The sequence below is a fragment of the Puntigrus tetrazona genome, chromosome 9 (assembly GCF_018831695.1).
Source record: "Puntigrus tetrazona isolate hp1 chromosome 9, ASM1883169v1, whole genome shotgun sequence".
In the NCBI taxonomy this organism is placed as follows: Eukaryota; Metazoa; Chordata; class Actinopteri; order Cypriniformes; family Cyprinidae; genus Puntigrus; species Puntigrus tetrazona.
In genome coordinates, this window is record NC_056707.1 from 22,532,694 (window position 1) to 22,676,872 (window position 144,179).

Genomic DNA, 144,179 nt, shown 5'->3' on the forward strand with positions numbered 1-144,179 from the left:
TGATTTCAAACATGCCCTCTCCATCCTCATATATATAGACCGACACCAAACTTACACAGAGTTGTTTGAGCCAGTGTTGTTGTGTCTGTTCAAGTTGCATCTAATATATGCAAAGAAAACATGCATGGTCTAGGTCTTTCTTACTGTGTTATTCTGTTTTACAAACTATCATTTACAGCACTTTGAGCTTGCACTGGGTTATTAATGTCACCCTAGATTACAGCTATGTGGAAACGTTCTTCAAACAACACAGAACTCTCCACATGAGCCTTACTGATAATACTTCTAACTCTTTTCAGATGCATGTCATTTCTCAACTGATGGCCTTTTATTTCCTGCACTCTCAGGAATTTTGGGTAAAGGGAGCCCCCTGGTGACTAAAATCTAAATTTGTAACAATAGTAAATACGCCACTGTGGGATTTCCATTTAAATGTAGTTCAAGTGCTATTGTTAAGAAATTATGGGTTTAACACTAATTATATGGTATGGGTAGGTATTTATATGGTAGATTAAACAGACAACAGAAAGAACAGTAAATGCTACATTATAAATGTAACAGTAAATGCTACTAAATTATACATTATTAAGTAATATAGTAGTACATTGAAATGTTTTTTTTTAATTATAAAGAAGTATAAAAATTGTATGTATGACTAAGTGAAAAAAAAAAATAAAATAAAATAAAAAAAAAAAAAAAATATATATATATATATATATATATATATATATATATATATATATATATATATATATATATATATTTTTATATTATATTATAATTTATTAAAGTGTATGTCACAGTGACACTTGTGCATTACTGAGCTGGATATATATTTGTGTGATATCTTATATTTGTGTCATATTTTCTGCGTCCTATTCCAAATAAATCAGTAACTTTAAAGCTTTTATTTTTTATTTTCCTTTTATTTATCGCTGTAAGGCTAAACAACACAGCAGCGCATCACAACAGCACTGTCCATTGTCTAAAAGCACACTTTTTATCATAACAAGAGAGGAGGTTGATGATTGTCAGTAACGTAATTGTCACTTTCCACAACCCAGTTTGTTTGTAGAAATAATGTGCATGTTTATCAGACATGAACATGCAAATTGGTGTAATGAAACTGTCCTGGCCAAACTCAAGGTCATCTAATTATCAGCAACAACAAACAGGAAATACTGAATTTACACTAAATCATCGCTCCTATTCTTCCGTGATGACAGTGCAAGGAACGGTTTCTTCTGCTGCTCCAGCGACGGAACCGATACGTAACAGCAAGCCACGGGTCTCAGATGAACAGAAGATATTTGGAAGCCTTCTTCATTACAAAGGTCCGCTGGTGTGCAGACACATTTGACAAGGCATGGGAGAGTTACCATTGCGGGAACTCAAAGACTTAATTATGCACTTTAAAATATAGATCACTACATCAATTAACACAACCACTGCCGTAACTCAACCTCACTTCTGCCTGCTCAGTTGCGGAGATGATTCTCGTTTTGGCTGGAGGTGCCATATGACCTGCTCTAGATCCTCTCCAGTGAATTTTATCAGTCTAAGCAGCTGATAAAAACATTGCAATAACCCACATGCCATTCACACCACTCCAGTTCATTAATTAACATCTTGTGAAGCAAAAAGGTGCGCTGGTACCGAAACAAATCCATCAAATCATTTTAACGTTAATTGTTTTTGTCCAAAGTTCTATCCAAAACAATGCCTCCTCCAGTGCAAAAGTTCATCTGCCGTTGCCCTGTCGCACCACATCGTCTCTCCTGATTTAGGCAAGACACCTTTCTTACTGGAGCATTATTGTGGATTATAAACTTTAGCCAGAAGCAATGTGCTGAAATTAAAAACATCTTGATGGATTTGTTTCTCAGAACATGCAGCTTTTCGCTTCACAAGATATTAAGATCCACTGTGATCCAAGACAACCACTTGTGGATCGCTGTGATGTTTTTATCAGCTGTTCGGACTCTCGTTATGACTGCTCCCATTCACCGCAGAGGATCTATTGCTGAACAAGTGATGTGATGCCAAATTTCGACAATTTTGACAAAAACAAACTGATCTAGATCTTGGATGGCCAAAGTGTAGTACATTTTCAGCAAATTTTCATATTGGGGCGAACTATTCCTTTAAGAACATGACGTGCAGAATTTAAAGACTTTTTTGTGATCTAACAGTAGATTTGTGTGGAAGTTACTAGGGGTCAAAGGGTGGAAAAACACTGGGAACAACACTTATGCTAATCTAACCACCAACAGCTCTTCAGTGTGATTGTGAAATAAAGAGGCTGAATTCATTCCTCTTAATTGCTCTTCATTTGGCTATAAGACAAAATCTTTAATTGCTTTCCTCGCAGCCATCCAGCACGGTTGGCAACCAAAACAACGGAGAGCAAATTAGCCCCCAATCTGCAGCATCCCAATCGACGACGCAGAGAGGCCTCGTAATGAATTCCACCGGCTTTGTTCTGCCCACTCAACCCCTTTACGTCCAAGAGGCTTGAAATAAAATAGTAAGATTCAAATCATTATAAATGCATTCTCTAAAGAAACAAGACCTTAATACTGTACAGGGGTTGCCATGACAAAGACAGCAGTGAAATACTGGCCGTCATGTCATTCTTGGAAGTGCATTAATACTCATTGCTCGCATTGTGTTTTGCACGTGTAGCCCATGCATAAGGCTACGTATAAAGCCTGTTTAACATGATGTTCTGTAACCCTTTATAAAACAGTCAACCTGTTGAACAAGACCAATACATTTGTCTATATTTTAGAGTTGGATTTTCAATTAAAATTGGATTTGACAAAGAGTCTCTTTAAACACTCCCTCTGTAAAATCAAACATTTAAAATAATCTTTGAACTACTTCTATGGTTTTGATGTGAATTATTTTTAAGGCCAAATTTGATTTGTTATAATTTGCTGACGTTTTAATATATATATATATATATATATATATATATATATATATATATATATATATATATATATATATATATTTTTTTTTTTTTTCATTTAGACCAATTTTTAGACCAATTAGACCAATTTTAACTGACCAACTGTACACTAAGGCAAATTTTAAACCAAACTTATACAGTTTCCCAAAGCAACAGGCTGTTTTGAGGATGCATTACGCCCATAAACGTCCACCAAACCCTAAAAATTGGTTTTTGGACCCAATAGCATAAATACCGAATCTAGCTTTTTCAGAAGAAATCCCTAATGAATCCTGTCCCTCATATCTCACAAAACCAAAATAATCATGTTTATTCAGTGAGTGGTCAGCTTTTACCGTTCTCTAAATTCCACCCAATAAATATCCGAAACAACAGTAGCGCAAGATATTCTTTCGAATCTGATCATTTTGCTCATGTTTTCCACATATTGGTCATGCTTGGATGTGATAACATTGTCAACACTGAATCTAGCTTTTGTGTTTAACCCCCTGATAAATACCTTAATAAAAGTGCTTACCTGATCTTCTTAAAAATCCTATGTTTGTTCTTTAGGTTTCTTAAGCAGCCAAAAATAAGTCTTGAATGCTAAGTTTTAAATGCTGCAATATATTTTTTAATATTGTTTACATCTATAATAACAGAATAATACATGATTAATGTAACCCCTACTAGTGTTTATCTATTACAGCAATGTCCACACTCAAACTTGCAATCTAACTTTTATGCTTGCTTAATGGTTTGAAGACGATACTCTAAAGCATCTGTGTTTAAGAAAAAATTGTCTTAAGTAAAGTTTTAACCTGACCTGACCGACACACACACACACACACACATATATATATATATATATATATATATATATATATATATATATATATATATAAAACACACACACACACACACACACACACACACACATATATATATATATATATATATATATATATATATATATATATATATATATATATATATATATATATTTGATATAGCCTAACTGCACTAACATTAATCCGTAACCAAATATCTGACATCATTTTACCCGCCCTGAAAGTTAATAAACAAAACCATCAGTGAGCGTGCCAAACTTTTCCTCAGCACGAAGTGTTGAAAGCAGCAATGAAACTCTCATCACTTGCCTCCCTCGGTGTTGACAGACGCCCTCTGAACTTCCCGGCTGACCCTCTGAACTGCATTTTTAATGACCCGGGTCTGGCTCTCGGTCAGGTCCCGGTTCGCTCTGCCGTCATCGGACTCTTTAGGCTTCACGGTCACAATGTTTCTCCTGGAGAGCTTGGACGAGAACGTGCCCATGTGGAAAAGCAAATCCCCGAGTTTATCAACAACATGGGAGATGGAGGCGGGGTGACGACGATTGCCCGAGGAGTTCCCCTGTGTTTCCGAGACAAATCATCTTAGTTCACTTATAAACCCTAATGTGGGCAGTCCATTAAAAGGCGCCATCGGCGGACGTGCGCCACCTGGAAAGCGTCCTTTCTATTAAAAACACAGAGGGCGCTGTAACCCTGCCTATTCTGAACAGTGTAGCCATTACATAAAAATACAATATGTTCAGCAGATTTGTTTAGAGCATCATAAAAGTGTTTGTCTCTTTATATTACAAAAAAACATTCCAAACAATGTTAATATCACTACTTTATGAATCAAAATCACCACTTTATGAATCAAAATCACTACTTTATGTATCAAAATCACTACTTTATGTATCAAAATCACTACTTTATGAATCAGAATCACTACTTTATGTATCAAAATCACTACTTTATGAATCAGAATCACTACTTTATGAATAAAAATCACTACTTTATGTATCAAAATCACTACTTTATGAATCAGAATCACTACTTTATGAATCAGAATCACTACTTTATGTATCAAAATCACTACTTTATGAATCAAAATCACTACTTTATGAATCAAAATCACTACTTTATGAATAAAAATCACTACTTTATGTATCAAAATCACTACTTTATGAATCAGAATCACTACTTTATGAATCAGAATCACTACTTTATGTATCAAAATCACTACTTTATGTATCAAAATCACTACTTTATGAATAAAAATCACTACTTTATGAATCAGAATCACTACTTTATGTTGTCACTCAGTATGGTTTGGAACATAAGGTACATTATCTAATGTTGTGTATGTTTGTAGACTGATCAACTTTAATTTGGTTTAGTTAAAAGTCAAACACGTAGTTTCTACAAAAGCATACGCACGTGAAAAAAGTGTTTTTGTATACATGTACATTTTATTCAATACAATCCATTCCACACATCCATACTTTAAAATCAAGGCTCAGTCTACACCACAAAGTTAATCCCAGAAGTTCTAAAAGTGAAATAAACTTTCATGTCAAACATCCTCACAAATATTGATGATAATTTTCTACCTTCAGAAAAACACATCACAACAGTGGAAAAAAGGAAAAAAACTATATATAAACTATATTACTATGCAATATGGACAAAAACATCCAAATATGTAATTAAAATTACAAAATTACAAAAGGAACTGAACTAAGATTTGATGTACCAGGAATACTTCAACTAGTCCCTCTTTTTGGTTGATATTTAAGTTACTATATTGCACAAATATAGCTTTGCATCCCAAATGTCAAGTGAGGACAAAATGAGTTCATGTTGCTATCAAAGTCACTGACTATAAAGAACCCTATGAGTCTTTATTTAAAAAAAAAGAAATAAAAAAAAAAGAAATGGATCAAATAATTTTATTCAATAATAATGCAAAATGTGAGAGTTGACCACAAGATGTCAGTATCAGGAAAGAAGATTTTAAACACCTGCTGAATGTGAAAATTAACCACATCTTAAAAGTGTATGATACATTAAGCTAATTTATTATGAAATGCAGCTATTAATATTAGTGTATGGATGTGAATGACTTCTGAATGTGAATTCCTGAAATTAGACTGAAGCAGCATAAGGGATGAGATCTGTAATTGAACTGAAGGAATTACAAAAAAAAATGGAATATGTTGAGAACTTATTGTCCTTTCTGTAATTTCAAATTCAAAACTCAACATTCTGTGGAGCCAGTTGAATTCAAATTCTAGCTGAAGGGTTTTCTTTTTGTCATTTTAGCACCTGTGAGACATTTCCGAAGTGTTAAACTAAAGCCATTTATGAAACAATGATGGAAGCACTGGTGGCTTTAAAAGAGCAGTTCACCAAAAAAATTTAAATTCTGTCTTTATTTACTGACCTTCATATCATTAAAAACCCATGTTACTGTTTGTCATTTCTATGTTTGGTACCTTTCTCAAACGGTCTCCATAGTCCTCATTCACTTTCCCTGTAAGAAAAAGCAGCTAGGACAGCTAGGAGCAGCTAGGACATTCTCTGTAAATATCTCCATCTGTTTAATGGAAAACCAGCTTTAAAGGAACACTCCACTTTTTTTGGAAATAGGCTGATTCTCCAATCTGCGGGTCTGGCGATAGCGCTTAGCTTAGCATAAATCACCGAATCCAACCGCTTTTCATTTTCCGCCACTCTCAGTAACCAATACAACCACAGAAGAGTTTAAGTTTTAAATAGGAAAAATTATGAAACTATCTGGGAATTTTTGAATGTGATGCGACTGGTCTAATTGTATTTAATGATCTATGCTAAGCTATGCTAAAAGCGCTACGGCTAGACCTGGAGATCAGCTAAGTGGATTCAAAAATAGTAAAACTCATAGCTTATTAACTCCAGGGGAGGTGGAGAATGACCCCATTTATTTAAAAAAAAGGATTGTTCCTTTAAATGATGACAGAATTTTCCTTTTGGGGTGAACTATTTCTTTGACATTACACTGATGCAGCTGTAGAACAATGTTCAATCATGACCCAAGCCGTTTGCTTGTGTAGCATCCTCTGGTCTGAACTTTTTCAGCTGTTCCATGAAACCTGGATTCGGACACGAGGCGGGTCGAGCTGACTTCACCAGCGCAAACGTGTCTCCAAAAGGCAGATTTTCCTTCAGCATCAGATACCCAATGACGACCGAAACAGAACGCGAAACTCCAGAATTGCAGTGGACAAGTACAATTCCCTTCTGGAGAGAGAAACCAATTGTTCAGTCAAACAGCAAGAAAACAAATTGTTTCCAGAAGCTACCGGAATCCCTCAATGGAGGCATTTAATTTCACATCATTACATACTCCATTATAAACCGTGTAATTAATCCTATGCTAATTGCAAGGAATTACAAAATTGCAAGTTACGGGTGAGAGAACCACTTTTTCCGCCGAGTTGAGAAGAACATTATTTCATTACCTGAGCTGTTGTTTCCCTTTGCATCACAGACGACATAATAAATTAGGCGACGGGAGGCCCTACGCTCGTTTTACAAAGGAATGGAAACTTATTTCCAGCAGCCATTGTAATCATAAACCTTAGTGAATTTGAATCATGAGGCAGTGTCAGGTTAAGGGTGACCGGCGACACTATTTAGTAAAGAGGTTGTATGACAAACAATGGCCCGTTAGTGATATGATCTTTCTACAACTCGCTAAATAATGCATTGCGAAAACTCAGCATCCATTATTCAGCACGCCGCACGGTTACCTAGAATAGCGGAGTTAGCCATTGGATGACCGTGCCGTATCACATAGGCCAGGCGCTAAAGCCCAACACTCAGGTAATTACACTGAGCGAATGAAATATTTCTTTTATAAAGCCGCCAGACCTCCATTCGCTGGTATTACATTACGCAAAATGCAGCATTTCTGCAAAAACATTCTTGGAATCTTAAAAGACGTGATCACGAAACAAAAGGCAAACGTTACCTCAGCTTTAGCCTGGTCTATAAACTGTGCGCACTCCTCGATGTGAGATATGATATCAGTGTCAGGTAGATCCAGTATGCTCAGTGTTTTATAGATGAACAGGTCAGGAAAGGCATTTTCCACGCCGTATGCAACATTTAAAATATGTGTGACCTGAAATCAATGGAAACATATTATAAGTCTTAAAGTTGTTTAATGATAAAATACGTAAAGACGTAATCATAAACTCACATTACCTTGTATTTCCTCAAAGTACCAAAGTCATGAGCGGCGTCTTGTGACCCTTTGAAATAAACATAATTAAAAATTAATTCTTATTAGAGCAGAACAACACAGAACAGAACAGAATATGACTTATTGTCAGAATATATTATTTATTGTCCTATTTTGGAAAATAGACTCTAATAGCATAGCCAGCAATCAGATACTCGGATACAGATGCAGTAGTCATTGAAAATGCCATTAAAGTATGGATGTATATAGAATAATATATAATAGCATATTAAATAATGTTTTTTTACTTTTTTATTTAGACTCAATATTATATATTCATTGTGTTTAATCTATAATTACATATTTATTTGTCTATATATATATATATATATATATATATATATATATATATATATATATATATATACACACACACACACACACACACATATTTATAATACATTTATAAAAACTTTTGTCTATATATATATATATATATATATATATATATATATATATATATAACATTTTTAAATATTTTATAAAGATTAAAATGTCTATTCTACGTGAGCCGAGCAACCTATTTTTCATAACATTTTATTTATGTCACGTTATAATTTCGTTTTTCTTTTTAAGTGCCAAATAAGAATACAAACTACTCACCAAGTAATAGATATGGCTTAATATATCCAACTTGAAGATCCCAGTTATGATCCTGAACATATCCACATGGAGTTTCAGGCTGTACCGTTTCCTCAACCACCTGTACAGTGGAACCTTTCCATGTCTCAATAATCCGCCTGCCGCTCAAACTCGTTACTCTGGTGCATTGTTTCCGCAAATTAGATTTGGAGAAGGATTTTATCTCTTGTGCGAGCGACTGCATCACATTTGCGGTGGAGCTGTCCAAGGCAGAAACGTAAAGGCTCCAAATCTGAGGTCGTGCTGCGAGACGGTTTGTTGCTCCCTCGCTAGTAATGCTCGTCTACATTTCTGTGACCTCGATACTACCTGGAAACCGAGAAGATTCATTAGCGCGCCTCAGCATAATTAGGCTACCTGGGGAAGATCAAAACAATGGTGACACCCAAAGGAGAGTAATGCAACTGCATAAGCGAACCTGTCTCATATCATTTTATTCAGGCGGTAATTTGAATAGTTTGACGTTCGGGCATAGTTAGCACATATGTATTTATTTATTGCGATGTATTTGTAAAAATTGTATTAGGGTGATTTTATGAATAACAACAGTGGGCTGTCTTGTTTGCGGCGAGTGATTTGACAGTCAGCTCTTCAGAAAGCATGTTTGAAAACATCTTTATAACTTAACTTTATTATGCTATATATATAATACAAATGTAAGAGATCGAATAGATAAATAAATTGATCGGCGTTTTCAAAACGCTTCTTCGTGAAGCTTCGAAAGCCTCGTGAATCGTTTGTTTCGAATCACTGGTTCGGATCAAAGCGCTTATCACGATCTTCAAAATATCCAAGTCACGTGATTTCACGCCCAGCGTAAAAACATCGGGTCGGTTTTATTATTTAGTTTCGTTTTAATATCTTTAATGGTGTAATTATTATTTATTAATGATTTAATAATACATTTTTGAGTTATAGTTAAGTGTTTCTAACTGGCCGAAATGTCATGCACATTAAACAAGCCTAAATTATTTCATAATAAATGGTACCGGTTTGTAAATTATATCTAGTAGTCTATACTTTCATATAAACATTGTGATTTGTAAATTTATAAAACGTGCCTCATGCACGTATGGGCTGTTGACGTTACATTTAAACCATTTTAAAGCTTTTCAACCTCTGAATCAATTGAATCAATGGCTTCGCAAATTGATTCCGTTTTTTTAAAACCGAAGCATCGCGTTATTTTCATCACTCATGAGAGCGCTTGCTAATTTTTAGCTATTCAACCGTTTGACATACACATTCTTGATTTAAAAATCTAAGAGACTTTTATTTGAGTAAAAAGTTATATCTGCATTTGTGTGTATGAAAATCGCCAAATAAAATGATTAGCTTCAAAATAACTTAAAAGTCACGAACTGCATCTTTCCATCAGCAGCAAGAAAGGGGGCGGAGGTCCTGCGGAGGGCTCCAGTCACGTGACGCAGTGACGTCGTTGCCGGAAGCAGCCTCGTTCTGGCCGTCAGGGCAACACCTAGAAAAAACACATCCCCGACGACGCGCCTCAAGCCCATAATATGGGCGGATTTTAACACTAAAACCCAACTCGATTTGGCACCTTACCCTTTAACACTACACGAGGAATCCGTTGGGTTGTGATTTAGCTCGTTTTAACGGTCGTTTGAGCCATGTCTCGGGGCGCGCTGCAGCCGAGCCAGCAGAAGCTGGCGGAGAAACTGACGATCCTCAACGACCGCGGCATCGGGATGCTCACGCGCATCTACAACATCAAGAAGGTGAGAATAAGCGCTTCATGCATGTGTGTTTCGGAGGACTGCAGTAGGCATACACACACACGAGCACACACACATACACACACACACACACAAGGGGTTGATGAGGCCAGGCCCTGATTGAGTGCGTGCGTGTGTGTGCGCGACAGCCATAAATCAGTGTTTACGCCGTATAATGCATTACCGGCTCGTTTTGAATGAGATTTAGAACTGCGGGGTGTATCTCCAGCCAAAACGAGTCGATCTAATGCATATTAGCGGTGATTATTTTAATGGTGAGGTGAGGATGGCTAATGTCCTAGTTTAGCCAACCCCTACGATCATAAAGCAGGACACCTAGCTATGCATCTATGCACCGGCGCTATCAATTCAGGTCTAAGTGCACAAAGCCATGATAGAGAAGGCCTGTGAACATTGTGTGTCCAGACTAGAACCTCACCGTGACCCATCTTTTAAAGCACTTATAAGGACCCATCTATAAAGGCGGATAATCCGATCCAGACATCTCAGCTCTGAAAGCGCGAGTTTCTACAAAGATCTAATTGTGGGTAGTTGGTAGTGGCCTGACAGTGCTGGATAAATTGAATCTTTTTGTTTGATATGCAAGCAGATGTGTCGAAAACAGCACACTAAGCCCTTTCACTTCTTCAGCTGTCATACCTGAAGTCCAGAGCACGTCTGACAGATGTCAGATCTGTATGTTTCTGAAGGTGGTTTGACAGTTGTGTTCTCCAGTACCGCTATATTGCCAATTCCTTTTGGTATAGATTACGTTTTTAATCTTAAAGGTAATTACTTATTGTTGCTGAGCTGTAATAAGACCACTGATCTGTGATTTAATAGATTGATGATAATAAGAGGCATATTGCAAGTATCCATATTTCGACATAAAATCAAAAGATATTTTGCTAAAATGTTTTGCAACGACATTTTTTTTAAATATTTCATATTTTATTTGAATGCAAGGAGAAATATTATGTATATATGTGTATGTGTAAGAAATGAATACATTAGTAAAAAAAAATTGTTTTTGTTTGAAGTATACTTGAAAGCATTTGTTTTAATGCTTTAATGATTTAGATTTTTTTAATTAAATGTATTAAAATGTAATCAAGATGAAAAAAGAATTATTTATTTTTTATTATGAAATTTTGTCGTAAAATGGGTTGGCAATCAAGTGAAGGACAATTAGTGTCCACATAAACAAATGCAATGATGGCAAATAAAGGTCTTAAAATTAAGTGCTTATTTTAAGTAATATTTACATGAAAAAAATCTGTTAAACTGATTCTGATTATCAGAAAAATGGCAACATTTTAAATTGGTCTCAAAATCTAGCATCTAATTTTCTGCCAGGACATAAATTTCACGGACATGTACTTTAACCTTACATGTTTCAGATTTATATCTGTAAATAAAAAAAAAAAATGAACTACTAATATTTTACCTCGTATTATAAATGCACATGCCCTATTTTTATTTTATTTTTAAACTTGAATTTGTTAGTCAAGTGCTTCAGTGTCACGGAGTAGCAGTCTTTATATAATCTTTACACAAAATCTATTTTATCCTCTGTATGTTATGTTGAAATATGTAATATAATATAATAATAATGTTCATTAGATTCCATCAGCAGTAAGGGGCTTGAAATATCTTGAAACATGCAAACATCACACACAAATTAAAGCCTGTCAGTTCTAGCCTGCATGTTCATATTTTTTTCTTCCCCTTTGCCAATAAAGCCACTTTGTAAGGTTTTTGAGAAAGGCTTGGCATTGAGGCTAGCAGTAATGGAAGCAGTCCAGATCGCAGTAGAAAGTGGGCTAGTGGAGGACCAGCTCGGTTAGCTTTTTTTTTTTTTTTTTTTTTTTTTCCTCCCTCTGGCCGTGAACTCACTCAGATATGTGATGTGAATTCATTAGTGTGTGTGATGCCCGTTTAGACTGCAAGAAGGTCTCTGGAGTGCCGCCTGTCTCTCCATGCCCACTGATGTCACCCGTGTACATCTGACCTCACTCATTCAAACAAGTCATCGGGGGTCAACCCAATATTAGTCATATTCTGTCGTTTTGTACTCCCATGCACCATATCCATTCAGAATAAAGAACTGTGGGGAAACTTGACCGAACCAGTTCAGTGTTATTGCCCATTATTTCATATTGAATTTTTTTCTGTCAAATTTAGTTGAAAAATAGCTTTTCCACAGGACTAGAAATTGGAATACATGCTTTTGGTAGTCCTGTTGCCTAGCAACTGGCAGGCATTGCATGGAGTGCTGTAAGATCTACGTTGCATTGTGGTGGATACAGAGAGGGAGTGAAAATTTTAGATGTTCATTTGATTCTGAATTCATGACACTCACATTTTTGTTCTTGCTATTTTTGCTTTGTAACGCTTAGTATCTAAACCAACAGAATTTGTCGTTTTTGTTGTTGTTTGTACCTTAAATAGGGCTTATCGCCTCTCATCTTGCTTGTGCAATTTAAGCAACTGATAGCCGTTTACACTGACTTTGTTTTAAACGTGACTTGAGCTGAATGCTGTTGGAATTTGTCGGATTTAGCATATAGGTTGGTAGCAAAACTGTGCCACGGGAAATGACAGCAGAATCCTTCCACGGAAACAACCTCAGGAAGTGCGTTCTTATCTCGCAGTGTTTAGCTCGACATGAAATCCTTAGAGACCCCTTTTCCACCAAAAGAACGCTGGTGCCAAAGCCAATCCCCAAACCTGGAACAATACTGAGATGAGTTTGTACAATTATGAAACCCGTTCATCCAGTGGGTTGTAGTTCACCCAAAAATGATCATTCTTCCATCATTTGCTTATTCTCATGTTGTTCAAAACATGTATGGATTTCTTTCATTTGTTGAATGCAAAAGAAGATATTTTGAAGAACGTTGGTAACTGAACAGTTGAGGCCATTCACTTGCATAGTATTAAAAAAATATTTTGTTGGGTTACCAGTGTTCTTCAGTGTATCCTCTTTAGTGTTTAAAAGAAGAAAAGTCATAAAGGTTTGATACCTGACAGAAATCAAATTTTTGGGTGAGCTATCCCTTTAAATCAGCATCTTTCCCCCACTACTACATTTTTTCCAAACGAAAATAACATCTGATGAATATGTGAATTGTGTTTGTTCTCTTTTTCGCTATTTGATGTTTGATTCATCATGGGTTCCCTCGTACATCACGCAGCGTTCCCTTATTATATGTGAGCACACTCTTCAGAAACGGCAATGATTGTTGGCACACTAAAATAAAATATTATATGATTGAATTCAATGAAAGATTGAATGTTAGCTTGCTTGTTGTGTAGTTCAAATCGACTGACTCAAACTCAAATTGACTGAATCAAATCAAAACAAACCTTTTATATTGTTTTGTGTGTGGCAGTTTTGGCACCAACATCATTCCGGAGCCTAGGAAAAATGAATTGTTCTTTCAAATTTGGAGTAACCGTTGAACTGGCACATTTAGCGCACTACTCAATGTAGCGCCTAGTACTCTTACCTGCTATTACTTGAGCTGGAAATGACACGGTTAGAATAGATTTAGTCTGAGATCAGTGACCGTTCACTGTAATTGGCCCTTCGGCCTTATTCTGTGCATGAGATGCTTTGATGCATTGGATAAAGCAGATAATAATGACATTTTTGTTTGTTTGTCTGTTTCGTTTGTTTGCTCGCTCTATTCTTGCAGTGTGTTTCTGTTCGTCATTCTTTAAGTTCAGATCTGATTTCAGTCATTTTGTGAACATGTTGACCTTGGTTCCCTTTTACTTGCATGGATTATGTTTCTTTGACTAATCACCAACTTCCTGGTCTTTTCTTGAACATGGACGTGAATTCTGAACTCAGCCCACAGTGTTCCTGCTCCCGGAGGAGTGAATTCTGCATGGTGTCAATGTTAGCTCTGGGAACGACTGCCTCTCAATGCACTGTGTGACCCAACTGACCCCTTGCGTCCCTCCTTAGGACCCGAACCAACACACTAACCGGAACGACTTACAATTAGTTCCCAAAGCTAATTTGTTTTGAAGTGAACATGCATGGTAGACGTTGGAACCTGTGTTTATGTGTAATTTTCTCTCTTTCTGTTACAATGCTTCCCCCAGCAAGGACAAGTTTGGAAGGTTTGCACAGCTTTTCACCTTCCTAAAATCTCAGTCCCCCCCTTCCCCCCGCTCTCCTACCAGTTTCATGTCCCATGATCTTTCTGTACGCAACTCACCAAAAAAGGCCCTTCCCAAACTGTAGCACCTGCAGGACTCTTCTGTTCAATCTTTCTTTAAACTGATTTATTTCCATTCCTTTAGAGAAGTGAGTTTCGTTTTGATTGTTGTTTTGCGATCTTAAAGGCTTAGGATGTTAAGTGCTGAGAGCTGGGCGATATAGCTTAAACAATTGCTCAATTATATCTCAATATTCTCAGTGGATTTGGACAATGTCAATTTATGGATGTGCATTGAAATGTACAATTTTGTAGTTTTAAGTAAAAAAAAAAAAATATATATAAATATATATATATATAACTATTTTAATTTTCTCTGTTAGCATTCAAAGCTAAGACAAAAATCAATAGTTTTTGTCAATATCAAATCAGTTTATCTATATTTTATACTGCATATTATTATGCCTAAACGTCATTAAGCGTTGTAATGTACGACATGAAATGATAAAAAGATTCAGTTTTAGTTGTTTGCTCCTAAAATGTCAATTATTTACTGTCCTGTACATCTATCTATTCAAGTTAGCACTATATGAGAAAAGTAAATACAGACGGATTTGTTAATATCGCCCAGCCAAATATACGAAACTGCAAATCTTTGCTTATATTTGTTGGGGTAATATTATTAATGCATGAGGCTTATTTATTTTTTTCTTTTCCATTTTTTTCCCTTATTTGTTTGCTTTACTTTTACCATCCTCTTTATTTGCACCAAGTTTGCTTTTAACTGCAAAGCACCAGTTGGATGTCACTACGATAAAGAACAAGGAAGAACAAAACCAGCCGTTTTTGAGGCATAGTGTAGCTTCTCTGTGAGTTTTATTTTTTTTTATTTTTTTTTACTCCGCTGTGATTGGCTGTGGTAAATTAATAGTGGGCAGAGGAGCAAATTTAGCTAATATAAATTTAATGTTAGCGGGTTTCACTCTGTTACCCTGGGCTGACTGCCGGTTTGTATTATTTCCAGGGCCTGCGTGTAACCCCCATCAGTTTGCTAGCCATGCGGTGTCTTTTTTTTGGGAACGACCTAATGGGCTTCGTAAAAAACACGTTGTCTTACAGCACCCAGAGCCTCTGTGTGTTGCCGTGCACACTGGAATGGTCTCGAGGTTCGATGCTGTGTTAGCCGTAGGTGCATGTAAAGCATCATGTAACGTGTCATGTGACCATACACACTGCCCTGCCTCAGCTGCACGTCCACTGGCGCGTTCCAGCTCCTTCACTCTGTAAGACACTCACCTCTTACAGAACAGCCAGCCAATCAGACGCACTGTCCGGCAAACCCACCATCTCTCTGTTGCTCTCTCTCTCTCTCTCTCTCTCTCTTTCTCTCTCTCTCTCTCTCTCTTTCTCTCCAGGACTGTTTCTGATCATACACTGCTGTCCGTGTTCCACTAACTGCTCTCCAACTTCTCACGCAGCACCTTGTCCGTTTGAAGAGCATTTTCAATTCTGTCCTCTCTCTTTTCTTCTTTTTTATTTATTTTTTTTTTCCCTTTTATCTGTCCTTCCATTAGGGTTGGGAATCCAGAATCGTAACATTTTGAAAACAAAACTGAAACAATGTTCTAAAAATATTTTTTTGTATTGCTTATTTATTTGTGACACTGTGCTCATTGAAATAATGCTATAAAAATAAATACTAAATAAAGACCTTTTTTTGTTTTGTTTTTCCTCTTGCATCCTACATACTGTTTGTAGTTTGATTTCCAAACTAATTATTAATTTGATTTGAACGTATTGTATTTGGTTAAATGAGTGAAAAATATGTATGTAAAATAATTTATTTTACATAGTATATTTGTTGTATATAGTACAATATAAAACATTATTAAATTAAAGTCCCTTTGATTCCCATTCCTACTTTCTTTTATTTGTCTTTGTTGTCTCTTTCAATCTCTATTTTGAATCTCAACGTTCTGACTCTATCTCTTTTTTTCATTTCTTCCTGTGCATTTTCTAACTGTGATCAAATCCCTGCACTTTACCTCACTGTTCATCCTCTCTGATTTGTCTCGAACAGTTTGAATCTGTGTTTCATGATCAGTGGAATATCAGTCAGTTGCACATGTTCACAGTGTTCCTGTTCAAGCTGTTGCACGTTTAGCAGTGATGTTTTCCCTGTTCATTGTAGGCCTGTGGAGATCCCAAGGCAAAGCCTTCTTACCTGATTGACAAAAACCTGGAGTCAGCTGTGAAATTCATCGTAAGAAAATTCCCAGCCGTTGAGACGCGCAACAACAACGTAAGTTTCATTTCATGAATCAAGTATGCTTTAGTGAATGTTATGATGTTGATGCCAGTATAATTGTGTTTTACCATGTATTAGAATTCCAATTGATGCTTAATGTATTAAAGGTGCTGCAAGTGGATTTGCTTTTTTAAAATTATTATTGTTTTTATAAAAACCTCTTACAGCACCTTTAATCAGTCAGTATAACTGATGAAAGAAAGTATTACATGTTTTCTCCTGCTTTCAGTGGTGCATCAGTAAATGAGGTTTTGATTACTATGTTTATAATGGATCATCCCAGTTTTTCAGCAGTCGTTGGAAGGATGCATTTCGTCTATTGTTTGTGTTATTAAATCAGATCAATCAAAATTCATAATTTTAAGAGTACTCCTAAAGGCACAAGAATATGCCCCTTTGTATAAATCTGGTGCCGTGACCGGACCGTATATTTATCAGATATTTTGTACCAGCTTTAGTTAGGGCTGTGCAAATAATCAAATGAGATTCTCACTTGCATCTTGTCGGTAAGTTCTGTGATTAGTAGTAAATCTCCATGCACTTTTATTACACAGAGCTGTAGTTCACTGACAAGCTACGCAGTATTGCATTAATTATCTGTGATGAATCACACGCAATATTGTGTAGCTTGTCAGTAACTATCTCAGTCCTTGTCTCAGTCTTGCTTCTATAATAAAAATGCTGAAAGGGGCACCTCAATTGCATTAACTCTTCAATAAACTTGATTTAACCTTGGATTCAAACTTGAGAATCATTCCTTCTTGTCAGTGGTTATTAACAATTATTACTGTTGTTATTGAGTGAAAAACAAAAGAAATATATTTTAAGCAGTGATTGGAACCACAGCGTTATCAATAAACATTATTTTTTCCAGAAAAGAGTAATCAAACAAATTTCCCCAATTACAACACCATTACCGTTACTGGTAATAAAATGTGGCGTCACTATAAATTATTATAGGGTAATATTGATAGGCACATAATTTTATTTTTCAGTTCATCTGAATGGATGCACAGTGTAACGTATTTGATGTAACGTCAACTAGAGAGTCTTGCATACCACGCAGAATTGACGCTCTACATGTAAACGTAGTATTGGTATTGGTATTCTTCAGCTTTTAAGAACCGCCAAGCTACAATCTCATTGGCTGGAGCCGACCTTTTGTCATCCCTCTTTTGATTTCAGCAAATCAATTTGAGCAAACGCAGACGACGTGATTAATATTCATGACCCCAGTTACTAACTGAGAAATAACTAGAACTAATTACTTTTTTAAAGTAACATGCCCAGCACTGGTTTTAAGTTTCTATCTTCATTTAGTTTATTTTCAGATAAGAGCTATATTATTTTAAAAGCATGTTAAACATGTTATTAATATTAGATATATGCATATACGTTATGAGCCCTTATTGAGAACCACTGCTTTAAATGGCTATATCTTTAGCAGATTTGTGTATCTCCTGTGCTGATATTAAGTGGATGTGGTGTTGGGTGACACTTGTTATAGTAGTGAAACAAGTGCTCAATAATCTGTTTTCTGTCTTTCAGCAATTTTAGTCTCCCATCTGATTACCATCACACCCCCTCCCAACACCACAATGACCAAGCCCAGACCGTTCTGTAACACTTTGTTGCCATTGCCACAACCCTGAACATCTCTGAAGCATGTTTACCATGCTGTTCATGGGTTACCACGGTGCTCATTCCTCAATCACCAGAGAGTGATTCAAACATCACTGCTTGTGGTTGTGGAATACTGAGGTTGACTTTGAGGTCATTGTTAAAACACAATGTTTTGTCATGCAACCCTCAATTTTCTTTTCCAAATGTTTGATGTGGTGTCAACTTTATAAGGTCGCGAGAGGGGCTTTCCCAGATCTGTCTGTCTTTCCAGGAACCTTTGGCCACACTTAACTTGACCACAACACCACAAATATGATTTATTCTTAATGTGGAATCATTTTTGTCTGGATCGATCCATATAAGCCAGAGAAAAGATGCAGTCAGCACTCCTTCACTGGTGTTATTCAGTAAGGAAATGACATCAGTTGCTTTAGGAATGTAGGCGTGTCTTTCACACCTCTACTGGTTTAGGTTTGGCATTCATGATACTACAGTCTTTGATCTCTGCGCACACCTCAAATAACTTGTACTGCTATTGGGAAAAGTACATTTTCCCACTGGTTATTTGTTTCGGATACACCTTTTATCACCATCAAAAGATCCTATAGCCAAATTACATTTACTAAAAGCATATGCATAAATTTATTGCCAATAAATGTGTTCGCATATTTACGTAACATTTGATGCTACATAAGAGCAATACTTAAAGACAGATCAGATACATAATTCGGCTGTCAGGTAAATGGAGGTTCACCCTAAATGCTATCCAAGCACAAGCTCATTTTAGAGAAAAATGGATAAAGATGACATTTAGCCAGAGTTTTTATTCATAAGCCACAAAGGAAACGTGATTTTTGGGAAATTCATCAGCATCATGACATCCAAGATCTGCCCTAATTTACTCAATGGATTGTCTCATAACAAATTAACCAAACATTGTTTTCATGTGTGCTATAAAATATGATTTTTATATTCATTCCATGTCTCAAGTGCGCGTTTTGTGTTCATTTTGTTTTGATTTTGGTTCCTTCGTAATAACCAACCACCATGTCCGTTTGAAGTGTTATACTTTTGTTATATTTCAGATGCCGCTTTGCCTTCTACTTTGTGTTAGAGATGTTTAACTGCTTCTCGCAATGATGTGGAGCTGTGTCATGTTTAACTGTGTTTGAGTTGCCTTTTAGTGTTGTTTTATATTTCCTTTTTTTGTGTTTTTGTTTTTTTGCATTTTTTGCATGCTTAACATGGCTATTTTCTGGATTATTCTTTTGGTAAGTTTGGACTCTGTTTGGAGTCCCATTTGCTTTATTTAGTTCCTGCTCTTATTTATATGTAGTTTAACATTTCAGTTGTACTCACATGTATATGTCGGTATTTCAGTAACCTACATTGACAAAAGGAATCTCAGATGGGCCCTTTTGATAACTCTTAAAACATAAGGCCTGTCAATAGCGTTTATTCGGAGTAGCTGTTATATAACATTGGACTACTGATTGGGATGTGCTCTGAGCTTCCTTTTGAGTCTCTTACTGCATGGTTACATGCTTTCCTCAATATATTTATCCACTCTATGCAAAACAAGTTTAAAATGAGTTTAAGCTCATTGTGCACAGCATCACATAGTTTTGCCCCGACACACTTTACTCTGAAAAGAGCAGAGATGGAGATAATGAAACTTTTTAATCTTCTTAAATATTTTACATTTTCAGTCTACACCAAGTGTCCGTTTGATAGCTTTATTTAAGAATCTCCATTAGGGCTGTTGGTCAATAACATTTTTTTTTTTTTTTATAATCTAATCAATTACTCGATGCGATGATTAATTCATCTAATTATATTTGGCTTTGAAAATAACCACAAAAGATCATTTAAAGCTATTTTTGTGTTAAATGGAAAAAGCATTTTAAGACGTTACAGATAGTAGTTTTAGAAATAAATGTTTTATTTGTTTCAGCATAACATTTATTGCACATGCTACAACAATAAAACATAATCTAACTATGAAACATATTGTAAAAGTTTTTTTGGTTCAGTCAACACCTTCAAACTGTTCAAACACCTTATTTTATGTTCCCAAAAAAAATAAGTCACACATATTTAAAACTATGAGGGAGAGTAAATGATGGCAGAATTTTAATTTGTAACTCTCTAATATTATTATTAATAATAATTATTATTATTATTATTATTATTTGATTAATTAAATTAAATAAGACACTTAATTTTCCAGCGGACAGTGGTAAATGTCATTTAGGAATTAAGTAAACTCCACATTTTATGAATGGGTCTTTAAATCTTTAATTCACCCGATGCGTTCAAAACACAGATTTATTTAGGAAAAAAACAGCACTGTTGCTCAGACTCACAACTTCTGTGGCTTTAGGTGATATATGCGTTAGCAAAGTTGAGAGAAAACGGACCATGTTAATGTACAGTTCTACAGGCATGGCCAGTGCGTTGACTGGGTTAAAATATTTTAAGCAAGGTTTTTTTTTAAATAAATAATTAACATGTTAAACTGACAGCCCTAATAATAATATAAATAAATATATATTCACACACACAGCTTAATCTTAACATCTTTTATCTGCCAATTCTCACGACTATAATGCAGTTATAATGTGTTAAAAATGCTATGTTGTTATGATATTGTTTGTTTTACTGGCTTTAATTAATGCATTAAGAAAACAATTGAATTCTTTGTTTATTATTAATTTAGTAATGAGAACATACAAAATGTAAAGGTTTAAATGAAAACTAAAAAGCTAAATTTTCACTTCATAGTCCTAAAAATAGGCTTAATTTTTATTTATGCAAATTATAATTCTGTGTTTTTTTTCATCCTTTTGATTTAGCAGTGAAATGTGACCAGAACGTGTTTCATCTCCCTCTCTGCTGTTTTTATCGTTTCTACCTCATATAGGCTTGCAGTATTTAAATACCAGGCTCATTTTATATTTAACCTTATTATCTAGTGGGATTATATGCTTCACTAGGATAGGATGTGAATATATTTCCATTAAAAGTATGCAGGGTGGGGATGGTGTGGTTTGGTGGAATTTTTGTCTTCTGTCTAAACGTAGTTTCTCTGATATTGGGCTTTATCTGAAGTGCATAATTAACTATATTAGCTCTAACCTGGTTTTCTGGAAATCCTGATAGATACTAAGGATTCTGTCACTAACTTGATTCTAGAGCATATTTGCACTGCTCTTCACTCTGGAGGAGACTAATGAAATGACAAAAGTCTTTACAAATCATGCAGTTTTTCCTTTTTAAGATGTTTGAATTGAGTTGACAACTCTTGACAATAATATATAACAGTATCCAAACATCACTTAAAAATATTGACATAATAGCAGGACATCACAGAATATATGTGCATGTCTAAATTGAAGTCAGAATACTCGTGTTATTTTGAGTACCTTCCCAGGTGCAGAGGTAATGCATTTTTGCTCTAGAGTTGCAAATACCATAAAGACAACCAAAGGGTAAAGGCCTGTGCGTGTCCGGACTTGATGCAGGGTTCATTCACTAGTTTCACTGTCAAAGATAAAATCTTAGAAACGCTGTCTTTGAATGGGCTCAACAATAAGGATGTACAGGAGAGTTGTACTTCACCTGTCAGCATTTGCTCTTCCACAGAAATGTGTGTGTGTGTGTGTGTGTGTGTGTGTGATACACACACACACATACATACATACATATACATACATACACACACACATTGTTTTTTTATTACATTCATTGTAATATCAAGATAATGGCATATGCAGCAGATATTAGCATTATTATTTCTTCTTTTTTTTCAACACTATCAGCAGTCATTATATTTGTTTTAGCAGATTCTCATCATTCTAGGATGACTTGAATTCACAACAGCAGTGTTCATTGCATCACAAAAAATAAAAATGTTGAGACGTACATCAGTAAACATAAGCGTCAATGCTGAACTGTCCTAAAAACACAAGTAACAGTTCCTTGGCATATGTCCTAAAACTCTCTCACATCCTTTATTGTTGACCCTTGATCTGAGACAGAATCCAGCAGGTTGAGATCTGTGTGGAGTTTTAGTTCAAACGATCTAACATGAGCCCTGCTGATAAGTTTCCTGGTCAGATATTACAATTATGCGACTTTCTTTTAATGCGACAGTGTTTAATTTGCATTTTTTTAATATTACAGCAACAGCTTGCACAACTACAAAAAGAAAAGTCAGAAATACTGAAGAATTTAGCTCTATATTACTTCACCTTTGTGGACGTTATGGAATTTAAGGTATGAGTGCAGTTGTCTTCATTCAAGACACATCAACAGAACAAATGTTTGTGTGAAATGTTTATAAAATCATTCTGATGTAAACTGTTGCATTGAATTGGTTTAACGGGTTGCAAACCGTTCATGCTAATTAAATTAGCTGTGAATATGACCCTATGGATATTTTTATACTTTTTAGCATTTTATGTGCTAATATTTTAATATTCATACTATTGTAGTATTCATATTTTGAATTACTATTGAATATACTGTCTATTAACTAAAATAATGCAGTTATACATGTGTGGATTTTTATATATATATATATATATATTATATATATATATATATATATATATATATATATATATATATATATATATATATATTTGTTTGTTTGTTTGTTTTTAAAACAAAAATGCTTTTGTTCCTCCAGGACCACGTTTGTGAACTCCTGAACACTATTGATGCTTGTCAAGTTTTCTTTGACATTGTGAGTTAAATTAATGTCAGTCAATGCTGTCTTTGATTTTTTTTTTTTTCGGTTACATTGCAGAAGTATGACAAAATGTCTTTTTTCCAAAATGCAGACTGTAAATTTTGACCTCACAAGGAACTACCTGGACTTGGTAGTGACATACACTACCCTGATGATGCTGCTTTCTCGAATTGAGGAGCGCAAAGCGATAATCGGCCTTTACAACTATGCCCACGAAATGACACACGGTTCAAGGTAATGCGTATATAAGTAGCATCTTACGCGGTTTCATTGTGCTATGTCTGAGATCACGTAACGAGCGCTCTGTCTTGTTCAGTGATCGAGAATATCCCAGGCTTGGACAGATGATTGTGGACTATGAGAACCCGCTGAAAAAGATGATGGAGGAGTTCGTGCCTCACGGAAAAGTAAAATCTGCTCCGTTTACTCTGTTTGCCAACTCAAATGGGGGATGTTTTAACACGAGCTCTCTGCCATTTTCTGCCTACTTCTCTTTCTGTTTTTGACAGTCGCTGCAAGATGCACTGGTCTCGCTGCAGATGGTGTACCCACGCCGGAATCTGTCTGCAGATCAGTGGAGGAATGCTCAGCTGCTGAGTTTGATTAGTGCTCCCAGTACCATGCTTAACCCAGCTCAGTCCGACACGGTCAGGATTCACTGTATTATTTTTGTATACCTCAAGTTATACTTCGGCATGCTAACCATCATGCCAAGAGACTGATTTGATGCTCTCTTCATGTGTAGCAAGTCTACTTACTCATGCACGCTACATAAATGAGTTCCTCATATGAAGCACACAAGCCTAAATTTAAGGAACACGCCACTTTTTTTGAAAATAGGCTCATTTTCCAACTCCTCTAGAGTTAAACAGTTCGTTTTTGAATCCATACAGCCGATCTCCAGGTCTGGCGGTAGCACTTTTAAGCTGTAGCTTAGCATAGGTCATTGAATCTGATTAGACAGTTAGCATCTTGCTCAAAAATGACCAGAGCGTTTCTATTTATAACCTATTTAAAACTTGACTCTTCTCTACTTACATTGCGTACTATTCCTTTAATGCGCTCTGTTGATTCCAGTAGTGCAAACCAGTTAGCAAGTAAACACATAAAATATACTAATGTCAGCAGTTTTGCCTTTGATTCTGGCCAAAGCTAACTATCAACAAGCTGTTTAAAACAGCATCTTAAAATGCTTAAAAATGAGGGGTGCAAGACAGTGTTGTAATTATTAATTAAAACTATTTGCAAAGTCTTCTCCTCTAGGTGACAACTCACTCTTTTGAGAGTTTAAAATAGGTCACCTATGACGATTTGCTTTTGTCCAATGAGAAAGTGTTTCATGGTACTTGTAATCTAACAAGGCTGAATAAAAAAACTAGGGCCAAATGTAGACTTGTCTTAACTCTTTTTACCTGTTTTCATCTCTGAAAATAAGTTTTTCTAATTGAAATAAAGCTCAGGTTAAATTCTCATCAGATGGTAAATCCTCAAAAACATAATGCAGCCAATGAATGTGAAAACGGATTTTTGAATATTTATTTATTTGATCAAATGTATTCTGATGATCTTGTGTGTTTCAGATGCCCTGTGAATACCTGTCCTTGGACACTATGGAGAAATGGATCGTCTGTAAGTGTTATTAAAGACAGTATAAAATTGAAATCTGATCCCTTTTACTTTAATAAATGTCCCTGTTCATTCTTTCTGATTTCTCTGACTTTCTCTGCTTCTGAAATTCAATAGAACATATTAAATGTATCATTAAAATTTAACAATATTTATGAATATCTCTCATTCCAATTTTTTGAACGCCAAATCTGTATGGGTTTAGTTTTTACACATATGATGTGTCTTTGTATGTAACAGTAGTGTATATGGTATATAAGAGACTCTCTCTGTTCTCTGTCCTAGTCGGGTTCATCTTGTGTCATGCAGCATTGAACAGTGACCCTGCAGCACTCAGTCTGTGGAAGTTGGCCCTTCAGAGCAGTTCCTGTCTCTGTCTATTCAGGGACGAGGTGTTCCACATTCACAAAGCTGCCGAGGATCTCTTTGTAAACATTCGCGGGTCAGTCATTTCTACTGGCAAACGCATTCTCACGTTTTCTATAATTAGTTTGCATGTCGTGTATAATGCAAATGTAATGTCTTTATCAAAATGTGTTCATGCTTTTCATAAAAAGTATATGAAGATTGAATTGTTGGTTTTTTCCGTCTTGTACAGTTACAACAAACGTGTGAATGATATCCGTGAGTGTAAAGAATCTGCTCTGTCACATGCGTAAGTGGTACTTTGGATAAAATAAATATAAAAAAGTGTTTTCTATTTACTTAGAAGGTGCAAGTAGTAACTTACCAAAGATACCAAACCAAAACGGCTGTGTCTTTTGTGTATAATTTCATCCAGGGGCTCCATGCACAGAGAACGCCGCAAGTTCTTGAGATCTGCCCTGAAAGAGCTCGCTACAGTGCTGGCGGACCAGCCAGGCTTACTGGGTCCCAAGGCTCTGTTTGTGTTCATGGCTCTCTCCTTCGCCCGTGATGAGATCATTTGGCTGCTCAGACATGCCGACAACATCCAAAAGAAAAGCACAGATGACTTTATTGACAAGTAAATCCAGTTCTTACATCTTAACACTCAATCTTGTTTTTTTGTTTTGTTATCTATTCTTTAATGGCACTTTTTGTTTGTTTTTTCAAAAACTTTATTTTTGAGTCACTGCAGTTTTTTTTCTACAGTGCATTGCAAATGCTATTGTAGTATTATTTATATACGGTTTATATATTTATTAATATATGTGACTTGACTTTTTCACATTTTCTAAACCAAACTTGGATGTTTTTAATTTAGTATTTAAAATGTATTTTAAAAGTTTATTTAAATTAACAAAAAAAATATTTTTAAAAATAAAAATATATTTATTTTATATTTTTTGCTATTTTTAGCTTATTTTAGATAGTTAATAGGATATTTTAATATTTAATATTTATTCTTTTTTTTTTTTTTTTTTTTTTATAAATAAAAGTTTCTTCTGTTTAAACTTATTTTAGTTAGTTTCCAAAGCAGCATTTTTCATTAGTTTTTTGTAATTTTTTCATATTTTTATATATTTTTAGTTTTATTTAAATCACTTAGGTCATTATTTGTTTTATTTACTTTTTTATATCATTTGTAATGTTACACCCTGACACCTTCTTTGGTCATTGTTCATTTCATTAACATCCTATGTATTGTTCAACACCTTTTGAATTTTGTAATTCATCTGGGTGCAGGTTGATTTGGTTTACAGCTTAGAACCAATCCTACGTTTTATCTGTTTTTTGTGGGGTTTTGCATGATTTTTCAAGTGTTTATGGAAAAAATCTATTGGAAAAATTCATGTAAAACCAAAAAATTCTTGCTTTGTTTTCTCAGGCACATCGCAGAGCTGATCTTTTACATGGAGGAGTTGAGGGCACATGTGCGAAAGTACGGCCCGGTGATGCAGAGGTACTACGTGCAGTACCTGTCCGGCTTTGATGCTGTGGTGCTCAATGAACTAGTACAGGTGAGACTGTCTGCACTGTGCACGACTAAAAGAAAAGACACGGATCAGTTACACTTCCTTATGAGAGCAGTTGTTATTTTTAGTGCTCTCATGAGATGAGGATCAGTCATGTTCGCGCGGTTGTGTGGTTCAGACATGAACATTAGTCACATCATGAATCATTCACGGGATCTCAGGTAGGGCGTCTAGAAGAACATGAGGGACGAAATACACAAACTTCACCACTAGATGGAGAACTAGTATTGTGATTAGCTTTGAGACCCCAAGCAGGAGCTAGTCTTGCTCTTCGTGGTGTTTTAATTTTAAAATACACACGCAAATGGTAAAATCGCCATGTCTTCCTCCCTTGTAGAACCTGTCTGTCTGCCCAGAGGATGAATCCATTATTATGTCGTCCTTCGTGAACACTATGACCTCTCTCAGTGTTAAACAAGGTAGTATCCCTCTCTTATTTAAATATTGTGCATAAAAATATGAACTCCTAATTGATGTATCTGGTATAGAGATTATTATTAATTAGTTTTTTTAATCTGTAGTATATCAAAAATTAAATATACAATAAAGACTGGTGTACTTTTTTGGTGATGTCACTTTTTGTTTGTACTGTGTCACAGCATAGCTAACTTTGTTTGGGTGTGTGTTGCAGTCGAAGATGGGGAAGTGTTTGATTTCAGAGGGATGAGGCTGGACTGGTTTAGACTGCAGGTAAGCTGATCTTAGTCACCTGAGCTGGGTCAATGCATGGTGTTTGCTTCCTCTGATCCTAATCAGACATAATTAACAGCTCTTATCTCTGCTTCCCTCTTACTAATTAGCAGATGCCGGTTAATATAAAGCAACTAATGCCCTCACAGTTTGAGACGCAACACAACAAAAAGTTTCCCGCTGGCAAATGTTTGTCGCAAACGTTTGCTTAGCCTTTGTTTTCTGAATAAAAACAACAATTTTACGCGCTGTATGAAAAATGGCTTAATTTGGAAGTTACTTAGAAATGAACCACAACGCATGCCGTTCTTTTGAAGCTCTGATTATTCAAGAAGAGCCTGCGCCTTTCATCCAGGCTCAAATAAATCAGACTTTGTCTCTGTGGAATACGCATGTGGGTGGGTGGGAATGGAAGCGGAGATGGAGGGACGAGCTTCTTCGTGTGATTTTTTTTTTTTTTTTTTTTTTTGAGGGGCTGGGAGACTGCAGGCTTTGGGATGGTCAAGCTTGCTCTCAGATACGTTTCCTGTGTGTTGGTCTGCCCAGTCCCACAGCAGAAAAAGCCGTATGACCTCTTCCTTAAAGGAATGTTCTTGGTTCAAAAACAAAGCTTTATCAACTGAATTTGAGGCATGATCTCAATTACCATATTTTTTTGTATTCGCAGATACTTCACCACACTTGCAGTTTTTACATGATCATGTAAAACATGGAAATATTTAAGAAATATTTCCAAGCACTGATTACCAGAATATATAATTTCCACAGTGTTAGAAGATTTATAATGTTAAACCTATTTATTATTTAAGCTGTAATCTTGTCTACATTTTTTGGCTGTATTTGTTATGCATTGCTGATGCAATTTCTTTTGGTGGAAGTTGCTTTATCTAATTACTTCCTCTCTGGTAAACTGTTTAGTGTCAAGTTAAAGTTGACTGATTTACAAACATTATGTGGTCATGATATTGAAAAATTTCATATGACTTTAAACGGACATGTTCAGTAAATAACTCTTACTTGCCTTGCGTCATCTTGATATGACTGAACCGGTTTGCACTTCCGTTACAGTTACCACTTTTTTGGACAGATTATTTCCTGTGGTGATGCCGCAGATCCCACAAGAAGAGCTTAATTTGCATTGACCCCATGTGATTGCTTCAAAAGCAGGCCTAAAACCTCTCCACGCACCTTTTCAGATCGAGAAACTGCTATCAGCAGAACGTGATCGTCTCTCACAGCTGAACAACTGTTTTCTGTGTTGAGCCTTGAGTTCCGCTCTCTTTTGCTCTCCTTTCGCAGCCTCTTTCACATGGCCACAAAAACAAATCGACCCTAATAACAGCAGTGTTTATTCACTGCAAGGCCTTGAGCTCAGACTGCTCTTAGTTTGCCAGGACAAAGTAAATTTAAGGATTTAAACAGTCAGCTATAGAGCAACTGAGTGTGTGCCGAGTGTGTTGACAGATCTGGGTGGGTGGATATACATGTTTAGATATCTAAAAATCAAAATAAATAAATATATGGTAAAATTATACAAGTATTTAAAATAAAAAGTAATCGTTGTAACTTTTATATTAATAGATAATTATTATTTTTCTGTTTATTTTGATTTAATTTAATTTATTCCCATTTTTATTGGTGTTTTTTTATTATTATTCTTATGGCTGTAATTAAATGTTTAGTTTTTTTGCAACATTTTTTTCCCCAATTAATAATTAAGAAGCCGGTCAGTAAGGTCAGTAATAAGATGTATAATGTTAAAAAAGTATGGAAATAGAAAATAGTTCCTATTATAAATATGTGAATATTTATTTAAATTATAAATAAATATTTCATTTATTTTGCTGTATTTTTCATTAAATAACTGCATCCTTGAAGAACATAAGAGGCTTTAAATTTAACTTTTTTTTTATCTTACCATCCACAAATTTTTGAATAGTAGTGTAAATATAGAAGTCTTAAACGGGTAGTAGAAAAGGGGGTCAAATAGAGGGTAGCTGGTCATTAAAACGTAAACGAAACCAATTAGAAATTCCATGGGTGTGTTTAAATGTCAAGAATCAGTCACTACTCCTCCAGGTTTGATTGCAGCAAGTTAATTCCAAGAGCTGCCGTGACACTGCTGTCTAAGCAGGGATGCCCTCTTCTCTCCTTAAATTTATCATGCTTTCTTCTTGTGTAATGACCCGGTTGTTGAGATAGCACTTGCCAGTATATAACAACTAACGGTTCACTCAGTTCATGTTTGCTCGTCTGCATTTGGCCTCTGCGTTTCCAAAGGTGTGGTCCTATTTATCGCTATGGCCGATTAAACTACCAGCAGCCGTCTGCAAATGTACATCTAAAAATAAGCCCTGTTTTTCAATGCTTTTTCTACTCCACAGTTGACTTCGGTGCTGTACGATATGTTTATTGCCGTTCCCCGGACTCCATAACCACAAGCTTTGTGAGTTTAGCACCTGCTGAATGTCATGTGGCATCATCCTGGCATGCCGCGTTCTTTGAATTGGCTGATCTTTGGATGATGAAAGCCAGCCCAGGGCGTGTGCAGTCCTTGTTTTGCTCGAGTTTTCTCACACTTCTTATGTTCAAGTCCAAGAGCTGAACGCGCTGGCTGGCACAGCTGTTTCGCTGCAAAAAAGTTTTTTTTTTTTTTTTTTTTTTTTTTTTTTTTTAAACACCAAAGAGAATCTGTTTTGCATACTGTCTTCATTTGATCTTGTATGCTAGAGAGGAAATTGTGTTGGTTGGACATTGTCTGGTTCAGCAGTATCAAGTTTACGAAAATATTTCCCAGAAAGCCTTCTCAGAAGTTAATGATATGGTAAAACATCAAACCACACTTTTCTTCAGACTCTGCCCTGGTCCAGTTTCCAATCTCATTCGATGCTCTTCATTTGCTTGAGGATTTGCTCATGGAAATCAAGCCCACCGAGCTCAGCGTTGTGAGAATAGATCGCGAAAAGTTGTCAGTTATTAAAGAACTTTAAAGATTAATGCTAACGATGATGTCTGTCTTCGTGTTTAGGCTTACACCAGTGTGTCCAAGGCCTCGCTAGGACTGGCAGATCACAGGGAGCTGGGAAAAATGATGAACACCATCATCTTCCACACCAAGATGGTGGACTCTCTTGTGGAGATGCTTGTGGAGACTTCTGACCTTTCCATTTTCTGGTATGACCTAACATCCGAGAAAAGAACTCCAATGTATTGCACTAATGTGGTAAAGTACACACTGAAAAAAAGTAAATTTTAAAAATGTGTACTAATTATGTAGGCTAGTAGTTAATTCAGCAGGTTCATTGGAAGATGTTATTTTAATTAAAACTTGAAAATTAGAACTGACCTATTTAGTTGTCTATTTTTGCATGCAGCCTGCAAAGACGATGCAAAATGGTTTTATTTTTCAGTACCTGGTCTTTTTAACTCGATTTTAATTCAGACTGTAAGCTCATAACTTGGGCAAAATATTATTCCTTTTTGCCGTGACGCTGTCGATTCAGCAATGGCACAAGAAACATTGTCTAACGCCAGCTCCACAATTGGCAGAAGGCATATCTGTTCGCAGAAGGCCATAGCAACTGTCTGTTGTGTCTCTTGTTTTTCGATATTTCTCTTTCATGCTGGATGGAAAGCGGACAGGGGCGTTCGTTCAACTGATTAGATATGACTGTACCAGACGGTGAAGTGAACTGGCAGCCCATTTTCTCTCTCTTTCTCTGTCTCTGATAGCTTTTACAGCCGCGCCTTTGAAAAGATGTTCCAGCAGTGTCTCGAACTGCCGTCCCAGTCTCGATACTCCATCTCTTTCCCTCTGCTCTGCACCCACTTTATGAGCTGCACCCATGAGCTCTGCCCTGAAGAGGTGAGTCACACTGACCTGGAGTCAGTCCAAAAGGCTCTAGGAGGAGTACGCATTGTCAGATTGACTTCAGTAACCTGATCTGAGAACAGAGATTTTATGAATTCTTTTTGTAGATATTAGTGAGAAGGGCAATCTGAAGATGATGAAGCTTCAGTTTAATCAAACTGTTGGGTGAAATTTTTTGTTACAAAAAAACCACACACACTATATATAATTTTAGCATTTTCAATGCTACATATATTATGTAAAAAAAAAAAAAAACACTCATGTACTTATTGTAATATTAATGTACTGGTTCTGAAATATATATAGATTTTTTTTACCTAAATAAAAATGTATGATATGTGATCTTTACATTTAAATTATTTTTATAAAAAAAAAATTTAAGTATATATAATATTAAAACTACCATTATTGCAATTAATTTAAATCATCACAGATTTTTTGTGAATAATTAGTTTATCATCCATTTAAATGAAGATAAATGTATTTTTTTAAACTTGTGTAATTGCTTGAATTCTGTTATTAATCAGTTCACAGTTCATTTATTTAATGTGCAAATCAAATGACCTATTTGCCTTGTCCTGAAATCCTCGGTGTAGGTTCTATGCAGACTTTTTTGGGAAAAAAAAAAAGTTTATGTGTCTGTGAATGTCCCCTAGTGAATATGGTCAATGTTACTTTTGAGAAGAGGAGTTTGGAAAAGATCTTTTCTCTTCTCCGTCGGGTCTCGCCATGGCTTAGCCGCGACCCATGCGAGGGTTCAGGATGGAGTCGTACTGTGAATCCGGAAGGCTCCACGAGTTTACTAGAGCTGGAATGTCCCAACACGCAGCATTGAGCGCTGTGGTCTGTGTATCAGGATGTGTACAGAAAACCAAATGCTGAAAAGCATGATTTATTAAATCTGTAATTGAACCATACGCCGGTGCAGCTACCCAGGCTCCCCGGGGGCATATGGAAGCCCCTCTGCACACATGAGGAGCACAACAGATTTCTGTTCCCCTGCCGGTATACGGTCGGCACATTCACCAAGTGTTTGTTCCTGCCAAACATCGTACTCTCCAATATCCAATTTAATTTGGTAAATAAACCCACATTTTCGCTCCTAATTGGCGGACAAACGGCATCAAAACAAACGAGACAATGAGAGTTCTCATGTCATTGCGGGGCCTGAACATTGAGCTGTCTGAGAGCACTTAGAGGAATAAAAGAGATTTATTGAGCCATAGAAGGCTTGGGTTTCCCTTATTTAAACATGAAACTCCCTCTCTCAGCATGTCTCTGAAATGGTCTTCCTCCTATGTCCACTCCGCACAGCTTTGGACAGCTGCAAGCTTTATTTATGTTGGAAAAGCACTAAAAGTTTCCAAGAATATTTCCATCCTCGCACAGAAAAGTTTTTACAGCGGTTTAGAGAAACAACAAAAGATCACGGCGCTTCAGCAGAGGTTAGCCTCAGCATCACGTCGGATAGATGTGTTATTTCCAACCTGCACCGCCTCAGACTCTTCCCCTCGCATGCCCACTAAGAGCGGAGCAGAATATTTGGCTTTATGACCGGATGATGAGAGCACTCGTCAAATCTCAGTTGAGCCACCAAAGCTTTAAATGACACTTTTTGGTTGTCGTGAGGAAGGACCGGCCTCCTCCGTGATGTTTGGGATTCGTCAAAACTCCACACAGGGGTAAAGGTTGTTTTGCATTAGTAATTTAGAGAGTATGCACTGTTTGCTCTAGGGAGGGAGTTGAGGCGACGAGACCAGCTGGGCCATAACAAAGAGCCTCACTTACACATGGACGGGTCACAAACAGCACCTCACTGTGAGCCAAATTCACCTGAGCAACATAATGTTGGAATAGTTTCAGCCTCTGACAGCATGCCCATGGGTCACTTATGGATTATTTTCTGATAAGAGTCAACGGTTAATGGCATGCATTGCTGACAAATAAAATGTTTCTCCACCTCCACCAATAATTCAAGATTAATAAATGGCTGTTTTGCAATTTAGTATAGTTTAAAATGCAATTCCTGTGATGGCAAAGCTGTTACACTTCAGTCTTAAGAGTTCCAGCAAAGTTTTATACTCTAATTAATTCAATAAACATTCATTTGTTACCCTAAAAAAATCATACCCTCAAAAACTTTTAAAGTGCCCATATATTGCCCCCAGCAACAAGTTGAAATGCATGCAAGGCCAAAAAATACTTTCATAATCTCATAATATGCATTTTGTCCTTATTTACTCAACAACTCCAAATTGATTCATTTAATGATTAATTTTTTTCAAACACCTCCTTTACAGTGACTCTAATCTGCGTTGATTGATCCAAATGGGCAATTTCATTTTCATTTCATCATGCCTATAATGGCTGATGAAGCAGCGTTTTTAAGCTCATACTGCTTTACCGCTATTTTTACTGCTCTAAAAGTGGCACCTAGTGGCAAAGCATGAATTTGCATCTTCATTCAGACCAATGCAAAAAGACCCAAGTGGTTGGGCAGTATTCTAATATTCCATGTTGACGTCAACATGAAACGGCTTGAGCTTGAGTGTTTTAAAAACACGTTTCAATGATGCAGAGTCGACTCTTTCTTTTGAGAGGCAATACATTTATAAACAGTGGACTTTCAGATTTTAAATTTTGCTGATTTTTATTTTTCATTCAGCTGTGTTACTGCATGAAAGCTCAATTTAAAAAATCAACAATAAGGGCGTTTCTTTTGTGTATGTTTGTGAAGTTATAGGCCATTTCAGATTGACCTGCCCCTAAACATTACTTATGCATCTATCGAATGACCCCATCCTGTTTAATTGGGTTGTTCTTTGCAAGTTTAAGGTCTTGTTTACAAATGGTTGTAACAGGTGATACTTAAGGTAAAAGGTAGTAAAAGGTTTCATGTGTCTGTAGCAGAACCAAATAGAACTGCTATTCTGTTTGTGGCACAAAAATGACACACTTGATGCATTAACCACTCACACTGCCCATACTGAATGTACGCCGAATCGTACCTTATACTGAAAATCAAAAGTCTAGCTTAACATTGGGGTTGTGCTAAGGGAAATCTCCACTAATGTCTCTTTGTCTGTCCCTCCCTGCAGAGGCACCACATCGGAGACCGCAGCTTGTCCCTTTGCAACATGTTCCTGGACGAGATGGCCAAGCAAGCCCGCAACCTCATCACAGACATATGCACAGAGCAGTGCACCCTGAGCGACCAGGTCAGTGACGCACACACATACGCTTTCAGCGCTGCCAAAACACATAGGGACTTTTGGGAGTTCTGGAATTTTCCATGTCATATCTGGGATTTTAGCAAACTTAACTGGGTTTACAAAGAGTTTCATCAGGAATGTCCATTGCAATATGATAATCGCAATGAAATTAAACAGTGATTGATTTCCTGGACATGGTTGACAGCACTGATTCGATGACATACTGTCAGCTTTAATGAATAAACTTACTCTCATTCCCTTCTGGTGAGCGTAATCATCATGTTGTAAGCTTTGTCTGGACAGTGAAAGTCACATTTACCGTAATTACGGTCAACATCAAAGCCATTTTAATTTTGTAATCTCACATATATTTTAAAGTAAAACATGATATTGGCTTAGAGTAGGTATTTTTTTTGTCTGTTAGTTTTTGATTGGGTGTTAAAAAGGGGATGTTACAGGTGATTCGAGGAGGCATTTGGATTTGTGTCAAAGAAAAACGAAAGCTGTGATTAATTCATTACCTGTTGCTCTCCTGCACAGCTACTGCCAAAACATTGTGCCAAAACCATCAGTCAGGCCGTGAACAAGAAGTCGAAAAAGCAGACGGGGAAGAAGGGTGAACCGGAGAGAGAGAAGCCTGGTGTTGAGAGCATGAGGAAGAACAGACTCCTGGTCACCAAGTAAGGATGAAATTCGTTTTTCTTCTACATCTAATCAAGCACTTGTTACTCGTATTTAATTCAGTTTTTGGCATATTTTTGGCATACCTTGTACTAGATTCATGGTTTTCCTCAATGAGGGCATCTCTGCGACTCTATTAGATCTTACTTGTAGGGAATCGCTGTGTTAAACAAAACCCTGCAGGAGGCCTTAACCGTATTATCCTCGAATTTGGCAGACATTCAAACAGAATCTCCTTATAATATAAAATGGATTTATCCTAAAGCCTGTCATGGACACACATGAGCAGTAGTAACAGTTGGTAACAGGGTTGCCCCATAGTGAGCAGCACTGTTGTGCTGGTTAAGCTTTCCCTGATTGACTGTGTAATCTGAAGGAAATGAGTTTTTAAGGCTGCTGTTTGTTTTTTTTTTTTTTTTTTTTTTTACAGTCTGGACAAACTGCACACTGCTCTGTCAGAGCTCTGCTTCTCCATCAACTACGTCCCCAACATGATGGTCTGGGAGCACACCTTCACCCCACGCGAGTACCTGACCTCCCACCTGGAGATCCGCTTCACTAAGTAAGTCAAACTACCGTCATGATGCTGATACAGAATGAGGACTGGGTGAAATGGCTAAAATATGTTTTGTTTAAAAAACTTTAACTAATTTAGAAATTTTTAGAAATTCTATGGGGAAAAAAGTATTATATATTGTATAACCGTGTGGTAATGGTGCTTTGGATAATTTAGTTTATTAAGCATTAATTAGTTTACAAATAAAAGCTTGGGACTAGCTCTACTAATTGTTTTATAGTATCCTATATTACATGTAAAAGTGTGTGTGTGTGTGTATATATATGTATATGTATATATATATATATATATATATATATGTATGTGTATATGTATGTGTATATGTATGTGTATATATATATATGTGTGTATATATGTGTGTATGTATGTATGTGTGTGTATATATATATATATATATATATATATATATATTAGTGCTGTTAAATGATTCATCGCATCCAAAATAACATGCATAATTCAGTGTGTTAATACAATCTGTATTGTTAAAAGCATTATTTAAATAAGTTATTGATTTATTAATATGTATGTCTGTTTTTATTTTGTGTATATATAAGGACTGACATAGCATATATTTTGTAAATGTAGTATATATTTATAGTATGTATTTATATTCATATTATGTATAAATATAATATATAATATAATATAATATTTTATATACCAAACACAAACACACACACACACACATACATACATACATAACATTTTTCCTAAATATATTCATGCATGTGTGTGTATTTATAAATCCATAATAAATATACACAGTACACAAACACACATATTATGTAAATAAAAACTTATGTGATTGTTTGATAGGACTGGTATATATGTATGCATAAAATTGTATACAAATACAACTTAATTGTTGTATTAAAACTTTTTCCTGAATCCTGAGCTTATAAACATCCTTAACGGCCTGAACTGAATTTGGCCGCTACCTGTGTGAATGCATCACTGCTTGTTTTATCTATTACGTTACCCACAGTCCTCCCTTCCTGATGAGGTCTATCCACACTCGTTCCGCACTAGCATCAATCATATTGATTTGCCTCATAGGGGAGAGTTACTGTTGCGTTTTATGTCAGGGAAAATTGTCGTCCAGCTCTCCCTTATTAATTAAGCTGAGAACTCAACAGCTTAAAGAGCCTCTTGGGTTTATTGTTCGATTTGTGTAATTTATTGGACTAGCGGTGAGAGTTTGGGTTAGCATGATTTTTGACACGGTTCCAGAATAGCGCTTGTCCAACTAAATAAACATCAGGCTGAGGAATAACAGGTATTTTCCACTGTTGGATTCAAAACTCTGACGCGGATGCATTGGCTGGCCCCTCTCTCCCGGGCTGTGAACCCCTCATGTGGCCGTGCTTCTCAGCAGTGAGAGGCCCTGTTAGCAGATCTCACCACCCAACCATGTGCTGTTATTACCCATTTTCATCTGACGGGGTAAATTGTGGTTATGGATCTGTTTATAGTGGCCACCAAGTCCAAATTGACCCTGTTTACTTTCTTAACATATAGTCCAGGTCTTACTGTGAATGATTCATTGAGGCATGTTATTCCAAAGGAAAAAAAAAAGTTTTTCTTCATAAGCCTATCAAAATGTCATAAATTGCTACAAAACATTTTTACATATAATAATAATAATAATAATGATAATAATAATAATAATCTAATAATTAAGGTTTATTGTTTACAGGGTTATTATTATTAACTATTATATATTACTATAAATATTTTTATATGGATAAAATTCATTTTCTAGTAAATATTCAGTCTTATAGTTTTATATATTATAAATGTAAATATAATTGTGTGTGTGTGTGTGTGTGTGTGTGTGTATATATATATATATATATATATATATATATATATATATATATATATATATATATATATATATATATATATATATGATATTTTTTTATTTTTATTTATTTTTTATGCTTGGTCTTGATTACATCAGAAGAAATGGTTTTCTGATGTGTAGCAGGATGCATTTTGATAAAATTTTACAAAAATAAGAGGTAAAGTCAGAATGAGCACTTCATTTTTGTTATTCAGTCCTTGTTGTCCATATCTGTAACTGTCTCTCAGGTCTATAGTCGGAATGACCATGTACAACCAGGCCACACAGGAGATCGCCAAACCATCAGAGCTGCTCACCAGCGTGCGGGCCTACATGACAGTGCTGCAGTCCATCGAGAATTATGTGCAGATTGACATCACCAGAGTGTTCAACAACGTGCTGCTGCAGCAGACCCAACACCTCGACAGCCACGGAGAGCCAACCATCACCAGCCTCTACACCAACTGGTGAGACTCTACATACCCATCCCAGAATAGCCACAGAGTGAGGATGAATGGCTCTGTTCCAAAACCAAGTGTACCACCTGCATAGGCTGCTGCCTTCTAAGACATCTCAACTTAATTGGAACTTAAATGACTAATTTAGAGCACTCTATATATGAAGCAACAAAAAGCACTGACTAAACTCTAATACAGTTTGGCATTAGTATGTTGCCAGGCTTACAACATGATGCACAGCATAAAAAAGTCAGTTTTAATTCACCTAAACTGTTATATCATTTAAATATTTATATTAACTAGGGCCCTATGAAGTCCATTAAATTTTCTCCCAAATTAAATTTTTTCTCTTTTTTTTTTTTTTAATGGTGTAATTACATATTTTAAATACAATCTAAACAATTTACATTTATCGAACTTTAGCAATTTCAAAATAATGAATAGAATATTAAGACATTAACTGTAATAGAGTCCTATAAATTGTTTTACTATTTTCTGAATTTCTGTTAAACCATAACCATAAATTAAACCATAAATAATGCATAAAACATCAGCAATTTAATTAGTTTTTAAAACATAATAAATTGAATTGAAAAACATTTTGTATAATTCTTTGTTAAAAGTGTTACATAACAGGTTCAGACACTTAAAAATGGATAAAAATTGTCTTTAAAATATAATGGCTAAATGAGAGGTTCATATGGTGTCTTCTAATGATATTTGTTTGATGTTATTCTGTGTGCAGGTATCTGGAGACCCTACTGCGGCAGGTTAGCAACGGTCACATCGCTTACTTTCCTGCCATGAAGGCCTTCGTCAACTTGCCCACAGAGAATGAGCTCACCTTTAATGCGGAGGAGTATTCTGACATATCTGGTGAGGGGGAAAAAAGCACAACAAAAAGACTTTGAATAAAGGATTACCTTGTTTAGAAACGTTGCACAATCTTCAGCTGGACATGATTATGTCCATCCACACTCAAACTGCGATAGCGCGTCTAAAATCTCTCGTCTTTGTCTCTAAGAAATGCGTTCCCTGTCTGAGCTGCTGGGTCCGTACGGGATGAAGTTCCTCAGCGAGAGCCTCATGTGGCACATCTCCTCCCAGGTGGCTGAACTCAAGGTGAGTGATAAAGGTCGCTGAGGTAAAAGGTCACACCATTAGGCTTGTCGAAATTCAGATTCTTTGCAGCCTGAGAGCAATTAAAACGCTGATTCCCACATTGACAGGTGTTTTACTTTATTTGTATTAACATTTATTATTTTTTTCACCAGTTTTAATAATTTTCTTGGTCAATTATTTAATTATTTTTTCTTTATAGGAAAATTAACTTTGACTTACTGGCAGGTCTTCAGAATCTGTGCCCTTTTTATAATTTTTCAAATATTATATTTGTAGAATTTTAGGAAAAACTGTGAAATTATGTCTTTTTTTTAAACCCCAAAAGACAGTAGTGCGTTTGTAAAACAGGATTAAGTTAGGGTGACCATACATGCCAGTTTTTTTTTTCGGACACATCTTTTCAGGATTTCTATATTGTCTTAAATATCTAGGTTTCGACTTTGTGTACGTATGGAGACCTGATCGGTATTTGACGCCCTCGAGGTACTTTGAATCAAATCAATATAGAAATTCTGGCCAGGACGCATCCAGAAATAATTACACACATGGCCATACTAATTAAATCATCCAAATATGGAAAACCAAAACACAAGAGGTTGTGTAAAACGTTTTGATTGATTGGATGTTTCAATTTTGTGGACACGTGAAGAGCTTTCTGTGAATTTCTGCAGCCACAGATTCCATGTGGGCCTGTTTTCCGGGAACAGAGTTTAGGTAGCACTTCCCCTCACTCCGAGTTACTGTCAACAATCATGAATTAACTGGAACTGTGATCAAACCTGAACCGAATGCTAGCTTGATTGCATTGAAGTTAAAGCCTTCCCCATGAGGTATGAATGGTGTATTGTTTGGTCTCCCTGACACCGTGATTAAGGAATGCACTGCTTTTTGCTCTTTCTTGGGCAGTTCATATTTATATAGTTTGGGGGGTTTTTTTCTTTAATTTCATTCATTAATGGCAGCAGGTTTGCAAATGCGTGATATACGTAATTGAAACAGCCCTCTGTATTATAAAAGTTTCTTGAGCAACAACCACCACCAAGTGTGTGAACACAGGCTTGGCACATGTCAGTGACGTTCCAACATGCAAACCTTTCTCCTTCAGCTGAAAGTAATTTGAGGGGAAAAAGTTTCCTATCTGACCCACAATCAGCTCTGGAGTGAAATGGTTTATTTTGCGTTTCCATTCTGCGCCATGTTCACCAAAGGACTTTAACGCGGAACATGTTTTCTCTTAGAGCTCAAATTACGCAAATCATTTGTTAACATGCAAAGTCTAGCGTTTCTCCGTAGTTCTCGTCTCAGGCAATTTCATGCCTTTAATCGGCTACTGTTCAAGATTGTTTTTAGTTTAGGTCTTAAAAAATATTTTCTGAGTTTAAAATTAAGTGCAATTCGACAGCATTTGTTTAAATTTTATGACAAATGCTTGTATTAGAGTTTTTGTTGTTTTTCCTTTGTGCATGTAGCTTATGAGATCTGTATGAAGATGTACAGACTGCTTCAGACCTATTTGCATAATTCATCAGCTTTTTCATTGTATTGTCTTTTATCGCTCTTACAGAAACTTGTGGTGGACAATGTGGAGGTTCTGACCCAGATGAGGACCAGCTTCGACAAGCCGGACCATATGGCAGCACTCTTTAAGCGGCTCACATGTATGTATCAGTTGTGGGACTTTTAATTTTTAATTTTTATTTTTATATATATATATATAAAACACAGAAATCATATATTTGGTTCTGTAAAATTTATTGAAAAGTTATAAAGAAATTATAAAAATTATAAAGAAATTAAATTTTAATATATATTAAAATAGAAACAGCTTTTTAAATTGTAATAATATTTAGTTATTTAGTTTATATATATATATATATATATATATATATATATATATATATATATATATATATATATATATATTTAATAATATTCACGGCAGTGCATATTTACATATGTTTAATAAATAAGTCTGTTTATTTGCTTCATGCACTTTTTCTGATATTAAATATATTAAATGCAGTAGTATATCAAATAAATTCCTTTTTTCCCTCTCTGCTGGTTTTTGATCTAGTTCAGATTAATCTTCCCATGAACAGCATTTAATAACAAAGAAAACCTCATTTAGTTGCTTTGTATGCCTTCTTATCAAAGTGGCTCACATATTGACATCATTTTAACGTCATGCACAAAGCTATATTAATATTGTGAGACAAGGTCAAAAATGACAAAACTCCAAAAATATCAAAACGGCAATTTAGGCGTTTTAAATGCTAACTTTCCAGTCGTGTTCGTCCACCACAGGTGGAGAAGCCCTGTATTAGACAGTAGCTGTTTGGAATGTCATGGTATGAGCTGTAATAACACCCACCACCCCCCTCCTCACTGCAGACAGGCCCACTACACAGAGCTATTTGAGCTATTTGTTATGGCTTGTCCTCGTACAGTCATATTATTGAGCTCAAATGTGAGCAAGAATTTAAAAATTCCGTCTGAAGAATGTTGCCCGAATATACTCCACCTGCAGACCTATTTTTAGTGGTTCCAAAGGAAGAAAATGGCCTATTTTTGGAAGTTATTAATGACTTGTCTTCTATTTCTGTAGCGGTTGACAGCGTGCTGAAACGGATGACCATCATCGGCGTGATTTTGTCGTTCCGCTCCTTGGCTCAGGAAGCTCTCAGAGATGTAAGTTGTTAACCAGACGTCTGGTTTCTTTCATGGCTCGCTCCACACTCGTGTGGACGTTGTTTCAGCTTAACATAAAGATGTTGTACATCTCACAGATGCGTTTTTTGCCCATCCCTATACTGTATTAACTTTTTTTTGCTTCCATGAAATGTGCAAGGTGTTAAGTGAAATGTCCAAGCTGCTTATTTTTATACAGTACACATGGATGATGATGAAAGAAGAATACGACTTGTGCATGATATACCATCTCTTCTGAAGTCATGCAATGTCTTTATGTAACCGATGTGTACTTACACTGTGATTACATACCATGTACCCATCAAGTTACTATTTAAGTACACAGGTGTTAGGGCCACTTAATATAAAGTGTTGAAATTATTGTAAGGAAAAGAGCAGCTCAGACATTCTTCTGATTCTGTGTTCGAAGGAAGAAATAAAATAATACCGCACTGGAACGAAGTGAGTTTAATGACAAAACAGATCACAGATGTGTCCTTTTCTCCAGGTGCTGTCCTGCCACATTCCCTTCCTGGTGAGCTCCGTGGAAGACTTCAAAGACCACATTCCTCGTGAAACTGACATGAAGGTAAGGTGACGTTCAGACTTGCCGCCAGCGATAACGATGGGCCGCCGGACCTGAAATTCTCCCTTTTTTCAGGTCGCCATGAACGTGTACGAGCTGTCTTCTGCGGCAGGCCTGCCCTGTGAGATCGACCCCGCTCTGGTAGTGGCTCTGTCTTCCCAGAAGTCTGGTAGGTAGTCATTCGAGATGCTATTGCGCATTAGGACATTTCTAACCCAGATGTAACTTTTTGGCATCAAAATAGAAACTGGCTCGTTTTTTTTCCCAGTCAGAGAAAAATCAAACGGCGTAACTTGAAGTTCTTTGGTTTTGGCCTCTTAAAGTGCAGTTTAGCTTATGTGCCGATACACATCAGGTGTTTCTGCCCTACATTTGTTAGAACGCGGAGTCCATCAGCGTTTGCTACACAATAGGTAGTTAACAAAGTGTGACGTCGGTGTGCACGTACTTGAAAGAAAAGCTGAACAGGAATTCTTTTTCCAAAGTGCAGTTTGTTGCTCAAATCTAAAGGCCATTTCATTCCAAATGATTTACCAGAAATCCCTGTATTAAGACCTTGGATGCAAGCTAGCTGGCTGTAAAAAAGGTTTGGTTTGTGTTGAAACGTTAAGTGGTATCACATGGTTTATATCGGGTCTAATCTGGTCAAGTACTGCAGCGCTAGGATGCTCGCTCGCACTGTGATTACGGTGTAACCTCACACTATAATACACACTCAGAAACATACATTACATCCACACCCATGTTCACTTCGGTCACAGTATCAGTTTACCATGCCTTATTATTTTCTGTGGTGAATGATTTCACAAGAAAGCTTCAAACCTCACATGGCCAGGCCTATCTTAACCACAACCTCAAGAGTTAAAAATAATAAAAAAATATATGTGCATAAGAGATATGTCTCAAGAGTGTCATTTTAAGTGTGGATAAGTGGATAACTAAAACGATGCTTTTTTTGTGGAGTGACAGTACTCAATTTAAGACTGGCCAATATTTTGCACGATATATTCATGTGCATCTCGTCAGTAAAACGGTTCTTCGATTAGCGGTAAATCGCCATCACCTGTTTTCAAATGGAGCGGCAGTTAACACACACAGCCGTAGAGCACTGACAAGCTACGCAGTATCGTGTTCAGTTTTGCAGATGATTCATTTGCAATACTGAACCTAATATTGCGTACCTTGTCAACTAATACTTTTTCCGCCCCATCAAGAATACTTTAAATCGCTTCTCACAAAAAACCTTTATAATGTTATATATGTTTTTTTAAATAAATGCTGTTTATCTATAAATCCTGAATATTTCCACAACAATTTGACAACTACTTTTAACGTGCTTACTATTGAGCAGCACCATTAAAAGAATAAATAAAAAAATATATTAATAGAAAACTTAATAGACATTTTTAAATAACTGTAATATCACACTTTTTTTGAAGAGCATCTAATTATAAAATATATTTTTGTAGTATTTTTGTTTCAAAAACTTGCACCAATCTTGATGTTTTGTAATTTTTTTTGTAACCAATGCTTGTGCATTTCTGTAGTTTGTGAGGCTAGTTTCAATGTAGCTTCTCTCACACAGCTGTCCAGCGTTGCTTATCAATCCCTCATCTTGCATTAGAGCCCATACGGGGAATCGGCTTCCTGAGAAGAGCCTTGTGCGCTTATACATACCTCATTCCACACAGAAGTTCTCCAGAATTGAGCAAAGCTCTCCGGTGAACAGCTTTCATTTTCTCAGGGCAGCCCAGACCCTCCAGGGCCTCTTGGCCAGCACCGATGTTTTTGTTCTATTCCCCTGATGGTTAAGTCCAAACGTCTTCTGTTTACTATCTAAATAGCGAGTCAACTCAAACTAGACTTAATTGAATCACTCCCAAATGCTGTTACGCTAATAACATAAATAAGAGTTAATTTCTGGACATTAGTGACGTTTTTCTTGGCCCTTCACGCAGGTTTTCGGACACTGTCCAGAGAGAAAATGCAATCGCTGCAATTTCCCTGCCATCTCACAATGGCAGCACATCAGTATTTCTCAGAGTTACCTAAAGAAAAATTCATGAACTCAATTCTCTGTTTATAACAGAAAATATTAGCCCGGAGGAGGAGTACAAGATCGCCTGTCTGTTGATGGTCTTCGTGGCCGTTTCCATGCCGACCCTGGCCAGCAACGTGATGTCACAGTACAGTCCCGCAATAGAAGGTACCAATTTTTACATTTCAGACTGGCGCTGAACCGCTGCGAATGAAATCAGATTACATCTGCGCTGTTTGAACTGCGGTCCGCTGGAACGGCGCGTTTTAATGCGCATGGCATTTATCGCGTGTGTGTGTGTGTGTTAACTCTCTATAAATCTTTTAAGGTCACTGCAACAACATTCACTGTCTGGCTAAAGCGATAAACCAGATTGCCGCTGCTCTGTTCACTATCCACAAGGGCAGCATAGAGGATCGCCTCAAAGAGTTCCTCGCCGTAAGTAACAGTATTAGCTGTAATTCCTCTAAACTCTGGCTTAAAGCTTTTTTCGTGTCCAATGCTTTTACTACACAACATGAGATTTACGTTAACATGTTAACAACGATAAACACTCCGTTCACGCAACTCTCACTCCGGGACTCTGCTGCTTAATAAAAGTCTGCAATTCTCTCCAACAGCTCGCCTCCTCCAGCCTGCTGAAGATTGGACAGGAGACGGATAAAACCACTACACGGAACAGGGAGTCTGTTTACCTGCTCCTGGACATGGTGAGCGAATCCACACCTCCGTTACGAGACAGAAAAACAGAGCTTTTCAATCATATTCTCTGTAGACATATCTGTTTTTATTGATAATGCATCAATTATTCAAGAGAGACTTATATGTTATGGGGTTTTAAATATATGTATATAATGTATGCTGTTTTGGAAGTCTCTGAATATCTCTTAAAGAGAACTGATGGGATTTTATAAATGATAATTAAGTCTTTCCGCATACATGAAATATTTGGGAGGGGTTGCTTGCTGTCAAGGAATATTCAGCAGCAAAAACTGATTTCAAACGTTAATATAACCTTATTAATAATAAGAAATCTGTATATAAGACTGATTTCTAAGTAATTGTGACACTGAAGTAGTGTGATTCAGATTTAAATCACAGGATTAAATTACATTTCAAAGTATTAAACGGAACATAAAATTTAACAAATAAAAATCATTGTTTTAATGAAATTGATTGTGTAAATAATGGGCATGATACTTATGCACACTGTCACCTTAAAAGTTTGAGATCAGTGGAGTCTCTTATGCTCATCAAGGTTGTATTTATGCAATCAAAAATGCATAAAAAAACTATAATTGTAAAATATTATTGCAGTTTCTCATGCTGTCCTACTTTCAAATATAATTTATTTCTATTACGCAGCAATTCATTTTCATCAGCCATTACTGTAGTCTTCAGTGTCACTCGATCCTTTAGAAATCATGCTAATATTCTCGTTGGTTATCAGTGTTGAAACTGCTGTGCTGTGAATTTTCTTTAACCTATAATAATTCTTTAATTCTTTGAATAAAACAATTAAAGACCAGAGTGCATTATTGTAACACAAACACCGTTGTTGTTGTTTTATTTTCATTTATCAAAGAATCCTGAAAAACGTATTACAGGTCCCAAAAAATATTAGCAGCACAACTGTTTCCAACATTAATTATAAATCAGCATATTAGAAGGATTTCTGAAGAATCATGTGACACTGAAGACTCTAGTAATAATCCTGAAAATTCAGCTTTGCTTCACAGGAATAAATTATATTTGAAGTATATTACAATAGAAAACTTTCAGTGAATTGAAACAAAAATTTATGTTTTTCAGTCCTTTTTATGAAATGATTCCAACCTTTATGAGCACAAGAAACTTCTTTTAAAATCATTAAAAAAACGTACTGATCTCCAACTATGACATGTAGTCTAAAGTCAGTAGTTTTATCATAACTTCACATTGCTTTATGGCATAAGAAGTCCATTTTCCCCCCATAAAAAGTATTAACTAAAATTGTCAATTTTTTTTTTTTTTTAACCTTTATTGCTTTGAACCAAATGCAGTAAGGTCAATTTTGTTTTCAGTGTAATGGTTTGGTTCAATGCTTAGAACTGAAGAATGTTTTGAACTCCCTATGGTGAAAATGAATAGGCAAAGTACTCAAAAGAACCAAACTTAGCTGCTTTGGTGCACACTATTTCTCCATATTTCCATCTTTTTTTTTTTGTTTTTTGTCCATAACCATGTGATGACTGGGAAATGTGCTAAGGACTGTTTCTGTTGTTTTTGTTTGAGAGTCACGCAGCTCTTTTGATCTGTAAGGCTTGCTGGGGATTTGTCCCTGGGATTTTTCGCTCTTTGAAGCGCAATCTGCAGGATGCGTTGAATTAGAGCGTCATGGAAATCTTTTTTTTTTTTTTATCGGAACGAGCCCACGAACTTCCCAATCCCATCTGTTCTGATTCTGAATGCCGTTGTTTTTTGTCTAGATCGTTCAAGAATCGCCATTTCTCACCATGGACCTCTTGGAATCCTGCTTCCCGTATGTCCTGCTCCGGAACGCCTACCACGCCGTGTACAAGCAGTCTGTGTCTTCTTCCGCGTAAGAGTTCCCGTGCGTAGAGCACTCGAGGGGCGGATACTTCAGCCCTCATTCCATATTCCTCTGTAGGATTCTCCAATGTTATAGTCTTACCAGTTCAAGACTTTTAATGGGATCAATACTTTTATGACACTGAATAAAGAGGGAAAAAAATGATTTGTTTATTGACCACTTACAATAATCGAGTTTGATCCCAGGGACTAGTGACACTAAGTATCATTTTGACCATTTTTTTTTTTTTGGTTTGTGTTTTAATTTGCAATGGTTAAACATGGAAACAAACACATTAAATAGTTAATTGTGTGTGTTGGGACGTGGGGGGGAGGGCAATGGTGAATTATTAAAAACTCTACATCATGCTAAATGCTTGTTACGATAACAGATGCCTCTATGAAACAGTGATTCTTTTTTTGATGTTGTTCTAGATCTAATCTGTGTGGGTTACTGCGTGCTTTCTCTCTCTCTCTCTCTCTCTCTCTCTCCCTCCCTGTGAATTTGCATTTATTTTCATTACACTTTGTGTTCCTTTGACATACTTGCCAAATTAATGGATATAACAGCATCTCATTTGGATTGAAATGGCAGAATTGTGCATAACTACATGTTATAAAAGCAACCTAGTGTTGTTTGTACAAAGCATAGTATAATTTTTTAACTAACTTTCATGATGCCTTGTGGCATTGACACTCCATTGTACCTGTCTGTGAGCTACAATAAACATTCTTACATATTTATTGAATGTTTATCAGTTGTTTTCCCCCTCCTCTCCTTTAGCTGGTTTTATATGTTTTGGATTTTTTGGAAATGACAATGTATCTTCCATAACATGAATAAACATCAGGTCAAATGCAGTTTGACTGGTCCACTTTAATTATGTTTAGTGATGTAAAGTAGTTTTGATAGTCGTGAAAAATCTGGAAATAACAGTCAATTGTATTTTTGAGTCTATATTTAAAAATCATTATTTATATATATATATATATATATATATATATATATATATATATATATATATATATATATATATATATATATATATATATATATATATATTTATTTATTTGTTTATTAAAGTCATTCTTCGTGGAAAATCCATTTGTCAGGAAACATGGGACCCTGTAACAGGTTGCATGTGTGATTTTTGACACTTTATTATGTAGAAATATGAAAAATGGCTTCTATATACAGCATTTTTATTATTCTGTTTTTAGCCCAAGCTGACAGGAACATTGCTAAACCTCTTTGATCGGAGGCTGTTCATCTAAATCTTCTCACATGAACTGAGCCAAAGGGCACACTGTGCAGATGTTTTTAAAAGACTAGATTTACTTTTATGGACTTGTTTTTACCTTTTTGTTTGCACTGTTTTTAGCTGCACGTTTAAGTTGTGCCTGGCCCTTTTATAGTTAAAACCTAATGTTGCTGCAGAAACAAAAAAAAAAACATATTTGTCCAGTTGTGTAACTGCATAAATGAGTCACGTAAATGATTTGCTATATGGCTTTTCTATGTTTCAAGCTCTCATAGCATATTGATATTTTGTGTGAGACTGCAGCATTTTCCAGTGAATATATATCCTCTTCTGGACTGATAATCACTTCATGAATTTGCTTAATAGAGCTTTTCAATCCCAGAAGAGAATTGGCATTTGACTCATGAATTCCCTCAGAAATTTCTAACGGGTTTTTAGGCTGGCAGTCGATTTATGAGTAAATTAGGGCGTCTAGTTAACATTTTTTGAGGACACTTTCACATCGTGCTGTATAATATAAATAGCCATTCCTCAAATAAGACTAAACGTACGACGACTATTTTCTACATAAAGACTACAAACGGATGTCTAATTCGTCATAAACATAACCTGCCATCCTTATGGTAGTTGTAGTCTTTTGGTAACTTACTAGCGACTGGCTTTTTTGTTTTCCAGAGTTTGCTATACATTTTAAAAACTGAAATGAATGTTAACCGTAAACCTTACTCGTAAATAAGACGCTAAAGACACGAAATTCGCCTCAAGGTTGCTGTCTACCAGTACGTTTCACGGTTAAGTTTTATATATGTTTTACTAATAATTGCGCTCCTAATATTTTCATGTACATGCTATTTTATAGTACACATGCTATCTTACAAATATCTCCATATTTTAAGGCAAACATTATGGATTAGCCTCCATAGCGTGCAAAAATATCAGCTCCAAATATAATAAGCCTACACGCTTCATTGCTTTCGTAATATTACTTCAGGAGGATGTAAAGTGTGACTCTTCTCCTTTTAGGTTTTTTTTAGATCTTATTCTAGTGTCCTAATCAACACAGACCGATGTTGATTAGAGGTCTGCCTTTAAATGAACAACTCCTTATGTCCACAACTCTATGTACTATTTTACTTATTCAAACAGCGTTTTTGTCTCGAAGTCTTTTACGGCGGCAGTAAGTCAACAGTCTCGTGTTTGAGGGCGCAACAGGAGACTGAAGTGATGGAGGAGGAGGTGGGCTGCTTTACGTCCCCAGCCCACCTCCTCTTATTCCTCCTCCTCCAGCTGCTTCCAGTCGCTTTCTGTCAGCAGGAGCCGGAGGAGAGACCAGTCCACCAGCGCGCTCCTGAAGCGAGGAACCCGACGAGCATTTCCAGGAGCGAAACCTTTTCTCCACCTCCGCTGCAGCGAGAATTTATAAATGTGAGCTTTCGTTCTCCGTGTATCTGCTGCGAGTCTTCAGCATGCCGAAGTTAGTTTGAGGAACTTTGTTTTGGGGGGGAGCTTTTACGCGCAAGGGTCTCCAGAAGATCTCTGCATGCCCTTGGTGAAATATAAATAGCGTCGCCTCTCGGTTTTTTCTTTATATCACCAAAAAACATGTTTTCCTACGAGATGTTCATCTGCGTCCTGGCCATCGCCTGTCTCTTGGAGATCCCCCGAGGCACCTCGGCCGCGTCCTGCGAGCCCATCCGCATCCCCATGTGCAGGTCCATGCCGTGGAACATGACCAAGATGCCCAACCACCTCCATCACAGCACGCAGGCCAACGCGGTGCTCGCCATCGAGCAGTTCGAGGGGCTCCTGGGCACCCAGTGCAGCCCGGACCTGCTGTTCTTCCTGTGCGCCATGTACGCGCCCATATGCACCATCGACTTCCAGCACGACCCCATCAAGCCCTGCAAGTCCGTGTGCGAGCGGGCCAAGTGCGGTTGCGAGCCGGTCATGAAGAAGTACAACCATACGTGGCCGGAGAGTCTGGCCTGCGAGGAGCTGCCCGTGTACGACCGAGGAGTCTGCATCTCACCTGAGGCGATAGTCAAGGCGGAGGGGCCAGGTTATTCATGCATTTATCACTGATTTTTGCTATGTAATTATTTAATACTAACATTATATATTCTCGGACTCTTGATAGCCATTTAGGTGTAAGAAAGTGACACGATTTGTGCAAATGTAAACTGTATAGTTTTATTTATATAATATAGATACAGATTTTATTATAGTCTGTGCGAAATGTTGGAACACTTCATAATCTCAATATCAAAGTGGGTAATTTTTATTTATTCACTGTAGTGATGTGAATTATGGAATTAAATATTCATATACTATATTATAATGAAATGTGTGTTATTGACAGTCTTATCATTCTGAAAATGTGCACATTTACCTAAATAATTTGTTTATAATATATACATACACATATATATATATATATATATATATATATATATATATATATATATATATATATATATATATTGATTGTATTGTAGTCTATATGTAGTATAGTAGGAATATGTGTATATGGAAAGTGTGATTATTATCATTATCATTATTATTATTAAATGGCATGAATTCAGGTAGATTGAATACTTTTGACATTGTCACTATCAAAATAGCCAATTTATATTATTATTATATACGTTATATATATATATATATATATATATATATATATATATATATATATATATATATATATATATTATATTATATTATATTTGATGTCTTTTTGGGGCACTGTCTTTTCAGTATCGAAAGTGGCTACTTTCACATGAATTCATATGAACCTTCTATATTCATGCACGTTAGTTATAACTTATATTATGTGTATAGTATTATTTATTCTATTATTAACGCCTGCAATCATTAACATCAATAAAATTCTGTAAAATTCTTTCTTCCCCAAAGATAACCCGTACTATCAAGACCCTTCAAAATGTAACCCTGGTGAGAGAATGTTTTATTACTTTGGAAATTATTATAAATTGCTCATTTTAAAGTGTTTGAACATTAATCTGAGTTCTGGTACTTATACAGAAGGAAACCCAGACTTTCCAATGGATTCACATAATACCAACTGCAAAGGAGCTAATGGTATGTTATTTAACCATCAGTAGTTTTGTTATGTTTTTTAGTTTTGTTTGTGCGCATAAGTTATCTACAAATATTATAAAATTGCATATCAAAGTGCTTTACAGTTGCTGTTTAGATGATGCAAAAATAAAACAACATTTCTTTGAACGTAACGTTGCAGGTTTACAGCTGTGCCTAAAATTTCTAAAGATAAATAAACGCCTTTACTTTTTCAGATCGGTGCAAGTGCAAGTCTGTGAGGCTTGTTCAAAAGACATATTCAAAGAACAATTACAATTACGGTAAGGCCTTTACCGGTTTCCAACCTGCTCTTTTTCTTTGCTTTGCACCTCTGTACACGTTCTCCGTTTTCATCGTTTCTCTTTGCAGTCATCCGGGCGAGAGTGAAAGAGATCAAGACCAGAAATCATGACCTGAGTGCCATCGTGGAGGTCAAAGACGTCCTGAAGTCTTCTCTGGTCAACATCCCTCGAGACACCGTCACTCTTTATTATAACTCCGGGTGTCTGTGTCCTCCGCTGGCAGCCAACGAGGAATATATCATCATGGGTTACGAAAATGAGGAAAGGTCCAGGTAAGGCCTGATTTATGTGATGGGGGATGTTTGCGGATGGTTTTCCTGTTCTCATAAATCGTTTCTCCCACAGGCTGCTGCTCATTGATGGATCCATTGCGCAGAAGTGGAAAGACAAAATGGGCCGGAAAGTAAAGGTATGAGAAATGGGTGCTTCGGTCTTAAAATATCTAAATGTTACTTAAAATGTCGAACACCTCACGTCATTGCATGAGAGGTAAAATATGAACTCAAGCAGCAGCTGCAAAGAAATGACGTTTAATCATACGCCCGTGAGCCAGCTTTGATTAGTGACTTTTAAGCAAGCGATCTTAAGGTGATTTTTCATGAAAGTACGAATCGGTTCTCCTGAGGTTCTCACAGGTTTCCGGTGTAGAACCAAACAACTGTTTTTCTTAAAAATAAAACATTTTATCCTCTCAAACCTAGTTTTTGTATAATAGATAACTGAATATGTAATTAATATACTCTTAAAGTCTCCAAATACTTGTATGCATATATAGACATATGTGTTTGTGGACATCCATTTAATTATGTATTTATTTTAATAAATGTGCTTAACTTTATACATATCTAGTAAGGTATATCTAGTAACTTTTAAAGTATGAACGGTTTTACACAAATTAATTTTTGCGTTTTTATGTCACCAAATACTTACGTCTAAATAGAAAGAATTTGCCTATTTTTATGATTGCCTATATATGCGTGTATATTTTTAATAGCCCAGATAGATATGTAGGCATGATAGCAATAATGTACGTTATTCTTCTGCAAACTATTTTGTACGGGTTTGACCTGCTGACATTAAATGTAAGACTGTAGAGTCTTTGAATGAGCATATGGAAAGAGGCCCCTGATGCAGAGGGCAATGGGAAGTGACTAATGTTTTTCTGCGTGTGCCAGCGCTGGGACCTGCTTTTGCGTGAGCAGAGCCGAGTGAACTCGGGCAGGAGCAACACGAGACGGAGCCGCCACTAACCGTCTGTCCTTAAGAAAAACCACACGGACAATCCCGAGGAGGAGAGGAAGGTTCAAAAAAAAAAACTGAAAAATTGCACTATTGTACTTTTTGTTTTTCATTTTTGGCTGAGACTTTGTGTTTTTATTGTTGTTATATTCTCATAAACAAAATGTTGCCTTTGCACAAACAAAATGTTGGTTTGACATTGCTCTGTATGCTTGTTGGGAAAGGGTGGAATGAACGGGAGGAGGGAGGAGTGTTGAGGGCCCAAAGATGCCAGTGCGCTTCGACGTGACGCAGCACTCCATTGAGCTCGCTGTGTGCAAAAGCAACAGACGCGCTCTCATCGCAAACTGCAGCTGCGCCGAATTTCCCCCTCAGGAGGTTTAACCGTTCTTCCGAAGAACAATGAAGAACGGCGCGGGGGAGAGAGAGAGAGAGAGAGAGAGTGAGAGAGAGAGAGAGAGAAAGTGAGAGAGAGAATCTTTTGGCAGGAGCACAGAGACGTCGAGATGATCCAAGGCTGGGAGCGTGTAACATTATCGTGGACGACGAAAACAAGCTGTTGGGCTTTCTGAATGATGTTCATTTTAAAAAAAAAAAAGAAAAAAAGCTTTTTACATGATAATTTCTGTAGTTCTGTTCTCTCGTAGATATGCTTGATCTTAAGTGTCAGCTGCATTTGCAAGCGTCATGCGATTAAAATGGCCATCAATGTACAAACTGTACATGACGCTTCAGAATCCACCGCGCGTCCATTATCGGCCTGTAACCCGGTTTGCATCTAGCTGAAGACGTGACCATTAATGTATGCATTGTTGATGACACCAGTTTCACAAACAGACATTTTGTCTTCCAAGACGAACAAGAATATTTCTTCACTGTACTTTCGGTTCAAGTAAAGATCTTTAATCTTAACTCGGTGTGACGTATTTATTCTTATTGACGCGTGATGAACTTTACTCACCCCGAGGCCCGTCCGAAATGTGGACGAGTTTGTTTCTTAATCAGAGCAGATTTGGAGAAATCCAAAGCGTTGCGTCACTTGCTCACCAATGGATCCTCTGCAGTGAATGGGTGCCGCCGGAACGAGAGCCCAAACAGATGATAAAAACATCACAATTATCTACATGACTCCAGTCCGTCAATTAAAGTCATGTGAAATGAAAAGCTGTGCGTTTGTAATAAAACTAATTCGTTGTTGAGACATTTTTAATTTAAAACCATTTCTTCTGGCTGAAATGTGAGTCTTCTATCCTTCTACCCTGTGATGTTTTCATCATCTCTTTGGACTCTCATTGTGACGGCACCCATTCACTGCAGAGGATCTATTGATGAGCAGGAAAGTATTGCTAAATGTCTCCAAATATATTGCAATAAAGACAAAAACTCATCTATATCTTAGATGTCCTGAGAGTGAGTCATTTTTAGTCCATTTAAATTTTTAATCCTTTAAATCTTGTCTTAATATTTATCAAAATATTTTTTTTTCTAAAAACAAGAAATAACCTTGTTTCCCCTTTAAATTAAGTTTGTGTTTAATGCATAAATTCACATAATTTTGATATTTCGAGTCATGACGAGGAGAAAATTCAGTAACACTTTACAATAAGTTGTCATATTGTTTGAGTTGATATATTAAATAACATCAACAAACAATAAAAAAAGCATTTATTACATTATGTTTTTATCTTTATTAATGTTATTTAATGAAAATACTGTATTGTTTATTCATGTTAGTTCACAGTGCATTAACTAATGTTAACAAACACAACTTTTGTTTTTAATAACGCATTAGTACATGGAAAAATTTACATTAAGATTAATAAATGCTGTAAAAGTATCGTTTGTTCTTTGTTCATGTTTACTAATGTTGTTAACCGATGAACCTTATTGCAAAGACAAAAATACTAAATAAGAATATTGTGTTTTGCAGTGAATTCAGAGGTTTCTTGACCTGAAAACTCCCCTCATGTTCCTTTGGCTGTTGGTCTCTGGATAGAGAGCAAACCTGGAGCCAGTCCAAACGAGCATGCTTTTGCAGTGTTTTGTGAAGCATTCCTGCTGTCAGGGAAAGAGAGAGAGTCTGTTTGTGCTTCTCAATGCTGTGGCTCAGTACTGGGCCCGGCATTACAGTAATCTACAGTAATAGAGTCATACAGAGTCACTCTTTGTAAACAACCTGCTCCAGAGAGCTGTTGCAATGACAGCTGTGGACCAGCCTTACAGGTACAGACTGCAGTAGTTTCATGCACTCAAATTCCACGGTAAGAGAGAGTTTTCAAATAACATCAAACATATTTGACACATTTGTGTTCCTACGCTTAATGTGCGTGATTAATCAGTGTATGTTATTGAGCATATTAACTAAAACCATATAAAATATTTTTGTTATATATATTTTGTTATATATTTCGATATATATATGTACTAAAATAAACTATAAAAAAATAAAAAAACAATATTAAAATAAAATATAAAAAAAATATATATAAAAAAATATATTATATATAATATTTATAACAATATATATATATATATATTTATTTATTTTTTGAATGATTTAATTTTGGATGATTTAATTTTTAACTTTTATTATAATTTAATTTTTTTTTTTTTTTTTGAAATGCACTTTAAAAATAAAGATTCTTCACAGTGACGTTCACAGAAGAATCTTTTGTTTCTCAAAGTACCATTCAGACAAAGATCCATCAATTTCTTTCATAATCTAAAGAACCTTATTTTGCCACAAAGACCCTTTTGTGAATCAGATTCTTTATGGAAACATTTAGACAAAAAAGGTTCTTCTTTGGTATTGTGAGAGACCTAACATTTTATTTTTAAGAGTGCGATTCGGGTCCAATTGACATCCATAGTATGGGGAAAAAAAGTACTTTGGAAGTCAGTGGGACTCTAAACAGTTTGGTTATCTTCAGAAAATATCTTTTTATTATCAGCATGTTTATTGTATGCTTTTACCTTGCATAGCTTTATTTGTGTTTCTGGATAAAATCCACCTGTCAAAGCAGAACTTGATTTGGAAATTGAAATTTTGTTTTAAAAGTAATTGTTTTTCCGTCCTGTGGATATGAACAGACCGCTTTTAGGCCGTCCATCCAGCGAGTGCTGACCCACGTTATGTCATGCTGTCAGCTCCGGCGGATGTTGTCAGACAAAAAAAAATTACTCCGAGACAAATTTATGTAGTCCTACGTGAAGGATCGGCGTAATCCCGTGCAGGGGGTTTATGGGAGAATTAACATGACATGGATTATTTATTGCGACATAATTGATCTTACGTTACGAGCCCATAACCGAGGCTAATGAAACGCCCTCACAATCAGTCCGTCCTGCAGCCCTCATATTTTAACTTGTTGAAATTATGCGACATGTGGGAGCCATCAAACAACATAGCGGCAATGTAAATCTCCCGTTTCCGTTTCTCTAGAGCTGCCGGAGGAGGAGTGGAGGGTCTGGGGCACGTCTCTGCTCATTCAGCATCTGGCCCTGCATCAAACCGATGGCCGGCCTCCCCGAAACATATCACTGACTTCACAAAACAGACCTGTAATGACTACCAGAGGAGCACTTCAGTGAGGCCTAACTACAGTTCCTCCGTATAAAATCAGCTTACGCACCATCGCCGGATTGGTTTGACATCCATTATGCATGAGAAGGGAAAGAATGGCAGACGATGCACTGATGTGTTCATTTTATGATGCTGAGCAGAAATGTTCCCTCTAAGTTGATGTTTGATGTCACTTCCGTGCAGACCAAAAGACAACCAGCGACGCAAGGGGACAAGAAGATGTGAAAGGAGGCAAAAATGCAGAAACTTTCATTTTTAATGGATGGATGGAGTTGCATTTTCAGTCATTTTCAGTGTGCACCTGAAGCTGTGAGGAGTCTTAAGGCGCTTAAGGCCCGTAATGTACTCTGCTCAAGTTCATTTCATGTTCTCAATGCGTCAGTAGGCATCCAATATTCACTTCTTGTGTGTAACCCGTCTTATGTATACTAATGGTTTTAATATATTCTTACTCAAGGGGGCGATAGAGATGCCTTCAAACGTTTGAGTCATTAAAACAATAACAAAATAAAGAAAAGGTTACCATTTGCGTTCATAGTTGGCTGAATTCCCACAAAATATTATTATTAACATTTTAAAATAAGATTAAACACACACACACACACACACACAAACTATACAGTCAATAGTATGTTTTGTACAGGTGTAGAATTGTATATAGAGAATTTAATAGTAATTAATGTAAATGTAAATAGTAATTAATTCTAAAAATAAATAAATAAATAAATAATTTAAAAAAAATAAATATATATATATATATATATATATATATATATATATATATATATATATATATATATATAGTGTACATAAAAAACTTCTGTGTTATATGTAACTAATCACTATATATATATCACTATATATACACACACATATATATATATATATATATAGGCCTATAGGTGTGTGTATGTCTCTTACATATATCTATCTATGTACAGTATAATATAGATAAATAGATAGATAGATAGATAGATAGATTTGACAGTAAAGTATAGATATATGTAACAAACTTGCTACAAAACTCCCCAAAAGTCTTTAGTTGGCAAAGCACACACTGCTTGGGTCTGGTGCTCAGAAGAGTACCAATAAAATATGATTTGCTCAGCAAGAACAAAAATTAGAGAACATTGCTGAGCAGAACAACTCTTAAAATTGATCTAGCCCTGTTTGATGTGGGCAGTGCTATCCAGAACCGCTGACAATGAGCACCCTTCCGGACCCTGGACAGGACCTCCCTGCACTCCTGAACGCTGAGAGAGTATCAAAGACTTACTGACCTCCATAATTCACAGCATAAGGAACTGCTGACAAGAGGAACTGTCCTTTTGGGTCTCTTTTTCCCTTTTTAGACATTTCCTGTCACACCGTAGGGTCTGCGTTCATGAATATGAACGGTGATCAGAAACACATGTTGAAATGTGTGTGAAAAATCTGGGAAATGTTTCAAATTTGAGGTGTGCAGACCGGGCCAAGTCGCAATTACATGCTGATAATATTTCAAGGTCACAGTCATTCATATTAATGATCTTTTTTTCCCCCATTTAATCTGTTTTTGTCAATGTGGGAATTAATTACTGCCATACTGACTCAATAAATAATTTTATTCCACATTAAACCAAATTATATGATTGACAAATATACCTTTTAGTTCATTTTGTCATTCTCTAAAGCTGAATTATTATTATTATCATTCGCTATGATATATCTCATTTATTTAGGCCTATAATCATATTTGTCAGTAGTATTATTTATACATTTATGTGTAAAAAAAATTAACGAGGAAAAAAGTAGGCCTACAGAGCGCACCTTTAAACTGCTCCTTGATACGGCATTTTCTTTGGGTTTGTGTTTCTTCGGTACGTGTTAACGGGAAAAAAAGAAAAAGATATTCCAATGCTAATTAAGTTTTGCACGCAAAGGGAATGAAATGGGCACAGCAAAGCCAAGAGTCACTTAGCAAAACCCTTTCTCAAACAAGGCAACATTTATGCCTATACATAATTTGGACTTTTACAGGGAAGGAACCTCTTGTTTTATATTTAACACATTTTGGGAGTCCCTCTGTTTGATACATTTTAATGCTAGCACAAAACATGCTCCCTAATTATCACCTGCCATTAGTTTTAAAAATAACAACATTTCAACTTTGACATGACCACTAGAATGTGATCTAACATTGACTGAAAAATATATATTGTTTAATCATTTAAAAAAAATTAAATCAAGGTACACTTCTTTTAAGGTTTCTTGCTTGTGGTCAACTTTACGTAATAAAACCGTCGTAATTCTGAAGGTCTTTAATTCACCTCAGATCGTTAAACAACAAATAAACTTGTGAGCTTTGTACGTTTGTAATATCTTTAAGTAGCTAAGGTGCTTTTATTGTTCTCCGTGGACATAAAGTTCACAATTTACGCGTATAAGTAACTTTTGAACGGAGAACTTTAACCTCCTTTGAAAGCTGGGATGTAGCTAGGATGCTAAGAAGCATTTTTGTTTTGCATCACGACTAGCCAATATCACTTTGGCCATATGCATTATATTGTATTATATTAGTTCATACGACTAAGTAGCAAATCATAGTTCGTTGTTTGATATGTCTCACTCAGACATCTTATTTTAATAAGAAGTAAAGTACATTAACGCCAATAAGGCTAGTTAGCGCGGCTCAGTCAGCCCCTGCTGGAAGACGCTTGAACTACACCGTTATAGGTATAAAAAGCCATTATTTGACAGATATTTAGAAGTAGACATGTAATCTCATGAATTAATTTTGTACGCAACGCATTAAACGTTCATATGTAGTATTTATAATCTTTGTATAACTGCCAAAATGTTGTTATATCATATAGATTTAATGGCACGTGCATATTGCACGCTTCCAAATGCTGTTGAGATGAACGGGAATTAAAGAGCTACTTGGTTAAAGAAACAGTTCACCGAAAAATTAAACATGTTGTCAAGCCATTTTGCAGAATATTTAAATGTTATGCTCAAAGCTGAAAGGACTACACTCTTTTTGGTAGCAAAAATCAATGATAAAATTATCCAAAAGCTCTGTAACAGGTTACTTTATAGTTGGACCTATTAGTTCATTATTAGCATGCATATTAGTATAATATTAGCCATTTATTAGGACAAATTAAGCACATATTGATGCTTTGTTTTACATCCATAATCATTGCCAATAACTACTACCTTATAAAGTACTGATTCAACAATTGAGTGAAAAGTCAAAGTTAATAGTTAACAAGCGTTACCAAAATCTTTAACAAACAAACCCAAAGGTTGTGGGTCTGTATGTGTCGAACTCTGTCAAATCTTTGTACATCTGTGAAACTTTCCGCGGAGTTCTGAATCCATGTGGCTGTACAGATAACTGACTCTAAGCGCTTTCATATGTGTCTGGTGCTCTGCGCTTGAGATCGGCCTCAGTCTGATCACCCCTATTGCAGGAGCATGAATAGGCCTATTGCACAACACCACGCCGGTTTTGTTGAAATCAAGCCCATCTTCCCCAATTAAGCATCAAAAGAATTCTGAATCAGCAACATTTACTGTATGTTACCATTTATATCCCGCACCCACAGAGGGCCGTGCACATATGCACGAGTCTCCTCCACAGGTGCAAAGTGGTGGATGATGAAGGGTCGTCTGGGCTGTAGAGATCCCGCTCAAATGCATTACAGATGTGTGACTTAGTCCGCCCCACTGTTAGAACATCTGTACAGCTTGCATTTACGGCTTCTTTTCTTTGCCCTCTGCCACAGAAAAACAACTCTGCCCTTTAATGAGGCCAGAGACAAGTGGAGGCTTCCTGAACTTCGTGTGGACACTTTCAGGAGGACGTCGAAACCTGAACAGCTGCTTTCTGGTGTGCTGGTTAGTCTTGAATTGCACAGCATAACATTTTGGGGCCCTTTACTCGCTCTCGTGTTCTTTTAAACTGCTATGATTTTGTTTATGCTTCTGAACACGAAGGGAAGTAATTTGAAGAGTTATGTTGAATTGTGCTGAAGAATTGGTCTTTTTCATACAAATGCAGTGGACTTTAAAGCTATGACATGGACACGAAAGCAAAATTTCTTTTGTGTGTATATATATATATATATATATATATATATATATATATATATATATATATATATATATATATATATATATATATATATTTATTAGTGGTTGTTCATATAATTAATATAACTGAACTAATATATATATATATATATATATATATATATATATATATATATATATATATATATATATATATATATATATACCATTTTATGTAAAAACTTTATTATTCTTTAATATATACATATTTATATTATATATTATATTATTCTTACATATATACATCTATGTGAGTGTATTTATGTGTAGCTTCATAATAAATATACACAGTAACCTACACACAAATATTATGTACATAAAAAAAACTTTTGACTTATACCGGTTAGTTCCATTCCTTTATTCTGATTGGTCAGCACCTGTGTTTTATTCACGATACATCACTGCTATGACCGCTTCAGCATAAACAATCAAAAATACCGTGTATTATGTATTTCGGCTGAATTAAATCTCTGTAATTTATTTAATGAAGTGGGAGTGACCCCTGCTGGCGTTACGTTTCATCTTTTGAGACCACGCCCTTCCCCGTCTGTCGTTTCTCACGCGGAGGTATGTTGCGTGTGCGGCGCGTGTTTGTGTGGCCTTCCGCGGTTTTTCCACGCGACGAGGGAGTAGTTTTCTGTTCCAGGTATGATTATATATGTCCATTTCTCCACCAGTTTACACTGTAATGATGCTTGCAGTCTGTTTTGAAACTATAAGACTCCGTTAGATGAGAGGCGTCTTCATAACATTCTCTTGTTTGTTGCTGTCGGGGACTATTTTTTTAGCGGAAGGACTGCATTTAACGAATTTCAGTGCATATATATTTTTAAAAAAATATTTTCGCTTGTGTTAGAGGTAAACAATGTATATATACTTCTTATATTTTTATAAAAAAAAATCTCAGCAAATTTATATTAATATTCAATGATAGCCAGCTGGCAGATGTCATGTGAGGAAACATCTATAGTCATTTTTGGGTGAACAGGTCCTTTAAACCATTGCAGTCTGCAGCAGTGGACCAGGTGAGGACTTTAACTTCCATTTCGAAGGGATTGGTCATGTTTCCTGGAGCAGTGCTTCTCTTCACACTAGATCCTCTCTGAGCACCACATTCTCCAACTACTATGCCTCGTCTTGCATTTTTCCTATTAACTTTGTATACTAATTGATTAACTACCAGTAAACAAACCTTTTCCTCTCAAGGGAAAAGTCAACACCAGTTTGCTCAAATACCAGCCTTGAGGTTTGAAGGACTGTGTATGCTTGCAGACGAATCTATTATCGTAAGATCTCTGCATTGATAAACAGCTGGAAGCTTTCAGATTTGCTTTTAGATGTTCTGCAGAGTCAGGACACACAGGACAGAGGCACTTTAGAAAAAAACAACAACAATTATCGCTTTTACATTGTATGGACAAATAAGGGCTTTACCATCTTTTTTACTTAATCATTAACATCAGTGACTTTTACACATCAAACAGGAGATTTACAAAATTGGGAGTTCTTGTTAAATATATATATATATATATATATATATATATATATATATATATATATATATATATATATATATATATATATATATATATATATATATTTTACATTTTATACACATTTTATTTAGGTATAATTTTAGCGACAGTGATATTTTTTTAAAAATGTAGTCATATTCATGTTGTTGTCATACATTAAAAAAATATACCCTTTTCACAGAAAAAGGTGTAAATAATAGTTATTTACGGTTTTATAATATAGAAATATTCATAATTAAATGTTTTCCTTGAAACTTTTTTTTTAAACAATTAATAATAATATACATTTTTCAGACTGAGGGAACTAGCCATTTTTACTTTTAAAGGACTATGCAATAAGCCTAATTTTTCCACTGACATTTTTATAACATAAAAAAGTAATTAACATAATTTCAAACTGTATTATTTCTTTATATATTTTTAATAAATCACCTAGATATTTTTTATTTCAAACCCCTCTAAAAATCTACAAATAAATTTAGTTCAGACATTAATAATGTTTACAGATAAAGATTATTTGTATGATTTTTGAATAACATAATAATAATAATAATAATAATAATAAATAACTGCTTTAAGGAATAAAATGTCTAAATAACTTTTAAGGCTTAAGGCTGACTATTATTTATTTATTTTAAATTATAAACATGTTTTATTAAAATCTCTGTGAAGTTACATCATCTTTCTTTTTCCTTTTAACCCCATGAACATTTTTAAAACTAATTATAATTCAGACTTTGAAAACATATTTACAATAAAAACATCTGCATATGAATTTCTGAATAAAATAGATGAAAAAATCTACAAGACTTCTCTCAGTCCGTGTGTGCATCTGAATTTATAGTCGTCAGGGAGCTTTATAGTCGTTTTACTTGAGTCGTGCACCTGATGAAGAAAAATCATTACAGCGGTCACATGGGCTTCATAAACCCTTTCTCCCGACTCCCTAATGTGTGTGAACGTCAACCGTAGCAAAAAAAAAAAAAAAAAAAACTACGTGAACCAAGTCAATAAAAAAAAAAGGAAAAAGAAAAAAAATTGTATCATTTTGGTGTGATATTTAATAAAAAAAGTATAAAACTTTAATCAGGGTATAAATTTCAAAACACATTTTTATGATTGTCCAAAATGACGTTGGTTTTTAAAAGCATATAGTGTGTGTTTTCCGTGAACTCTAGTGTTCCTCTCGTTAAAAACCACATTGTGGTTACAAGGTGCTACAACGTGCTGACGCCAGAACTGAGAAAAGCGCTGCCAGCCGAGAGAGCCTGTCCAGCGGCCCCAGGTGGGATTTTTCCACCTCTGAATGAAAGAAAATAAACGCAGGGTCGCCCAGTTCCCCAGGAATCACCCGGGCAACCGCAGCTCCGGGAACGCTGCCTCACCTGGGCAGGACGTTCACACGCTTCACACGCTTCCCATGATTCCTTTCCAACGCTCTCTAATGGTCAAAATGACCCTGGACAATTACTACTGAACCTTGCTTTAATTTGGGGTGTGCTGCTTGTTTATGGGCTTCTCCCCACCCCGCGAGTTACCTATGATTTCATAAGCGCTGGATGGGACCCGGCGGTTACGCTGGGGGTCACGCTGCTGAGGGATTTTCTTCCAGCGCCCGAATGAGAGAGAGGCCAAGGCAGCACCCATGCCAGGACACACACTGCGCACTATGAAGGGAGCTCCCGACGGGCTGACACGGGGAAGAAAAGGGTTTGATGTGCTGCCACGGACCCTGGACATTTCATCCTTCGAACATCTGCGCACTTTGAACCCCTCCTTTCTCTTCTCTCTTGCTAAAATGGAGGAAGCCGGGATGAGCTTGGAGAGGAAGAGGCGATTCGAGGGTCCCTGCGGAGATGGAGGAATAAATAAGAGAGGTGCTGGAGTTTTCAGGCTGACGGTGTGATACCTGGGCTTTTCTCATTCGACCTGCTGGATGTCATCTTTCCTCATGGGAACTCGTGACTGCGCCAACGTAAAGCCTTCACTAGCAGCTATCTTGAGCTGTAATGTCAAAGGTAGCACAGGTGGAAAAATATAAAGTTTGCAAAACCTAAAAAAAATAGAATCTGGAAATGGCAGAAAGTATGTGAAAAATTAAAATAAATGACAGTATTTTTTTTAGCAGCCATTAGTCCAGTTTTTAGTATCACCTTGTCCTTTAGAAAACAGTTAAATTATGATCGATTGTTATTATTATTTTCTTATATTTGATGAATAATGAGATTATTTGAATGAGTAGAAAATTTAGAACAATATTATATTTTGCAATATTATAAACCTTTGATTAATCTAATGCGTCCTTGCTGAAAGTATAATTTTTTTTTCAAAATGGCAGCACATTATGATTTTAACATTTCGAAATTATTAAGCAGCAACAACTGTTTTCAATATTAATAATAAAAAAATGTTTCTTGAGCACCAAAAATGCATATTAGAATGGCATTTTAGGGATTGTGTCAAAGGCTACTTAAAATTTAGTTTTAAAATACCAGTAATTAATATAACACTTTAAAATATATTTTTGTTATTTCATAAAAAAACTAAACAAAACAATCTTTAAAGAAAAAAAGTGCAAAAACAAGAAGGGAAGGCCTAAATGATATTATATTATTATTATTATAATATTATATTACATTCTTAATGATAACTTTATAAGCTGACACATTTCACAGCATAATCATTACAATGCTGTAAAATCTGTAACCTTTCTCAGGAAATGTAAAAAATATTTAATGTGCGCTCAGTGTAACTCAGTCAGCAACAAAATATCAGAAAGCAGTCTTCAACAGGAACTGTTGTGTCATGTTTAATAGCTGTTGTTTCTAGAAAACAATAATGAATATCCATGACAACGACTGCCAACATGTAATTTCACAGGCCTATGAGAACTTGAAGAAGCCATTGATGTTTAATCATCGCCTCCTAGTGGCCACCTGGAAAACATTCAGACCACCTTTAATACAGAAATATTCGTAAACCAAGTTAAAAAAAAACAAAAGACGTATTCTACAACAAATGTGTTTTCTGCAAACTAAAACCATTAAAAGACAACAAAACAAATACAGCATAAAACAAATTCAGCTACAGACTTGATCTATAGCCAGCGTAGTTTTATGCTTCTACGATAATTTGGTTTGATGATAGTTTTGGCAACTTTGACAGAACGATAAGGTCTTCTAGAAGCACATTTAAAAAACATTTTTAAAAAATGCAACTTGATTTACATTTTGCCAAGTAACATATCATTCCATCGTACTTCACCAGATCATTTAATCACAGAAATCCAATTCAAAATGGATCAGCTGCAAGAAAATCGTATTGTTACAGTCATAAATACAATCTGTGTGAGAAAATGAAGACTATTTGACAAGTACATTCACAGATTACAGAGAGTCATAAATAATTGCACTGTGGTGACCTCTTCTGCATCAGTAACGCATTTAGAGGTGTTTGTTGAGTCCTGATTCCCTCCTCTAAAGCAGTTGAGGTGAAGCCGCTCCTTTCTACAGTCCATTTGGCAGTAAACAAACTCAAACAAATCTCTCGCGCTCGTCATGAGTTCGTGAGTGTGCGTTTTCTCCCATCACTCTCACCGCTCCACGTATAGCAGCTTCTGTGGATCGCAAGATGTGTCCTATAGTTCATCCTGTAGGGACGTAAAATAAAAGATGCAATAAAATATTTAGAATTAAGCCTGAGTGACTTATTTCAAAGTAAGACTCTAGCTTCCAACAATTATAAAAAAAAAAAAAAAAATACAGGTGAACTTCACATAAAAAGTATAATAAAAAAAAAAAAAAAAAAAAACCACTGTTAAAGTTGTAAAAAAAAAAAGCAAGTTCTTTCCAAAGACAACTAGTACTTAATTTATGAGACCATAATCCGCAGTAGTCTTCTTTTTAGCGTTTATTTTAATTCGATAGTAGTAGATGCAGGTGATTGTTTAATTGTAATTATTACTGTATACCAAGCAATTTAATAGATTGACAAACCAAAATATTAAGCGACAAAATCAAAGTAATAATGTTTATTATTGACCAAAATTTGCCACATAACCCTTAAAAAAAAAAACTGAAAGAGACTAAATATCTTTCAAAAATAGAAAAAAAAATCATAACTGTTCGGACTTACTTTAAATTTGGACTTTCCCTGTAACGCTAGCTGCTGGAGTCTCTGTCGGAGAATATCTGCGATGACTGTGGCGTCTCTGCTGTTAATATGCTCTCCTCCTTGATCTCGCTAAAACAGGTTGGGACATAAAGGTGTCGGTTAGAATAGGTACAAAAATACCTGAAACGATAGGATGACCAGCACTTGTGCCGTACCTGTGTGGTGCCCAGGTGGGGGTAGAAGCGGACGCTGGGGTAAGCCTTGATCCCGGCGTTCTGGCAGGTCTGGTAGTGTGCCTGACAGTCCACTTTACCAGCTCGCACGGTTCCCTTCATCACCTGCAGGAAGAGGAACAGGTGACTGATGATTGCATGTTTAATAACAATGCACAACGAATCTATCCAAACCGGCCTTTTGCTTTAGTGACAGCAGCTCATACGATTAAAAACTGATGATCACGTGATCCATGTTCTCCAGCACAATTTAAGAATGGTCCAGTGAGAAAGATGTTTTTTGTGATTTTTAACCATATAAAAGATGTAAATGAAATGGCATTTCCCCAGGACCGCTGTGCTACATAAAAACAACACCAGACTTCAAGACCGAGCATGACAACACAGATTAAATTAGGTTATCTACTAAAATGTAAATAAAAACTAGAAGTAGAATTAAATAAGCTAAAATAAGGATAGATAAGATTAGACTGTTACTCTAGACTGCAAAAAGTGCATGATTGTACAAACTTGGTTGTGAAAGCAACCACTAACTTGGTTGAGCAGGGTTGCCAGGTTTTCAAGAAAAGCCGCCCAACTGCTACTCAAAACTAGCCCAATCACTTTTCAGTGGGGACTGAAAGAAAGTGTTAAAGTAGCCTAGTTCTGCAGGAAAATCACAGACTTGGCAACACTGGGGGGGGTTTGAAGAATTTAATAATGAAGCACTGCAACTGATAAAGCATTTTTAATGTATTGATACTAGGAGTAACTATTAATTAGACAGATTTGTGTTTTTTCCACCCAAAATTGTTTAACTTAATTATTTACAGCTAACTTTTGATCTTCAAAGTACACAGCACAACCACTTGGCAGCACTGAAAAGGAAAGAACGTATGTGATTGGCTGAAGTACTGTATGCACTCCTCATTGCCCCAAGCTGTTAAAAGAGCATTTGCAGCTATATTTGCATTTCCTGAAGGAAATGCAAATGATTGCAAAGCACCGTGAATCTTTGAGAACAAAAGCTCCATCTGAGATCAGCGGATGTCTTCATTAATTTGTCTCACCCTGGCAAGAACTTCAAACTCGGGGGCGAATTGTTGGCATGGGCCGCACCATGGGGCGTAGAAATCCAACACCCAGTGATCCTTCCCTCCCAAAACCTTTCTCTTAAAGTCCTCCGGTGACAGATCCACTGAGGCACGAGGCAGAGAGCTACGGAAGGAAGAGTCCACGAGTAAAAGAGGGTACAAGATACAAAACGGCTTTTCCTACGAATATGTCGGAAAACTAAAGTAATTGTAAATACTAAAAGCTACAGTTCACACAGTTGCCGAATACACCTGTGAGAGTTATTTCAGCTCACCTCAAGGCCCAAGTCTTGAGTGAGAAGGCATCCCGGTGCCATCCATTGTAAGTCCTGTTAACAATAGCAGACAATCACTTAAGTTGTTTAACCGGTGTGCGTAATTGTGCTTGAGTTACAGAATGTACTGAATACACACTGATACTGGTCCCTGCGGTTGCTGTTCTGAGGAAACAGGCGGATCTCTGGGTAAGCGCGCACATTCTCACCCTGGCAGAACGAGTGGTGTTTCTGGCAGTCGACTGTTCCCACGTTTACAATCCCACTCAGCATCTAGAACAGACACAGCAATAGGGTGTCACAATCTGGGAGCGATTATGTGTCAAATGACTGCAGTAAGTTGCATGTGTAGGCTTAATACAAACATATTACCCAGCCCTAATATATAGTTCAAATGTACATATCGCTCGATATATTTGTGCGCATCTCGTCAGCTGTTTTCAAATGGAGCACCAGTTAATAGAGAGCCGTAGACCACTGACAAGCTACACAATATCATGTTCAGTATCGCCAATGAAAAATGTTAATTAAACCTATCTTGAATAGCTTGTCAGTGAAAGTAGGCGATGGAGATTTACTGCTGATCAAAGAACAGGATTTACTGATAAGATGCGCATGGATGTATCGTGCCACATATTATCCAGCCCTAATATTGATGCATATAAATAAATATTACACTAAAATAAGTGAGTAATATAATTAAAAACTAATAATATATTATAAAACATTAACATGAAATATCGTAATATTAAAATAATCTACATATTTTAGATCAACTTTATTCTCAGATTTTTAAAATGTAGTCCAATTTTAATATTTTCTGTTATTAATACAGCTTTTTATTAATAAGTATATTATGATAGATAAAATGATATACATATACAGTGTTTACGTATGTATAATATTCTTGTTCAATTATATAAAATATATAGAACTATAGTACAATTCTTAAAACAGGATTTCATTTTATTATACAATAATTTTTTAATTAAAAACAATGTTTAAACTTTGAATGAATGCTGATCTTTTGATGATAATGAGCTTTTTTTTATTGCATTTTTAAATACACAGTTCCTTAAAAGCAATTTGTTCCATGGCATCTCTAGTGAATGCATTAAATTTAGGAAAAATGTCTTAAAATTCGTCATTACAATTTAAAGTGCACAGTGGCCTTAGTTATCACATCTTATTAAATCAAATATTTGTCAACAGCTACTTATATAATAAGGGAAATTATACTGAGATTGCGATACCCGTGCCATTCTTCTCCACTCGGGCAGCAGGGCCTGGCAGGGCCCACACCATGGAGCGTAGAAGTCCACCATCCACGTCTCCGACGACTTGCGTCTCTTCACCAGCTCCTGAAATGACTCTGGAGTCAAAGTCACCACCACAGGGTTCACCAGGTCCTGCAGAACACGCAATCATCTATTACATCTAAACAGGTACTGTATATAATGTGCGTACAGCATGTGAATTACGAATGAGGGTATGGGTGAGCGAAGCTGCAATCTTTGCCTCACCTCTATAAACTCCAGAATGCCGTCTGCAGAATGATGGCCTTCGTACTCATGGATGCTGGACTTGTTGAAAATTACAGTTGTTGGATATGCGTGAATGTTGTACTAAAGACGGGAAAGATGCAAGAGATGAGCACCAGCTCTCATCTGCTTAATTATGTTAAATCAAAAGGTCTTAAACAATAAAAAAAAAATATAAACCGCAGTATAAAAGGCAATCTTTCTCAGTACAATGAAAGCTTATTAATTTTTTTTGCAGCTAATGATGCAGAAAGGGCACGCTTCACCAGCAACGCATAGGTAAACAAGTCAAACGCTGTGGTTTCCTGTTGCAAAAACTCTGAAGCTTTTATGATACTTTCTTTAAACAGATCCATACAATGTTACATAAGTGTTTACAAAAGTAAAAACTATAAATTAATAAATTATTCTAAAGAAAATATTCTAGAGAAAATATTACATATTAAAACATAATAGTAATGTTTATTATATTAATATTGACTTGAATATTGACATGATGAATTATTGATTTTAATTATAATAATAATAATAATAATGGTGACTAAATATGTTAAATTCTAACAACAGTAATAGAACTTTTAATGCATAATATAATGAAATGTGCAAAAATGAATAAGCAAAATATAATCCATTTACTTATTACAATCATTATATTATTCTTTTTTGCTGATAGTGAAATGGCACACTTCACTTTTAAGCAATATAAAGAGAAAGTAAGACAAATGTTGTAGTTTCTGGTGACATCAGGTTATAATTCTATAATATAGGCCACATACACAATACTATATATATATATATATATATATATATATATATATATATATATATATATATATATATGTATATATTTATTAGTTAACAGTTATTATTACTATTACTTTTTGTTTATATAAAAATAAATTATTATTATTAATATTATTTTGTGAATTTTGCTGTTAGTGGTGCAGAAATGACAGCACTTTTAAACTATGACTAAAATGTAAGGCATAAGTAAGATGCTGTGGTTTCCTGTGGCAAAGGTTTTACGATGATTCTATAACCAGATCTGGTAACTGGTATGACAGGAAGCTAAAGAGGATCCGAATCCCTGTGAAGAACGCATTCTACAGGAAACCACATTAAAAAGCAAATATAAGCCCAATCAACCGTTAATTCTGCAGTATTTGAGCGAGGGTGAATATCCGAGTACCGTATTGCAGAGCCTCTCGTGCACAGTACAGTCGAGAGTCCCAAACTTCATTTGTCCAAAGAGCTGGATGGAGGCTTTTCTCAGCTCGGGGAGAAGAGCTCGACATGGCGGACACCACTGCGGGACAGAATTATTTATTACCCATAATGATTTTTTTTAAGAGACTAAATTTCAAACACAGATGCAAATTATCCTTTTAATTCCATCGACTTCACACTGTAATGTTAACTGTGCTTGCCTCTGCAGATCATTTCTCACCCTCCTAAGCTTGATGAATCAACCATTGGCAGGAAGTTACCATGGCAATGTAAGTATGTGCTCGTCACATAATCATTAGTGTTCAAACTGAGGCTGCAGCAGAGGTTTAACGGAGAGGTTTAGATGTAACAACTCACAGGAGCAAAGAAATCAACCAGCCAGGGCTCCTTCTCATGGCTGGGGAAGTTCTCTGGCCTCAGCGTGGTGACGTGGGCATTCACACTCTCTTTTGCAAAGGCCACGACGTTGTACAGGGCATCCTTACCTGGAGATTTAACATAAGAGTAATTGACATCAGCGTGCATTTTAAACCAATTTCAGAGCAATATTAAACTAAATGCACACAGATTGTAATGTTACTGGCTGCACTAAAATGTCTTTTAAACCTTTAATGCTGCTTTCCTAAAGTGGAGAACTTTAAAAGCCATTTTTAGCCATTTAGGGTGTGAAGGTCAACCACATATGACCTTTATACTAGTTTGGGGTCAAAAAGACTTCTTCAGAAATCATGCACGAAACAGATCAAAAGTAAAGCAAAGGCATTTATAATTAATAAAAAAAGGCATTTATAATTAATAATAAAAATATATATATATAAATTCTTTTTTTTTTAATTAGCTGCTCTTTTGTGGTTTCATGTTATGATTTCCACAAAATATTCAGCAGCACAACTGTTTTTAACGTTGAAAATAATAAGAAATGTTTATAAATCATTACAGAGCTTTTTTTTTATTGTTTATTTATATTTAATAATGCTGAAAATTCTGGAAAAAAAAGAAAAATTAAAAACAAATTTTAAATTGCAACAATAATATAAAATTTGAGAACTATTGAATTGCATTTTTAATCAAATAAATGCAGCTTTGTCAGCAGAAGAGGGTAATAAAAAAAACTAAAAAAACCTTTTGAATGGTAACATTACCATATATATATATATATATATATATATATATATATATATATATATATATATATATATATATATCTTATGCAATTATATTTTTATGACAACATAATACATTAGTATAAATATGCATTAGTGTAAATGTATTTTTTTTAATGCAAAATACAGACTCACCATGGTGAATCTCAAAATCATGACTTCCAACTCCTTTAAAAACAGCCACACAGGGCTTCTGTATATATAGAGAAGCACACAGCTCTGAATCTGTGACACAGTCCACCTTCCCCACCTGTGCAAACAGATAAATGCAATTAATCCAACATAACAGCATCGTATTCCACAAGTTATATGACCTATGTACTCTGTAAAATAAAAAAAGCAAACATGTCACTCGCTCTCATGTTGGCCTCAAAGAATTTGCACCATAAAAGTACAACAAAGCAGTTCATACAACACTCCAAAAGTCATATGAACTACTTACATGGTGCTTTTTGGACAACTTCTGTTTTAAAGAATGAAAGTCGGGCTAACAGATTTGGAACAACATGAGGGTGAGTAAATTAAACCCTTTTATATTTTTAGTCAACTAAATAAAATCAGGGACATAAAATAAAATAAATCAGAACCTGTATGTGAGAGTCCTTCAGAAGAGATTTGAGTTTTTTATATTCGTGTGATGCCAGATCATTATGCCCAAAGGAGAAACTGATGAGCCATCGGTGATGAGCCAATTTATGCTGAAATGACAGAAGAGAAAAGAAGTAAAAAGTCAGAAAAACATACTTAAAAAATAAGTAGCGGTTTTTAATCTCACTTTATGCCACGCAATCATATTTGCTGCAGCATGTCAGTTACTGTGTAAACAGTGGTTCTGCAGGTAGTGCTGGGTGTGAGACAGGACAAGGGCAAACATACGATGTTCATGATAGTCACTTCGACTCTTACCTCAAAGCTGCTCTTTGTAAGAATCTCCAGGTCAGGTAGATGCTGCAACACTTGTGCATATATTTCTTTAGTATCCAAACTCTGGATAAACTGAAAGTTTGATAAAATCAAAATGAAAACAAGCCCATTAAATTACTACAATTAAAAAAATAAAATAAAATAATAAAAATATATATTTATAAAAATATATATATAAAATAATAATAATAATATATATATATATTATTATTATTATTATTATTATTATATATATATATATATATATATATATATATATATATATATATATATATATATATATATATATATATATATATATATATATATATATATAATTTTTTTTTTTCTTTCATGTATTTATTCAATCTCAGGCCATACAAGATGTGGATGACTTTATTTCTTCATTGGAACAAACTGAGAAAAATCAACATTACCAGTGGATCATCTGCAGTGAATGGGTGCCGTCAGAATGAGAGCAGAACAAGTCCAAACAGCGGATAAAACCACAATAATCCAGATCGATCCATAAATGTATGTCTTATAAAGTGAGAAAGCCACGTGTTTATAAGAAATAAATACACCATTAACGCATTTTAAATTTGAAATGCTACTTCCATAACATAGCTTACTCCAGTGATAAGGTCCGTCTTCCACTGAAGGTCAAAATCCACTGAAATATTTGTCTAGAACTGGTTTCGCTTGTAAATGGTGCTTGATCTGTGCATTAATTGATGGTTTGGAGCCATGTGGATTACTTGTTTTTAATCAGCTGTTTGGGCTGTCATTCTGACGGCACCCATTCACTGCAGATGATCCAGCGATGCGATACTAAACTTCTCCAAATCAGTTCTGACAAACTCATCTATATCTCGGACGACCCGAAGGTAAGAACATTTTCAGCAAATTTTCATTTTCGGGTGCACTATTCCTTTAAGAGCTAAACAGGATTCATATTTATAAATAAGGTCCCTACCGTGACGCTGCCTTTCTGAGCAAGAGAACTGCCAGGGGGAAAGAGGGCAGTAGTGCTAGTGGTGATCTCAAAGCTGTCACACAGATCTGCCTGTTTGGAGCAGTCCATCCATCCGACATTGACCAGACCGTCCTGTTGAGAGAAACAAATAGAGGGTAGGTTACGAGACAAAAACATCTGCTATTAAATGCTACGAGACATGTGACATTAACAATTAATTTAGTGAAACGTGATCAGCTTAATGCTTACCAACATCCCAGCAAGCTTCCGCCTTGTCTGAGGTTCCAAACAATCTGTAAAAAAAAAAAGAAAAAAGTCTTTTTAGAAAAAACAAGAGTGATTATAACTGCATTTCTTTCATTGATCTTTAATATTTTTCTCACCCCCGGTGTCAGCGCAGAAGGTTATCAACCAGCCGATTCTTTCAGCAAATGCTCGTTCAATCTCATTAAAAATGTTCCCTAAAAATAAAAATATATTTTACACAACTTTTAACAAAGACAGTACAATATAAAATACTTTTATAATTATCCATATAATTATAACGTTACATTTTTTGCATTACTCAAACTTTAAATTTAGATATTAATAGTAAACACCAATAATATTTACAAATTTGACAAAATAATCTAAAAAAAAGTTTATTACACCAAATCAAGACAAAAATAAAAGTAGTGGCACATAAGTATCTCCCTTAATAAATACACCATTTTCTTTTTTTGAGTAATTAGCATTCATTTATTTTTTACTGCAGTTACCTTTTGCATTAAAATATTTAAAAACAAAATAAAAAGTCAATGGTCAAGCCAAAACGGAATACCTTGCCATAGTTCGGTCACTTTGCTCTTTACAAACTGCATTGCAAATGTGGTGAGGCTTGATTTTGTTCTGTCGCCGTAGTATTTCTCTGGCTTCTGTTGGCATGATTACATTTATATTTCAGGATCGCTGCATACATTAAACATACATTTCGTATCATATGCTGATGAAGGCAGATCGTTCCTACCATTCCTGCTCTGAACACATAGAGGCTGGGGTAGCTGTTGATGCCTTTACTACGACACAGCATGCCGTTATCACCACAGTTCACAGCACCGATCCGAATCACACCGTCCATTTCTTTAGCAAACTCCCGCCACTGTGGGGTACATCACAGTCAAATTACCTACTGTAACTTATAGGAGCTACTGTCCTCCCAATAGGTGTGAAGAGGAAGTGAGGTGCAAACGTTACGAGTTACGTACCGTGGGGGCAAGATCGTGACAGTGTGAGCAGCGCGGGAAATAGAAATTCACAAACCAGACTTCGCCAGAGTTTATAGCTGCATCTGTGGAAAAACACAAAACTGACGTCACAACACTCCACCATTAGAGAAGAGAAAAAAAAAAAACAGGTTAGGCCTCCGTTTGAATACTGCAACATCAGCTAAAAATACACGATTAGTGGGTTTAAAGAAACAAGGAATCATCAGGTCATAAATTACCCCAGTTGTAAAAAATTTTACAAAATTAATTTAGCATAAAAGCCGTTTTGTTTAGCTTTACTTTTTTTTTATTTTTTTTTAGAAATATTAAAGCAGATTTTCTAAATAACAAAAAAAATAATAATTTAAAAGCTACTATTTATTAAAGCCATTTAAAAAACCAAAAACAGGCAATTATTAAAGTATTACACTTTGTACACTATTATAGAATTATTAAAATTAATGTAAGAATCATTAAAGAACTATGTAAAGTACTTTTATGTTTATACAATGTAAATGTAAATTAATATTATTAATATAATTAGAATTAATAATGTATTTTAAAAATTGCTTCCATAATACAGTAAAAGGTTTATATGCATGATAATCTATTGAAAAATCCTAATGACACTAACGAAAATTGCCAAAAAAAAAACAGTACTTGTCTTAATGCAAAATCTGGATAATTGTCATGCAAAATGTGCAAAAATTAACTTTTAATGATAAATAATTTCTTGCTTGTCTTTTGATTTAGGGGTACAACATGACCCAAAGATGCTTTTGTGAGATTTTATCCAGCATACAAAACAGTTTGTCAGTTTGCGTAGAAATCCAAAAAATAAGCTCATAATCTTGGGTATTTATCACTTACCAAAGTCTCCTCTGTCTAGTGTAGTAATTTCTGGATCATCATCATAAATTCCTGAAAAACACAGATGCATGGTTTTTCTACTTATTCCATGTTGTATTGTAACATTGTGAAATAACATCCACATAGAGGACAGCATTACCAAAATCATATCTGTAATAGTTCCAGCTTTCATATCTTCCTCCCTGCTGCTCATCTTGCAGGCCCTTCTCTCCATACTTGTCGTAATTTTTCCTCAAGTCCTCATCCTTTAACACCTCGTAGGCCCGATTAATCTTCAAGAAATTCTCGTGGGCCGTTGCATCATTCTAAGGAGTCAATTGCAGCGTTCTCAAATTGTCGTAACCGAAAGAAGACGCGTCTGTCTAGCTGCAAAGCCATAATAAAGCAACTCACCGGGTTTTTGTCCGGATGCATCGTGAGGGCAAGCTTTTTGAAAGCCTGCCGAATCTCACGAGTGCCGGCCTCTCTCGAAATACCTAGCAGCTTGTAGTAATCTTCATCAGAAGAAATGGTAACGAAGAGCCACAATGCGGTGAAAGCGAACAGGAACAGCTTCCCGGAAGGTCTCTGATGGTTCTGGAGCATCTTGATGCGGATCTTAAGCTTTTCGAGGTTGGAGAAGAGCTTACAGGAGAGTGATGAACATCCTCAATGAAGACACCTAGTGAGGGATGACAAGAGAGCGAAAAAGAAAGATCTCAACTCCTGTGCTATTGGAAATGAACACGTAGGTGTTTGCAGAGGGCGGGGCGACTTTCTCAAGCCATCTTTGATGCAAGTCGCATCACTAATCATTTTAATAATTAGCATTATTCTTGAACGCATCGCCTATTTAGTATGATTCTTACATACATGTATAACCCAATAATCACGCAGACTTTTAACAACTTGTATGTACACCAGCAAACGAATTTTACATACGACACACAAAAAATACAAATATGTTACCAAAGTAAGACCTTCAGTGCAGGTTGCATTGATCTCTGATAAGTTTTAGTAGCGTGCGTAATGAGATCGGCTCAGGTTAACGTTAGTTGTGTGGAGTTAAAGCTGCAGACTCGTCAGTTTGGTTTAATAGTTCAGTTTACAGTTGGATTGGTTTGTTGGAGAACGTTAAACGCGAGGTCGAGAGAAACAAGCTGGCGGATCATCCGGCTAATAAATGATACTGCTTTCCAGTCAAAAAACTTTTGATCGAAACCCACAAGTGATTCGCTGAGACAGACGTAAGTAACATTAGCGCATTTATCACGATACAGCGTGTCTGCCGTCTCACCTTTTGTTAAATGTTCCTTATTACTCCTCCAGTGTCCCCTAATTCATGATCTTATTCCCGAATCACCGGTGCAGCAGCGTGAAGCAAGCGGCCGTAAGAAAACAAGAATTCCCGGAAGTATGTTATTTTCAAAATAAGAGCTCCGTATAACCGCACTCGCTTGACGTTTTAATCTAAATGTTTTGTGTTTAAATGCGTTTTTTTTTGGCAGATATGAATTGTGAGCGTGTATATATTTATTTACAAGACTAAAATGGGAATTGATTGAACCGACCGCTTTGCAAAAAAAGCGCTTAAAAACGCAGCCGGTGACGCCTGTTTAGAATGGCGTAAATGCAGCGAAAACTCAACATGCATAAAAGCTCATTTTAAAGGCAAAATGCAAGATTTACTGAAATTGCATGGTATAGAAGCAAACAACACCTGAAGGTGCTTCAGAAACAAAGAGAAACAAATTAGCTTTGTTATTAATTTCTGTGCTTGACTTGGTAAAATGCATTCTGATTATTATCATTTATGCATTCTGTTAAAATCAAAACAAAATGAATAAACGCAATAATATATAAATAATACTAAAATAACATAATAATGTATATAATTAATAATGATTAACTGTTTATTGTAATAATCATCAATGAAGACTACAAGGATATAAAAATTCTACTAAAGAGCCCTTGTGAAATATAAATATATGTATATAATATAAATAATCAAACACATTTCAAACACACTCTAGTGTGTTTAAAATAGTAATATTGTATAAGCCTACTTCTTTGAGCCCTGTGAGATACGCTTGTGGTGTAGAAGTTCATGTGTAGCTTTACCGATATTACCCTTCATGCCAATATTGTCCAAAACCCTTAAGGGTACAAATTATTCCATACTTTTTGAAACCTCTATTTGCCAGTTTAACAGCTCAGAATTTTCTCCTATAATGTCTGATGAGGTTAGAGAACACCTGATAAGATCAGAGACCATTCCTTCATCCAAAATGACTCCAGACCCTTTAGATCTCCATGTTGCTGCTTCTTCTCTTTAGTTCACCTCGAAATTACTTTTCGACATTGTTCAGGTCAGAGGAATGGAATGGCTATAGGACAAATTTGGCTTTGTGCTTAGTGACCCATTTATGTGTTGTTCCTTAGGTTTGTGTTTGGATTATTAAGATTTTTAAGATATTTAAGATTTAAATATGGCCCATTGTAAGATTTTACTTATTGATTTTTTGATAGAATCCTTGATGCCGTGTGTCTAAACAAGATGTCCAGGACGTCTAGCAAAAATATAAGCCCACAACATCACAAATGCAACAGTATATTTCATTGTACACATGGGGTAATTTTTATCCCATTAGTTTCATCTGACCATAGATGCCAGTCCCATTTGAAGTTCCAGTCGTGTCTGAGTTTGTTTTTGGAGGTTTATGTCATGACATAGGTGCTGTTTGACAGTTATTTTTAAGGTTTTCTGCCCCCGAGACTCAATTGTTTTCTGCAATTCTCCAGCTGTGGTCCTTATAGAGTTTTTATCCACTCAAACTCTCTTTCTCACCATGCATTAGGGCGATTTAGACACGCATCTCTACCAGACAGTTTTGTATCATTTTACGTTGATTGGAAATTCTTAATTATTGATGGAAATTAAGGATGGCCCTGATAATGAAAACGGTCATTTTCACTGCTCTAGCTCTTTTCTTAAAGCCACTAGGGGAACATCTATATCCATGCCAAATAGGATTTTTTGGCGATGACCCTGTGTGAGGGTCAGTCCATGCAATTTTATACATTCATAAAATGTTATCTTTATGAAACTGTTAGATCATGCCTCCATGCCAATTAAGATCCAGCCTCGGAAGAAAATATCAGTTCTGTCTGGTAACAGAACAACCTGTCAGCAGTCTTAATAGCCTACCCAAAACAGGAAGTCTTGTCTGATACCCAAAAGTTTATTAATATTCTGTCATCAGCCAAGACGTTGACAGTGGGAAAAGACAGAGAAGATCAGAAGCAGGAGATGAAGTGAAAAGGAGCTCATTGAATAGGCTTAGTTGCATATGTTTCAATGCTCAGACTTCGTCTGACCAGCACTAATCCGGCAAGTATTTTTATATCAAAACAACATCCCATAAACCCTGAGTTTCCATAAACTCCATTTCTTTATATCTCAAACCAACCACCCTTTAAACACATAGTTAGACTAAGTGTAAGACTGCAATGTAAGACTACACAATTATAATATAATGACCAATCAATTAAAGAATCAATAAAGTAGATATATGAATGATTATTATAAATGATTATATGATTAAATGACGAATTATTGTAAATGAATAAAGAAAGAAAGCATGAATCAATGAATATAAGAGAAAGAAAGTAAAACACTACACCAATGTATGGTTGCTTGCTTGAAGGAAAACATACACAGGCTGCCTTTAAGAATCTTTGATCCTTCAGAACCAAGGTGTATGTTGTTTTCTTTGGGACTTCAATCAGTGTAATAGTTTACGAGTCGGTTTGCTTCTCTGACTCCTGAGAGATACGCTCCGTGGGTCGTAGTGTAGAAGCTGTCATGTGTAGCTTCACCAGCAAACAACACCTGAAGATCCTTAAAAACAAAGAGAAATAAAATCAGTTTGTTATTTTGTTTTTTAGAAATGTCTTGGCCTTGGCAGCTACCTGCTATAAAGTCAGCTGAAGTACTAAAATGACTAAAACTTAAAGTAATAATGGAAAGGAAAGGAAAAGGAAAGCTAAACAGAATATTTACATATATAAAATAAAATATTAAAATAAATATAAAATAAAAATATTAGGAAAAAAGCTATACATAATACAATATAATATAATAGTAAAATAACACTGATTAATAGTTGTTTGTAATAATAATGTTATGAAAAATAAAATATCTTATATTTTGCGCAATGTATAAAAAATACATAAATATTCAAACAATTAAACAAGTTATTAGGAGTTTACCATCCTCCCTTGGGATTCATCTTTAGGTGGAAGAGGTGATGCTAATGCCTTCTGTGCTTTTACTCCATCAACACCATCAGGAACAAATGTGTAGGATCCATGGACGTGAGAGTCAGAACCCCATCTGGAGATCAGCATCTTTGAGACCTCTGGCACTGACCAGCCTGTGAAAGACCTGAGCAACCTTCAAAGACATAAACAGAGTTTGTCAGAATTTTCAGATTATTACTGCCATTTACAGATAACCATGTATTTTGGCCAACAAATGGCTTCTCACACTCTGTGCTGCAACTTTCCATATTCTAATGATCATAATCTTTTTCACATGTTATCATTGGTGTCTATGATGCTTTTTCTTTAACAGTTTCAGTTCATTCATGGATGTTGGCTGTGTAAAGTTCTCTGTGGTCTCTGTTTGTAGAAGTAGGCTTCTTTGGTCACTTTTTTCTAGCAGTTCTGTGTTGTTTTACCACAATCCTATAGTGTTCACCCCTCCCTATTATTTATTGCTGGATTTTGTCCACTGTTTTTTTCACAGATGAAGTCATGCCATTCTTTTTAAATGCAGTCATAGTTGTAAAGAGTGTTGTTTTTTGAAACACCAAATAATAGGGCTAAATGGGCTAAGGTTACAGATGCTCCTCCTAAACGGTTTCCTATGATTTGCCATTTTTTGGATATCTGACATCTCACCCATTTCACTCAGCGCTTACTAACTACTGCTGAACACACCTTACATTAACATACAAACTATAGAATATAGACAATGACATAATACAAGATAATTGCAGTGTTTGTTGTTTCACTATAGCTGACCTAAACCATATTAACCCCTATAATAATGGGATAATGGGTGTTCACATTATTAGCCTATGTATGTACAGAGGTTGGTATTATACAGTTTACCAATGCATTAGTTGAATTTGTTCATGGAAGTTTGTGCACTAAAGCAGAATGCCTTGTAGGTCAAGGGGATGAATACTTTTGATTGTACGACACATTTAGTAATTTATGTTTACATACCTCAAACAGGTATCTTTGATTTCACTATCCGGAAGATTCTCCATATACAGTGCTTCTCTACCTGTGATCCAGCCACACAGAGCCGTGGGATGACGGCCCTCTGCATCAAAACCAGTGATCTTCTTGTACCACGTCTTCTTCCAGGCATCTCCATTAGACAGAGACTTATAAACGTCTTTATTCTCTGGCCCCTCTTTCCACACCATCTGCACCCCGGCACAATCATCTGGCCAGAATTTCTTCTCAAAAAACAAGAAAATTTTATCTACTATCCCAAAACCGAGATTCTTAATCGCAGACAGCTTTGTTGGCGGTAAGGATGGTTCAAACATGGTTGAGGCTTTGTCTTTGAGAACCCCCAGAGAAACGGTGACAATCACATGGTCTGCGTCAAAGCTCTTTCCATTTTCACAAACAACCTGAACAGGATGCTTTTGGTCTTCACAATGTCCTTTTTTGACCAAATCCCAGTGGATGCTCTTGACAGGTGAATTACACTGGATGGTTCCTGAACGCAGATCTCTCATGAGGACATCTAAGATTGCGCGATAGCCACCGGGTCCCAAAGTGGTATAAAAGTCTCCATCCAAAGTAGTGTAATTGCTAATCTCAGATGCAGACATCTCATAGAGACTAGAGCAAGCCTCGTCTGTGCATTCGTTCCTCTTGCACCATTCAAAAACTTGCTGGCCATCTTGTTTCGCCCCTAGAGGAGATTGACCAAAGGCATCATCCAAATAAGCACCAAGAGTTAGTTTCTGGTACTTGGGCTCAAGTTCATCATCATATGCTTTATCGGTGAGCGTGGTGAACTGCGAACACACCTGATCTGCAAGCTTTGAGGGTACCTTCTTACCATCTTCTTTGAAAAAGTAATCATCAGAGGTTTCAGAAGTGGATGCTGAGGTTCCCTTTGATAGCAGATTCTCTTCTTTTGCAATCTTGTACAGGGGGTTTCCTGTCTGTCCGTGGATCCAGTTCGCTCCAACTTCAATGATGCTCTCGGTGAAGGGTTTAGTGGTGTGCACTCGACCTCCAATTCTTTCCTTCGCCTCAAGAACCAAGACATTTTCAAATCCTGCCTTCACCAAAGTAGCTGCAGCGGCCAACCCTGCGAAACCCGAGCCTACAATTACAACTTTAGCATCTTCATGTCCAGAACAGCTCATTCTTGCTGCTTTGTTGAGATGTTTAGAGATAAAAAACCTGAAAATGTAAAAATGTAGTTGTGAGAAAAAAGCTATCGCACAAAAGCTCGCACAGGAGATAAGAGGTAATGCACTATGCCCTAAAAGAGGCTCCTTTATGTACCCATGCTTTGAAAGCTGTAAAACCTGTAAAACCTGACATCCGTAGTCCATACAATAGATTTACATAATTGGGTGGGGCATCCAATGGCAGATGAAGATTTGCAATAGTAGACTATGCAGCACGACCTTCTCTGATTTGCACTTTTAAGGCTGCATGATAATAAAATGTTTTGCTACCCAATGAAGCGCCATGAAGGAACACTATACAGGCCTACATCCACCTAGTCACAGTGTGAAGACAGCAACGTTAATATTTTATAGAGTTTATATTATTTAGGCAAATACCTTCAAAATAAATGTCTGTTCTGTTCAGGAAAAAATTAAACACAAAACTAGCTACCTAAACGAAGTAAATGTTATTATGTTAAAAATGCATCTTGATATTTCAGTACTGATATTTTAAGGTATTTTGACTGGAAACAATTTTATTTATTTTTGCCAATGCAGGTATTCATTCATTGTGCATATTTTCATCATGCAGACGCTGTAAAAGTGGCAAAAACGTCATCTCCTTCTTTTATACAGGATCCTGCAGTCGAGGAGGCTGCATTTATTGGTAGGGAACTTTTTTAATCTTAACTAAAACGTTAAACTAAGCAGAGCGGTAAGGAAAGTGTGCGTCACATTACCATACTTTTTGAGAATCTTTGTGTTGTTTTAAGAAATGTAATTAAGAAACCTAACAAGTTGAATTAGTGGATATTTTAAAAAAATGTAAAAAAATGTTAGGCTTACTTAAAACGCTGCTGAGCATTGAAATAGACACTGAGTGAAGTTTGTAAATGTAGCCTACAACCCTAAACCCTGGGCTGTTTTTATAGTCTACTTAATTTTAGATGCTGCCAAGTTTTTTTTTTCTGCTGTGGGATGCCATGAAAGTGATTATTAGTAAAATCTCTGATATTATAACAGTGACTAAGAATTAAATCAAGGCGTCGACTTGAAGTATGCGGGCGTCTTTTTGTCAACTGCTCTGAACTGTCCGAAAACCCGACAAAGGAGTTTTCCATTTTAGGGTTAGTGAACTCAAGAGCTCAAATTTTAACTCAGGGTTGGTTGATCCTTGAAACGAGCTTCATAATTTAGCCCAAACGTCATGACGTTTATGAGATTAGGCTACTAAATACTCCGAAAACCTCTAACGTCAAACTATGCTGCCTCCAAACAGAAAAAAAAACTACGAAAACGACAAATTAAAAGAAAATATTAGGCTAGCCAAGCCAAACACAGGACATCAGAAGATGGGAAAATACACCCCTGTACTTCATGACCGCCATCTAAGGTTTGCTGCAGCCATTACAACGACCTGAAAGCTGGCATTGTACTGTTTCTCACGAATATAATTGTTACTATATTAGACATATTCATATATTTAGTTCTGTTTCATTCGTAACCATTATCCTGTTTTGAAGTAATTTTTTTTTGTTCTGTTTTTCAGAAACTATTCAAGTTCGTCACGTCCCAGATTAAACTGTTTACTAGCGTTACTATACCCGCTGTAAGTACATCTTAAACAAGATTGCTATTTTATATAGTTTTGATGACTTTTTTTTATATTCTAAATAATAAACGAGGACAATAGTAAATGCAAATGATGAAGAATGTCCAAACATTTGGTTGTTAGAGTTTTATTAATTTAAATGAACAAATACAAATATGTACCCTTTATGTACCCATGCTTTGAAAGCTGTAAAACCTGACCTCTGTGGTCCATACAATATATTTACATAATTGGGTGGGGCATCCAATGGCAGATGAAGATTTGCAATAGTAGACTATGCAGCACGACCTTCTCTCAAGGCTGCATGATAATAAAATGTTTTGCTACCCAATGAAGCGAGATGAAGGAACACTATACAGGCCTACATCCACCTAGTCACAGTGTAAAGACAGCAACGTTAATATTCCCGGCTGAACAATTCATTTAAACCAAGGCTCTGTGTCATTACAGTGTGAACGCTATAAATATGACATTGTTATGTGTGACGCTGCATGCCACCTGAGGGCACTGTATCACAGATTAAAAACTCGTCTGCTCTAATTTACTTAAAAGTATGCAAATGTATTTCATTTTAAGAAAATATGATTTAACTTTCCTTGCAGATTGGGAAAGAATATTTCTCCGTCGGCACTACACGCACACCACAGAGATGTTTAACAATTAACAAGACAGAGATATGAATCGTACCATGACCAGCTTGACGTAGCTAAACGCTCACAGTTAATGATGTTTACTAGGCAGCTGTAAACGACCTATGGGTATAAAATGAGTTTTGTGTAAGACTAGGGTGTGAGCAATTACAAAATGTAAAATTCTTAAATGTTATAACTATGAAACAAAGTGTATGTTTTCCTCTCTTTGGGACTGTATGCTTAATTGGTGTAAAAGCTTTTCAGTCGTTCTGCTTCTCTGACCCCTGAGAGATACGCTCCGTGGGTCGTGGTGTAGAAGTTCACGTGTGTAGCTTCACCAGCAAACAACACCTGAAGGTGCTTCAGAAAACAAAGAGATAAAAATATATAACAAAATAAAACCTATACACATTAATAAATATAACAATTTATATTAATTAATAGTAAAATAACACTGGGTAATACCAAATTACCAGTTATGTAAAACAAAATATAATGTATCCAGTTCGATTAAAGATTCCTTAATTTTTCTACAATATAGGTCAAAATATATATATTTAATTACATTTATTAAGGGTTTACCTTCTTCCCTCTGCATTTCTGTTTAGGTGGAAGAGGTGATGCTAATGCCTTGTGTGCTTTTACTCCATCAACACCATCAGGAACAAATGTGTAGGATCCACGGACGTGAGAGTCAGAACCCCATCTGGAGATCAGCGTCTTTGAGACCTCTGGCACTGACCAGCCTGTGAAAGACCTGAGCAACCTTCAAAGACATAAACAGAGTTTGTCAGCATTTTCAGATTATTACTGCCATTTACAGATTGTATTTTGGCCAACACATTCCAATACACTCCTTCTCACTCTTTTCCCCAAAACTGCCCACGGTGGTTTAATAATATTTAATCATTTATATTTAATAATAAGTCAGGGCAGACTTTAAAGTTCATCTTGGTCATCCAAGTCTCACGTTTTTTATGATTATAAACTTTTTTGCATTTAGCAGTTAATTTAATTTTAGCAGTTATAGGCCTTTCATTGATGTTGGCTGTGTGAAGTTCAGTGTTGTTTCCCACGATTCTTCGACACAACTCTCCCTATTATTCATGTTTGGTGTTCGCCCACTATTCTTCACTGAAGAAGTCTTGTCATTCTTTTTAAATGCAGACATAATTGCAAAGACGGTTGTTTTAAAGACACCAAATAACTGGGCTAATCGGCCTGAGGTTATAGATGCTCCTGCTAAGCAGGTTCCTGTGATTTTTTTAATTTTTTTATTTTTACCATTTGTAAGACAGAACACACCTTATATTATACTGACAATGAAATAATAAATATTATATCCTTGCTTTTTTCACTGTAGCCTATTTAAACTATATTAACCCCTATAATAATGGAATAATGGGTACTCAAACGTACATAAATATCAAAATAATGAGAGAAGTTTCTAGAAAAGTTTACACATGCCTTACATGGTTTTCATAACCATATAATCCCCTATAATAATGGTATAATGGGTGTTCACATTATTAGCCTATGTATGTAAAGAGGTTGGTATTATACAGTTTACCAATGCATTAGTTGAATTTGTTCATGGAAGTTTGTGCACTAAAGCAGAATGCCTTGCAGGTCAAGGGGATGAATACTTTTGATTGCAACATGGTAAAATTATCGTATGTCACATATTTAATCATTTACATTACCATACCTTGCACAGATATCTCCTACTTCACTATCCAGAAGATTCTCCATATACAGTGCTTCTCTACCTGTGATCCAGCCACACAGAGCCGTGGGATGACGGGCCACTGTATCAAAACCGGTGATCTTCTTGAACCACGTCTTTTTCCAGGTGTCTCCTTCAGATAGAGATTCATAAACGTCTTTATTCTCTGGCCCCTCTTTCCACACCATCTGCACCCCGGCACAATCATCTGGCCAGAATTTCTTCTCAAAAAACAAGAAAATTTTATCTACTATCCCAAAACCGAGATTCTTAATCGCAGACAGCTTTGTTGGCGGTAAGGATGGTTCAAACATGGTTGAGGCTTTGTCTTTGAGAACCCCCAGAGAAACTGTGACAATCACATGGTCTGCGTCAAAGCTTTTTCCATTTTCACAAACAACCTGAACAGGATGCCTTTGGTCTTCACAATGACCTTTCCTGACTAAATCCCATCGGATGCTCTTGACAGGTGAACTACACTGGATGGTTCCTGCAGGTATATCTCTCATGAGGACATCTAAGATTGCTTGGTAGCCACCGGGTCCCAAAGTGTTAAAGAATCCTCCCTCTAAGGCAGTGTAATAGCTAATCTGAGATGCAGACACTTCATAGAGACTAGAGCAAGCCTCGTCTGTGCATTCAATCCTCTTGCACCATTCAAAAACCAGTTGGCCATCTTCTGTCATCGCTGGAGAAAATTCACTAATGGCATCATCTAGATAAGCACCCAGACTTAGTTTTTTGTGTTTGTGGTTAAGTTCGTCATCAAAAGCTTTGTCGGTGAGCTTGTTGAAGTGCAAACACACCTGATCTACAAGCTTTGTGGACACCAGCTTCCCATCTTCTTTGAAAAAGTAATCTTGAGAGGTTATAGAACGGGGCAGGCACATGTTTTTGTTAGCAGAAGGTCCCTCGCATAGCAGGTTCTCCCGCGCTGAAATCTTGTACAGGGGGTTTCCTTTCCTGCCATGGATCCAATTCGCTCCAACTTCAATGATGTTCTCGATGAAGGGTTTAGTGGTGTGCACTCGACCTCCAATTCTTTCCTTCGCCTCAAGAACCAAGACATTTACGAATCCTGCCTTCACCAACGTAGCCGCAGCGGCCAACCCTGCGAAACCCGAGCCTACAATTACAACTTTGGCATTTTCTCGCCCAGAACAAGAGTTCATGATTGCTGCTTTGTTGAACTGTTTAGAGAAAAGCTAAAAATGTATAAATGCAGTTGTAAGAAAAAAACAGCAACCTATCGCACGAAACCTTGCATAGGTGATAAGCGAGCAGCGCACTATGTACTAAAACAGACTCCTTGACGTGCTGGTGCTTTAAGCAACCTGTAAAACCTGACCTTTGTAATCCATGCAGCAGGCTATATAATTATATACGGCGGTCATGGTACATCCAATGGCAGATTAAGTTAGATATTAGGCGCGTTCGACTTTCTGCTGCGACCGGCCGGCGGGAGTGGCCCGTTACAATCGGGGATGAAAGTGAAAGCGAAAACGTCGTTCAGTTCCTAGTAACGGTGACGCTCAAACTGTTACTTCTACCGCAAATAAGGTGATAAAATGACTTATATGCAACACTTGTCAGATACACAGACGTGTCAGAAATATTTTCCTGAGCAACAGAAACACAGCATATCGTTCTCTCGTTTGCACTTATACGGCTGCATAATGATTTTGTTTTGCTATGATTTACTGACAGATAACGGAAATGTAAGTTTGCAAACTGAATTTCAAAATAAATGTCTTTTTAGGAAAAACAAACGAAAAATATCAAAACACATTAAAACAAAAAGGTGGTCACCAATCAAAACTATTATTAAATTATTAAAATAAAACTTTATATATATATATATATATATATATATATATATATATATATATATATATATATATATATATATATATATATATATATATATATATAATATTGATATTTCTGAATTTTAAATGTATCTTTATGTATGTGACAAATTCGCTGCAAGTGCTAAACTATACTAGTATACTACTACTACTACTACTACTACTACTACTAATAATAATAATAATAAACACATGAATGGGAAAATAATTAGTTACCTGTTTGAGATTTATCACATCTGTCACAGCAGGGATCTGTTTCTAATGGAAACTCCAAACTTAAGCACTTAAAATTGATAAAGCATAAGAAACTTGTTTTTCCTGTACAGGTAACAAAATTATTTTAGTCAACTACGCACAAGATGGCGCTAGCGCAAGATGGCGCTAGTAGCCTATTCTATTTGGTCACCTGTTGCTGAGACAAAGAAATTGCTGTCTATGAAATTACTTTGTACTTCGAAAACCTCTAAACACGTATACCACATTTAAACAGAAAAAAACCCTAACGAAAATGACAAATTAACACAATCTAAAGTTTGCTATTTGTTCATTTCCTGCTGAAAGATTTTAAACAAGCCTAAGACAGTTTGTTGGTGTCCCAGGCAAGCTGGTCTGGTTTAGTTCTTTTAGATGTATTTTGGAGACCAGCAAACTAGCCTTTAGGTTTAAATGGCCCTTTCTGCTCCCATCTTGGATGGCGGTACACTCTTAGAAATAAAGGTACAAAGGCAGTCACTGGGGTGGTAGCTTTTCAAAAGGTACGTTTGTACCTAAAGGGTCCATTTTGCGCATATTAGTGCCTCAAGTGTTCATATTAAAAGTGTACCATTTCAAAAGCTACCACCCCAGTGACAGCTTTTATGCCTTTATTTCTGAAAGCGTAGCTTTATGACAGCTTTCCTAGCTAGTAGGCTGCCCTTATTTGACTATCATTCTCAAACTTTGATCTCTGTGCTGTTTAAATGAAAACAAGCAACTATAGTTTTGTTAGATTGAGATGCAAATGCTTAGCCTTGGGCCACAAAAAAGTTTTACACAAGTTAATGTATAATATTTGCATTAGCAAAGAGGCAACAAAAGATTTTCCGTTACAGTGAGTCTTTTCCTGTTTATTGACTTTTCCATTAGACAGGTGGTGTGCCTCTTGTATGCAGTAAATGATTAATACCAATGGAAATTACACATTAGGCAGTACACAGAAGTCTCCAAGTGTCTGTTAGAATTAATACCAAGTATGCATGATTAACCTCACATAAAACTTTTATCTTTCTTGAAATATATTAAAATTTATTGTAGTGCTTAAGCCACTTAAGTATAAAGCAGCTTTTAGTCAGTGCTTGAAGGTTTCCCCTCGAGATGCATTAAGGAAAGATTACATTGAAAGTTTACCATGCCGCTTTAATACAAATCCCTGTGTAAAAAAGACAGAATTGCAAACTTAATTTTCCCATATCATCCATATTTTCTGTTAAAAATCATACTCTTAAAGTAATTCATTCTGTTTTATAATATAAGGCAATTTCAAATAAATCAATTTGCATGTGCAAAACAACACATTTAAATAAAGTAATTAAACATGTAAACAATAAATCTAAAAAAATCTAGAAGGAAATGATCCTGAATGTAGTGTATTTGCATCGCACCACTACTAGCATTCATAAAGTTTAGCATGAGAGGAAGTCTGTTTTGCAGAACGGGAATGTGTTTGTGCCCATCCTAAAACAGGCCCTTTTCTTTCTTCATGTTCAGCTGTTTCCAGGATGGCAGGGCATAGAAATCAATCCGAGAAATCCCCATGATCAGGTTAAAGTCGTCGTTTGAGAGATAGTCCTGTATAGATGAAGCAGGTATGTGTTAGGTGTATGGATAAATCTGACAAAACCGTGTCACTCCTAAATCAAAGAATAAAAAATCGTGACAGTACAATTCGCTTAAAAAACTAAAGGCATATACTATAATCATGTGTAATTGAAATTGAAATTAACTTGAATATATTAACAAGTGTAAATAAATAATTTAGCGTGATTCTTTAATAAGAAATGATTTTGTTTACAATATTTATTTACTATTTTACTTTGAAATATAGTATTGCAATTTTCATTGTATTTTCTTCATGGCATTTTGGCAATGTGTGTTAGTTTTGTGCAGGGAATGTTTGTAGATCAAGAGTTTACCTCTTTTCTTGTCGGGTCGACTCCATTAGGCAGGTCTTCTGTCTGAACGTTCACCAGATTCTCTGCAGGGAAGGTTTGCGTCACGGGACGGGGTAAGTTACCCCCTTGAGTTGTATTATTTGAGTTGGTTTGGTTTGAGGTTGGTTTGGTCAGATCCTGTGCACAAGGTATTAACCCCCCCACAAAAAGCATTCAAGTTATATTATACATTTTATCAGTTTATCCACTAACTGAACCCATGACCTTGACATTGCTAGGAAAATGCTACCATTTAAAGAATTAATAACCTACCACAGTAATTTCTATAAGATCGGTTGCAGTGCCAAGCTCTGCCTTAAGCTGGTCGTAAGATTTCCCACCCTAAAAGAGAAAAATGTTCAAATATTCACGCTTACGAAGTAAGTTGTCTTTCCGAAATTCATGGCATCTACTTACACTCCACTTTTGTGGGTCCCAGGCGTGAAACCAGCCTGTAAAAGTAGGTGGCTCAAACCCTTGCTTCACCACCAGGATAGGTGTATCCAGGTCACGCCCTGCAGGATGAGACTTCAGATATTCCTGCGCTGTAACCACTGCGTCATGCTTCTCCTTGTCATTGGCACCTTTGCCGATCCACAGGTAAACCTGACAGAACGTATTTGCACTGTGATTTCTAGAGGTCTGGAAAGAATATGAACAACTGCGAAGAGAGAAAACCACCCCAGAATTCACCTGATCCCAGATGTCCAGCAACATCACGTCATCCTCATCCAGATCATCTTGGTTAAAGTTCGTAATCTCTGTTGCTATAAAGCGTCCTGTCTGGTTGGAGCACTCAAACAGCCGAGGAGAGATACTGCTGTTTTCCTCCTGAAGTCTGAGAGTAGAAGAAAGGTTTAGCTTTTTTCCCAGAAGTTAAATACGATTATTTTTAAAATAATAGTTATTTTTCCCTAATAATAATAATAATATTTCACAACATTTCTGTAGAACAGAGCAGAGCAGATCATTTGTTCTTTTACAATGTACAATGTGCAAATGTTACTGCACCTTTTGCTGCTGGCATACTGCGACTTTCCACCAAGGTTTACCCAGAAGTCAGCCGGTTCCTGACCCTCTGCAATAACATTCTTCTCCCTCTTGGAGATGATGTCAGCCAACGTTTTGGCCATCTCTCTCTCATCTCCACTGCAGCCCTGCACGGTAATGTTTAAAACAAGTATGCAGGTCAGACAAATGTGAGATATGCAGAAACATCTTCTGAAATGTGCCAGATTTTCTCAGCATTTGAAACTACCAACCTTGCCGTACCACAGGTAGCAGCATTTATCCGTGCTGAGCACAAACACATCGTTGGAGTTCAGAGAAGATGAGCGCGGAGGCACCTCAACAGCACGTGTGTTGAATTCATTTGTTCCATGGACGTGAAACAGTCTTACTGATGGTTGAGAATGGGAGGAGCCTTCTCTGGAACTTCCTTCCTGTTAGTCAGTCACAAACAGTGAAGAGGTGAAGTCTCGAAAACGCACACAACTGTTTCCAAAACACTCCTACAGCCCCACCTCAAAGGTTTTTAATAGGTCATGCATTGTGCACTTTTCTTCTTAGGCTATGAGTAGCTTACTTTAATTGTCCTTGCAAATTAAAAAGACAGGTGAAGGTTTGTTTATAGCAAAAACATTGGTAACACTCTATTTTGATGGTCCCTTATGAACATTCTGTTGACAATAAGTAACTTTGCACCTACAGTACATGCCAACTAACTTTCATTAGAGTATTAGTAGATTGTCTGATTATTATCTGCTAACTCTTTAATGTGATGATCTACCAACAGACATTCTACTGACCATAGGTAACTTTTCAAGAACATGTCAGCTTATTCAAAACCAAACTCTACCAGTCTACTAATACTCTACTAACACTCTGCTCAAAGTTGGATGACATGCAGGTGCAAAGTTAATTATTGTCAACAGAATGTTCATAAGAGACCATCAAAATGAAATGAAACCAAAACATCTTTTAACATACTACTAATGCTGTAGCCTCAAAAGTATATCTTTGTATCTTAACTGCTCCTAAAAGGTGCATATTAGTATTTTGAGGTACTTTCTCCTAATAATCACCCTTTATGAAGCGACTGGGCACAAAGTTGTACATTTGAAGGTACTGCCTGAGTAGCAAGCTGTTGTATTTTTTCTGGTAGTTTTTTTTAAAGAACAGAAACAAAATTATTTTTAAAACTAAGTGATTTTGTGTTTTCTATTGTTACAGCGGAAGACATGTTCAAATGCTGCTTCTAGAGATCTAGAAAGAGTAACAGGCTGACAAACACTTACCTCATAAACAACCATTTTACCCTTAAAAATGGCCATTAGGTGCATAGGCTCCTTTCCCATGGGAACGCGGACCTGTACTGGTTCTCCGTTGTACTTCTGGTCTAGGATCACAGCCTGATATGCAGAAGCTGTCAGCTCCGCCGTGCTTGCATGACGGCCCTAAAATGCCATCAACATTCAGAATTTAACTGAATTCCTGACTTAAATTTAAACTGCAAGATGTAGAATTTCTATTTAAATGTAGGAAAGTGTGACTTTGGGGAGTAAAATGCCTTGCAAAAACAATGTCCAATGAATTTAAATAAAGACAGAAGAGACACTTACTTGCCACATGTAAAGAATGTAGTGTAGTTTGCTATTGACTTGATATTTGTAGAGAATGAGGTAACAGTCCCCACCATAGAAATGGCCAAGCCACTTCCTCTCCACTTGTACGGGCTCATTGTCCTCTATCCTCCATACCTGAGGGATAAACACACTCATGTAATGAGTTCTGTTTTACTGAGAAGAATGAAAGACAATGAAAGGTAATTTCCACTAACCTCTGCTTCGCCTGACCCATCATCCACCATTTTCTGCTGTGCAGCCAAGTCAGGCCTAGCATGCATTGAGGTGGCATCGAACTTGACTTGCTCAACCTTGGCTACAGAAAGCAGAAATCATAAAACAGTACAGACTCAATCTAGAGGACATTCACAAAGGATGTGTTTATTCTGTTTACTATTTAAATGTATTTTCTTGGTCTTAGCACACAGAGCAAAGAGATCTCAGTGGGTTTTTTTTATTTTGTTTTGCGTGATCACACCACTATTTTTAACACAAGAACACATCCTGTATGAAAGCAAGATGACCTTCTGCTTAGTATTGGTCATTTCAGAAGTGCCAACTGAAATAGCGATGCAACTAACATTTTTCAGTGGTGTGAAATATTCAAAACTAGGAAATCAGTGTTATCAGTGAGATTGTCAATATATTCTTAGGTTATGTGTAGTCATACATATTATCTATCTATCTATCTATCTATCTGTCTATATATATATATATATATATATATATATATATATATATATATATATACATATAATTTTTAAAATGATTATTTTACATTGATTTATGTAATATTATTTATTATTATTTTATGTCATTTTATTTAAGCTTTATTTAATGCTTTCTTTTTAAATGGTCCTCTTTCCTATATAGCATTCAAAGGACTGATATTTGACTGATGTTCACCTATTTTCCCTGGACTGTGAGTGGTGCCCAATCCAACTGTCTGTCCTTTTTCCGTCCACTTCTGGAAGAGCTGTTTGAACACCGATGATTCTGCTCCTTCGCTTACTGTCTCTACATAGGTGGACGTAGGATATCCTTTTGCCTTTATGTAGGCCTAGAACAATGAATGAAAAGAGATGATGAAGTGTTTTTTTAGCAAGAATTTGACATATTTGTGATATACTATGCCGAGTTTAGAAAACTCGACTTGTAATGCCTTGATAAATTAGTATAAATTTCACACAGGTTTTATGCATAAATAGTTGCATAAACACAATTGGTGATTGAGTCCCCTTGTGAAAAGTGTACTTTGATTAGTGTTTTATTGGTGTAAGACTCACCTCTGCTTTCTTCAGAGATTCGGCTCTCTCAGTTTTCGATGCCTTTTTGCCCTTCCAGATAAAAATCTTTATTCCGCCCTGATCCAGCAGATAGCAGTCCTGTCACAGGAATGACATGTCAGTTGGCACGTTTAAACTTTTAAAGTGGCCTATCCTATTTTAGTTTCTCTTCAGTGTTTGTGCAAAAGTGTCAAATGTTTTGCATCTTTTCTGCTTTCACAATGAGGAATACACACTCATTTAGCATTTAAATCGCCATTTATCATGCAGCTTGCTTATTTCCTTTCTGGGTGCCTTTTTTTTGTTCCATTTCTCCATTTCAAATGAACATTTTGTCTTTTTCAAGACAAGATTTTATTCTGTTTACTATTTAAATGTGTGTGATTGGTCTTGGAGCACAATTCGTTGACATGTAATACTTTTTTTTTCCATCATTGTCTATCAAAATATATCTGAAACAACTTTATTTTGCAGTTAAAATCTTCTATCTCTTGTAAGGCTATTTCCTCCAGCAATATCACTGGCTTTAATTTTCACTTTTCACAATCAATTCCTGATTAAAAAAACAAGTCTTCCGATACATTTCTCAGACCTACCATCCTTTTTGTTTTGAAATGATGTCCGAATAGAGAAGCAAAATGGTTTGCCAACAGCATTTCATAATTTATTTTGTCATACTTGCATCGCAGCGACATGACCAGACTATTTCATGAGCGTGACTGTGTCCTTTAAGTCTTATCTGACAGGTATCCACTATGTAGGAGTACACGTTATGCTGATTCTGACTACCCATTATCATGGGTATACTATTTTATGAGCCTAACTATTTCGTCACTTGTCCCTCCCAGCTGTCATAAATGCAGTGCACTTTGATATAGCTCTAAGTGTAACATTTGACTTATATATTCTATATATGCTATCAGCATGGCCTTTATATAGAATTGCTTAATGCTGTGGTTTTTAGTTTGGGTCGCCGGTCAGGTTTAATCATACCTCGGTTTTCAGTAAGTCTTGTGTGAGAGGTTTCACTGCCACTTCCTGGACTACAAGGTTCCCCTGAGCATCTGAAATACTTTTCACAGAAGATAGATGTTTTAGCTGGAGGACATTTTTTACCACATGCTTTAATATATGTGGTTTAAACTGTTGAACTCACTGAAAGAGTTTAATGGCAGTCTTGAGTTTTTCATCCACAATTTCATCTGGGATGGCTTCTTTGATTTGTTTTTTCTCCCCCATTGCCTGAATCATCAGTTTCATCGCTTCCTCTGAAGAGTCCTCATTATCTCCTTCCACTACAGTCACTTGCGCTCGTCCACCCCTCTCTCGATCACGAATGTCCTTCGCTAGGTTCATCCCCTATGAAAACAAAAGCCTTTAGTACACTTACTGCACAGGTGTATTAAATGTATACCTTTTGCATCAGAAACCGAATAGACCTTTTCTTGACAAATGAATTTTAATGGTTTACCCTTAACCTCTCCATTCGGTTACTCTTGGGTCCATTCCACTGAATGATCAGGCTCCCCAAGTCCAGCAGGAACACGTCACCTTGATTAAAGCTGTCCCATCTCATTTCCACCTGAACATAGAGGGATTCATTTTCTAAGGGAAAATCTGAAAAATATACTCTTGCCTCCACTAATGCACACGCAACCCTCTAAACGGACGAGGCGTTTAAACTTGACGCGTTCGCCATTGTACTATTGTCTGAAACGACTGGGGCGACAATGAGTGATTAATTTGTTATAGTAGCTATTTATTAATTATTGTTAACATTAGTGAATATAAAACAACTACTTTTTTTACTCATGTTAATGCAGGTAATATTAGACACATTTGATTTATTACATATTAAAATTGACATGAACTAACAGTGAATAGTGTTTATTAAAGTATTTATCAAAGTTAAAGTCATCTAATGTAGTTAACTAATATAAAAAATGGAATGTTAAATCAATAATCATATAAGGCCTTCAAAAATGTATATAAGCTTATAGCGATTCATTTTGAGTACGCATTTTACATGTACACATTTTATTTATAAAATAATTTTGCTATTATGTACATATATTCTTTTCTTCGTCATCTTGAAATGTGTATTAGATGTTTAAGTAGCTTTTGGGGTATCTTAAAATGTGTTTAAAATTAACATGGGTTGGATGATTTAAAAAATAAATAAAAAATGGGCAGTAGATTTGTTGATGACAAAAAAAAGAATAGTAAAATCTCACAGTGATTTTCTTCACCACATTTTTTTTGGTTTTTGTAGTGGCTTTTTAAGTTCCTCTGCTGTTACTGGGACTATACCTCTCCAGCAACCACATGCTTATTTCCCTTCACATGCAGCAGTCTGCGAATGTTGTATGTGTTCGTCTCCACTTGTTTCATCCCAGATGCAACTCCACCTTTTTTGTATCTGGGAAAAAAAAGAGATTAACATTATCAACTGCTACTCCCTTTTACTCACTTATAGTTTACCACTTCTTGTAAAATGAAATGAAGAAGTCTTATTAAACTTCTGCTTTTTTTTCTTTGTTACTAAGAGAAGCATTATAAAGTCACATGCTTCTCACAGCATCTTTAGTTACAAAGGCCCAGTGGTAGAAACTATGAATAAAGGAAAATATGTGGAGTGTATAAACTTTACTTGTATTTATTTATATTGTAAACTAAGGGATGACACCTGTCATCAATGTCAGGGTCATATTTCACCCACAAGAGCAAAATATAAAAATAAATATAATAAATAAAAATATTTTTCACTCGATTTTCACATTTTCACAATTTACATACAATTACATTTTTTTAGAAGATGCAGTTTAAACAAAATCAATCTATAATCAAACAACATTTGGAAATAGTGTATAATTTTACTCAAGGAAACATCATAATTTTTTATTACCTTTAATTCTCTTTTCAGGGGGACTTCATTTATTCATTTAATGCAAAAATGTTGTTTATTTTTATTTATTGGTTAGCAAAGAATATTCCTAAATGATCCTACGATATGCTTTGCTAACCAAAATATGAAATATATTATAATTTATTTTTATTTTCATTATTTTGGGGTGAAGTGTGACCTTTGACCTTTTTGGTTAGATTGGCTTACATGATGCCCTGTTTGAAGTATCCTTGGAAGGTGGCGCTCTCGTGGCCCTGGCACTCACGGTGCTGCACAGCAGCGCCCCCTAGGTGATCGTCCATCTGCGTGGTGTATATCGCTGCTGCTCCCTGCTCATCCTGAGAGGTCTCCTTGCCCAGCCAGTAATGGATGTCGTAGGTATAGTTGTTGCTGGTCTTGTGAGTCTGAAAATGAGATGATTTTTCTTCAACGGTTAGTTTTGTCAGCGTGAACGAGCCAAATTGGACGCTAAGTTTTGATACTTACGTAGAGAGTTACGTAGCTGTCCCCCTCAAAAAACTGCCCATATGAATTAGGTGGACAGGGCACGAGCTCCATGTTCTGGTTAATAATTTAAAAAGAAGATTGATTAGTGGTTTGCTAAAGATGTCGACTTTACTGATTTGACAATGCAGAATCATCACCTCCACTCTCCATATCTGCAGTCCTGGTGTGGTTTTGTTGAGGACTTTGGGAACATCGGTCTTGACATCCTGTGGCATGGTGCCAGCTTAAGTCTCAAGGAAATACCTGGAAGAGAGAAAACGGGAGGATTAAACTGAGTTCAAAGATCCAGACTGTTTTCTTGCAAAACATGCAAATCCTGTGTATGAGCTACTCGTAAGTGCATCTAATTTTCCTTTCAAATTCACAATAACAAGCAAATAAATGTTTTTATAGCTGTTTAAGGATATTATCACTTCATCCTTCATCTGACCTTGAGGTGTAACAAGCAAAAATGCTTAAAGTTAAAGTTCCATCATTATTTTGTCACCTTCATGTCATTTTTTTTTCTCTAAACATGCCGTATTTGATATTAAAATACTTGAATGCAGCCGTGGCTTCATGAGACTTGTTTATTGGTCAGCTGGAAACTGCATTCATTGTTCCTTTAATATATAGTTTAATGATCTGTTAGGCTTTCTCAGTGTCGTTCAAAGGCAAAAGAGGGTGTGGCCTAAATGGTAGTCAATTCGATTCAGTTCATGCGTTTGTAAACCCAGACACTAAAGCTGAACTCTTACAGGAAGAAGGCTAGTTAGCCATGCCTGGGAAAGGAAGTGAAAGCCTCATGTCACGTATCTGTTGCTAGATATGTAGTAGAAATACTACGCCTACTTAGCCACAGTTGTTATCATTAAGTGAGGCTGAGATGTCAGGGCGTGATCATTCCTCACAGTGCTTCACTTTATCTGCTGCACTGAGCACATAGTTCAAACCACAAATAATTGCTTGCTTAACCAGCATGTCAGTCTTATTTTCTGTATAAACAGACCTGAAACATGATAAACTTACCTGTGATAAGAACATCGGGTAATATGACATTTCAGAGTGTTTCAGTGTTTCTTTAGATCATTCTCTGTAGGCAGATGAGTCTTCTGACTATGCTGCAGAGTTAAAATTAAACTGCTGGTTTTGTCTGGCCAGAGGAAGAGACTCTATTTTGACACACTATTTCTCCATTTAGTACTGTAAAGTTGCTATGACAAATTTTACTTGGTAAAAAACACTGTATACAAATGGTGACTTGAATTAATTAGATGAGACTTTTTCTAAAAGGGCCTTTTTTTTGCCTTCTTTGTTTATCAGATATACGCTTTAAATCTGCAAGGACAAGTTCAAGATATATTATAGTTATATAGGAGGTGCTTCATTTAGAAGAATAAAATAAAAAAAATTAAAGATTTTTATAAAATATGCTTAATTTTCATCATGTACGATATTTGTTTAGAATTGCCTAGATATAATCTCTGAAAACAATCATCAATATCTCATGCAAGTTTGGTTCTGAAACGATTAGATCTTGTTTAATGGACGTTAAAATATGTGTTTCCCGAAGACAAAGACAACACTTTTTTATTTTATTTTTCATTTGAACTTGATTAGATGCATCCAATCAGTACAGATTCAATTAAACAACTTTTATTGCATTACTGATCCATTTTTATTATTTATTCATTATATTAATATTCTTTACATACGCTCGGTCAACTGACCATTATGTTCTAAAGGAAGTTGTACGTGCTTTATGATAGGCAGGGGACTATAAAATGTTTTTATTGTATTGCGTTTGTCTTTGTTGTGCTCAAACTACCCATTTGTTTAAATATGCTGCAAACTATATGTGTGTTTCAAAACCATGGTTTCTCATGGTTAAGTACCCACCACATCCTCTCTATTGTCAGGTTCACATCCTGGTGCACTGAATGAAGAAAGTTGCCATGGTTTGATAGCTATCATCCATTGTGGTGTTGTCTTTAACAAATTAAGCAGGAAGCTGTACTGTCAAATCATGAGGACCCATCGCAGCTGATAACAGCTTTTACACGCAGTGACATCTTTCAGTCAATGCGACATAGTATTTTTCTTCTCACATCAAGATCATTTTACTAAATTGAATTTACTTGCGGGTAGCCAAGCAAAATGTCAGATCGCGCACAATAAGCTGGTCATTATCAACAAATAATATATGCACATAATATATACACACCCTATATATATCTACACACGCCTTATAGAGGATCATTTTTGTTTGCATATCCCAAATTTATGAGCCTCCTTATCAATATCTTTTTATGTTTGCCTGGTACCCTCCAGCATAGATATGGTGTGATAATACGGATGACTCAATCTCTCTCGTTTGATTGGATGGTTGGGTTTTATTAGGGGGTTGTATCGAGGAGATTGCTCTAACCCTTAAATAACCAATCACAAACCCTCTGCCCTGTGCAAAGGTTCATATTTCCTAACTAAATCCTAGAAGTTACACTGTTAGTGCAAAAATGTCTTAACGGCTCCACTCTGCCGCTACAGTGACAACGGCATATCACAAATGATCTGCCCTCCAGTATTACTAGATGCAGCGTGTCAGAGCAAACAGGTAAGAGTGCAGTTTTTTTACGTAACCGCCCGGTGTTTGATCAGGCCTGACAGTGCTGTGTACATGTCTCATCTCCACCTCCCCTCCTTCTCTATAACCTTGATTAATATTCTTCCTGTAAACTGTCCATCACGGCCAATCTAACCTTCTGTTTCAGACCAAAGCACACGAGCACATCAGATTATGCAATGCATAGTTATAATACACAATGAAATACGGAAAAATAGCATGTTGTCAAGTTATTCAAGAATAAAGCCACTATATAAAAGGGACGGATATACAAATAACCGGCACATTGACTGCTTCTGGCATGAACTTTCATAAATGAAGCTTAAAAAAGATATTTACAGACCAACAATATCAAGCCAAGGACATTTCACCTTTTACGTTAGGAGAGACAGCCAGAAATTAACTTTCTGATTAGAAAACCACTTTTAGGTAAGTATAAATGCAGCCTTTTTTGTCAGATGCTTTAAATGTATCACCTAATTGAGTCAAGAAATATATTTATAACTTTACATAACAGCCATTGATGATAGTAGTTTAATTAAAATGATTAATTTATTCTAACTGTTTAGGCATTAACGCTAAATAATATTCTTATACTTCAAATAAAAAGCATTGCTGTATTATGCACTAAATTTACAACTGGGTTTTCCTTTTTTTCTTGAACTTTTACAGTCTGCTTGCAATCAGTCACTTTTTAAAGGGTCTTTTTTTCTGCAAAGGAAAGAACGAGAGCAAGAGGAAACTCACCTGCCGCTGGAGGAATAGAGAAGGAAGCAGCCAGGTAAAGGTGCTGCTGGTTCACAGACAGTGGTGGAGACTGTGCCACACGCTCTCGCTCTGTCTACTTTACAACCTTTGCACTTTTATCTCTCTCTGTGTTCATTCACTCAGGGCCATATATGGAAAGAGCAGGTGATATGCATACAGGTGTGTCATATCTGTGGTTACAGGCATAAGTCGTTCATCTCGCCCCCCTCCCCAGTAGATATCTCTGAGCAATAGAGCGAAACAAATATGTTTATTTACCTCTCCACCTCCAGCCCATCTGGTGTCGCACATACCTGTCCTTCGCATTTTGTTGTGTTGAAATGACATTGATACCATTGACAGGCCTACCTCCAGTCATTCTTTTTTTTTTCATTCAAATTCTATTGTAAAACTCTATTAACCATAACAGGAAAAAAAATCTTCTTTTCCAGTTATGACAATAATGGCTACAATAAATACGTTTTAAAATATCCTATATTTTCCATAGCTTTTTCCTAATTGTTAAATATTTTTATTTATTGATTTTAAAAAACCCTGGTTTGTCTTTAAAATTTAAACCTATTTTTAAAATTCTCTTATAATGGAATTCCATAGAATATTTCAAAATCTATTTAATATGCAGAACATTTTGTTAAATGTCGACATAGTGTTGTTTTTTTTGTCCCAATTTACCTTTATTGTGTGATTAATAACAGTTTCAGCTTTTGACAAACAATATCCCCTTTTTGAATTCTGCAGAAGAAAGAAAGCCATATAGGTTTGGAACAACGTGAGGGTGAGTAAATGTTAGCAAGATTTTTCTTTTAAATTAGACACCTTGAACTCTTCTGAAAAGCTACAATTCTTCTAATTCAGAAAAAAACCCATTATTGAGTCAAAATAAGCATGTTTGAAGCTTAAAATCAAAATGTGTAAAAATAAGCTGTAATCTGGGCTGGAATGTATTGCTGGCTAACTCTCTCACTTCTGCAACTAATGCAGCTCAAAACTTTGGACACACTTGACTGACCTTCTATTTCTCATAATTTAAATGACCTATATATGAATTTCTGTACAACATGAAAAGTTAATTTTAAATGGATATGTTGCAGCACAGGAATAGCAGCAGCAGCACGCATAAATGTCAAGGTTATAAAAAAAACAAGTGTAGTTACTTAAAACTGTATAAAAGATAGTTTTGATCTGTTTAACATTTTTGACTTCTTAATTGCATTTGTTTTTTTTATATATATATATATATATATATATATATATATATATATATATATATATATATATATATATATATATATATATATATATATACACACACACACACACACACACACACATTACTATAATAATGTGGACAACATGATGAGTAGGTAACCTTTTACTAGTAGTTTACTACAAGTCCAAAATCCATGCATAATTACTGGATGAATCAAGTATGCCATGACAAGATAAAGTATGCTATGATCTAGATAAAGCCTACCTTTGTGAACCACAGCATACTCCCTCTATGCATTCATGTAATCTATAGCTTAAATGCAGACAATCTTTTCAGATTTTTTTGACAAGTGAAACCGGTTACAAAACACGCGGGCACCACTGAGCTGGTCAGATTATTTGAGGTTAAACAGACCATTGAAAGTGGGTTGGTGATTATTAGTGAGATGTGCAGTGGCTCACTGTTTGCCTAATGTTTGTTGTGCTCTGTTTGACCTTTTGCAACCAACAGTAGAGCATTTGTGAATGACAGTGTGCAGGATGCACAGCAAATATGGGAAATTAGGAACAAATTGCTCTAGATTTACTAATTTATGATTTACAAGACCCTCCCTTAACCTTTAACACACATTACACCATAAAAGGCACCACAATATGTGTTGCACAAGCTTTGCATTAGATAATGCACGAAGTTGATATCAAATGATTTGAACTCCATCGAAAGTCTCTGAAATGACAGTTTTTACAGTTCAACAGGATTCTATGTACTGCAGGGAATGTTTCCTACCTTCTTTAGACAGGGTGTTTCTGTCCTTGGCAGCCGAGTGTAAGGTTCCTGTCCTTTCAGATTGGTTCACTTTCAGATTGTCTCTAGGTGAACTTCAGTCTCCAGAATGTGGCCGCTCCCCTCTCCTTGCTCAAACTCATTAACCAGACTCTGCCGCTCGGGGAGAAAGCAGTGAGCCACCAGTGCTTCAGTTTTAACTCAACCCCTTCTCTTACATAATCCAGGGCACACGTTAACACGGTGTTAGTTCAGCTCCGTGAACCAGCTTTTGTGAATGTGCTGCAGAGTGTGTTAGGCCTCGGTGGAGGTTGGGCTTTAGACATTCTGTGCCAAATCTTAAAAATGCTGCCTTTACAGGTAAACCAAGTTACGAAGGCATCAAAGCAGGTCCAAATTATTGCATAACATCATGTCTCAGATGCCTTCATCTGGTCTTTTCTTGCAGGCGGTGGAGATGTAAAGATCTGCTACCCAACTTCAGCCCAATGGAACCCAGAAAACTGCTGAATTAGATTCATTTTTCTTTTTATTTTAATAACATATTTACAATTTTTTTTTTTACATTAGCTTGAATATTTAACATCATTATTCCAAAATCAGAAAAAACGTGTTTATTAATGTCAGTGTTTATTTATGATTCCAATTCAGCCAAAAATTAAGCGCTGTACTCATTAAATATTTAGTTGATTTTGTCTAAACCTTTATTCTTTTATTGGAAGCCAATCTGAAGCCATTGAATGTACCCTCAAAGAATAAAGTATATACTCGAAGTGTACTCAAGTACTAAAAATTACTTTCATATATATATATATATATATATATATATATATATATATATATATATATATATATATATATATATATATATATATATATATATATATATATAAAGATCCATTTATTCAGTAATTTGCTTTTAATTTCCTAGCTTTTTTTTCAAATGGCTAAATTATAGGGGGGAAAAACATATTTATTATTTACATTTTTAAAATGGCTTTGTGCCATCCAACAATAGCCAAAATCAATCAAATCACAAGGCAATTCCTGAAAGTACAGTAATTCCAACTTTATATTTAAGACATGTACATAGCCCTCAAACACACACGTTTTTATAACTTATGATTAATTGTTATGAAGCTTGAAAGTCCAACAAGCTGGTTACAGTGCAAAGCTGTAAGCAAATTTTCAGGTTACAATTCTTATCTTGACGTAGAAAGCCAACTTATATGTTCAATATTAATGATTTATGATGAGAAATCTGTAAAATGCAGTACAGGGGGCTCTATTCAGATTTCGGATATTTGCATTTGTAAACATACAAAACACACAATATCAGTATATCGTGTGTTTGAAAAACGTTTTTACCATTTCAGAGACAAATATCTTTTCAGCAGCAGAACTGCCACAATCTATTACATTTCACTGTCATCAAAGCTCAACAAGTATAAAATCTGATTTCTCTTCATATATTTTTCTGCATACAAAAATAAAACAATTTTCTTATGCATTACACAAAATATGAAAAAGCCTTTTTTAATGTCAAACTTTCAAATAATATGTCTTCTATAATATAAAATGACTTCTAATGACTCACTGAAAATTAACAAAAGTTAAAGCTATGTTATTGAATGACGCATTCACCCCGCCAAATGTTTTCACGAATCTCCAGAAAATGTTGGGTTTTGAACTGTGGTTGTAGCATTCTGGAATAACGGGTTGGTACCCTGTAGAAGAACAAGAAAACATAATGAAAATCAAGCATGTATACTGAAGAGTTTTTGGAGGACAGACTGAATATGAATGTTTTTTTTTTATTTCAAGCGAACAACTTACAGATGTTTTTTCATGTTTTCTGTCTTTTTCAAATCTCTTCCATTCTCTAAGGTCACTTGCATACAGAAGTGCCTTGACAATGAGGAGGATCAGGAGACCGATCAATGCCACACCTGCCAGAGATCCTCCCACAATAGCTGCTATGTTTGGCCCCTCGGGACATTCTAACATGAGAAACGGAGAGGCAGGTGACTTGATGCTTTTTAAATCTAGGAAATTTGTCCAATAATGAAAATTCTGCCATTATTTTCTCACTCTCGTGTTTCATACCTCTATACTGTGTTTATGCTGCCTAGCTCCAAAAAAGATCAAATCATCATAAAAAACACTTATGACTACTTTTGAAGATCTTTGTCGCTATTAGCTACTGTATTGTTGTATAGAAAGAGAATAAAGAGTCTTCTGAAATACGTTCTGGGTGTTTCACACACATGACGAATCACAGCAGGGTTCAGAATGGCATGAGGGTGAGAAAAGAATCCAAGTACCTAGTACATGTTTTAGTATTTCAGATATTGTGTCTGGGTCTACCTCTGTCTTTGAGGACGCTGACAAAATACTTGTCAAATCCAAGTTGTTCTGACATTACATAGTACATCAAGCAGCCCTCTTTGTCTCTTTCTCGACAGTCGTTACTGAACAATTTGTCAGCCATCGTATGTTTCAGATGTCCACAAGCTATGGAGCAGTTCTTTTCAAACAGACCGGTTCCAAAGGCCAGACATTCCACACAACTCCTGAGGACAAGAATGTTAGTAATTTTTAAATACTTATCCACTTTTTTTTCCTGAATGTGGAATAAAACACATTTTATTACATAAACAGTTTATACATAGGAAATGCTTAAAATTTCGATTCATCAAAATATCGACAGCTCTGCATAACCTGGGCCTCCGAGCTGTCGGTTTATTCAAACATTGATTTGATATATTACTCCAAGCCTCCTGAAGTATTGCCCAAAGATGATTCACACTGGTCGGACACTTCTTATGGACATCACGGTCCAGTTCCACCCATAGTAGCGCAACTTATATATATATATATTGCCATGATTATGTAATCAAAATGAAAATTATTATTGCTGGTCTTCAATGATGATGTCAAATTACTTTACTATGCAGTATTTGCACACTTTCCCAGCAGTGTTTCCAAAGTGGAGGGCAGTGTATATACAGTCAACAGATATATAGGTAATGCAAAAAGGCAAAAGGCAGATTTGAACTCTGGTCTTTTGAAATGTTGTCTAGCCCAATTGCACATACATGGGCGAAGTTAGTGTAAATAGTCTCCCCCAACAAAACAGATTTTTTAATTATTACATTTATGTATATTATTTATATATTACAATGCATTTCCATTAAATCCATAAAATAAGAGAATATGAGAATATGTGACATGCCTTGCAGGAATGCTTTTAATGGCTGAGTTATTAAGTCTATAATTGGGCTCATAAATTGATCGATTTTATTGTATTAATAATTGTGAACACAGCGGCTTTGTAGAGCCCATAGTGACTTGTTTTGAGATTTTCTTACCGTGACTCTTTACAAGGACTTTGGCAAGTAGGACACGTTTTGCAGTAGGGCGCCTTGTATCCTCTCCCGCATTCACATCGGTTACACATACATTTCCCACGCTCATGACATATACTATTATCGTTCTTGCACTCCGTATCGGATTTTGGGCATTGGCACGCTGTGCCCTCATATCCTTGATCACACTCACATGTACCACATTTGCACTTGCCATGATCTGCAAAATGAACCCACGTTACACTTAAGAGCTGATTTTTAAAAATAAACTATAAAGCACATGAAATACGAGCTTTTCTACACAGTTCACCTGCACACTGTTTATTGTTATATTTTTCACAGTGCTCATCGTCGCATTCACAGAATTCGCCATAGAAATTGCCACCGCCATCTGTAGTATGGCAGTGGCAGCGTCCGCACAGACAATCTCCGTTGCCTTCGCATTCGGTCCCGTTGTCCTTCCGGCACTGCGCTTTCAATGACGCCTCGTCCTTTTGGCCTCGTATGCACTCACAGTGCTGTCCTATGTAATCCGAATCACAACTGTGGATGTGGGAAAAACTGCTTATGTCACTACAGATATATACATGGGTCAAAGAAGTTTAAAAGAAATTCACAAAAGGGATTGTATGTCCATAAAAAGAACATTAATTGCAAGTTTTAAGGCTTCAAATAGGTTTTTTGAGAATAAAATGTTAAAATTTGGTTGAATTTTATTGTATTTTAAATGAGTTAAAAAAAAATCACACACACAATTATAAATAGTAAGATTAAAATAAATTATGTAATATTTAAAATCTAATGACATTCTGTCACGTTGTGGTTTGGCGGGAAGGGGCACATGACAAGTAAAATAAACTTAAACAGATTTAATCCTCTAAACGAGCAAAATAATAATATATACAGGCAGGCAGGCAGAACATAAACCACGTATGGACCTCGACGATCGGACAAACTGAATACAAACACACAGGAATTCAATACACAAGGAAAGACTAAATTAACAAGAAACAGGTGAAGACAATGACACAGTTCACAGGAACGGAAGGTAGGGCACACAAAGCACATGGAACAAGACAAAAACGACAACAAAAGAGTCCAAAGACGTGACGGATTCACCATTGAGAGTAAACTGATTTTACGAAATGTAACCAGTTATTTTGATGAAAACTACTATTTCTTGTTTTTATGTATTTATTTGCATAGCTAAAAATGAAATCAGATTGACCTCGGGAATTTGGGCTTGAAAAACAATTTGAGGTAATTATATCGTTCCGTTACCTGCAGCTACCACAGATGATCCTGCCGTGGAATTTACAGTGAGACTGAGGTTCACTGGAATCATCACATTCACACTTGCATCGAGTCTGCACGTTCACCTTCAGTTTTTCACTGAAGCCCAACGGACCGATAAGGAAGCTCTGGCTTTCAATGCATTTGTCTACTGTTACCGTCACATCAAAAGTCACCTGAAAGGATTATGGTAAAAGCAAGGTTATTTAAAATTTGCCATTGCTAAATTTGCTAACCAAGATTTGCATCTGTGCTGAAGTAGATGATGTTTACGCCCATTTGAACTAATCATACCCACCTCCTTACCGATGTTCACATTCTCACATTTCCCCTTGTCACTGAGGTTTTCTCCGCCTATACAGTTCGAGCTGTATTTCACAGATATGAAGTCTGGGAGAGCTTCATGAGCCATGATAATTTCAGAGGTCAAGTTCTGTTCCGGCCCAACAGGACATTAATAAGAGTGTTAAACATAGAATATCATAATTCCAAAAAAAAGTGTGCAAAGTGTAAATCCCATGTAAATCCCATGCACTCACGTTGTATGCTTCAACAATTAGATTGACAATGTTGCTAGAGTCTTCAGAAAGCACTCCAACTGCAGATTTAGGGATCAGTTTGCTCAGCTCCTGTTAAGTATACAAGTCAAGTAGTATTTCAGCTGCTAAGAATATTAATGTGAATTGTAAAGCAAAATCAGTTTTTATTTCACCAATAATGACTACAAAAATACTTCCACACAAGTTTCCATTCCATTGTAAAACAATCTTTTACACCGCAACAGAGTCACTCGTTTACACTTACTGTGTACACGGTTTCCAATTTTTTGGTGACTGCAAAAATGGGTTGTATGTTTTGCTCCTCCAGCTTGCGAGCAATCTGTCCAACGGATGGGTAGTCCTAAAAACAAAAAGAGTGTATTATAGTTTTGATATTTGCACGATGTACCGATAGCATCTAATACATACACCCTTTCGTATAACTTTGGAGACAGAAATGTTAAGAAATGCCTTGAGCCTTTAAAATATTTAATTATAAATGACATAATGTATTTGTATGAGCACGTAAATAATTTTAGAATGGTACTAATGCAAATGTTGTTTTTTGTGTCAAAGATGCTGTCATCTATGTTGATATTTTATGCTTCGGGGTCTATTCAAATGTACAAAAATGTACAATAAACTATAATAGCACTATTATGTTTTCTATAATAATGTAACATAAACAACAACTGTAGTGAAAGGGTTCCCGGGTGTTAAGACGTTTACTGAGATATCTAATAGAAACCCATGAAAGATGTATGTTATTTAAAAATCAGCAACTGTTTCTGGACTATGGGGGCGCCATTATTTTATGTGCACAGTACATTCTGTCTTAGATAGCAATAACTGACCTTTGACTTTCTTAGTTTATCTCAATATCTTTAATATAAATATTCTAAACGTTTAATATATATCATATATTTATAAAGTATTAAATCATACCCAGAGGTTGCTCTTGCTATACATGTTGTTGACCAGCTCACAGGTTTCTTTGTTTGGTTCCAGAATGGCAGCAAGTTTTCCATCCCCTGCCATGTGAAAGCCATCATCAGTGGCCAACACCAGCAGACGAGTGCTGTTTCCCCAACCGATATTATTCTGCAAGGGTAACACAAGGGAGGGGTAAGATAAACCTTTTCTAATCCTTTCGATAGGACATGCGTGTAAACACTTGATTGCATAGGAAACTAAAAACTGGAAAATTTTGCCTGTGCAATAATAGCGTAATGACGCTCGGAACAAGCTGATGTTGTTGTTGCTAAATATAATAAATGCCACGATTGCTTGGTTTGAACTATCATCTACAGAAGTTTTATTTTGGGTGAGGAAATTGCCTCTTTTACTGTTTTATTTATATAAGCATCACTGCACAAAGCTTGTGTGTGTTGTCTCGTAATTTGGACCCATAATAGCTAGGCCTAAATATTAAGTCTTATTTTTTCAACTAAGAAAAGAAAGATGCTTACTATCTAAAAACACTGAGAAACTCTGCATATTCATTTAGTGTATGCATGTCTGAAGATTAAATACCATCAGCGCAATCAGTTTATTTAGTATTCATGTAAACACTATGTTTGGATTCAACATTTGGAAGGATTTCATTCCAAATTAAACAAAATGTGTCCATATAAGCGTGGTTGATATAGCTGCTGACGTTAAATTCTGCAGTAATAAAAGTCTCACCACACAGGCAGCGACTTGCATGATGGCATCCAGGCTTCCCTCTGGGGGGTCCAGGTTTCCAGATATATGCTGCTTGGAGACCAAGTTTCTGAACATGTCCCCATCATTTGTCAGAGAAAGCACATGCTGAAAACCAAATGCTGGTTGACATGGTTCATTTTTATCCGGGCACGGCCGTTGGAGCTTCGCTTCATTGGTGTCGGTGTATGGAAGAAGCGTTTTGTCGACAAACGAACCAAAGCCTGCATCAGGAAAGTTGGTTCATGAAGTTGAATATGAATAATATTATATTGTTATCTTAATAAATTTGAATGCTCTTACCTATCCTGGCTTCTCCAGTGATTCTTGTGAGCTCAGTAAGTAAATTATTTCCCAGTTGTTTCACATTCTCCAAATCATCTTTCATGGAGTATGAGAGATCCATTAGGTAGTAGAGATCAACTGGATAGCCTTTTGCCCTTTGAAATTTTAGTTGAAAAGTTTGGGGCAACCCTGAGAAAATACAACACATTCAGCAACCTCTGTTCTCTGAAAGTCAGGTTCAAACATACATTAAAAAAGAAAGTTATTTTGATTGAGGTCTACATTAGATTTGTAAGAATGTAACATACCTGGTCTAAGATTAAGTTCTATTTCTTGTGGTTGCATCTGCACTGGATTACTACCAGCAACCAGGGGCTTATCTGATATTTTTAAAAAATCATTTTTTGGATTTACTATGCCATCGGCTGAACATCCTTTTATTTTAAGCGAAGCAGCTGTGTCACAACGTGCTGCTTCCTGCTCTCCAGTCTTGGTGAAATTCTGTGGTTTAAATAGGACATGAGAGCATGATGTGAAAAAAAAAGGTGTTGAGAATTGAACAAACTAACATAGGATATTTCAGTATGCCACCGGAATGTTAGAAATCAAATAGCTGACATTGACTTTGCAAGCTCCAATTAAATTGTCTTACAGCAATGTCAATTTGAGAGTTAGAAATGAGTTTTAGAAATTAAGCAGCAAGCAAGATTTATATAAAAATTCCCTTACCAAATCTTTACACCAGGCACAGCCAGGCCCAGACTTGATGCAGTCATCACATGACTTTATTGAAGCTTTTAAACACTGTTCCTCCGTATAAACTGCAACAAACAGTTTAAATTTCAGTTATGTTTATTTTGTTTGCATGATTCAACATTCTGGATATTTGTTATGATTAATGCAGTTAAAAGACGCGAATATAAAATGCATTTGTCTTTAAGACATTGGCTTTGTTCCAAATATATGTTAAAATGTTCTCTATGTCCAGTCAGTCACTCGTGAGGTTCCATTTCAGTTAGAACCACCAGCTTTTGGAACAGAGACAAGATTATTCAAACAAGACTGCTTTCTGATTAAGCCCATAACATCAGATGGCTTTTTTAACAAACTGCATGCACAGTGTTTGGAGGATATCATAGGCAGCAAAGGAAATTATTACCACCTCTGCACAGACAGTATATGTCAGCTTATGGACATATAATGTGTAAAGTGAAAAGGAACATAATATATGTGTAAGCAATGCACGTACCCTGTCTTCCCACCAACAACAGAAGAAGGCCCCTCAGACACACTGCCTGAAGCATTTCCTAGTGTAAAAAAGCATTTTTTAAAATCATTGTTCCTCATATTTTAGCTTCCTAAACTACTGAATACGATGGGAAATGAGCTTGCCATTGTTGCTTGGTAATGCAAACAAACCTTTCCTATACTTATGCAGTTTTGCCGCAACTGTGCAAGGCATCAAACAGAAAAGTGTGAACTTGAAAAAAGCAGATGCAGTTTTTTTAGCAGAAGTGTGATGCAGATGACACATCTGAGACAAATGACTGCCATAGACGGTCAAATGATCTGTGTGCTCAACATTTATTGGTTCATCATGGTTTTACCACACCAGCGTATGAAACATGGTTTAGTTTCCCACACATAGAGCTATATTTACTCTACAGCGAGATGTAGGCTATGTGCTGTATGCAATTTTTCTCATTAAAAAAATGCTGTTTTTATGACTTTATTTGGATATAAAAAGTATAACGTGCACTGTACAAATATAGACTACTTTTATGACACTTCATGAACTGCACAAATCACCTATTCCTTTTAAAATATTGCTTTTAGTTATGATGTAATTATTGTCATTAATGTATGTAGCAAAGCAAGTTGATAATGCTGTCTACACTCTTCTAGGTGACATTTTATTTTAAGGTGTCCATAATACAGAGTAATTACCTAGTAAGTACTTAGTAGTAGCCATTGTACGTGCATAAAATGTACTTACCATGTAAGTTATGGAACAGTTTGTATTTACAGTTTGTAATTATATAGATGTAATAGGCTGCTACTGCTATATTGTCACATATGTGCTTAAATACATGTAATACCTATCTAATTACATTCAAATGAGAGAATATCACACAGGCATAAGCTACTTAAAATAAAATGTATCAAGTTTAGACTCAATGTGTTACATCTACATAATTACAAACTGTAATTACAGACTGTTTCATAACTTAGTTACATGATAAGTACATATTATTTCACGTAAGTACAATGGCTACGACTAAGTACCTAATTAGGTAATTACTGTGTATTATGACACCTTAATATAAAATATTACCTAGTTCTAATAAGATAATTATTCTTACTATTTGAAGTAAAGTAAAGTCACCCTAGAGTTTACTGATAATTATTAATCGATATTAATATTTGATTCATCCTCGATAATATTCTGTTTAAGTGGATTAGTGAACTAAAGGTTAGTGAGCCAAGCAGGTAGACACTATGAAACTGTTCCTAAAGCTACAGTTACTTTTATCAAGCATACATCAGACAAAATTTGTAGTAATGCATCGCAAAATGCAGTATTAAACAGGTCTTACTTGATGCTATGGAAATGCCGCAGAAAGATAAAGTCGTCATAAATGGCTATGAAATGTCTTCTGGGTTCCTCAAGCAGTACACAGTAGCTTCAGAACTGAAAGAACGTTGCTGCACACATGACAGGAAAACAAGGAGGAAGTAACATTATGTAAAATGGGCGTTGGAGTAAAGGAGAGATGAGACGATACAAAAAAAAGCACATATTCAACCGAAGTCTGAACTAACCGGCGCTTAAATAAATGTACCCCGTTCGCTTCTCAATGTAATGGTGAATGTCTGGCAGAATCGAGATTTCAAAAAAGATGCAAAAGTATCACAGAGTAGTCCCATGTGATAAGTGCCGTATATTGTAAGTGTTCAGAGATGCATACGTTTAGTGAGAAACAATCCAACATGTAACATGTTAGTCTACTGAACGAACATCATGGCCTTGGCCGACTTGTTGGCGCAGCAGTTCACTCCAACTCGCTACAGAAAAGCATACGAGTTATGAAAAATAAGAAACAACGAAACAACGCATCAAATCTGTACTTTGAGTACCAGATCTCCAGACCAGGAACGACAGCTGAAAGATGAGCGAAACTAATGGCTACTTCCCTCAAAATAAAGTTCATGGATTGCATGTCATGTCGCGTTTTATTGTTAATCTTGATTTTTAAAAGCTTTTTCTGGGTGGGTCACATGCAGCTTGATTCTGATCACCATACATGTCTTTTATATCTTCTTTTGTGGTACGAATATAAAAGGAAGGTATGCGGCATTGGAACAACGCTGAGTAATTAATTTTGGGGTGAACCATCCATAAAACCTTTCTGCTACACAGATGCTGATCACTAAATAGATTCTTTTTAATTCTAAAATCCATCTTCTGTGGCATTATTGCAAAAAAAAAAAAAAAAAAAAAACTTCTAGTGAGATTTCAAGTGTACTTCTGCTTTCTCTTGGTCTACTAGGAAAAATAGCATTGTGGCACTGCAAGTATAGTTTTCTTTTGTATGATAAACTGCTTGTGATGTTCCTCATTTCTAAGATGCTTTGAATGAAATAATCTTTAGACTGAACAACATGTGTTGTTTCACGTATGTGGAGGCCACATGCAGTGCTTCTCAATCTGTCGTAGGTGGGCTACCCCCTGGTGGTATGCAGCACAGCTGGAAATACATAAAAAATTGATTTGTCACATTATTTTTAGGATATTTTCTTTTTAATATAACTTAATGACATTTTATTTTATATAATTCTAATATAATGTAATTGAATCTTAAAAATTGGATTCAGGGACTTCCGGTTGATATGGCGGCGTAAACGGCAGCAAAGTTTATAGCTCCCGACAGTAAGACTAACATAACCCCTAAAATTCAAATTCTTAACTCGCATTCAGACTCAGAATGAGTGGGGGTACCAAAACAAAGACGCGTAAAATTCCTAATAACCAAACAAAGGTGAACGAGCAAAACATGATCGACGACGCAGGTACTTCGCCTGGTAAGATGGGGGAAGCTAAGCTAACACACGAGGACGATCAGGCTAATGCACACGTTGGACTTGAAACTTTAAGCAAGCAAATTAATGATTTGAAAACAGAAATGAAGTCAGAATTACGATCATTCACGGAAGAATTCAAGAACAGCATGAAAAAGGAATTCGCTCAGTTTAAACAAGAAATAAACGAAAAACTGACATCGAATGCTAGCGAGATTCAGAAACATCAAGGCAGGTTTACAGAGGTAGAAAAACGCATCGAACAGCTGGAGACCTGGTCCACAGAGGCGAACGCGGCTCTGATAAAAACGCTCCAAAGGAACCGAGAAATGCAAGAGAAACTGACCGACATTGAGTCAAGATCACGTAGAAACAACGTCCGAATCTACGGAATACCGGAGGGTGCAGAAGGTGGAAATTCAGTCACTCAGTTTGTGGATACGTTCCTCAAAAAAGAACTAGGACTTGACATTGATTTCCAAATCCAACGAGCACATAGAGCACTACTTTCAAAACCAAATCCTACTTCGCCACCACGATCTATCATTGTCAATTTCCTTCAGTTCACGGTGAAAGAATCTGTCTTGAAGCTGGCTTGGCAAAAGCGGATAGAAATGCAGGGCCGTCCCATCTCGTTCGACCACGACTATGCAACAGAAATAATGCAAAAACGAAAAAGATACAATGGGATAAAGAAAATATTAAAAGAAGAGAAAATCCGGTTCCAGACACCCTTTACGAAAATACGCATCCATTGGGCTAACGGGACACGGACCTACAACACTCCCGACGAGGCGGAGAAAGATATGATGGACCGCGGGATCATTAAGAGATCCGAGATGGATAAAGACGGTGGAAGCGCAACGGGTCCCAATACCGATCCTATGGAGGAGCGGCTGCAACACTGCATGGCCTGGCGAAACGTCGGCAGCAAAGAATCCGAGAGGAACCTGCGAGTCCGACAGAAACTTCAAGAATACCAACGCATGCCACCGGTATAACAGACAAGAGGTAAAAAGCTGGGCACCTGTTGGTGAGATCTTTAATACTTAACAAGATATAGGACTTCACCTGTACATTGAAACAGTACTTTTGACTGTCTGGGAGAAAATCAACATTTTATTTAATTCTTCTTATTTAATTTCGTTGGACTTTACCTAGAATCTGTGGTAAGTAACATAAGTTACTACACGCAACTAGGGCGGCCCCCTTCTCACGGCTATTCCCGCATACCGCCAACGGGACTTACGAGGTGCACAAGCACACTCATTTAAGTTTGTGGGTTTTTTTTTTTTTTTTTTTTTTTTATTCTACTTATAGGCCTAAGTTAATATTCGTAGGCTATAGTATTATTCTACTTCAATTCGCACTGTTTAGAAGTTCGTTCGAGAAATGACTTTTTTATTGTGTTCGGAAGTTTTGCAGAGTTCTGGAGGGTATTGTGTTGTTTACGTTTTTCGAGTCAATCTAAAATTTAATGAAGATCATATCACAAAATATAAATGGATTATGTAATCCAATTAAGAGGGGAAAAGTCCTGGCAAAATTAAAAAGAAAGGGCACAAGTGGTGTTTCTGCAGGAAACACACCTTCACAACAAGAACATGAAAAATTTAAAAACTAGGGTACAGGAATAGTTTTTATAGCTCCTTTGAGAAGGGACATAGAAGAGGAGTGGCAGTCCTAATCCCTAATTTTGTCTGCTTTGAATTCATTAAGGAAATAAGTGACAAGGAGGGAAGATATATTTTAGTAAAGGGCAAAATTGAGAATACATTGGTTACATTGATTAGTGTTTATGCCCCCCCTGAAAGTGATAAAAGGTTTTTCAAGTCCCTGTTTGATTTGGTGGCTCAAGAGACAGAGGGAGTTTTAATTCTAGCAGGGGATCTTAATGTGGTATTAAACTCGAGATTGGATACTACAAGCCACTGTAACAGAAAAAGAAAAATTTGAAATGTGTTAGGACCCTTATGGAAGATCTTGGACTAATTGACGCTTGAGAGAGAGTCATCCATTTTCCAGAAACTATACTCACTATTCAGTACCACATAAAGTGCACTCACGAATTGATTATTTCTTGGTTAGTAAAAACGATCAACATAAAGTTAAAGAATGTGAAATTGGGGTAGCTGACTTGTCGGACCATAATATAATTAAATTAAAAATAGACATGAACACCCGAAAAAAAAGAACACATTGTGGAGACTCAACTTAGGAATATTAAATAATAAAGAAATGGTCCAACAAATAAAAATTATATCAAACTATATATAGAGGAAAATGACACGGGGATGTTAGTCCTATAATGGTATGGGACGCTGCTAAGGCAGTTATACGAGGTAAGATATTAGCACTGACTGCAGCTTGCAAAAAAGCTAGATCAATAACATATGATAACCTGGTTAAAGAATTACAAGCTTTAGAGAATAGACATAAGACTAAACAAGATCTAGACATACATAGACAAATGAAAGAAATAAAGCTAAAAATAAATGACATTTTGAAGAGTGAGTTAGAGAAGAAACTGAGATACACAAAGCAAACTTTTTATGAGTCTGGACCGAAAAGCACACGGATATTAGCTAGACGATTAAAAAAACAGCAGGCATTAAATACAATCTACAAAATTCAGGACCCTAAAACAAAACAATTAATATACGAACCAGAAAAGATAGAAACGATTTTTGAGAATTACTATAAATCATTATACTCTCAACCCCAGCTGTAAATAGAGAAAGGATAAAAACATTTCTAGATTCCCTAGACCTACCTACAATTGGCACAATTCAAAATGAACTACTCACTGCACCAATCACAATGGAAGAATTAGATAAAACAATAACTGGATTAAAAAACAATAAATCGCCAGGTAGCGACGGCCTTCCATCTGAATGGTATAAGATTTTTGGGGAGGACTTAAAACAAATTCTATTAAAATCATTTAACGAAACTCTTAAAGAAGGCAAGCTTCCTCATGGAGGAAGCTATCATAACAGTGATACCAAAGGAGGGTAAAAATAAAGAATTATGTGGCTCATACAGACCCATCTCGATTCTAAATGTTGATTATAAAATATTCACTTCAATTATCTGTAAAAGGATCGAAATATTTTTACCCGATCTAATTGAGGAGGACCAGACTGGTTTTATCAAAGGCAGGCAGACACATGATAACATTAGGAGAACATTACATGTCATGGAAAAAATTATGCAGAAACGTGAATGTGCAGCTATCCTGAGCCTTGATGCAGAAAAGGCGTTTGATAGTGTCAATTGGGCCTTTCTCTACCAGGTACTTGAACGATTTGGTTTCAGTGAAAATTCATTACAGTGTATCAGAACAATCTATTTAAATCCAAGAGCTAGAATTAAAGTGAACGGAAATTTAACAGCCACCTTTAATCTATATAGGGGTACGAGACAGGGCTGCTGTTTGAGCCCTACTCTTTTTGCTCTCTACATCGAGCCCTTAGCCCAAGCAGTTAGGCAAAGCGAAGACTTAAATGGGATTACAATTGGAGAAGAAAATCATGTAATTGGGTTATTTGCTGATGATGTAATTATATATCTTAGGGAACCTGAGACTGCCCTCCATATACTTATGAACCTACTGTTAGAATATGGTGAATTGTCTGGGTATAAAATAAATGTATCAAAAACCCAGATATTAACATTTAATTTCTCCCCTTCACAAATAATCAGACAAAACTACAACGTAAAATGGGATGCAAAATTTATTAGATATCTAGGGGTAATTCTGACCAAAGAATATTCAGAACTTTACTGTAAAAACTATAATATCATTAATAAAAACATTCAAAGAGACATCGAGAGATGGTCAACGCTGCCAATGGAATTTAGTTCAAGAATAGAGATTGTAAAAATGAACATTGTCCCGAGATTACTGTATCTTTTCCAGGCTCTTCCAGTAATGATTCCTAAAAATCAATTTAGGGCTTGGGACAAGACAATTTCGAGATTTATCTGGGAAGGTAAAAAGCCTCGAATAAAATATACAACATTGCAGCTAGGAAAAGACAAAGGAGGGCTAGCACTGCCAAATCTACAGGAATATTTTTTATGCAGCTCAAATTAGGCCATGTGTTTGTTGGTGTAACCCAAGTTATATATCTAAATGGAAAAACATAGAATGTATAAATCAAAGTTTGCCTATACAGTGCCTTTTAGGAGATAAAGAAAAATTCTTGACTTCCAAAAAAAACTTAAATGCAATAATGCTCACCACACTTGAGGTATGGTTTAAATTAGTTGAACAGTATAACCTTCAAAGTCAGATTATTTTGTTAAAATGGGTGGCATTAGATCATAATTTCAAACCAGGGCTTCTTGATGCCAGCTTCAAGAGATGGGCGAATCAAGGGTTAACCGCACTGTGTACTTTCGTTGCACAAGAACAATTCAAAAGTTTTTCAGAGTTAAAAAAGAATTATAACTTGGATAATAAGGATTTTTATCGATATTTACAAATACCGGACTATTTTGAAAGGCAATATAAAAGAATGAGTCGCACTGAATTGAATAAAATAGTGAAATTGATCATTGATTCCTATACAAACAATAATCTCAAAATAATTTCTAAGTTTTACCAGGCCTTGAGGGAGAATGGAAGGGATACATCCCACTATATTAAGCAGAAATGGGAAAGGGAATTAGGAGAAGAAATCCCAAGTGAAAAATGGTACTCGGCCTGTAAGGTGCAACATACAATTACTCGTTCACGGAGGTGGAAAGAATTTGCATGGAAGAATTTGGTGCGTTTTTTCATTACCCCAAAATTAAAAGTAAACAAATATCCACACCACAAATATGCTGGCGAATGTGTGGCCAGGTCGATGTTGACCATTTTCATATTTTCTGGAGCTGTGCAAATATATTACCTTTTTGGAACAAAGTTTTGTTGGAGTTTGAAAGGATCTTGGGATATGAAATCCCAAGAGATTTTGTTATAATTTACCTTGGTAATTTTGAAGATGTCGTGTTAAAAGAAGATGTATATCTTGTAAATGTATTAAATGTAGCATGTAAGAAGAGCATTACCAGGCACTGGTATAAACAGGTCACCCCCTCTATCAATGAATGGATAATAATTGTTAAGGAAATATGTGATATGGAAGAATTGACTTTCAATTTGAGACTTAAAAAGGACTTATTTTTAAGATATTGGAAGAAATGGACCGAATACTGTAATATAAACAATTACTGATTGTTCAAAAAGTGAAACAATGTAACCCCTCCAATGTTTTCTTTTCTGTTTGATTTGCTTTTCTATTCTTGATGTCTTGTTTTGTATCGTCTAATTATTTGTTGTAAAAATGTTTTATAAAAATAAAATAAAAAAAAAAAAAAAAAAAAATTGGATTCAGTTGTTTTGAGCGTGATATAAAAATAAAATCAGTTTATTTATTAGTGTTTTAAAGTGCATTATAATATTTGAAAAAAAAAATGTTTTGAATTGTGTTACAGAACTTGGTTACAGAACTATTTTGTTTATTTAAGACGCTGCTCTGGTAGGATTGTTTCACAGATCTGCAAAGGGCCAGTGGACGTTCATCCACTTGAGAGTCTCAGCATTAGGGTTTATAGATGTATAGCGATAGCTACTGCATGAATTTGTAATTCACATTTTGTCTCTGTGTTTTTTAGACTGAGAAACAATGTGTTAATCTATTCATATAAGAACACAGTGGTGGTTTGCATCCTGCCATTTTGCTAGCAAATACAAGATAAGTATTACGCTTATTTCCTGTGAAGGGTCACACCCAGAGTGAGACTACATTGAATGTGCTGGACTGGATCACTTTGTCTGCTTGTGTGGTGGTTAAAAAAAATGATGATTATCAGTTTGTGATCAGGGAAGTTAAACCACAAAGAGAGAAGTAGCTTGTTTTTTTTTTTTCTAAATCTATTTTTGAAAGTGGGAGGATGGCAAATGACAAACTTGCCAGTCATGTCTATTGCAAAATTTAGCGAAACTTTACTTTTATTTTAAACCCGTTACAGATTTCCATGCGCATGCAAAAATAACCCTGCTTTGACTTTGTGTTAAAGTGTATAATTTCTGGGCTCCTTAAGGCATCAGTCAGAACTGCAGTCTGTTTGTGAGCAGTCTGGATGGGCTCAACCAAAGGGTGTCAACCAAAACAGGGTAAGCTTTTCAGACTTTGCAACACCTAGTAAGTAAGCTTCAGGCATCACTTTGTCATAAGTGAATTTTGCACTCTCAGTGACCTCAGGCTCATTATCTGAAGATCTGAAGAAAAAAAAAGATTGATGTTTTATTCCAATATTAGGACACACATACATTGCACTGATATTTCACCAATGTCAAGAATAAAAGGTTGTATAATTGAACAAATCACACCTAAAATGTATAGTGCATGTAGGTACTTTATGCAAAAAGGCACCTTTCAACACAAAATCCAAACTACCAATTTCTGAAGACACATGCATACTATTTTCACAGAACATTATGTTTTAAGGGAACTGCATCTTAATAACTAACTGTGTATTTCTAAATGCATTTCTGTGTTGTTGTGAAAATAGCACCATCTACTGAGAAGTCTGGGTGTGGACTAAAATTACTTCTGAAAAGATAAAGTCATAAACTCTTTCAAGATGACTCCAGTTTTTAGCCATTGTTCTCACCAACACGAAGTTTTCATGATGCGTGACTTACATCCTCAGCTATAGGCCTATCCTCTTTCACAACGATGCAGTGGTGCTAGTTCATTTCTGCAAATGATCAAACTTTAAGTGTGTTTAAGCCAGCCAGGTAATTACGTATTAAATTATATTGTTTGAGTTCCTAGATGATTTCAAGGAGCACTGGTTGTCTCTCTCTTTTACAGGTTTTACAGGGCTACATGTAGTCCACTTTATATTATCTTTAAAAGATTCTTTAAAAAGCTGTACAATCACCGTAAACTTAAGAAGAGCTACGAATGAAACATTTTGACATTTTTAGACATTAGTTTGGCTTAGTTTTAGAGAAAAGATTAATATCAGTCAAAATTTTTTTATAGACAAGTGTTTTGCATTTGTAGGGGAGTATTTTCACAAGAATAGACTGCAACTGTCAAAAGTCCCAATGAGTCAGTCACCCCCCACTCAAACTATATATGTATCATATTGCGTATATACAGTGCATTGTGAAAGCATTCATTCCCTATATCAATCTTTACTGAATATACCATACAGACAAAGCAAAACAGAACTGTCACAACGTCATAAAATGATTAGATATAAAAAACTGAAATGTGTACATTGCATAAGTACACTCACCTTTACAGTCTTTATTTGCTATTCTTTTCCTCACCTGTTCACCTCTCATGCTTTTTCAGGTTGCATGGGGGCACATTTTCTAGAAATATTAGATTGGGGTCAAGCATGGGATGGTGCTGGGCCACTCACAGTTTTCGCTTTTAAACCTTCTGCCCAGTCTGAGGTTATTTGTATATTTTGGTGTATTGAGCTTTGCTTCTACTCTGATGAGTCCCTCAGTTCCTTCCACTTAAAAACAACACCACAGCATGAGGCTGCAACCAGCACACTTTACTCTTCAGGTGATGAGCAGAGCTAGTTACTTACCATGACAAGCAATAAAATACAAAGCAGTTTATTTCAAGGTACGTCAATCCACCACTGACAAAACATGTTTATTCTCTCCACCCACAATTTAGACCAGTAAATTGGGTTTGCACTCACCGGCACTAGACTGCTGGTTCTGGAAAAAGCCATTGCATTAGCTTCCTTCACCTTACGGAAGCCAAATCTTCCAGAAGACACTCCATCTGAAAGCACTGTCTGTTCTTCTTATTTTGCCAGCAACTAAAAATAAGGTGTTTTTTTCTGTTCTCTGAATGGCTTGTGGACTGGGCACGTGGCACATACTCGTACCTGTTTATCATGAGAAGTGGACCGCAAAGAGATCATCAGCGTGGTTTGACGGCAGCTGCAGTTTTAGCCAAACTAGGAAAGAAAGACTTGGTGTTGGAGCAAGATAAGCAGACAGGAGGACTGTGTAAGACCATCATTGAAAGACGTTTGAGTTTTTACTGTTTTAAGATGCCTTCAACAATGTTTAACGAGTTGAATGGTTGCTCCTTGACATGCTGAATGTGTTTTAATAATTTCATGATGCAATTTTGTCACAAAGGCTTCCATTATTTGAGAAAACTTCATGAGAACGGCTTCTTGAAAGTTGCATTGGATCTGGCCAGGTGCATTTTCCTGATCAGGGTTCACCTGTGAACACCGTTGTTATTGGCAAAGACAAACAACATAAAGAATACACTCTCTACAGCGGCAAGAGGCAGATAGAGGCTCGTCTTAAAAAGCAGTTTCCCAATGGTACTAAAGTGGTAGAGAAGCTTTTCAAAAGCAGGAGGTTTATTACTGAATGATGTGATGACGTTTTTGTAAATACCACTGAGTATGTTCAATAAAAACCCTATAAATTACATATGAATATCTCAGTTTTTTTTCCCGATAGGTCTGTTCAAAGAAGATGGTATGCTGAAGATGGTTCCATTCTGGTTTGCTCACTCATTCTGTGCAGTGGAATCACAGACTTGATCTCTCCAATTTTCTGATACTCCCACACCAGTACAACAGACACGGTCAAGTCTTCCACCAGCAATCAAGATCTCCTCACTGTGTTCTCGCAAATATTTTATGGTGAAATGTCTATTGTGTTCCCAAATTATTTTAAAGGCTAGTTGCATGATTGTCCTGCTCTCACTTGACAGAGAATGTCAGAGATAATGACTTTAATTTTTTTAAGCGGATGCAAATCTGACATATATTAATTGTATTAATTCCATAGCCTAGGCTATATTCCAAGAGTTCTTAATGTATTCTGTGGGGTTTGGTGAGAATCAACCCGAAATGGCAAATTACATTTACAAAAATCCTTGCGTTACAGTCTTATGTGCGAACGTGCATACAGACAAGGCTGGCCAAAGCGCATATCCTTTTGAGGTCTCATTTATTTCACTCGCAAGCTTTCATAGGTTTTAGAAAATAAGCATGATTACTCTCATCGCAAATCAGCTCTTGTATGCCACTTCCTGTCTCCCATGGTGTTTATAATCACTTAGAGAAAATACTTTCAATATTAAATTAAAAAAAAAATGAATGGACACTCGATTTTGGTTTTCTAATTTCAAAAGGATAATCTGTTGGCCTCCAAGTACACAGAACCGGAAATACATTTTGGGTGGTTGCTCTTGCAATATATTTGTTGGGGTGTTGCTATACTATATTGTTGTTCTGGGTTATTTAACATTCCCCCCTCTGTTAACAGAATCAAACTTTATTTAAAAAACTGATACACCATATAATCACAATTGATATTGATACCTTCATTCAATTGTTACTGTCTGTCTTTTGTTATATGCACTGTTTATTTTAAAGGACCACTTCTTCTTTTTTCTTCAAAACAAGAAACATCAAAGAAATTTGGAAGTGACTCTCACTGCGGCTGATGATACACCGGGCAACTTTTTGAGTAATGTTGCTTGTGCTTTTCAATTGGGAATGGGTAACAAATGTCTGAATGACTGGGCTGCAATGCAATTCTTTTGTTGTCCCATGCTGCCAGTGAATGTGGTTGTGCAACTGATTTATCTCACATGTAATCGACCAGTGAATTGATAAATTGCATTTACACATGCACACTTACATAATGAATTGCATTGCACAAACATATTTACACGCTTCATTGTTCATTATCAGAATAGAACAAATATGCTTTAAAAAAATTGTGTTACTTCCAAAATCAGCATTGTCCCATTTCTCAAACAATTCAATGGTTTATCACTTTACAAACAACCTGGACCTAAAATTCAATTAAATCAGTGAACCAACTATCTAAGTACAGATTAAGTTATATTAAAGTGACTGCTTGAGTCAGTGTTTGTTGGTTAACTCTCTTAACTGTCAATATTTCCCAAAATATTGACACCAGCAGTGCACATTTTGCATGTCTCCCTAACCTGACCTATATATTTCTGGTCCTGGAGTCTCTACTAACGAGCTGATGAGTTGATTCAGGTGTGTTTGATTAGGAAAAGTTGGAAAATGTGTAATGGTATGCCTTTAGGAACAGTGTTTGGTTACTACAGCACTTTCAGGAAGAATAAAGAGGAAAATTATGTATTTCTCCAAATCAGCACAACTGGTTAAGTTGATTTGATTATTTGACCGCAAACCTTCACTCCCACATTTTACAATTTTATGAAGAACAAAAGTAATTATTATAAGCAACTACTGCAAACAATCAGTCTGCTTAACTAATTGAGGGAAGTCACACCAATAGCAGTTAAGCAAGTTAATTTTCCCCACCCACAATTTAGACTAATCAGTAAGGACTTGACTCAATCACAAGATTTAAACTCTTGGTGACAGTCTTTGGAAGAGCATCTCCTGGAGTTTGTTGCACCTTGTAAAAGGTGTATAGCTGTTCCTGAGACAGAAAACATCAGCTGATATTTTTCTAGCAACTGAAAATGTGGTGGATTCTGCTTTTCATAGAATGGTTTGTGGATTGGGCACGTGGTGCATTCTGGTACCTGTTTGCCAGGAGATGTGGCCTTTGCAAGGGGACAGTCAGCCCTCCAGGCCCATTAGTTGTAGACCAAAAGAAAAAGGACCGACTTCTTCAGAAAGGTATGTTAAGTTTAGTTTGTGTGTTACTAGTAATCATAACCACTGGCACCCTTTGTATGTCTCCTTCATAACCTACACCCAGTTCATGTCTTGCAGTCTCAACTAAGTGGAGTTGGGTCACCTGTGTTTAAGTGAAAGACACTATGTAGTAGGGTGTCCCTAGGACAGATTTGAGAAGTACCCATGCAAGCAACAAATGTCTCTTGCTAAAAATCATGTTGCTTTGCTTTTTTTTTTTTAGAGTTTGGTGAATTTGAAGTACCCAAGAATTTGGACGTCATTGTGATTGGCAGTGGTGTCGGTGGTCTGACAGCAGCTGCGGTTTTAAGCAAGCTAGGAAAGAAAGTCCTGGTTCTGGAGCAAGATAAACAGGCTGGAGGCCTGTGTAAGACTTTCACTGAAAAAGGCTTTGAGTTTGACTGTGGTAAGATGCTGTCCTTGACCTGCTTTTAATAATTAAATGCTGGATGTCTTCTATCATATAACAAATTATTTTATTTTTTTCTCAGGCTTCCATTATATTGGACAACTTCATGAGAACAGCTTCTTGAAAGTTGCATTGGATCTGATTACTGATGGCCAGGTGCATTTTGCTGAGCAGGGTTCCCATGTGGACACGGTGGTTATTGGCACAGGACCTCAGCGTAAAGAATACACTATCTACAATGGTAAGAAGCAGATGGAGGCTCATCTAAAGAAGCAGTTTCCCAATGATGTTAAAGCAGTGGAGGAGCTCTTCAAAATCATGAAGGTATTTGAATGCTCTGAAGTTTATCACTCATTTGTGGCTGGTGTTTAATGTCCCTTTTTAAATTTTTGTCTTAGATCTGTTCCAAGAAGATCCACCTGCTGTGTATGCTTAAGATGTTTCCACTCTGGTTCTCTCGCTTCATACTGTGGAGTGGAATTGCTGATTTAATATCGCCAGTTTTCAAATACTCCCGCACCAGTACAACCGATATAGTGAAGTCTCTTACCAGCAACCTGGACCTCCTCACCGTGTTTTCTCATATATTTTATGGTAAGAATGCCTGTTCCCAACAACTTTTACATGCAGATGTTTGGTTTTTAATAAAATGTATTGTTCCCTAAAGGGGTCCCACCCAAAAACTCCAGTTGCATGATTGATGCCCTCTTCTTGCACCACTCAAAGCGTGGTGTCTACTATCCAAAGGGTGGTGCCAGTGAGATCCCATACCACATCATCCAGGTTTTGGAGAAGCATGGAGGGAGAGTCCTGGTCAATGCGGCTGTGTCCAACATTCTAGTTGATAAAAACCGAAGTGCATATGGTTAGTTCTCGTGTGTGTGTGTGTGTATATGCTAGGAATGGGTTAAGTTGACCAGATTGCACAGTTCATATCATGGAGCTCCGCTACTTGCAGACAGGTCTAACAAGGGTAATGATGGTGTTCTCTTTGACTAGGAGTGACTGTTAAGAGTGGAGGTCAAGACTTTGAAGTTCGGGCTCCTGTGATAGTTTCTAATGCTGGCCTGTTCACTACTTTCAAAAAACTTCTGCCTCCTGAAGTCCAGGCAAATCAAAGTAAGTGACAACGTTTTCAGTGCAAATGGTATAAGGCCTTTCAATTACTCATTTAACAAAGGGGGAGGAAACTTTATTCCTAAGATTCTTCTGGGGTAATCTGTTCCTCTGCTGCTTACAGAGGTCCAAGACTGTCTTCATACTCTAAAGCCAGGCAAAGGATTTTTCCAGGTGTTTGCAGGCTTTAATGCAACTACGGAAGACCTGGGCATCTCCTCAACCAACATGAGACTATATAAGAGCAACAACATGGATGAAATGTAGGAATCCACATCCACTTGCTTTTGTATTGAAGTGCATTGCTGTAACAACTTTTTGTTTTAGGCTGGAAGACTACTTTGGTTCGGACAAGGAAGCTGCACCTGACAACATCCCCATGATGCACGTCTCCTTCCCTTCTGCTAAGGATCCCACCTCATGCACCCGTTTCCCAGGTTATTTCACCCTCTGAGTCCCAAACCTTCAGTCTAATGACTAAATAACTAAAATGTCTCTGTGGCTTGTTTTAGGGCAGTCCCGTATGGTGATCCATACCATGGTCAATCCAAAGTGGTTCGAACAGTGGAAAAATGTCAATGAGACTGCAAGGGATGACGATTATGACCGGTACAAGATGAGATTCGCTAATAATCTCTTTGACTGGATTTGTGTCCACTTCCCTAAACTGAAAGAGAAGGTGAACTCAATTTGCACAACTGTTGAGTGCTACTTGACTAACCATTGCAAAAGTGTAACCATGTGGCTTTTCTCTTTTGTAGGTAGTGCTGTTGCATGCAGTCACTCCCATCAATATGCATGGTCTGGAGGCTGCATATGGATCCATGCTGTCCGCAGAGCACAGTCTGGACCGATACCAGCCTCTGAACATTGCCATAACCAGATGCAGCACTCCTGTCAAAAATCTCTACCTGTCAGGTAATTTTTTATTTTTTTTAAATAAAACCACTGTATTGCCTGGTATCAATGTCTTGTTTGCCCTTTTTTAGGGCAAGATGTCTTCTCTGGAGGTTACTGTGGTGCTCTACATGGTGGACTTCTCTGTGCTTCAACTGTTCTGGATCACTGTGTGCATGTTGACCTCCTACTCCAAAAAAACAAACTGAAGAGGAAAGTGGCCAAGAAACTAGAGTGAGAAATGAGGCAGTGTATTTACAGGCTTGATGTTTCTTGCTGTATTGTTCTCTGCAAACTGTAATAAAACTCACCTATTGCACAACGCGTTTTATGGTGTTTAGTGAAACACGTGCTTTAGACTTGACAAGTGGTTGTAATCCCATGTATCCTGGAAGTAACTAAGGGGTGCCAAGCCTTAACATGCTGTAGCCAGTGAGTCTATGCTCTTCCTCCACCTGGTATCTTGTAAACTTGGAACCTTAAATTGTCCTTATTGGTGAACTGTCTAGAGTTTGTCACTAGATGGTAGCATTACAGTGCTGCAGTTTCAGCTTTTTTTTTTTTTTTTTTTTTTAAGGACTTTCAGCCCACAACCAGGCTCTGTAGTGCTAGAAGTTACACTTGGGGAAAATTCATGCCATCTCGTGCAGAAACGAGTATGCTCTAGAATGTGATCTTGTTCATCCCTATAGTGACGGATGTGGAAACTCTAGCTTGCAGGGCCTAGAAGATTGAAAAGGTCTCGGATGTACTGTTAAACCTTGTAGTCTGAAGTGCAGTGAAAAATGTTTGGGTTTTTTTTTCCGAAGCAGTTTAGTCTAAACCAGAGCTTTAAGTTGTAGATGAAGTACACAATGGTTAAGAGGGTTGCTGGACAATTAAGGGGTTTGACCTTGCCCTTCTGTTATGTGCGGCTTGTAGAAAGCTTTGAATGCAGAAACCGGTTTCAAAGAACTTGACTTGTTTAGTGTGCTGCCAGTTAAGGAATATTGGCTCACTGTTTGTACACTGCATTCAAAACTAATCTTTTGGCCATTTGTCTTACGATTCAAAATCCATAAAATGTTCAGTTGGGAAGATGAATCAAGCTGAACAAAAATTAATAGTTGTAAATCACAGCTTTTTCTGCCGTCCAAAAGCCAGTGGAAATTCCTGTTCAGTTTTGACACCAGTCTCATACCAAATGTCATTACCAAGTGCAATTGGTCTTCCAGTCATTCTTTGTATGCACATTATACATTTTCTACCCAAGTAGCATGTCATTTTTTTTTGGCACTTATTTTCACACTGTGAATAGAAGTCAAGTGACTCTTTAGAGTATTTTGTATTGGATATAAATACTATATACAGCAAAAATGGTTATAGTTGAGTTGGATGCATTTCTGTCATCTCCATGTATGCATTGGTTTTTTTGCCAGTCTTTTTTCGTCTCTTGCCACCTTTTTTTCAGTGCGCTGAGCACAGATCACTGCAGTAGTGTGTATGAGTGCAGCAGCAGGATGGTGTGCAGGGGCGAACGGAGCTATTAAAAGCTGCTGCTGCTGCTGTATAAATAGCCCAAGCATATAAACGGCGACTCCGACAGTATTAGATGCTGCGGCCAGCTCCCCGCAGGAAGCTGTTGATGAAAGCGAGCACGCAATCCATCTCAACCAGAGGTGAATGGAGCCTTCTGCACAAATCCAATTTTAATATTTAATACAAACACTGCAGTATAATTGGACATTGTTATTCATGCTCTTTATTACCGGGATCGGCTCCTGCTGCTATTTCAGAAGCTGCATGGATACTAGTTGAGTATTCGGTGGAAATTTAGGCTCTGATTTTGCCTGCTCTATGCAGATGGTGGCTGTTCCCTGTAGCTACTGAAGGAGATATAAATAGCAGCAGTTTCTGCCTCATCCCTCAGTGCGTCTCTCTCTGTCTCTCTCTCTCTCTCTCCACACACACACTTACACTGTTGTACTCACAATACAAACACACTCTGAGTGTGTCTCTCTCTCCTTCATACATATTCTCACCTCTTGCTCATCAGTTTGACTTCTAGCTTAAAATATCCTTTCTTCACTGCATCTCGCCCTCTCAATCACTTCCCATAAGAATGATGAATCACAATGGAGATATTGTTTAACCTACATCTTATTTGTTTCTCCTAGGCAGCTTTTAGAATAAATGGAAAGCCAAAGGACACAGAAGGTAACGCAGGTGGGCTTGAATATTTTCTGTTACGCTATAGTTAATCATAAATAATTCCACCCAAATAAGTAAACACTGTGTCTCTGTGGTGCTATCAACAGATTGCTCTGTTTGTTTAAATATCCCGAAAAGCCCAGCTCAGCAGCATCGTAAGTGAGTATGGAAAATGACTATTTACCCACCCTAAAGCAGTGTCCATGTTTTGTTATTATTGCAATAATGTGAAATATAAAGGTTCATAATTGGCATCTGTGTTTCAACAAAGAATCTTTAACATCTATGGAATGTTTTCGTTGCACAAAATGTTCTATAAAGTGGAAAAAGTCTTTTGAAGTTTCAGAAATTGTCCCTTCGCTGCTGTAAAAGCCTTTTTTTCCTTTATTTTAAAAAAAGTATTGTTCCACATTTTGCAAAAACAAGTAACAAATTTGATTTTATTTAGAGATTTAGAATAGTTTATATCCTGACCAACTGTGTTAGGTTGGTTTGTTTCAATTAATTGAAAGTACATATCTATTTTAATATTATAAATAAACTTTTTTATTTTATATTGAGCTAGCTGATATTGTTTTACTGTTGTCCAGTTCCAGTTAGCAGCTTCCCTTTTTAAAATGAGTACAAAGAAAACTTATTTATTTTTTGGCTACAGAAATCTTTATTCCCATAGATGTGCATCTTGGACATTGATCGGAAAAGCTGCTTCAAAGGCTCTCTGTCAATACAACACACAGCTGCTGAATTGATCTGTTGATATGTGCACAAGCACTACAGAATCTGGTCGAAATGCTCCTATAGTGCATCTTTAGTCCTTGATATTTCATTAGAATTGATGTGCAAATTATGAACTTATTTTCCTCCATGTTGGAGAATGCGTAAATGCTTGACTTGCATCTTGGCACGAGGCACAGTGTGCTTCAAAAGCTTTCAGTTTGCCGTTTTGCCATTTAGAGAAGTTATTACGAAATAAATACGAAGAGGAGTCCAAATGTCTGAAACCAGTAGTGAAGATGCTTCTATTTAGCTATTTTTCAAACTTTTTCATTACAAATTATATCAGCCAGAAGACTTTAAGTAAAATCTTATTTGATCAGCGACTTTGTGTCTTTATTTTGGATTTTTTCTGAAAAGGCTAAATTAGATTTGGAATTCTATCTATCTGTCTGTTTATCATTATATGTCATTCTATGAAAAAAAAAACATCCTGTTGTGCATAAGCCGTATGACCTGTTCAAGCAAGGCTTTGTCAAGTACACATTTAAAGTTTGTCTTGACTAACTTACAGTTAACTACAAGCACATGATTTGAATTCAGCTCAAATCATATGTTGTATGAGGGCTGTGATTAAAACCCAACATTCACAGAGTGAAAACTTTCTCAGCTGAAATTTGGATCCAACCGCTCTACATTTTGCGATAATTGACAACATTTCACTGTTCATTCCACCCCCTGCTGGGCTTATTATTCTCAGCTTCCAGAATGATTTAGCACAAGCCTGCCTACTTGTTTTGACTTGAACAGGAATAGAAATGCATGTAGGATACTGGTGTTTGTGGCTATTATCCGCTCTTTTTAACCGTAAATCTAGACAAGAACTTATATAACACGTTCTTTCTCTTTTAGTCTTTTTTTATGTCACATTATTTCACATTCGGTTATTTTAAAAGTGTCATAAAAAGATCAAGACATACTAAATATAGCATGTGAAAACTGTCTGTTTCTTTTACAGTGATAGTAATGCATGTGCATTATCTACAATTTAGAAGTTTAGCATAAGCAGTTTCATGATTTGAAACTTGTTTAGGGTATTACGTGTATCATATTTTTACTACAACAGCATATATAGTTACATATTCTGTATAGCATGTAAAATTTTTCTCATCGTTCATTTATGAACCCATTGCAAAAAAGGGAAAATAATAAACTTTAGACAGAAAAATTCTGAACAAATGAATTCACATCTTATTATAGTATGTTTTTTTCCTGAATCAATTATTTCTATACAGTATATTCAGTATTGTCTATAAATATTGTTAGTTCATTGTTAATATCCAAAAGTGGAACCTCTGTAGTGAATGGGTGCCGTCAGCATGAGAGTCAGAACAGCTGGTAAAACATCAACTCGCAAGTGATCAACGGTTCATCAATCAACATCTTGTGAAGTGAAAAGCTGTGTGTTTGTTAAAAAAAAATCCCTCTTTAAGATGCTATTAACTTCAAACCGTTGCATGCAGTGAAAAGTACCATGCTGAATCTGGAGTCTGAATCAGGAGATAAATATGCACAGATCAAAATAAACCAAAATTTTGGTGTTTTGTTTTTTAATGAGAGACGACCACATGGGATGGACTTTTTCAATGGAGGAAATTATATTATAGATAATTATAGACTCATGTTTTGGCCAGAAGAAACAGTTTAGCTTTTCAACTCACAAGACATTAATTGATGGACTGGAGTCGTGTGGATTACTTGTGGGTTAGTGTGATGTTTTTATCAGCTGTTTGGACTCTCATTCTGATCCACATCTTGGATGGCCTGAATGTGAGTACATACTGAACAAATTTTCATTTTTGGGTGAGCTATCCTATCTGCAAAGGATTTAGGTGAACCATTCTGAAGTTTTGGGATCGGTCAAGGCCTAAGAGCCATGTAACAAAATCCCCATAACACACTAGTGTTTATCACCACATTGTTTTGGAATGAATCAGACAGGGTGATTCTGCATGGTACTTAGCAGTTTATTATCCGACTGTGCATGCAATGCGCCCCTTCTCGGAAATCTCTTGCATTTAGGGGGAGGAATAAGTCTTTTTCTCAATACACCACCATGAAATGGCCTAGACTCCATCACCGCCGGCTCATGATTGTTTTTCCATTTTAATGGACTGCTCCAAACTTTACCTTGGAGAGTGTCCCTGCTGTGCTGGAACCCTTTGTGTTGGCGCAGCGCCGTTGTCTCTGGAACATTCTCCGGATGGACCATCCTGTCTGCAGGCAGTATGCGTGTTTGTGTGCAATTCATCTTTCTGAATTGACTCTGTACCATTATTCCCATTGCGATTCCCAAGTCTCTCAGCAGACGGTCAAGACATTCCATCAGGTGTGCGCTTAACCTGGAAACTCACAGGTCATTAACACACACAGGGCTTTCTATAAATGAGCAGAAAACAGGTTTACTTTCATATATATATATATATATATATATATATATATATATGTGGAGGCTTTTTTCTTTTTATTTGCTGATGGCTTCACTAAAGTCTATGAATTTTGATTGATGCTCCCGATGTGCCCGATGCTCCCGATTATTTTGAACACATTGGTGGAAAAAAAAGCTGTGCACATAGTGTCCCTGTCCTTGGGTTATATTGATAAGACACTGAGACACTGGTGCATTCAGTAGTAGCTGAGACATTGTAAACTGCATTGTGAGGGCTTCCTGGACTGCTGACTGGGGCTGAGATGAATAGACCACATGCAGAAAAATGAATACCAGACACTGAAAGGACAGTGCACATTTACGGAGCCAGCCATTGCTTTTATTATGTAATGTAGTGCAGTTATTTCTGATTTAAAGTGGCAAAAATTATGTTTTGTTAGATTTAACCTATTTAAAATATTTTGGCGAGCATCTTTAAATGCTAAAATGCCTTGATAATACAAATAAATACACTTTACAGTATGTTAACTGATGGACTGGAGTTGTGTGGATTACTTGTGGATTATTGTGACTCTTGTTCCGACGGCACCCATTCACTGCAGATGAACCTGCTGGTGAACAAGTGATGCAACCCTACATTTCTTCAAATCTGTTCTGATGAAGAAACGCACTGGTATACATCTTGGATGGCCTAAGGGTGAGTAAATCAGGAAATGTAAATTTTTGGATGGACTATTCCTTTAATATGCTTCTAACCGCCTCGAGCAAAACTGTACTTAATATCTTTCATAACCATCGACAGTTCCTGTGATTCATTCTTTGCAAAGTTAATACGGCAAGCACTTTTGATAAACACTTTGTTTCCAGGAAGACTGATAAAATCCTGTCTGTCTTTACTCTCAGAAGTTGCGTTAAGCCAGCCAATCAGATTAGAGCTTGCCAGACGCAACAGACAATCACTGAAGGACTGTAGGCAGCACTGCTGTCTAAGGCTGAGACTAATGTGACAGCATTCACGATGACAAACCAAATACATGCCACCCCAGCTCCAAACAGACAAAGAAAAATCCTGTACAGAAATGACATCCACAAGGACTCATCAGGGCTGAAGCTGCTAAGCTCACCTGGAGAGTGGTGCTGCTAAACTAGGTCACGCACAAAGTAAAGAAGTTTGAAATGGACTTGAAATGGCAGAACTGGGAGGGAAAGAGAGAATAGGAACATTCCATTCTCCTTCAGGACCTGTTTAGGTGAGAGATGGTCACACTTGAATTTGAACGGACATGTACAGACGGCTTGGGACTGAAAAACAGTCTGGGCCTAACAGAAACCATTCACTCCTGTATCATCCAGTGTTTTGATATGTCTGAAATAGGCATTTACAAACACACACACACACACACACACAGGCATTTATGATACTTGTTGTCAGGATTCCTATATGAATGAAAAAATAACAATATTTTAAAATAAGTTTTTATCAAGGGATTGATCAAAGGATATTTTTTTTCATCAAGGATGCGTTAAATTGCTGAAAAGTAATAGTATAAAGACTGTTTCTAAAAATCATCTATTTTAAATAAATGCCGTTCTTTTGAACTGTGTTCATCAAAGTATTCACAGGTTCCAAAGAAATACTAAACAGCAAAATTGTTTCCAACATTGATAATAAATCAGCATATTAGAATGATATTAGAAGGATCAGTGAGACTTTGTGCGGCTGATGAAAATTCAGCTTTGCATCAGTGGAATAAGTTATATTTTAAAGTATCTTAAAATAGAAATGTGAATATTTCACAGTTATGCACCTTTTTTTGTAAAATATATGCAGCCTCAGTTGTTTTATGTTTATGTGGTGTTTTTTTTTGCTTGTATTTATTTGAGTTCCTGAATCATGAATTTTGTGTGATTTTAAAACCTGTCAGATTGTTCTTTATACTTAACTTTACTTTAATTTAATGGTTTTACATTCCGCTTCTATTTAAATAATTGTATATTTATGTGCACATCTTCACAATGTTCCATTTTTTTCTTACATGCTAAGTATCATTTTTGCAAAAAACTGAAAAAAGTCATCCCGGTCATGCTTAGTCAGGGATGCAAAAGCACTCTGTGCTCTTTAAATAAAATGCCTGCCTGACAGAGCTGATGAAAAAAAAAACTCTGTTCCATTTTTTCATTCCCTTGTCTCTTGTTTCATGTCCCTTGGGTGCTTGTTACTGGCGAAGAGATAAACTCCTATCAGAGAGTTTTAATTGGATCAATTTAATTACTGAGAGCAGCTTCATGTGATGCACAGCATATTTATTGGCAATAAAGTACATTTGTACCTCACAGCAATATATTTTTCTGCTCTTACAGTGTTTCAGAAGAACAGTTGGAGGTATCTTAAGCCCAGTGCTCTTCTGGCAGTAAAACAGGTCTGTCTTATAATATTCTATTCTATTCTATTCTATTCTATTCTATTCTATTCTATTCTATTCTATTCTATTCCAAGAATGTCTTAATTTGTGCAGAACACCTGATATACAGTACTGAAATTATGGAAATAAAACGCTTTCCTCTGTTTTTTTCAGATCTGATATTTGTTTGCTGATCTGCTGGATCTATTACTACTATTTGTTCAGACAAACCATAGTTCGAAAAAAAAAAAGGTACGTGAGAACAGATATCCCAGCTTTTGAATGACACCCTTTCACTCTTCAGAGGTACTCCAACCTCATTGGATAATGTGTGCATGTAAAAATGGATTAAAACTCTCAATGGATGGCTTTGGCCCTGCTTTTATGCTGGAAAGCTATGCTGAAGAATCTTTCTTCAGTACATTTCAGCGCTCTCTCATTTCCGCTTAATGCCCATCTGTCTCTTGCTGTCTTTCTCTCTCTTCTCTCAGGATGTTTGTGGTCCAGCAGTGATTGGCATTGCAAGTGGGTGTGTAATCCCTCTTTATACCCCTTTTTATAGTGCGTGTTTTTGATTTATGGAGAGGTCAGCTGTAGTGTAAAGCAGGCCCTTTATACTTCCTCTTCCTGTAGTTTAGCCTGGGCCTTTGAACCGCATGAGTAGGAGGAGTGGCTGACGGAGCAGAAAGTGGCACCGCAGCCAAAGATCTGCATTAAATGGAATGAATTTCTTTGAGAAAGATCCAAGAGGTGTTTATGGTGTTTTTGTTTCATTCAAGTATGTTTCCTTGGTTTTTGATGTGAAAAGCTTTCAGACTCGGTTAAAATGGGTGTGAAATATGAACCACAGTAATACAGAGAAGACTTAAAAAAAATGCAGATTTGCCTGAGGCCATCCAAGATGTTGATGAGTTAGTTTCTTCATCAAAACAAATGTAGCATTACATCACTACATCAATGGATCCCCTGCAGTGAACGGGTGCTGTCAAAATGATAGCCCAGACAGTTAATAAAAACATTACAATAATCCACAAGTAATTCTCCAGCCCATCGGTTGTGAAGTAAATAGCTGTGTTTTTGCAATGAATTTATCAATGAAATATTTTTACGTTTTAAACCGTTGTTTGAGATATCCATAATATTGCTTTCTCCAGTCAAATGTCATCTGTGAATCAGGAGAGAAATATGAACAAATCAACCTCAAATCTAATCCCGTTCTACACATCTATGACGGTGAATTTTGATGTTAGCAATCAGCAGGAGACTTTTTGACTAGTGGAAGCACCATTATGGACTATTTGGTTAGAATTGATCGTATTAAGTTGACACGTCTTAAAGATTGATTTTTTTCCCTTTGCAAACATACAGGGTATTAATTGATGGACTGCAGTTGTGTGGATTAGTGATATAACTCCAGTTTCTCGGATGGCCTGAAGGTGTGTAGATTTCAAGCAGATTTTGGGTGAGCTATATCTTTAAATAGTTTTATTATAAGCTATCCATACTAGAACTGATTCAAAAGGGCTATAAAAAGTAAGAAAGACTGTGACATTCAATATTCAAGAAAATAAATTCAGTGCAATGTGGAGCAAAATGATCCAGAATGGTATATAATATATACCAGAAACCAGGAATAAGACCCTATTTAAGAAATCAAATCTGCTCAGTTTTGGTTCTCTGCGAGGATGATTTGCCAGGCTGAATGGTGCGTCAGTGCGGCAAATGTCTTCTTGCTGACTCAGCAGCTTTCTTCGCTCACGGCCACATGTGGGACCGGCTCCATGCGTGTAATTGCATCTGTTCAAGCACATCAGAATATTGCCAGTAAACACACTTTTGTTTGTTTGGTGTTTACATCGCCACCGTATAGCTCTGAATAGAAGGATTTGAAATCTGTGCTGCATAACGTTTCTGAGGACAAAGCTACCAGCAGTCAGCAGCGCTTTGAATCATGTATGTGCTAGAGTCGTCTGTGCTGCAATTTCATGCATGGACACTTGCCCGGTCTGTCCCTCCTACTGCATATATGCCGATGTCTTCTGACAGATGACATTTTGCTGGTGAAAGGGGGAGCATGTTTGTCTCATTATGAGCTCAGAAAAAAAGCAGTCTAGACAGTGTGAAAATCGTTTCAGTTTAATACAGGTCGTATTGTTTGCCTTCTCAACGCACACAGCTCATCTGATTAACGTGCATCTAAAAAGTCAATGTTTTGTTGACGCTGATGTCATCTGACAAGTGTAGTTTGCAAGTCTTGGTAGCGGGGCCGACAGGATGAACTGCTATTTTGAATAACTACAAAATCATTTTTCTCTTTTTTCACAACTGTTCTTAGAAACTTTGTTCAATCTTCCTTAAAAGTTTGCTGAAGACAGAAAGCGACATGATTTGCAGTCTGGATGAGTCGATGCTAGCCGGCAGATTTTGGGCAGTTGTAGTCAATTCAGTCACACTCTGAATTTTTAACTTCACAGACTGATTCCATCCAGTCTGAGGATATCAAACAAGTTTGATATTTTGAGGTGATTTTAGCTTTTATTTGTCATGAGTCACAATCTGCAGGTTGGTATTGGTTTTGTGTTGCTTAGACTCTGTTCTTCGTTTTCTAATGTACAGTAAGCATTTACTACGATTGTTTTAAAGTCTACCAACCATTTGTTTTTGTCTCCTGGAAATAAGGTGCATGTTTTTGTGAGTTTGTGTTTGGAACGACTTAAAAAGTCTGTTAGTGTGCGATCCTCATTCCTTTAGCTTGCAATGCCCAGTTCTCCTCTGTAACTATTTACAAAGTCTGCAATTGTATGATGCCTTCTAAAATCTGTTCAAATGATGAAGTTTGTGCAGTTTGTTCCAGGCTTTAGATGATCTCTGAAAATGTATCCATTAGATGTATGATTTTAATCAAACGTTTAGTGGCTTCACAAATGTTTTGCATTAAAAATGCATAAGAGAAGATAAAGGTATGCCTTGACGATAGTTTGGTGTTTTATAACAAGCAACAACAAAAAAATGATATATAGAGCTGAAATACAGGCTACCCAATTTTCTATGTTCAACATAACTGTCTGTCAACTGCTATAAAATAGTGTATTTTACCAATGCTTTAAAGTATTGAACTAAAATTAGTTGTGAAATTTAGTCATGTTGAGTATAATGATGTGCACCTTTCCAAGGTCAGCCATATTTTGAATTTTTATAGAAAACTTTCAGGGTCTGTGAGACCATGGCAATGTTTGATTTTAAAAATGATAGTAAGAAATGTGTAATATAAGTTTATTTAACCTTAAAAGTGCTGTGTGTGACTTTTTGACTGTATTAAAGCATAGGAATTTCATATATCTCTGAAAAACAGTGCTACATCCATTTATTCCTCTTTGAAATGTGCGTTCCATCTCTGAATGTCTGTTTTTGATTTGGCCTGTGTGATTCTGACCGCTTACAGTTTACCTAATAGTATTTTGACACCCTGGATTGCTACTTGATGGAATAAACAGTCCATTTCAGCCATGGAAGTGAGCAAAGAAACTGGGCATGTGATTGCAGATTCTACCCAACCTCAAAAGCTCTATGACCAGAGACTTATTAAAACGGATAATCTTCAATATTTTGAATTTGGAGCGCAGGACCCATTTCAACTGCTATCTGTGAAAATTACATTCTGCATTGCAATAATTTGATACATTTAATCAATTCATGCATTCCATAGGAAGCGAACCCATGACCTTGGTGTTTTGAGTATTAAGCTACTGTTCGAGGTACTGGAATGCATGCATAACCTTTCCACTGCTCTGCATAAAATGGTTGTTTTCAAATTGTCAGATTTTTTTAGACATGCTCTTTTGCGTGCCATGCTCCAGTTGATTTTCTTGATCCCCTAATTGCTGCTTGCATCTATATTATAGTTATGAAATATTATATTGTCAATTCAATTATTGAATTCCTTGGAGACCATTTAAAATTAACATTCAGCTTCTTCATAAGCGGTACTCAAGCTCAGTGCACATTTGCAATTAAAGTGTACAAACACAATACAGTCCACTACCTCCACTGAGAATATGGTGTTCAGTTAAACGTGGCCTTTATATATCAGTTTGTATGGTTTATGTTGGGACTGCAGGGCTTGTGTAGATCAATTTGTAGTTTTAGCAAGATTTAGATCCATTATATTTATTTATTCAACCACTTTCAAATCTCAGACTCCATCATATATATGTGTATTTTTACTGTTTTTTTTAACTATTGCAGTCTAATAAGATTCATTTCAGTCATATAGTCATATAAAATCAAATTGACCAATTTCATTGGATAAGCAATCAGCCACTAGGGGCAACAGTGTGCCAACCTGCCATTGCACAGACCATGTGTTTTTGTTTTTCCTTTAATGTCCTGCTTTCTAATCTTAACTAGTCTGAGGATCAGACATATCTCATGTTTTTGATTACAGGGGTGCTTTTTTTTAATCTCCTCTAATTTGATCCATGCTTTAGCGGAAGATAATCTCATCGTAGTGTTCCACGCCAGTATTGTCGTTCTTAACTAAAATGGCTAAAAGACATTTTCATTATTTGAAAATGTACAACAAAATATTCCTATTAAATGGAAAAACCTAAACTTAAAAACAAAAAATTTGAAATAAGTCTAAACTTAAATACTAAAAAACACTCGAAACAGGATGCTACTTTACTATTCTCACAATTTATAGAAAAACAGTACAAGTAGCATGTAAGAATGATAGACTCTAGCTTATGGAACTGTTATAAGTAATTTGAATCAAATAATTTTCTTGCACTGTAATAATAAGAATGAACTTTTCCTTAATAACACTCTTATTATCTCTTGACTTTATGCTGTGCCATGCCGGCCGGCTTGTACTTATGACAGACAGTCTGTGACGAGAAGAAAATTGACAGGGAAAATGACAAGTGGCTTCAAGCTAGAGGATGCAGGTCTGTAAATAGAGAACTATCACTTTTCGCAGCGTGCCGCGGGACAGACCCTCAGTGAGCGGAGGAAACATGATCAAGGCAAACACGGGCCCACCTGCGCTCTGGATCGGGTTCTGTGCTCTCCACTGGCAGCAGGGAGGTATGATAACAGCTTCCTCCTGATCCCTATCGCTCTTGCTCTCCTCTATAATGGCGGTACAACAGATTTGTTGTCTGTGCTGCGGTGGTATAGATAACAAACGGCTGCAGTCTGGTTGTTGGTGGTCCGGGTCTTTCTTAACTGGTCCCTGGGCACATGCCACCATCCGCTGTCCTGATAGTGGCAGAAACATTTACCTACATTTGGATAAAAAATAGAAAAAGCATGCGGTTGCCCTATTCCTCACAAAAATTTATTGTGCGGATGTTCAGACGATTTGCGGTGTAGTGCATTTATAATGGACTAGTTATTGCATTTTCTTTTTCCTTTTAGTAGCAAATGCATCAGTATTTTCAGATATTAAGCAACACAACCACTTAACATTAACAATAATAATAATAATAATACAAACGTAATACCTAAGCACCAAATCAGCTCATTAGAATGATTGCTTATGGATCATGTGACATTCAAAACTGAATTAATGATGTTGAAAATTCAGCTCCGATCACAGGAAAAAAGCATTAAATCTTAAATTATTTTAAAATACATTCAAATAACAAATATTTGTACACATATTTCTCTATATTACTGTTTTTACAGTATTTTTTTAAATAAATAAGTGCATTTTTTATTTATTGAAATGGTACTGCCCCAGTGACAGCTTTTGTACCTTTATTTCTTAAAGTGTATATTATAGACTTTTCATTTTTACCCTAAAGAATCATATCAAATTATGGAAAATGGGCATTTGACCCCTTTAAGAGCCCCCTGCATACATTGCATCATGACTAATTTATGCTGTATAGGATTATTTTAATTATTTGTCGTTTACTTCTACAATTTTCTCTTTTTCAAGTTGAGGTCACTTTGTGTTGCTAATTGTTGATTTATTCTGAGTTGATGTTTAGTTTATGCTAAATATGAGATTTTTGTCCTAACAATTCGCCACTTAGGACAGTTATTTAAAGAAGCGGAAACGAGCTGAATGTCTTTACAATGTATGCAGCAAAGGTTACCAAACTGATGAACTCGTGTTCACGAATAGCACATATTCCCAGAATCCTCGGACGCTCTCCATGACATTTACATGTTTTCTTTGCTGGAGTCTCATCTGGGCTCTGACTTGCACCTGTCTGCAGCGGCGGCAGCTTGTCAAGGTCACAGCTGAGCAAAAGACGGGGGCCTAACGGAGCTCTGCTCCGTGTCCAAACACTGTCTGCCCCTGCACATTCATTATTCAGGAGCCGCAGCCATGCTCCGACGGCTCCACGAGAATGATTGCCCTGACTCCTCAGCTGGACTATTAATTTGAAAAACCTCCACGAGGAATTCCTGTTAGCTTTATTGAAATCTGTCGGCACAGCTACTTCCTTGCAATCTCCGCTGTTAACCGTTAGCCTCTCTCCCTCAGGGGCAGTAAGTGGCTCTCTAGACCCGTATTGGATTCTTATTCCAGGTCGACGGAGTATAAACCCAACGTGTTTTATTCCCAGTGAATTCAGAGGTGTTATTATCATCTCTAATGCACAGTATGATGAGATCAAATTTCCTTTTCACAGCATGATGCTCATTTGTTGATATTGTGTTCTGCTTTAGCATCAGTTCGGCTTCTCTGGGGTTGTATTTTTATTGTAAACTGTGTCTAAAAGCCTCTAGGTGCATGTGTTTCGGTTTATTTGTCACTTAAAAAAGAATCATTACCACATTTCATAACACTGCATGAGAGCGCCGCTCAGAATATATGGCTAAATGCAGTCTCTTGTTAATCAATAATAAAAGCAAAGTGCATTTTTATAAATTACACGAGGTAAATATAATAATGTAATATAATTGAATGAAAAAGCTCATGGGTGAATATCATGTCATGAACAAGCCCACATTACTTTTCATGCCTAGGATAATAAAAGTAATAAAAAAGAATATATATATATATATATATATATATATATATATATATATATATATATATATATATATATATATATATATATAAGACTGTGTTGCAGCTTGAAATAAATAAAATATTTAAGTCACTTGTTTATTTTTTCAGTATAACTGATAATTCAGTCAAAAATATGTATGAATGCTTTACATGCACAAAATATCTTTTTGCATTACATCACTTTTTTGATCACAGATGCAAAAAAAATCTTCCTACGCAAAATTTAATTAATTTTTGCGGGTTGATTTTTTTGGGGGTGTGAAATGTGGCCTGGACATGTTCTTGACAGGTCTGATGAGATTTATCCTCACATGAGAGATTAAATTAGCTCATCTCTCTCTCTTTCTCTTATCTTTGTCTTTCTCTTAAACCCATTTATCACTCTCTTTTTATTCCCAGTGTGTTGTTAAAACAGGCCCACGGAACAAGCTATTGATTGAAATGACCTCTGAGCATAATGAGAGCTCATATGCTAATGGTGCTTATCATTTCTGTCAGTACCCTGCAGACAGTTACAATTAAGTACACAGTCAATGCTGTTTCCATTACAGAGAATGTTTCTGCTCCGCATAGTTATATAAACATTATGTAAATCCACATATCATCATTCAGTTTGTCTCCCTTGCATGAATTTCAGTCTGGGCTTCCATAATTGCCGTGTTTATTTTAGACAGTATATACAATTGATGTTGAGTTTATTTTACAAAACGAAATGAATTTCTGGACAATCTCAAACGTAAAGCTAGGTCTCAACATTAGTTATTAACCCCTCTTAAGTACTCAAAATGAAGTGTCTTGAACCCTTTGGTCTTTAGATACAATTCTGGTCTCTTTTGAAAATCATAATTACAAGAAGGAAAAGCTCACTGAAAACTTTTTACTTTCTTTGTATGCAAAAGTTATACTGATTTAACACAGTGGAAGCTAAAAGCTGAAGATTTTATTATTGCATGCAGATATATATATATATAATTTAATTATTTTTTTGCAGAAGTGTATTTAGGCATTATGTACAATGTCTATATATATATATATATATATATATATATATATATATATATATATATATATATATATATATATATATATATATATATATATATATATATATATATATATATATATATATATATATATATAGGTATTTAATAGTGTACCTATATTATAATATATTGAAGATTACATTCAACATTTAATTTGTTGGTCAGTTATTCATCTTTTTATGTTAGTGTTAAAGCTAATCTAAATGTCAAAAAAATGTAAGTATATACAGTTAAATATCAATAAAAATTCTAATCAATCACTTATTCAGTATATCAAGCCTGAACTAAAAACAAATCTCTAAAAACAGACGATAGCTGATATGGCACCAGTATGTTGTAAATAACTAAGCATTATCATTGCATTCAAACATTGCCTTTTTGCTTTCACATGTGCTTGTTATAGTCAGGATAAATTTTTGGGTTGTTATGTGCCCAGTGGGTTTGACCCCCAAGTGAAAAGACCCCTGCGAAGCCCGGTCCTCGTCCTTCCTCTTTGCTTTGTTTATGTTTATGCTCTTGTCTTCTCCCCACTCTTTATCTGTTATTTAATATGTTTTCTAATCAGTCCTTGAGGATGTAATATTCTGTTCCGTGCCTCAGTGAGAAGGCTGAATTGCATTATGATTTGATTGTTTTTCCTTCTAAGTAGGCAGGATTTTGTTATTGAATAACCCTTATGCCAGCATATCAGCGCAAAGGAGAAAGATTACACTGAAATTGTGTTATTTCTCACTCGCACTCTCTCCCTCTCACTGTTTATATCTCTATTTTGTCCAACCGTTTTAGCGTGCACGGGC

The 144,179-nt window shown here is 36.2% G+C and overlaps 9 protein-coding genes and 2 long non-coding RNA genes across 18 annotated transcripts; 4 read left to right on the forward strand and 7 right to left on the reverse strand.

The window, feature by feature from the left end:
- Positions 1-5,281: 5,281 nt before the first annotated feature.
- On the reverse strand, positions 5,282-9,017 carry dusp19a (dual specificity phosphatase 19a). The gene is made up of 4 exons (XM_043249423.1): positions 8,675-9,017; positions 8,035-8,081; positions 7,799-7,951; positions 5,282-7,065 (listed from the first exon to the last, which is right to left on the reverse strand). Exons 1-4 carry the CDS (start codon positions 8,895-8,897, stop codon positions 6,847-6,849), a joined length of 642 nt encoding a protein of 213 aa, XP_043105358.1. The 5' UTR covers positions 8,898-9,017; the 3' UTR covers positions 5,282-6,846.
- A 1,133-nt stretch (positions 9,018-10,150) lies between these two features.
- On the forward strand, positions 10,151-48,072 carry nckap1 (NCK-associated protein 1). Of its 4 annotated transcripts, none has more exons than XM_043248829.1 (31): positions 10,151-10,452; positions 14,566-14,583; positions 16,813-16,923; positions 22,738-22,830; positions 23,246-23,302; positions 23,400-23,542; positions 23,625-23,715; positions 23,818-23,955; positions 24,889-24,937; positions 25,220-25,376; positions 25,533-25,589; positions 25,716-25,919; positions 26,724-26,856; positions 27,209-27,290; positions 27,503-27,561; positions 30,590-30,735; positions 31,294-31,426; positions 34,531-34,650; positions 35,185-35,324; positions 35,756-35,887; positions 37,997-38,215; positions 38,952-39,082; positions 39,231-39,328; positions 40,893-40,986; positions 41,934-42,016; positions 42,525-42,605; positions 42,678-42,771; positions 44,692-44,808; positions 44,969-45,078; positions 45,261-45,350; positions 47,109-48,072. In XM_043248829.1, the coding sequence occupies exons 1-31, from the start codon at positions 10,345-10,347 to the stop codon at positions 47,223-47,225; spliced, it is 3,405 nt and encodes a 1,134-aa protein (XP_043104764.1). In that variant the 5' UTR covers positions 10,151-10,344; the 3' UTR covers positions 47,226-48,072. The 4 variants fall into 4 exon arrangements, with proteins under 4 accessions (XP_043104764.1, XP_043104765.1, XP_043104766.1 ...); XM_043248830.1 differs by having other exon boundaries at positions 22,744-22,830; XM_043248831.1 differs by lacking the exon at positions 14,566-14,583.
- A 1,689-nt stretch (positions 48,073-49,761) lies between these two features.
- Positions 49,762-54,025, forward strand: frzb (frizzled related protein). The gene is made up of 7 exons (XM_043249591.1): positions 49,762-50,532; positions 51,387-51,425; positions 51,516-51,572; positions 51,788-51,853; positions 51,942-52,146; positions 52,220-52,283; positions 53,050-54,025. The coding sequence occupies exons 1-7, from the start codon at positions 50,076-50,078 to the stop codon at positions 53,122-53,124; spliced, it is 963 nt and encodes a 320-aa protein (XP_043105526.1). The 5' UTR covers positions 49,762-50,075; the 3' UTR covers positions 53,125-54,025.
- On the reverse strand, positions 53,051-55,558 carry LOC122352087. The gene is made up of 2 exons (XR_006251847.1): positions 53,909-55,558; positions 53,051-53,873 (listed from the first exon to the last, which is right to left on the reverse strand). It is a non-coding gene; the product is annotated as an uncharacterized LOC122352087 (long non-coding RNA).
- A 9,576-nt stretch (positions 55,559-65,134) lies between these two features.
- Positions 65,135-77,376, reverse strand: dnajc10 (DnaJ (Hsp40) homolog, subfamily C, member 10). The gene is made up of 23 exons (XM_043249029.1): positions 77,245-77,376; positions 76,362-76,629; positions 76,108-76,273; positions 75,969-76,019; positions 75,099-75,181; positions 74,861-74,992; positions 74,675-74,768; positions 74,238-74,315; positions 74,104-74,147; positions 73,855-73,986; positions 72,882-72,971; positions 72,563-72,673; positions 72,111-72,225; positions 71,170-71,297; positions 70,775-70,891; positions 69,568-69,669; positions 69,298-69,453; positions 68,184-68,317; positions 68,045-68,098; positions 67,746-67,893; positions 66,679-66,801; positions 66,485-66,592; positions 65,135-65,999 (listed from the first exon to the last, which is right to left on the reverse strand). The coding sequence occupies exons 2-23, from the start codon at positions 76,551-76,553 to the stop codon at positions 65,988-65,990; spliced, it is 2,370 nt and encodes a 789-aa protein (XP_043104964.1). The 5' UTR covers positions 76,554-76,629; positions 77,245-77,376; the 3' UTR covers positions 65,135-65,987.
- On the forward strand, positions 69,351-85,430 carry LOC122351762. 3 transcript variants are annotated; one of them, XR_006251797.1, is made up of 8 exons: positions 69,351-69,489; positions 71,021-71,081; positions 73,253-73,412; positions 73,691-73,765; positions 73,847-74,009; positions 83,078-83,108; positions 83,991-84,050; positions 85,294-85,430. It is a non-coding gene; the product is annotated as an uncharacterized LOC122351762 (long non-coding RNA). The 3 variants fall into 3 exon arrangements; XR_006251796.1 differs by lacking the exon at positions 83,078-83,108; XR_006251798.1 differs by lacking the exons at positions 83,078-83,108; positions 83,991-84,050; positions 85,294-85,430 and adding an exon at positions 75,057-75,190.
- On the reverse strand, positions 78,665-83,088 carry LOC122351760 (peroxisomal N(1)-acetyl-spermine/spermidine oxidase-like). Its single transcript, XM_043249030.1, has 3 exons — positions 81,243-83,088; positions 80,220-80,403; positions 78,665-79,848 (listed from the first exon to the last, which is right to left on the reverse strand). Exons 1-3 carry the CDS (start codon positions 82,601-82,603, stop codon positions 79,729-79,731), a joined length of 1,665 nt encoding a protein of 554 aa, XP_043104965.1. The 5' UTR covers positions 82,604-83,088; the 3' UTR covers positions 78,665-79,728.
- LOC122351761 (spermine oxidase-like) lies at positions 84,171-88,095 on the reverse strand. 2 transcript variants are annotated; one of them, XM_043249032.1, is made up of 4 exons: positions 87,760-88,095; positions 86,394-87,522; positions 85,268-85,451; positions 84,171-85,045 (listed from the first exon to the last, which is right to left on the reverse strand). In XM_043249032.1, exons 1-4 carry the CDS (start codon positions 87,803-87,805, stop codon positions 84,926-84,928), a joined length of 1,479 nt encoding a protein of 492 aa, XP_043104967.1. In that variant the 5' UTR covers positions 87,806-88,095; the 3' UTR covers positions 84,171-84,925. The 2 variants fall into 2 exon arrangements, with proteins under 2 accessions (XP_043104967.1, XP_043104966.1); XM_043249031.1 differs by having other exon boundaries at positions 86,394-88,095.
- A 1,269-nt stretch (positions 88,096-89,364) lies between these two features.
- vil1 (villin 1) lies at positions 89,365-103,304 on the reverse strand. 2 transcript variants are annotated; one of them, XM_043249493.1, is made up of 20 exons: positions 103,157-103,304; positions 97,928-98,033; positions 97,770-97,844; positions 97,491-97,687; positions 96,689-96,797; positions 95,850-95,960; positions 95,535-95,737; positions 95,372-95,450; positions 94,379-94,477; positions 93,999-94,152; positions 93,308-93,408; positions 93,090-93,227; positions 92,766-92,924; positions 91,731-91,910; positions 91,480-91,625; positions 91,162-91,306; positions 90,886-91,074; positions 90,742-90,810; positions 90,451-90,606; positions 89,365-90,106 (listed from the first exon to the last, which is right to left on the reverse strand). In XM_043249493.1, the coding sequence occupies exons 2-20, from the start codon at positions 98,003-98,005 to the stop codon at positions 89,993-89,995; spliced, it is 2,502 nt and encodes an 833-aa protein (XP_043105428.1). In that variant the 5' UTR covers positions 98,006-98,033; positions 103,157-103,304; the 3' UTR covers positions 89,365-89,992. The 2 variants fall into 2 exon arrangements, with proteins under 2 accessions (XP_043105428.1, XP_043105427.1); XM_043249492.1 differs by lacking the exon at positions 103,157-103,304 and adding an exon at positions 101,140-101,293.
- Positions 103,305-104,201: 897 nt separating this feature from the next.
- On the reverse strand, positions 104,202-113,054 carry itgb2 (integrin, beta 2). The gene is made up of 16 exons (XM_043249090.1): positions 112,940-113,054; positions 111,592-111,649; positions 111,072-111,163; positions 110,651-110,843; positions 110,361-110,531; positions 110,040-110,281; positions 109,299-109,454; positions 108,619-108,714; positions 108,354-108,443; positions 108,113-108,247; positions 107,803-107,990; positions 106,832-107,064; positions 106,525-106,741; positions 105,521-105,726; positions 104,990-105,153; positions 104,202-104,880 (listed from the first exon to the last, which is right to left on the reverse strand). The coding sequence occupies exons 2-16, from the start codon at positions 111,644-111,646 to the stop codon at positions 104,812-104,814; spliced, it is 2,307 nt and encodes a 768-aa protein (XP_043105025.1). The 5' UTR covers positions 111,647-111,649; positions 112,940-113,054; the 3' UTR covers positions 104,202-104,811.
- Positions 113,055-124,836: 11,782 nt separating this feature from the next.
- Positions 124,837-127,873, forward strand: retsatl (retinol saturase (all-trans-retinol 13,14-reductase) like). Its single transcript, XM_043249597.1, has 11 exons — positions 124,837-125,114; positions 125,356-125,538; positions 125,624-125,865; positions 125,940-126,135; positions 126,209-126,406; positions 126,541-126,660; positions 126,782-126,920; positions 126,985-127,094; positions 127,170-127,336; positions 127,419-127,575; positions 127,647-127,873. Exons 1-11 carry the CDS (start codon positions 124,955-124,957, stop codon positions 127,790-127,792), a joined length of 1,818 nt encoding a protein of 605 aa, XP_043105532.1. The 5' UTR covers positions 124,837-124,954; the 3' UTR covers positions 127,793-127,873.
- Positions 127,874-144,179: the final 16,306 nt, after the last annotated feature.

Coding starts and splice junctions, on each gene's coding strand:
- dusp19a (XM_043249423.1), bottom strand. CDS start 8,897: ATGCAGTCGCTCGCACAAGAGATAAAATCCTTCTCCAAATCTAATTTG. Junction 7,952..8,034: donor GTACTTTGAGGAAATACAAG/GTAATGTGAGTT, acceptor CATTGATTTCAG/GTCACACATATTTTAAATGT. Junction 7,066..7,798: donor TAGACCAGGCTAAAGCTGAG/GTAACGTTTGCC, acceptor TTCTCTCTCCAG/AAGGGAATTGTACTTGTCCA.
- nckap1 (XM_043248829.1), top strand. CDS start 10,345: ATGTCTCGGGGCGCGCTGCAGCCGAGCCAGCAGAAGCTGGCGGAGAAA. Junction 22,831..23,245: donor TGGACGTTATGGAATTTAAG/GTATGAGTGCAG, acceptor TTGTTCCTCCAG/GACCACGTTTGTGAACTCCT. Junction 42,606..42,677: donor CTCGTGAAACTGACATGAAG/GTAAGGTGACGT, acceptor CCCTTTTTTCAG/GTCGCCATGAACGTGTACGA.
- frzb (XM_043249591.1), top strand. CDS start 50,076: ATGTTTTCCTACGAGATGTTCATCTGCGTCCTGGCCATCGCCTGTCTC. Junction 50,533..51,386: donor AGTCAAGGCGGAGGGGCCAG/GTTATTCATGCA, acceptor TCTTCCCCAAAG/ATAACCCGTACTATCAAGAC. Junction 51,426..51,515: donor CCCTTCAAAATGTAACCCTG/GTGAGAGAATGT, acceptor GTACTTATACAG/AAGGAAACCCAGACTTTCCA.
- dnajc10 (XM_043249029.1), bottom strand. CDS start 76,553: ATGCTCCAGAACCATCAGAGACCTTCCGGGAAGCTGTTCCTGTTCGCT. Junction 69,670..70,774: donor ACGAGAGGCTCTGCAATACG/GTACTCGGATAT, acceptor TCCCGTCTTTAG/TACAACATTCACGCATATCC. Junction 68,318..69,297: donor AGTGGAGAAGAATGGCACGG/GTATCGCAATCT, acceptor TGTCTGTTCTAG/ATGCTGAGTGGGATTGTAAA.
- LOC122351760 (XM_043249030.1), bottom strand. CDS start 82,603: ATGGACTACGGATGTCAGGTTTTACAGGTTTTACAGCTTTCAAAGCAT. Junction 80,404..81,242: donor ATCAAAGATACCTGTTTGAG/GTATGTAAACAT, acceptor ATGTCTTTGAAG/GTTGCTCAGGTCTTTCACAG. Junction 79,849..80,219: donor ATGAATCCCAAGGGAGGATG/GTAAACTCCTAA, acceptor TTTGTTTTTAAG/GATCTTCAGGTGTTGTTTGC.
- LOC122351761 (XM_043249031.1), bottom strand. CDS start 87,583: ATGAACTCTTGTTCTGGGCGAGAAAATGCCAAAGTTGTAATTGTAGGC. Junction 85,452..86,393: donor GTAGGAGATATCTGTGCAAG/GTATGGTAATGT, acceptor ATGTCTTTGAAG/GTTGCTCAGGTCTTTCACAG. Junction 85,046..85,267: donor AGAAATGCAGAGGGAAGAAG/GTAAACCCTTAA, acceptor TGTTTTCTGAAG/CACCTTCAGGTGTTGTTTGC.
- vil1 (XM_043249493.1), bottom strand. CDS start 98,005: ATGCCACAGGATGTCAAGACCGATGTTCCCAAAGTCCTCAACAAAACC. Junction 94,478..95,371: donor AAGACTTACTGAAAACCGAG/GTATGATTAAAC, acceptor TTCCTGTGACAG/GACTGCTATCTGCTGGATCA. Junction 94,153..94,378: donor AATCTCTGAAGAAAGCAGAG/GTGAGTCTTACA, acceptor TCATTGTTCTAG/GCCTACATAAAGGCAAAAGG.
- itgb2 (XM_043249090.1), bottom strand. CDS start 111,646: ATGCTTCAGGCAGTGTGTCTGAGGGGCCTTCTTCTGTTGTTGGTGGGA. Junction 108,248..108,353: donor TAATTGTTGAAGCATACAAC/GTGAGTGCATGG, acceptor GGGCCGGAACAG/AACTTGACCTCTGAAATTAT. Junction 107,991..108,112: donor ATGTGAACATCGGTAAGGAG/GTGGGTATGATT, acceptor TAATCCTTTCAG/GTGACTTTTGATGTGACGGT.
- retsatl (XM_043249597.1), top strand. CDS start 124,955: ATGTGGTGGATTCTGCTTTTCATAGAATGGTTTGTGGATTGGGCACGT. Junction 125,115..125,355: donor GGACCGACTTCTTCAGAAAG/GTATGTTAAGTT, acceptor TTTTTTTTTTAG/AGTTTGGTGAATTTGAAGTA. Junction 125,866..125,939: donor AGCTCTTCAAAATCATGAAG/GTATTTGAATGC, acceptor TTTTTGTCTTAG/ATCTGTTCCAAGAAGATCCA.